The sequence below is a fragment of the Dermacentor andersoni genome, chromosome 4 (genome assembly GCF_023375885.2).
Source record: "Dermacentor andersoni chromosome 4, qqDerAnde1_hic_scaffold, whole genome shotgun sequence".
NCBI lineage: Eukaryota > Metazoa > Arthropoda > Arachnida > Ixodida > Ixodidae > Dermacentor > Dermacentor andersoni.
The window spans coordinates 112125081-112265114 of NC_092817.1; the positions used below are offsets into that span (position 1 = coordinate 112125081).

The 140034-nt window shown below is 46.2% G+C and overlaps 3 protein-coding genes across 4 annotated transcripts; 1 reads left to right on the top strand and 2 right to left on the bottom strand.

The window, feature by feature from the left end:
• Window positions 1–5937: 5937 nt before the first annotated feature.
• LOC126537446 (gamma-glutamylaminecyclotransferase C-like) lies at window positions 5938–11424 on the bottom strand. The gene is made up of 2 exons (XM_072287639.1): window positions 11212–11424; window positions 5938–7563 (listed from the first exon to the last, which is right to left on the bottom strand). Exons 1-2 carry the CDS (start codon window positions 11422–11424, stop codon window positions 7162–7164), a joined length of 615 nt encoding a protein of 204 aa, XP_072143740.1. The 3' UTR covers window positions 5938–7161.
• Window positions 11425–20865: 9441 nt separating this feature from the next.
• On the top strand, window positions 20866–96854 carry LOC126537491 (acid-sensing ion channel 3-like). 2 transcript variants are annotated; one of them, XM_055074294.1, is made up of 13 exons: window positions 20866–21133; window positions 22857–23064; window positions 57731–58076; window positions 61071–61225; window positions 73768–73886; window positions 78746–78906; window positions 82768–82872; window positions 84632–84743; window positions 88280–88367; window positions 90583–90628; window positions 91094–91128; window positions 93486–93558; window positions 95327–96854. In XM_055074294.1, exons 1-13 carry the CDS (start codon window positions 21037–21039, stop codon window positions 95510–95512), a joined length of 1731 nt encoding a protein of 576 aa, XP_054930269.1. In that variant the 5' UTR covers window positions 20866–21036; the 3' UTR covers window positions 95513–96854. The 2 variants fall into 2 exon arrangements, with proteins under 2 accessions (XP_054930269.1, XP_054930270.1); XM_055074295.2 differs by lacking the exons at window positions 93486–93558; window positions 95327–96854 and adding an exon at window positions 92130–92441.
• Window positions 30282–42092, bottom strand: LOC126537490 (sulfotransferase 2A8-like). Its single transcript, XM_050184514.3, has 4 exons — window positions 41075–42092; window positions 35293–35705; window positions 32167–32485; window positions 30282–30678 (listed from the first exon to the last, which is right to left on the bottom strand). Exons 2-4 carry the CDS (start codon window positions 35664–35666, stop codon window positions 30382–30384), a joined length of 990 nt encoding a protein of 329 aa, XP_050040471.1. The 5' UTR covers window positions 35667–35705; window positions 41075–42092; the 3' UTR covers window positions 30282–30381.
• Window positions 96855–140034: the final 43180 nt, after the last annotated feature.

Here is a 140034-nt window from a genome sequence, read left to right on the forward strand (position 1 = left end):
TAATTTCCTCAAAATGAACACAACTTCAACCTGACACTTAAACAACGCCGAAACGCGTGCCCGCCTCTACCTGTCCCGCCTTTACAGTGGTCCATTTCGGCGTGAAAGGTTCGTTGGAGAGCGCCACACATGAACGCACTGACACATATTCGGTGCCCTAAGCTGGCCCAAATGTGGGTTTCGAACCCTGTTCCGTCAGCACAGCAGCCCGACGCGCTACCTGTTCTCTCATGGACTACCCAGTGACCCAGATAGGCGAGAAAACGGTTACATACATACATACATACATACATACATACATACATACATACATACATACATACATACATACATACATACATACATACATACATACATACATACATACATGCTGGCCGCCCTCACTAACACGTATACGTGCATACTACGGAGATACAGGACCGCGGTCGATCGGTGTAGCTCTCAAGCATGCCAGGATTTCCATTGCTCAAACATCATTAAAAGATCAATAGTTGTCTTGTATTCTTTGCCAGAGTAACCTACAGCCTTAAGTGTTTTCGAGTGGCTCGAACCTACTGGGGGCATTAAGAATGCATTTTTTTTCAGGCCTGTCCGACTCCCAAGACACACCATAAACATGGCCGCAGCCACCGCCACCGCCGCCCCCACCAGTGCCGACAACCCGACCAACGATGTAGAAGCGTTGCAGCTTCGCCGCTTCCAAGGCATCCTGATCACCGACCTCTTTGACGAGTGACGGCGTCTCTCGGCAACGTATCACAAGCCTCGTCCAGGCGATGTGTTTGTCGTGGGTTTCCCAAAGACGGGCACAACCTGGCTCCACTTTGCGGTGAGGCGCCTGCTGAACCCCGGCACCAAAACTCCGGTGCAGAGTGCCGCACAGTGCGTGTCCAGAATTTCCTGCTTGGAATTCGCCGGCGCTGAGCAGATCGATTCACTGCGAAGACCCAGCGACGTCATCAAGACGCATTTGCTCTTCGAGAACGTGCGCTTCTCCGAGGAGGTTAGGTATTGGAGAGATTCGGCGGAACGTGAATCTACTACCATTACAGCGTTACTAATCCTGTTACGCGCAGCATTGTTAGCAATAAGCTGCGTACATGGGCGAGTTAAACGAGTACAGGCATGACACTTTTGCCGTGTAATTTTCCCGTGTTCAATGAAAGTCCAAACTCTGGAAATCCTGAAACCAATGCTTCCAAGCACTAGAGTGCCCTAACTTCTTTTGTATATGGCTTGTTGCTAGGAGCCAGGGCCCATATTCACAAAAACATTTTACACTGGAATTGTTTTCAAGAGAAAATTTTCGCCAATCCCGACGACGGATATAATATTATCGAAGCCAGTTGGCCAATGTCAAAGAGAACTTCGGAACGGTATACTTTGCGAATTCTACCCCAGGGGGCGCATTCACAAATGCTTTCGTTCGTACGTACTCCTTGTTTATTGGCTGGCCACTTTCACTAATATGTCCAACAGCGGGATTGGCATGAATTTACTCCGAGGAACAATTGTATAGGATAAAAGCTTTCGTTAAGTATGGTCATAAGGGCCTAATTGAAAAAACCTTCAGTCATAGTTCTGTCTGCCAATGGCTGGCCACCTTCGCCAATGTTATTTCCAGCCTCAGGATTGGCTGGAATTGTCTAATAACAAAAACATCTTCAGAACAATAGCAGCGTGAGAAGTTTGTGTTATTACAGGCCCTATTTCTCTACCCAGGAGGTGGATGGGCCATGACGTCACTTCCTCGCTGCGTTCAGTGTGATTACTGCGGCTACACCACGCGCGATACACAGCCAGCAGAAGCACGTGCAAGTGATGTTTTATGAACACCGTCATAATGCCTATTTCTTACGCAGTAATTTAGGATATTACACGTGCGGCTATCTGTCGGACTTCATCGCAATGCACCAGCCTAACTCAATGGCCAACAGTTTTTTAAATATCAGATCTCAAGAGTACGTATGAATTTCAGCTAGCAACGGCGAGAGCTAAATACACCCTTCTCATAGCATGCATACTTACTGCACTTATTGGTAACGCGGCTGCCTTATAGTAGTGTTTTATTCCTGACTAAAATTTTGCTACAACACAGTAAAGACGTTGATACGCATGTTGTAGTAGGATGTGTCTTCTCGAAATTGCTAACTTAAAGTGGTTGGAATTCGGGTGGCCTTCTGACATAAAATTTTTTTGATGCTGCCCATTTAGTTACGCTGCATCAGTGCGTTGAAGTTCGACAGAGAGCCGAATGGGGCAATTTACAAAATTACTGGACATGCTATTGCTACTCCGTGTAATTAAAGTTTGTTGTCCGTCATGACCTCATGATAACGTCGCTGAGACCAAGTCCGTCCTTTCCATACCGGCTTCAGTATCAAAGGAATTAATAAAGAGATCATGAGAAAGCGTCTTTCGTGACCGCCGACGGTCTTTACGAATTTAAGGTCCTTCCTTTCCCTTTGTGCTCAGCGCCTGGCACTCTTCAGCGTCTAATGGACACCGTACTATTAGGCCTGAAGTCGCAAACATGCTCGGTCTATCTAGGCCACGTCATAGTGTTCCCAGCTACATTCGAGGAGCGCCTAACCGCTTACTCACTTTTGTCCAAGCCATCCGCTCGGCTAGCCTGACGTTAAAGCCCGAGAAATATCAGTTTGGTTTCAATGAACTGTGCTTCCTTGGCTACGTCATCAGTCATGAGGGTATACGACCTGACCCAGACAAAATAGACGCTGTGGCAAAGTGCCCCACACCGTCCGACAAAAAGGCAGTGAGCGCTTCTTTGGGCTGTGCACCTATTACCGGCGGTTTATTGCCAAGTTCTCATGTATTGTGGCGCCGTTAACATACCTGACACAAGACAGAGTCCCCTTTCTGTGCTGTGAAAATGAGCAAGTAGAATTTAGCGAACTACGCCAACGCCTGCACACGACTCCTGTTCTTGCGCACTTCGACCAGGATGCCCCTACAGCACTTCACACTGATGCGAGCAATGTTGGTCTGGGTGCCGTACTGCTGCAGTGGCAAGACGGCTCCGAAAAAGTAATCGCCTACTCCAGCCGAACTCTCTCTCTCTCTCGTAGGGAGGAAAACTACTCGACTACCGAGGAGGAATGCCTCATCGTGGTGTGGGCGGTTACCATATTTCGCCCGTATTCGTACGGCCGTTCATTCAAGGCTGTCAGCGATCATGATTCTCTTTCTTTGCTGACTAACTTGAAAGACCCATCTGGCCGTCTGGCGCGCTGGAGTCGTAGGTTTCAGAAATTCCACATCACCATAATTTACAAATCAGGGAAGAAGCATACCGTTGCCGTCTGCCTCTCACGGTCACTCGTCGAGCCCGCAGGTACCGAAGACGCAGACGCGGACGCTGCATTGTTGGGCATCGTTGACGCCGTCACTATTTCACAGGAGGAGCGCCACGACCCAGAGCTGCTCCCGCTTATTAATTTCCTGGAAGGCCGAAGAAAAGACGTTCCGCGAATCTATGCCAGGGGCCTGCCGTCGTTTTGTCTGCGGAACGATGTTCTCTATAAGAAATTTTCTGCCAGCGGCAACGCGTACCTGCTTGTCGTAGCGGCATCACTCTAAAAAGAAGTACTAAAAGCATGGCACGATGAAACCACCGCAGGTCGTCTAGGCTGCACTATAACATTGTCCCGACTCCGGCACAAGTACTACTGGCCAACACTACCCGCTGCTGTAAAACATCACGTACAAACATGTGCCAACTGCCAAAGACTCAAAGTACCTCCCGGCAAGCCTGCAGGTCTCTTACGTCCAGTCGAGGTACCAAGCCAGCCATTCGTCCAAGTTGGAATGTACGAGGGGCGTTCAATAAAGATTTCCCCTGACCTACTCTCTGTGGACTGAGAGCAACGAAACTTTGCACTGCAGATTTATTAGTCCTTCTCTACATAGGTGCCACCCAGGGATACACATTTCTCCCATCTTTTTATGCAACTGTAAACACCTCGTTTGTAGAAGTCGACAGGTTGCTCCAAAAGCGATTTTGTGACTTCAGAAATGAGAGTCTCATCATCTGGAAAATGCTTGCCCTTCAAATATGACTTCATTGTTGGAAAGAAGTGGAAGTCCGATGGTGCGAGGTCGGGTGAATAAGGGGGATGCGGTAGAATTTCAAAGCCCCAGACGCGTGCCTCCATCTGGGCAACACGTGAGTTGTGAACGGGGGAATTGTCTTGCAGAAAAGGCGGACACCTTTGGTGAGCATGCCACATCTCTTGCTTTTGATGGCCTCCCGCAATTTCCGCATTAGTGAAGCATAGTATGCCCCAGTAATCGCGGCACCTTTTGCTAGGAAATCCATCAAGACTACTCCTTGTTGGTCTCAAAAGACTGTGAGCATGACCTTGCCCGCCGAGGGCTGGGCGCGTGCCTTCTTTGGAGGCGGTGAATCCAAGTGCTTCCATTGCATCGACTGGACTTTAGTCTCCGGATCATAGTGATGGACCCAGCTTTCATCCTGCGTAGTCTGTCTGTTGAAAAAATCCTCCTGGTTTTCATGGCACATGGTCAAAAGAGCCTTGGAGCATTCGACTCTTTCGGGCTTTTGGAAAGGTGTGAGCAGGCGGGGTACCGAGCGAGCGGATACCTTACGCATATAAAGATGGTCCTGAATGATTTTTTTCACTGACCCCACAATAATTTTGACATTTTGGGCTAGGTCTTGAACGATTACGCGGCGATTTTTTAAAATGGCGGCCTCCACTTGCTGGATGGTGTGCTATCGGAGCCGTTTCCACCGAAGTCCGACCACAATTGAATTGACGATGCCAGTTCTTCACTACATCATATGATAGGGAATCTTCCAAATAAACCTCTTTTTTCTCATCGAACGTCTCCCTTGGAGTGCGGCCTTTCAAGTACCGGAACTTGATGACTGCTCTGTATTCCACTGCATACACTGTCACACCTCACACCACTTCAACACCTGTAAAAGAAAGACCGTTATTAGTTCAGAGTTTCACATTAGCACGTGACCTATAGTGACTTATGTCATTACACATGCGCAGTTTCAGCATCCTGTAATAATTGGAAGTGAGTCAGGGGAAATCCTTATTGAACGTCAGTCATATTGACTGGGCTCATTTTTAATTCTACACCCGGCAACAGATGGATCACTGTTGCCACCGATTACCTGACGCGTTACGTGGAGACGAAAGCTACACAGCGGGGCACAGGAGGCGAAGCAGTTCCTTTTTTCATCGAAAACATCGTCTTTAGGCACGGCGCCCCAGAAGTAGTCATCGCAGACAGGGGAACTGCCTTCACTGCCAAACTCCTTGACTTGGCTCTCAGACTCAGTGGTACAAGCCACCGGAAAACAAGTGCATAACATCCCCAGAGCGACGGTCTAACTGAGGCTCTTAATGAGACCCTCGCAGCCATGCTATGCATGTACGTCAACGTGGAACATAAGAAATGGGATGAAATTTTGGCTTATGTAACCTTTGCTTACAATACCGCTCGACAAGAAACTATTCAAAGGACAGTGTTCAGCTTAGTCCACGGGCGCCAAGCCACGACGATATTGGATGCCATGCTGCCGCACGAGTTTGACGACATACCTATCGACATTGAAGAATTTGCTCAGCGTGCCGAAGAAGCCAGACAGCTCGCCCGTGTGCGTATCTGCCTTCAGCAAGACCAAAATGCAAAACAATACTATCTTTGACACAGGTCCGTTTTATACACTCCCGGGGACAAACTACGGGTCTGGATACCCATACGCCATCGTGGACTTTCCGAAAAACTGCTAAGACGGTAGTTTGGATCGTACAGAGTGGCCCACCACCTGAGAGACGTGAACTACGAGGTCGTTCCTGACAATGACAATAGCTCCAGTCGCCGCAAGCACTTACCCGAAGTGGTGCATGTGGTACGGATGAAGCAGTACCTGTCGAACTAACTTTTGTGTGTTTCTTTTTCTGTTTTCAGGTGTTGTTACTCTGTGCCCTTGTAGACCGCCGTCATAAGCTTGAGTTGCGCGTATGCGTGACCGCTTCTATCAAGGCGCAGTGAAGAAGAAGAAGTCGCGTTTGCGCTCAGTATTAAAAAGGCGAACTGCCGCTGTGCCTCCTGAATAGTGCTACACGACCCTGTTTTTGACGCTGTGACAAAGTGTTGTAATTGTGTTAAAACCTTTGTCGCACTTCGGTGTGATCCTGCTACGTGCCCGGAAACACGTGGTAGAATATCTGTACCTCCGAAAATGTGTGTCTGTACTCATTTAAGTTAAAACATGCGAAGCAGGCGAAAAATAATTTTCTGCGGTATTAGTTGCCGACAGCATCATCATATCCTGGAGCACACTATGGCAGAGGGGGGGTGGGCAGTTATCAAACCACAACATCTAGCTGGTAGACGGGCCTACACATTCCCCATATTGAATCCACCAATAAGAAGGAAACCAATAAAATCAGCGAAACGGCGATGAATTGAAATAAGTGCAATGTACCAGAAACGGTATGGATATCGGAGTGCCGTTCTGCCAACTTTCTTTAGCTGAATGGTAAAATGTGTTAATGAAAATCGCATAACACTGCATATGAACCAAGATATTGGCCCAGGGACCAAGATATTGTTACAGTAGAAGGATATAAATTTTCTTGTGTGTTTTGAGGGTATCGATGTGGATTTACTTTAACGTGGTTCTTCACAATTCTTTGGCAGGATATCATGTATATTCCATATCGGAATCAGGGCCCGTATTCACGTAATTTCGCATCACTAGAATTGTCCGTAAGAGTGAACTCAAGACAATCCTGATGATCGGCATGCTATTAGCAACGACGGCAGCCTTGAACAATACCAAACAACTACTAGTGAAAATCTTTGTGAATTCGGCTTCAGGCTTTTTTCAGCTTCAGGCTTTTTCAGTGAATTCGGCTTCAGGCTCGAACGTCTGATCCCAACCTTATTATGAACCTCATCAAATCCAATGGCATTAACATAAATAAAGGGGTTACCAAACGAAATGAGCGTAGTCAAGAATGGGTAAGATAATAGGTCGCGTGTGCTGTAAGATTTGCATTTTTCGAAGAATCGCGAAGGGAGCACTTCAAGCAATGCATTTAAGACGTTGCTTCGTTATAGTTCGTTTATTTACACACACAGAGTGTATCTGTGTCATGCTTTGGCTCTGTAGTGGCTTTCGTCTACGGCAGTGTGTTTAAAGTGTTTGTTCAAAAAGCGCAGCGACTCTTGTTTGTCCGCAGTTGACGTCGGGTATTCAATATCTTGCTTGCAGTTGTAGCGAGACACGAAGGGCAGCGACAGGTGTTCGTCTTCTACTTTGCGCGCGAAGTAAATCCAGGCTTTTCGTATTTCGCCGCCCTCTGTCGAAGACAAACCCCCGGAGTGCAACTTCGCTTCGGCGTCAGGGACAGACGAGTTGAGCCGCGAAGACAGCAACGCGACGTCTTGCTGCGTCCTGACGTAGACGTCGGGATGCGACTCGAGGCCGTCGAGGGACTCCAGCATCTGGTCGTCCACTAGGTACATTTCACCGGACACCTCCTGAATGAATCGGAATTAAAAGCAGCTTTATTTTTCATTCATTATTGTAGACAAACAAAGAAGCAATATACGCAAAAGCAATGTACGGCTAAGAAACCGTCCACTAGTAAATCAGTGATTTAATTGTGGAATACACTGCATCTTATCATTAAAGTTCAAGAAGAAGGCCGATTTTATCGTGGAGTAAATCATTTTCTGTTAAGTGCCCCGATATTAAATTAAAAATCTTACGCACCCCATTTTTTACTGCATGTACTATTAATCAATGTATGCGTCTAATTTCATACTTATCTGGATTTCATTTGTGTGTGCAATGGGGCTCCTGCGTGGGTGTTATTGTTGAACATGTTCTAGTTTTATTTGTTTCATAATTTTTCTTTGCGATCTTTGTGCATTGAAGTTACTCATTGTGCAGAATATGTTCTTTCTCTTTCTAGGCATTCTGTACTTTTTTCTTTTGCTAAGCATCTGCTAGTTTGTTGCTCTAATGGTGCTGCTTGAAAACATTAGTACTGTATTGTTTACAGTGCAAAGTTGGCCCCAATTCAGTCTATGACTCTGGGATCTCCGCGTGTAGTGTAGTTCCCAATATGTAATAACAACATGTTACAACAAAACATATTGATCTGATTCTGAAAACGTGTAGGTTCCAAAGCTCAAGGCTTTGAGGACACCTCGCGTGCGTCAAGCAAAATGATACTTGAAGGCTCATTAACATTCCGGCCACTGCACGAACAGAGTGCGGAGCCCGTGCCTTATTCCATCTCCAGATCGGCGGGCATTGTCTTGCCACGCAAATGCGCCTAGCGCACTCAGGTACCTTAAACGCACACAAAACATTGTTCGAGGGCCAATGCTGGACAGTGTGCGAAGTGAGAAGCTCGAATTTAACATCGTGCGAACGCTGATTACAATATCAAAAGAAAAGGAAAAAAGTCTGAAGGCGTATTCACAAAGATTTTCGCTAGTAGTTGTTTGGTATTGTTCAAGGCTGCCGTCGTCGCTAATAGCATATCGAGCATCAGGATTGTATTGAGTTCACTCTTACGGACAATTATAGTGTACGAATTTATGTGAATACGGGCCCTGATTCTAATGTGGAATACATATGATATCCAGCAAAACAATTGTGAAGAACCACGTTAAAGTAAAACAACATCGATACCCTCAAAACACACAAGAAAATTGCTATTCTTCTACTATAACAATATCTTGGTCCCTGGTGCAATATCTTGGTTCATATGCAGTGTTATGCGACTTTCATTAAAGAATTTTACCATTCAGCTAAAGAAAGTTGGAAGAGCGGCATTTCGACATCCATACCGTTTCTGGTACATTGCACTTATTTCAATTCATCGCCGTTTCCTTGATTTTATTGGTTTCCTTCTTATTGGTGGATTCAATATGGGGAATGTGTAGGCCCGTCTACCAGCTAGATGTAGTGGTTTGATAACTGCGCGTTATTTCGTTTGAAATTGCACGGACAGTTCTGCTGCGCCGTAGTCAACATCAGTACTCGGCCTGCACACTCAGCCTTGCCGCAATAGGTTATTTTTCGCTGCTAGCAAGTTTAATATCTTGCACACGAAGTAGAGCACATGACAGCAAACGCACAGACATCCAACATGACGAACGTTTGCCGTATCGACAACAAACCTTCGGCAATAAAATGGCAATGCCAGTCAGCTGGAGCTCGCACCTGCATCCGGTTGCGGCACCTGGTATTTTAACTTTTGGTGCGATGACAGAATAAATTTATTGTATACAACACTAACTAAATGGACATGTACTTGTCTGTCCGGTCTTTGTTTAGTGGTCGTTCGTAATTTACAATATATTTCAGTATGGTACGTATTTGGGCCGATTGGTGAGTAATGCCGTGCGTATAAAGAACCCAATTGCGGTACCCAGCGAGAGCGGCAGAACAACGTGCTGACCAACAAGTTGTATTCAGTGCTTGTTAGTCAGTGTGTAGTCCTGCAGCTCATGGTGTCCCATCTTTGCACTCTTTACAAAGGACATGTTTATAATATGCTGTAGTTACATGGAAACGCATTCACTAAAACGTCTCTGCACATGTTCAGAAAAACATCTTACGCTAGAAGTCTTAAAAGAAATTTCGAGTCAATCCTGATACTGGGCATAGTGTTACCTTAGGCGATTGGCCAATAGCTAAGAACAAACGAAGAGCTTTGTGAATTTGGGCCCTTGTTCATAAGAGCAAATACCATAGAATTGTCTTAAGGAGCAAATTTCCATCCAATTATTATGCTGGACATACTCATACCTGCCAACCTGCGAGATTTAAAATTCGTAAGAAACCCGCGAATGGGAGGAGGAGTGTGGAGCGAATTTCAGGAATCTCGCGCCGAGATCTCACCTTGTCAGGCCATATGTACGCGCTTTATTATTGATTTACCTTCAGACGGAAAACGCGAGAAGCACCAAACTTGGAACAGCAGAGACTGACAAGCGACACACTTCCTTCAGATCGCATTGTCTTTGTCATCGAACATGATGTTGTCCATTTGTTCTGCCTCAAGAGCTAAACTGAATAAATTTGGTTGGTTCAAGTACCACAATAGTAAACGACGACTTGCACTGTTTCAGAAAGATGGCGCAAGTGCCACGTAATTAATTTATTGCATGCACTTCTTTCACAATTTTGCTTCACCTCACCCAATAAACCACCAAAACAGTTTTCGCAAGACGATTGACTTTTTGTAGAACACAACGCAACGGGGATAAATATGTACAATTTACAAAAATTTGGTGGAGTTGGCAGTTAGGCATATTATGAGTGAAGGCTGGCTGGCGGAGAAAAGAAAGAGCACTTAGGAACAAAAAAAAAAAATTGACCCCTGGACCTTCGCATTCGCAACAAAGTACTTAAGCTAGAACGTTTCGTAAGAGCACATGCAAGTTAATTGCAATGTTTATAAATATCAACGAAAAGTTGTACGAAATTGTGTCCTGGAGCCTGATTGACAAAGCTGTTCGTTCGCAAGTGCTCTTAACTATTGGCCTGATGCATTCACTAATGATAAGTCTAACATCACGATAGCCTGAAATCTGTTCTTACGAACAACTTCAGCGTAAGATATTTTTGTTAATAGGAACCATGAATGTATTTTACGATACTTTTAATGCAGAATTAACGCCTACAGCCACGCTGTTCTTTCGCAGGTTCCTCAACAAAATAGCATTTTTCTTGTCCCATGTGTCAACAAAACACGGAGCATTCCTTGTTTTTCTCATTTATCGATAATGTTCGATGGCAACGGGCAGCAAAGCTAGGAGACGAATTCACAAAGCTGTTCGTTCGTAAAAGCACTTTGCCGTTGTCTGGCTGCCTTCGCTAATATTATGCCCAGCATTAGGAATGGCTGGGGTTCCCTCACGCGAATAATTAATACGTAAGAGAATATTGCAACAAATCCTGACGGTGGACATCTTATTAGCTAAGACTATCGGCAAATGGGGAAAGCGTTTATGAACGAAACAGTTTCTTAATTCGACTACATGGGCCAAATTCGCGAAGCTTTTTGTTCCTAAGCGGCCTGAACCATTGGCTGGCTGCCTTCGCTATTATCGTGTCCAGCATCCGGACTGGCGTAAGTGTTCTTGCGGCCACGGAATTTTAGTTCTATTCGCACTTACGTGGCCCATGCCCTCACGGGGCAGCAGACACGGTATCTCGTACGAGGACACGAGAACCAGCGGCCATTTCTTCAGCGTCCTTGCCGTGCCAATCAGCGTAGCGCGGCCGTTGTTGGGGTTCATCAAGATGTGATGGTTCGGCTGGCCACACTTCAGAGTTCCGTAGGTGAACACGGGGTGCATAGCCTTGTCGCCCCCTATTTCAGCTGCCATGTTGTTCACTCTTCCTTGCTCAGTGATGGGGAGAGAGAGAGGTCTTACCTATAGCGGAAGTGCACAACAGGAAATGAAGTCATAAGGAGAGTGCAAATCAGTCTAATACAATAGAAAACGCAACGAGTTGGTAAGGATTTGTACTTTAAGAACAGGCACAAGACACACAAGCGGAAGAGAATTCAAGGAAATTCTTCGATTTTTAGAATCCGTTATCAGCTGTGTTTTCGGCGTTTGTGGCGTCGTTCTCATCTCACTTGTGTCCGTGTCTTTAGCACTTAGAACTGAAACCCTGAAGGACAACTAAACTGTTGAGAAATTGGGTTGAGGACTTTAAACAACGGTGTCCTCAAGGCAGGACCTGTTAGTGTGTATCTATGTGTATCTGGTTGTGTGTGTGTCTGTGTATTTGGGTTTTGGTGTGTCTGTGTGATTCTTTATTTCTTTTTACTGTGCGAAGGAGACGTTGCTGCTTGGTAGACGGCGCCGGCTGCTCTTTTTTTCTTATTTGATAGATGTGCTCAATAAGTGTCAAACAATGAATAAAGAATACAGTATAGTGAAAACAGTTCTAGGCTTCACGTAGACACAACAAAAGCAATTGCTTCTGAGCAGTTCACCGGCGTTCGAGTGTGTTTATGTTTATGTATTTCTCTGTGTGCGTGACAATCTGGTGATCGAACGATCGACCGAACTATCAATATCCTCCATTGGAAATCAAAAAGCATGCATTTTCATGGCTCATAACGGTGCCTGCTTGAATCGGAGGAAAGCCACTCTGGCCTACATATATATGCCGTTGTTAGAGGCTTCTGAATAGTGTAGCATCATCGTCTCCGAGAGTATACCCGGTCGCTTCGTCCGTCAAATGTGTACATCCGTATGATACGTTACCTCCTTAACACGATTCGTCATCATGATATGTGAATTCTTTTCATTGTGCTCGTTACAATTTGGCCAGTGTGGCTAACTTAAGACACCTGCGAACATACGTTTTAGATTACTCCGGCAGCGCTGCATTGGTCACGCAACATAGCCATTAACCCTCAATTCGGCGATGAACGGGCTGTACTACAATAATCAAACTTTATTGTAGCTGCCACTGTTCATACTGTCTCGCAAAGTTGGTCCCACGCTGTTTTGCGTGACCTGCCCAGTACTTCCTAAGCAGTCCGAAAGACCACTTGGAGACGCCCTGGTCCACATAAAGTTTTCCTTACGGGTAAAGTAACTTCTGGACATAGAAAACGTGCCCTGTTGAGCGCAATCTACTAGAAAATTTGACTTGCAACAACTGCTGTCACTGGCGCCACTACGAGCACAAAATTACGAAAGAACACTCACCACTTTGTGCGATGCTTGGAATGAAAAACGTGAGTACTTCAGACGCTCTGATGGAAAGCGATCCAAACTAGCGGCAACCAAAGCCCCTGTTTATTCGTGCAGAATTCGTAAAACCCGCCCTAAATTATTCCCTAGCACTATGGAGACTCGGTCAGCTCTTGGTTAGGCGCTACAGCAAGCTACACTGCGACAACATCGAGAGTGAAATGATCGCTTGTGGCTCAATTTATATCCCCTTTTGCAGATCAGCTGCAGATGTAGTTTCTCACCACGTTATGACGTAGGTGTAGAAACATCCGTTACTATTCCAAGGAAGCGTGCGTTCTCGCTCTCTTACACTATGCAGATATGTTGTAAAATGAGTACTGCGGTTCATCGCCATCACCGTAGCTGGATTGAACGAGATATGCATAAAGTGCGCAGATGAGCACTCACTTTGCACTTCGGTATTTCTGTTCTTTTGTTTGCGTCAGCCTAAGTTTCATATATCGCGTTTGGCTAGGCGACATGAAATAGCCGAAGTATCCAGGGTTCCTATAACGTAAAACTATCCCAATGTGTTTTTATTCCGCTCTCCTGACGTGAAATTTGCGTATAACCCAAGACGTAAGCATCAGGCGGTGACCCGTACCGTTGCCTGATCAAACGTTCTAATAATTTATAGGAGGCCACATTTCTCTGCTTTCAAAACGAATAACATTGCTTAGATTGCGCGGTTTTTTGTTTCTAATTGGCTGCCAGGAGGTGAGTGCAAGCTCTAGTGGAGAGTATTACCATGGGGCCGAGCCAGCGCACTGAAAATAGATAACCGGATGAAGAGGGTGGTGCCCGCGTTTGCAATTGGTCCGCTTTTACTTATTTAGGTGGCGGTGGCGGGTCGAAGATCGCGGCGGCGTGCAACGGAAGGTAATGCAGCCAAAACAGAGATCCTCAGGAGAGAAGAGTTGGCAGAGTGAGGTCGTAAACGTGGCGAACGTGCTCGAAAACATTACACGTCCACGCAGAAAGAGACACTAGTAGCTTCAATCGCTTCCACTACGCGTTACAAGATCCCGCACGTTTTTTCCCCCCTTCAGAAGCGCGGCAGCAGGCATCTCACAGGTGTGTGCAAGCCTGGTACTGCGGACCATACCGTCGCTTGCATGTTTTGTGCTCGGGCGCTAGAAATTCTGTACTGCGTATTTTATCCACCATCTTATGAAAATGAACGCAGATGAAAAACCGATGAGTCACCCTCCAAGTTTGTCTTGGCCACTGAGAAAGCCACGCAAGAACTAGTTTGCTTTAGATTCAAGGTCATTGCAATGTGGATATTCCGAGGGATGGCTCGTATTTGAATATTGGATAACTAAATGATTCTACTCGGAACACGCGATCGGTCGTTCACATGATGATGACAAAATGTATTTATTAAGGGATGGCGCGAAGGCCTATAATGGGGAATAGGAAGAGGAGGGGGGAGGCGTATTCAGAGCCGTCCTAGAAGCTGCGCGTCCTTGGCGAAAGCCAAGAGCGAGTCCAGAATGGCCCTGTCGGAATCTGTCGAGCCAGTTGTTCACATAAAGTGAAGGATCAAGTTGTCACAATGATGACACCCGGTATATGAAATGTGGAGTCACTATCTTTTTTGTTTGTTCAAGCGTGTGAGTGCTTGGCGGAAGACGTGACATCACTGAAATGCCTTCAGATCAGGCGCACCGCTTCTCCAACACTGTCTCTACATTTACAGTCACGTACAACACAAAAGCGCAGCAACAGCTGTCTCTCAAAGGAGGTCAATAGCTTTCTCTGTCGGCATTTCATGACGTGGAGACGAAGAAACCGTCAAAGGGTTTCTTCGAACAATGGTGCCTACTCAGTCCCGCATCTACAGCCACAAATGTGGGCGTGGAACCGATTCATTGAAGAGCGACACGTGTGTACACTGGAACTTACTGAGTGGTCTAAGCTTGTCCAAAGGTTGGTTGGACCAACCTTAGCAGAGCAGCTTCATGGGTTTACCTTTCGACTCCGGACTACATAGTGACTCAGGTAGACGGGAAAGCAATTAGGTAAAAACACGGACGGACGGACGGACGGACGGACAGACAGACAGACAGACTCGCTGGAGTTGCCCAGAGGCTATGGCGTGAATAAATTCATAGTTTTGGGGCGTAAAACCCCGAAATTTATATATTGTGAATAGATACATAAATACAAATGTAGCCCCTGGAAAGAGCACGAAGTACCCTAAGAACGCTACACTTAAAAAATTCAACAGTTCGGAAAACATGTATAGGAGGTACATCGGCTTAATGTAGTCGCTAAACTTCGCGAGTTGCTGTACCCTTTGGAACACCTTTGCTTTTCTAGAATCGAAGCGATTTTTTAATTCCTATAAGCAAAGCAATGTGGCGCACTTCGATGATTGGAATGGCATATGGTAGGCAACCGTATTAGTAAACTGTGCTAACGAGAGGAGTAAATGTTTTTTTTTTGTTAAATTGTCGCGAACCGGAGGCATTTGAGAAGGATGGTAGCCTTGTCAACGTAAGGGCGAAGAAGGGTGGATGAAATTTTCAACGGGACTGTAAAGGGGAGGTGAGCACGCGACAAAAGGCACGAGGGTGAGGAAGGAAAACGAAAGATTTGGGTATTTGGACACCGCTGATAGTGACCGTCATCTTCATGACAGTGACATGAAAATAGTAGTAGGCGAACATGAGTAACCCACAGAAGGACGAGAGGAAACGCAGCGATTATAGTGGGGGTGAGGTGAGGGAGGTAGTGAAACAGACGATGTCACGCGCTCGTGGCACTGCCATAGGTCACGCATAAAAGGAACCTGTGGTTAGAAAATTCCCAACCAATTGACGCCTGTAGGCCACGCTTGAAAGCAACGTGCGTTTAGAAAATTCCTACGAGATCTACGCCAGAAGAATATCCAGATTTTATTTTATTAGGATATATTTTTATGGTGTTTGCTGCACAGAACGTGTCGACATGCCCATCGCATGTATACGTCAACAATGAGGCATGCAGAAACGGCCTCTGCCAGAAGATGAACGCCCGCAAATGACGTCTTCGACGTGCCAGAATAGCGCCTGAAAGCACAGTAAAGAATAAACCCAAAGCGACGTCTGTGCGGTTCAACGTGCGCCTCTCGTTCATCTGCGCATTTGCGGCTTCTGCTCGAAGGGTAAGGAAACTGAGGCTAGGAGGGAGCATCACGTGAAAATTTTGGAATCTAGTAATAAAAGATATATAACCGAAAGGCTAATGGGAAAGATGCCTCGATATTCAAGCGGTAAATTATAGTCGCCGAGCGTGCAGACAATATCCGAGCGAGTTGGGTAGGGTCGATCGTGACGATGGCGTTACTAAGAGCTACCAGGAACCAGACAACGTCTTGAGAGGTGCTGCAGCCGTGAAGAGCATGTTTCCCATGAAGCAACGTGACGTGAACCACTTCGATGATGAGAAAATAAAGTTCTTTTTCTTTTTTTTATCTTAGGTAGGGCATTAGGCAATATAGTAACAAGAGCTTGATGGCGTACCCCACCGAAAGGGAAGTTCATAGTGTCCATCTATCCATCCATCCTAAAGTAGGGCCATGTCATTTCTCCTCCTCCGGCAGGTGGGGGCGCTCACACTATCTTCTGTCGATCGTTGTAACCCTCTGCCCGGTACTAAACTAAGAGATGCTCTCTGAAGTAAACGCTATCGCTAGGTGTCGCTCGTCCTTTTGAGGTCGTATTTTAATCAGAATTTTATGCGCTATATTATGACTGGCTGCCTAAACATAAAAAGAGGACATGTAAATGTCATTCGCTTTTGGTGACATGTACAACGCCGCGCGCTATCTCGGCGTTGGTGGATCTACGCCGTCGCCTCCATGCTTCATTCCCTCGTCGGCCAGCGGCCAATGTGCACAGCTTGCCTTTAACATTATGACTAGGCAGCGAGAGTGAATGATCAACCACCACTGTATTTGCAGTTGTCTTAAAGCTATCACTAACTTTTCAGCTACCGATCAATCGGCGGAAGCGGTAAGTCGATAAAGAGACACATTAGTTGCGCGCTACACAACTACGTACGTTTCTTTTTTTTTTTTTTTTCTATTCTATCCACCAACTTATCAAAGTGGACGCAGAGTAAAAAACGACGAGTTAACCTCCAAGTTTCTCTTGGCCACTGAGAAAGCCACGCAAGAACTACTTTGCTCTAGAATCAAGGACATTGTAATGTGGATAGCGTTACCAGTAGATTTTCAGAGGGATTGTTCGTTTTCGAATATTGGACAACTGAATGAATGTACTTGGAACGCCCGACCTGTCGTTCATATAACGTGAAGGAGCAAGCTGTCACAGTAGTGATCCCCGGTTATCTGAAATGTGGAGGCAATTATTTTTTGTTCAAGCATGTGAGTGCTTGGTGGAAGGCGTGACATCACTCAGATGCCCTTACATCACGCGCACCAGTTCTCCTACACTGTGTCTACATTTACAGTCACATACAGCACAAAAACGCCGATACAAATGCCCCTCAAAGGAGGCCAATAGCTTTGTTTGTCGGCATATGATGACGTGGCAGTCAATCTACTTTGATCCGCTATCGGGACACTGCAGGGAAACGGGTAACCACGAATTATTCGGATTACCCGCGACGTCATGACAATTGGTTGACAGGATTGGTCGTAGGGCTTCCTGGAGTTCGAACAGCATTTGGCACTGGACTCTTCAGTTGTCAGCGATTGGGCGACTGCCGAATACGCGATTAGAATTGTCTTTACGTTAATCGCGCGCTGCACTTTCTACTATTTTCGAGACAGTTATCGATCCTCCAGGCGTCTTTGAGCGCGGACGATAGCGATAGGTACTTTAATCTTCGCCGACCACCGTGTTCAGTTTCTTTTGCAGGAGCAAACTCTCCCCAGTAAGTTCGTCTTCCCGTAGGTAGGCACTACTTTTTGCCTGCGTACCATCACCGCTTTGTAATGGAAGGCGATACACTCAAAAGCTGGTGTTCGCATGCATTCAGAGTAAACAAAGACAACGCCATGGAACGCATGACCGAGTCGAGCAAAAACACCGGTGTTCGAAGACGAGTTGACTGAAGTCGAGAACGAAAGTTATAAATAAACGCAGTGACGAACACGTAGCACTTCGGGGAGTGGAAATCTAACCAAGCCGCATACAACAAGTGCCAGCATATAAGATTAGTGATGAGCGAAGAATCGCCGAACCTTTATCGAAGCAACCAGCGCTGGGAGACGGATCCTTGGCCAGCTCCAGTCTGGAAGATTGGCAACAGCTCATTGTGAGGGCTGAGGACGCGGCCGGTGCTCCCGGTATTCTGGAATGAGGACGCCTCTCCAAAGCTTCATTTATGTAATATAGATGTTTATTTTCTCTCGCTCGCTTATCTCACGGAGCCGGAACGCTGGGTTGGTTTGAAATCAGCCCGCCTGACTCTTTGAAGCCAGAGAGCAAATATTTTTATTTTAGAAAGGTAAGAGTGCGGGAGGGACCCGTACTCTGGAATCCCTAGAACGATCTCATAAACAGTATGGGCCCGTTGAACTATACAGCCAGGCGAACCTCGAAAGGGCCGTAACTGAGGGCATCTTCCCACAGCTCTTTGGTGCGGATGGCGTGCAGGATAACTGGAAGGGGAGCCACACCTTCCTGCGCTGAGCAATTCGCTTCGCAGATGGAATCCGGAGAATCCCTTGCCGTCAATTTCACGTGTGGTTCACCCGAAAACACAGTAACATGGCATCGCGAACGCCGGAACTACGCTACAAAAGCACAAAGGTGGCGGGAAATGTGGTGCCTGCGTAGCCAGGCCACTCGCATTGTTTTGCACCACGATGGCGGCGGAAGCAAAAAAAAAGCTCTAAAAAAAAGCGTGCGTGAGCACGTGATGGTGTTCGGCAAATGGAAAGGCCCAGCATCGAGGGAAAGTGCAGGGAAGGAGGCCGGCGGCAATCTTAAAAGCATGGCCCTACCTTTAGTTTTATTCAGTGGAGGTACGCAACCGCGGCAGCGGTGGTACCGGCTGGGCGGAGGAAAGACAAAAAGAAATAGAAAGCTCGCTTTCACTCATAGCGTGCTGTGCAAGCGTTTCCCTTTAAAGAATGCTATTCCGTAAGCTGCAATGTCCGGGAAGTGGCAACTGTGCGACTGGTCAGTATATAGCACCGCGTGTCGTGTCTCTGGCCGTAGGTGTGGTGATCGGTGCGATGCCTCAGTTTATCGCGAAATGAAAACACGTATACAAATGCACTAAATTTCGCATAAAGAAATATTGTAATCGTGAATGGTTTTTTTCCCTAGGATTTTAAGAGAAAGACGCTCATCCTTTTACCGTGTTCTTTATCTACCTCTCAAACCCATGACGTCGTCCTCGTCCGCTGCTGTAACGCCTTTTGTGGACTCCGACACACATGCACAGATGCCCCTACCGAGGGATGAAGAAAGCCCCACGCAAGTTTCCTAGGGATCAAGCTGCGCGGTAGCGCAGTGGCTAACGCGCCCCACTTTGTCAACTGTGTCGTCACAATGGCATTATTTGGAAACGCAGCAACTGTGGTGTGCGAACTACGAATTCGTAAACTTTGCAAAACAAAACGACTCAACGATGACGAGGACGTAACGGGAAGGACGGACGGATACAGTCAACGCCCTTTTAAGCTTTAAACAGTTGTCGCCGTAAAAAAAGAAAAAAGAACCTATCACGAGTATTGGAATGCGCATACTTTAAACGTTTTTCAATTGGTGGCAGACGTGCAACTATACGAAGTTCAGCGCTCAGTGCTTGTTTGTTTTTGCTGGTGGGGGTAAATGCGGGATGTCCCTTTGTAGACGCGACAGGTTAGTTTTAATGCACTCGAATTACTGCAAAAGTGACGAGTCGTTCGTCGGGGGCCGAATTAACCGCGGCATTTTCTCCTCAAGTGCTTTTTGCCAATGCCTGGCTGCCTTCGCTAATGATATCCCCACCATAAAGATTGACCGGAATTTTCTTCGTACGCGCAATTACAGCGTAAGTGTCTTTTTATGAATATGAGCCCCGATCACGGAAATCGCCACAGTTTGAGCGCGAGGACTTCGAGAGCAAGCATGAAAAAATCCCGCAGTAGAAACTATTCGATCGTTCGGGTGCGTCAGCCAAGCACGAAAATAGACAGTCTTAGTACTGCGTACGTAGCGTACGTTAGATCGCTACGTTCTGCAAAGTGCGCACGTGAAGAAGTCAAAACGAGCGGTACATGATGCGTATGGTGCCGCCGCGTACGCACACATCCGATTCTCTCGTCCGTACGTGGGGAGCCTTGCGTGCATCTCTCGTGGTTCGCGTTTGTTCGGGAGAGCGCGAGACAAAGGAGTTTCGCGACATGGCGGCGTCAAAGGCGACAAGCAGAAGGCTGTACTTTTCCATGACCTGCGATTTGGCCTTGCTGCATGAAGTGAACGCGCCGAACCTATTCCAGGATCGTGCACGTTATGAATCCATTCCAAAATATATCATCTTTGTTTTTGAGAAAGTGTTCAGTGTGCGCTGTTTGAGCGCACAATTTACGTCACGTTGGCGAGATCAACAGCGTCCATAGTTCGACCGATGGTTCGACGCACTGTCGGACGCGGCCAACGAACCCGGACGTGCCCGGCGTCCAACGACGATTGCCCGCTTACGCACGTAGGCATTTCCCTGACGTGACGTAAGCCTGACGTGACGTAAGCCTGACGTGACGTAAGCCTGACGTGACGTAAGCCCTGACGTGACGTAAGCCCTGACGTGACACGCGTTGCTACGTTCCGCAGAGCGCTTGCGTGCTGCGTACGCATCGTCATGGCGCAGTACTAAAGCTTTCTAATGTCTTAAGGGGAATGACAACCGGCCAGAATGTGTTAGGAGGCGCTGATGGAAATTAAAAGATCACGATATTGCAACGTGCATTTATTTCTGCTTTACCGTTCACGCATGTTATCACTTTTGTGCCTACGCGAAGCGACGCGCGCGGCGTCGCTGGACGCGCTGGACGCGTTTCGCGTATTCCGCGACGCAAGGTATAAACACGGAACGACCGCTTTCGGTGGCTCAGTCGCACGAACGCCGCTCGCGCGCTTGCGGTTTTCGCCGTCACCGAGTTGTTGGTGCGCTTGCTTTCGGGCAGAAGTTCGCCGAATAAACGCTCTAAGTTCATTGCCCACGTAGTGTCTGTTTCTGTCTGCCGGCGTGCCAGCTAGCTCACGCTCATCTACGTGACATTTCGTGGAGGTGCTTATGCTTCGGACACGCCCCCCGAGCCGGGACACCAGCCCAAGCGCCTCTAGAGCTGGCGACAAGGAAGGCCCCTCCAGAGAACACAAGAAACCTCTAGGTAGGTTCTTCGGGTTCCGTGCGTGTTACAGGCGTTTTGCCCCAGATTTCACGAGAATTTCCGAGCCTCTCACTAGCCTTACGAACGCCGAATTGCAGTTTACATGGAGGAAGCCCCGCGCGATATAGTGATACAGTCGAGCACGCTGTTCGTGGTTTAATAAGGAGTTATAATATTAAATTGGCAAAGAAGCTCTCAAAAACCAGTAAGTGGCTCAAAGTGGTGATCTTGGTACTTCAGATGTAGTTATGAGATTACTCTACCTAAGTCGGCTGTTGTTAGGTACCCCATGCATATTGCTTAAAATTGCATTTCATATATTATTAGGTGTTTGTGCATTACTCTACGTGTATTACGAAGTAAAAAATCCAGGCCTACGGGTTTTGCTCGCGTCGCTCAATGCACGGCGGAGCACATGAGTGCCGCCTACTTTTTCGTCATTGTAGACCGTCAAATAACCAGTGGCCCGCACCAAGTAAGCCAAGTTGCCATTAAAGACTTTCATTGATGAGCAGCAGACAGCTGCTGGCTCATAACCGGTGACCCGAGTTCGCCTCAAAGAGGTTCACTGCAGACCAGCACAGCACAAGTGGAACATGACAAGTGCTCGAAGTATTCGTCAAAGAGTTCCTTCGAGCAGTGGTGCCTACCCAGTCCCGCATCTACAGTAACAAATGCGAACGCGAAACCGATTGGTTGAAGAGCGGCACGTGTGTACACTGGGACTTGTTCAGGGACCTAAGCTGGTCCAACGGTTGGTTTCGAACCCTGTTACCTTAGCACAGCACGCATGCACTAACCCTTCGACTCCAGACTACCCAGTGACTCAGTTAGGCGGGAAAGCAATTAGATAAAAACACGGATGGACATACATACATACATACATACATACATACATACATACATACATACATACATACATACATACATACATACATACATACATACATACATACATACATACATACATACACACACACATACATACATACATACATACATACATACGGACGGACGGACGGACGGACGGAAAGAAAGAGCACTAAGTACCCTAAGAACGCCAACACATTAATAATTCAAGACTTAGGAAAACCTGAATCGCAGGTACATCGGCTTGATGTAGTCGCTTAACTTCGCGAGTTGCGATTCCCTTTAGGATCACCTTTGCCTTTCTGGGATCTAAGCGATATTTTTATTCTTATAAGCAAAGGAATGTGGCGCGCTTCGAGAATTGTAATGGCATGGTAGGCAATCGTATTTGTAAACTGTGCTAACGAGAGCAGTAAATGTTTTTGTTTGTTGAGTTGTCGCGAACCGAAGGGATTTGAGAAGGATGGTAGCCGTGTCAACGTAAGGGCGAAGAAGGGTGCACAAAATTTTGAACGGTAGTGTAAAGGCGAGGTGAGGACGCGACAAAAGGCATGAGGGTGAGGAACTGCTAGTGACTGTCATCTTAATGACAGTGACATGAAAATAGTATAGGGCGAACATGAGTATCTCATAGAAAGAAGACAGGGAACGCAGCGATTATGGGGGGGGGGGGGGGGCGGAGATAGTGAAGCAGACGGCATCACGCGTTCGATGGCAATGCCTCCACTCGTGGCATTGCCAATGGTCACGCATGGAAGCAACGTGCGCTTAGAAAATTCTGACGAGATTCCCGCCAGTAGAGTAGGCAGATCTTATTTTGATAGGATAATTTTTCTTTGCGTTTGCTGCACAGATCCTGTCGGCATCGCCATCGCACGTCTACGTCAACAATGGGGCATGCAGAAACGGTCTTTGCCAGGAGATGATCGCCCTCAAATGACGTCTTCGACATGCCTCAAGAGTGCCTCAAAGCCCTGTAAAGAACAAAAGCCAAGGCGACATCTGTGCGGTTCAACGTGCGCCTTTCGTTCATCAGCGCATGTGCGGCTTCGGCTCGCAGGGTAAGGAAACTGAGGCTAGGAGGGAGCATCACGTGAAAACTTTGGAATTTAGTAATAAAAAAAATTTTTAACGGGAGGCTTATGGGAATGGTACCTTGGAATGCAAGCGGCAACTTATAGTCGCCGAGCATGCAGACAATATCTGGGCGAGTTGGGTAGGGTCGATCGTGAAGTAGGCGATACTAAAAGCTACCAGGAACCAAACAATGTTCTGAGGGGTGGGACAGTCATGTAGAGCCTATTTCCCATGAAGCAACGTGACGTGAACCCCTTTGGTGATGGGAACACAAAATGAGCCGCTCGCTTTCTTCCCTGGGTGCATTTTAATTATTTTCTTGCTTTATTCTTGTGAGCAGCTGATTGGGGCTTTCTTTTTGAAAACACAATCCTCAAAGGAAGAAAGCATAAATCATCATCATAACATCTTCAACATCTATAAGGCTAAATGAAAAATAGAAAAGAAAGAAAATGTGGGAACCACTGACGATGATTACCAATGTAAGCAAATAGCATGAACGAACGAATGAACAAACGAACGAACCAGAAAGGGAGGGAGGGAGCGAGTGAGCGAAGGACAGAACGAACCGACGAACATTTGCTTGCTACGTCCGGCTACCGACCATCGACCATCGAACATTCACGAAAAGGAGCGAAACACCCGCCGTGGTTGCTCAGTGGCTATGGTGTTAGGTTGCCGAGCACGAGGTCGCGGGATCGAATCCCGGCCATGGCGGCCGCATTTCGATGGGGGCGAGAGAGATAGCAAAGAGAGGAAAGGCAGGGAGGTCAACCAGACGAGCGTCCGGTTTGCTACCCTACACTGGGGGCGAAATGCGAAAACAGCCGTGTACTTAGATTTAGGGGCACGTTAAAGAACCACAGGTGGTCAAAATTTCCGGAGTCCTCCACTACGGCGTGCCTCATAATCAGAAAGTGGTTTTGGCACGTAAAACCCCATAATTTTTTTTAAAGATGCAATGCCAGCTACTCGCTTTAAAGTAGCGGCAAGGTACTTAGTCAACCGCTCGGTGGAACTTCTCGCGTCCACAGAAAGTTCATGCTGAAGACTAATTTGGAAAAATCGAAAGAAAAATATCGGAACCTGCATCTCTTCATACCATTGTTAACGAAAGCCGACATCTTTCAACGCACATTCCCCTCTGTGACCGCATACTGGCAATTCAGCAGCATAAAAAAATTGTACGGGTTCTCTTAGGAATGCTTTTGTGAGTAGGTGCACCAGCCTTTAGCACCTTCTCTGTGAAGATTCAATTGGTATGTTCATTGCAGTGTAGTTCAGCGAAAAACACTAAAGTCAACTGACACCCTGATATATCTTGTCTGCATGCGGACATGACTATATTTCCTACGAGTCAAATATCTTTCACTCTAGAGAAAATCCGACCAGATCCCAGGCGCATGCGCTCCGATTCCGAACCTTCTGCAACATATTAATTGCTACCGCTAGCTGTTTCAAAGATCACGTGCCAGCAATGTACTAAACACAGATGCGAAAAAGGAAGGAATAAAGAAAGATAGACGCAGCTTCGCCCGAAAGGCGAAAAATCGATTGCGATAGCAAATTATTATACGAAGTAAGGACCGTCGTTTTTATGTAGAAACTGTCTAACGTGGTCGCACGCGCGCATAAGCGAACATGAACAAATCTTCCTCGATGACCGCAGACGCTTGCTGTAACAACGCTGGCGTGAGGAAGCGCGGCAGCAGGAGCGAGCGAATGGACCTTCGTGCTGCCCCTCGGTTAAACGCGAACTACGCGGGGAGAGCACTACGCACACAAAGCTCTCAGCGCTCGGCGCACTCTGTCCCCATCGCAGATCGCTTTCAAGGTGGAGTTGGAACGCTCGCGCTCGGCCGCGTCACACGCAGCGCCGCCGGAGTAGAACCCGACGCTTCAAATATCAGCCAAACGCGGTTGGCCTCAGCGAGCCGCCGTGCACTCAGTTTGTGGTCTAGTCGCGGCATCTGACGGCGGCTGCGATATCTGCGCTAAAAATATTTAACTTAAATTGCTGGGTTTTATGTGCCGAAACCACGATTTGATTGTCAGCAGCGCCGCAGTGGGGCACTGCGGAATTAATTCAACAACCAGGGGTTCTTTGACGTGTACTTTCATGGGCGTTTTCGCGTTCCACGCCCATCAAAGTGCTGCCGCCGTGGCCGCGATTGGAGCCCACGACCTCGAGCTTACCAGCCCAATACCATAGCCACTAAGAAACCACGGCGGATGTCTCAATACTGCATGGCAGACCGCAGTCACTGGCGGTTTGCAGAATGCGGTAGGGTGTTTGAGCAGCGTTTGCCTTGTGCACGACAGCGCTTGAGTGCGAGTAGGCCAGTTTGCTTTGGAGTCTCATGGGAAAACCTCAAATGCGGCAATGAAAGGTGGCATGGTTTGGTCCTCTTTTGAATAGCAGAGAGGCGTCGAGGTAAATTAGATATGAAGAAGGACTCTTGAACGTGGATAAAAATAAACAGGTGGCTAAAGTGCACAAATATCTCTACCTAAAAGGCGTGGACATAAAATGGAGGAAGAGTTGAGGAATGTTAGTAACCAAGTGCACGGTATTTGAAAGTGTAGAAAGACAAGCAAGAGTCATCAAAAAGTAAGTAAGGGAAAAAGAGAAAGCAAATTGGATGTAAGGCATGGAAACAAAAAAAAAAAATTAGAAGGCAATATTTACAGGGTGACACCAAGGGCAGTGCCAAGCTATTCCAGGCTCGAGCTGGTTGTCCATGCACGAAGATATACAAGAAAACATATCCGCAACAAATATTCGCATGTGACTGCTTCAGACAAAATTCGTAAACCACAGATCAAATCCTAATGAAATGCGAAGGTATTAACTGAGGGAGACCTGTAGGGTAATGTTCGCTCCCCAGGAGTGATGGGACCTAAACTGGATGGTAGCATGAACCGGTCACGATTCGAGGTAACCAAGAGACGCTTTCAGCTTTGGTAGAAAGAAAGAAGGAAATAAATGGATGAGAAGCAATCCGTTACAGGTATAGACAGTTAATGTAGAAAACATGTCCGTTTGACAGAAATGTGCAAATTGTTAACCAGAAGATCCTTTCAGATTGTCAGGTTGTTTCACCAAGAAAGGCGATGATGAGGTCTGAAGAAGACGGCATTGATTGAGTAGAGCGACGGTTATAATGCACGTTTTCACCAACGCGCAGGTAATCGTTTTTTGTAAAACATCGTTTGCCATAAAATAAAATTACAACGAAAAAATGGTGACCGTAGTGTAGTGTGCAGCGGCACGAGAGAATGCATAAAAAGTAAAGAAGAACCTTGGCGAAATGCAACCATCAAAATTCTATTCATGAGAGCATGTGGCAGGAACCTTACAACTTCGTGCGACGTTCTTTTTCTCGTGGAGATTACGTCAAAGCTTTTTATGCATAAAAAAGAATAAATTTCACAGCAACGTTCCTTCTCGGCTGGTTTCCCGCTGCAAACGCATGAAATGTTTGGAGAGGCGAAAAGGAAGCCGGTACAATGCAGAAGTCACTGCGAGAGCATATTTGCCGGAGCTTGACGCATCAGTACTGAATTGTCGGTTATAAGAAAAAAAAATATTTGTGGAAGGTTAGAAGCTTAGTCCAGAAATATGTTTGTGATGTAGTTAATTCTAAACGCATCAAGGATTGTGAATTCGTTTTTTATGCCTTCTTCCACCTGTGTGTAGCAGCCGTTTTCGCGCTCTGAGGTAGACCATTATGCAAAATGGTTCAGGCATTGAGGATCAGGAATAAGTGTGCTTGTATCGACATCACTAGAGGTGTGAGTGCAAATAAATGGACCCTTGTTGTAAAGATAGTTTGAACCTCTGCTAGTTTTGTAAAGACACATTGACCATTCATGTAGAATGGTCGCAGAAGCGATCGAAATCAGCGGCGAGTCTACCGTCGTGGGTGCGTGCACGTCATTCCTCGCGATTTTATAAAGTTCTTAAAAAACAACTTAGTGCTTATTTCGAAGCGCTTTTAATTTGGTTTGAACAAATGAGGTTGTAACAGCAAGGCTCTCTACACAATAGGCCTACACAATCAGCCTCTCTATATCGCTTTCATGTATTACGAAAATCATTTGGTTCAGTAAAGATACAAGCAGTCATAGAGGCATTACGTAATCAAGGAGTGCAGGCCCCTTACGTAAATATCTTAGAAAATATCTACAGAGATTACACAGCTATCTTAATTCTACACAAGAAAAGTAGGAAGATACCTATAAAGAAAGGGGTTAGACGAACAGACGCCATCTCTCCAATGCTATTCACTGCGTGCTGGGAAGAAGTATTGCAGCTAATAAACTGGGACTGATTGCGGACTGGGACTGGGATTGATTGATGATTGATTGAATTTGCATGACTGAATGAATAATCAATCTGTTGATTGATTGACGGAATTCAATAGTGCTGCTGGCAATAGCAAATGCCGACAAACATTTCCGCCGGGTTTTTCACGACAATACAATGACGCTTACTAAAAATCTCAGATGACGCAGATGACAAAAAAGGATGAGTAGTAGCGCCAATTTGACACTTGCTACAATAACGTCGAGAATATGCGTTCACTTCCAACAAATCGTGTAGTGTTAGACGATTTGTTACAGAAAAAAGGAAGCTTCAAGGGAAGCTAAAGGCAAATACTAAGTCGACGCGGACTGTTTAAATACCATTGCAGAAATGTCGCAACCCTTGTTTCCTGTAAAGGAAATACTTAATTCACGAGAGAATAGCATGTGAAGGGTCCGAATACATTTTCCGAAATTCAAATCTCCCGCCACCCAACTGGGAGGTGCGAAAGGTAGTGATGACTGTGTATACGATATCACCACCCTTTGCTGCCGTCGGTGAGTAAACCGGTGCCCAACAGACAGCGGTAGCTAGCCATGACAGAGCGGTGAATTGGCCGCTGCAGCTGCTTTTACGTGAAGTGGCGTAGACCGTTCGGGCATTGCGTGACGTCACATGGAAGTTGAATTCTCTTCTACTTGGAGTTCGTGCGAGTTTAGGGAGCCAGTAAAACCTGCGCGGCACTACGCAATAACTAAGCTACTTAAACGCGAAAGCGTGGCAGGCGCAGGGTCGAGCGAAAAGGAGACCTTTCGACCGCCCGCATCGTTGTCAAGGGTGATATAAATGAGTAATTTTTTCTTAAATATGGAAATAAATCTGGACAACTAGCATTTTGTTTCGTCTTACCATACAAGGATGTTTTTTGCAACGAGCGGTTGAGAACTAGTGACAGAGTTTAACTGAGGAGTGCTTTCGTCATCAGACAAGTACTTGAATTTCCCGAGGGAGTCTCTAATCATGCGTTGCATTTACCTCAATTTCTCGATTAGTAAGGCTCTGTTCATGATAATTATGTTGCGAAGCCAACTCATTCCAAAAGGGACATTCTGGTTGGAGCAGAAGACGAAGAAGACGGTTGCGTGCGGTGTGGAGGCTGTCCACCATCTTGGTAGCTGCTGCGTACCTCGTTGTAAATGCTCTGTAAATAGTTACGCCTCGTGTCGTTTCACGTAATATCTTTGTGGTGGAGGTGGTGGTTGTTCCCTGTACCCATTACTGATCACTGAGCTCCGCAAAAGCCGCCTTATGACTGTTCCGACCATGCCACTCGGCCTTAGAGATCCTCGAGCACTAATCTATCATTTTAGCTTGACTGAATATTTGCGTTTAGTGTCCCTTTACGCTTGCTGAACTCCACATGAATATATATATATATATATATATATATATATATAATCACAACCATGGAAAGCCGAAGCCTACGAGGCCAAGTCAAGTTGAACGCAAGGCAAGCCAACTGAAAAAATAATGACCAAGTGATGGCCACGAAATATAGCAGATCCATAATTCGCACTTATTTGTAGTGTAGGAATGTAGTCTCGAACATTATTTATATTTTTCATTCCTTTTGCTGCTCGTAATTGGCTCGCACGTAGCTGTACTCTGCATATTGGCATGCTGCCCCGCAACGACATCCTGGCGCATCGTTGCGGAGCACTATTGTGGCTTTCTTGAAGAAGACAGCATGAAATGACTTGCTTAAATTAACCTGACAAAGTGGAAACAGATTTTTTTTATCTACCGCCCCTTTTTTGTTTAGCCATGGATAATCTACGTTAGCTGTGTCTTACCAGTACTCACGTGCGGGGCAGAAACCTGGAGGCTCACGGAAAGGGTTCTACTTAAATTGAGGACGACGCAACGAGCTATGGAAAGAATGATTTCCTTAGCTCGATTTGAAGAATGAATTTCAGTGCATTCATGAATTATGGGCTCCCAGCTACAATCTTCGCAGGCAATAGCAAGCCAACTTGTAGATCTATTTTTCGTCATATGCGTGCTGGCGCAGCTTATCATAGGCCAGGTCCTGTCTGCAGTATACGTAAAACCGGTCACTCGATACAAGTATGGTATAAATTGCACTGTCGACGCAGTTGAGACACTTAGTACAGGCCTTTTTGTTGAGCTGTTTACTGATACTTGCTGTTTATTAGTAATTTGTAGAGTTTGCCAAGCTTATCAGGGGCCGACAAAATCTTTTCCCACAGGTACTTTGAACAATGTCTTCTTACCTTGTCAGTTATACTACGGATATTGGGGATTACCGCTGCTTTCTTCTTTTCGTAGTTAGTTGTGGGAACTGCATGCTTCAGCCAACGGCGCCGTACAGCTGCAACAACATTTTAATGTGGTCTAGTGGGTTCATCTGCCATTTATATGCTTGAAAGGTAGAAAAACGTTGACGCAAGAAATGAGGAGAGGAGAGTCAGAACGCGCGCTCTGTTTGCCCTCTCCTCAATTTCACGCGCCAGTTTTTTGCGCTGTTTCAAGCTTACACATCGAATATTGGTGATCGATCTCGATTTGTCTTGACCTGCTTTGTGTGCTTTTCGTGCCATTTATGCTGAGATAGCTGCTATAGGACACCCTGAGCTATTGGCAGTGGTGATGAAGGTCGTATTGGGAACTGTAGGAAGAGAGAAGAGTTAAACTTGGTGTTCTCTGCAGCAGCGCAGCACAGTGTTGTGACCGCCATAGGTAGCGCAATGGTAGTGCCACTAAAGGTCCCGGATATTACATAATGTGTTGTCACGTATGTGTCTTTCATCTTTGTAACCCTACCCAGTTTTACATCACCCGATTCACACGGATGCCATAAACCTGAGAAAATAACTTGTAAATGCAATCAGCATGGCACAGATTTATTCTGAAAACGATTACTTGGCCAATTCTTTGAATTCCTCTTTGTCGCACTTGTTAAATCGGCTATCTAAGGCAGATTGGCGTCCTTCCACAAGGCTTCCAGATCGGCTCGAAAGCCGGCGGTCTTCGCTGCCATTTTGGATTTCATGCGTTCAATCTGTAAAGCTGAGAAATGGTTCTCCCAGTCGCCGACAATCGCCTTCCTTACAAGGTTGGCGCCCTTAATTCTCTGCTTGCTGGGCTCGTCAGACAAATTTTGTCCTCTTGAAGCTCCTCTCGAGGGTCTGCGTTTGATCGAATCGTCCTGCTCTCTTCCCAAAGGGGCTTCTGCGAAGGCATTTTTCATGGCTTCAGGAGATACGGCCTAAAAAGGGAGAAATAAATAACGGAAGTTATAAAAAATATTACTGCTCAACTCATACGTGAATAGAACGGGGCTAATAAATATTCAACCAATTATTGTAACGACCATGTACACAAAATTCATAAAACCGATTAGAACAGCCATATCTTTGGCATGAACAAGCTCCTAGAGGTCGTTTATGCCGGACCAAAGGTAACGTAAGAGCTAACTTTCAGAAACACAATAAGGGGCGAGAAAAATATTCTTAAAGCTCGACAGTGATTCGATATTCAGCGTTGCACTCGACGATTGAGCTTAACACCCAGGCCGAAAACTAAGCGCAGGCAGTGTCGTTTCTTCTTATCTTCAGGCTCTGTTCACACTTTTTCACCTGAAGATGATGATGACGATTATCGTGACAGCACTAAATTCTATGCCGTCATCATCAGCGTTTCGTGCCGATTCGGCCCTGAGAATTAGGTTAACGCTGCAGCATTCTACGTGTTGGTTCATTTGTTGTGATCCTGCAAAGTAAATAATAATTAAGGTTGTGCTTAAGCAGGAATCTTGACGTATTCAAATTGCACTACTCACGTGATAAAATAAATAGAGACTGCTCTTTAGTCAGTTCCCTCACAGTGCAGCGAGAAAACATTACCTGCCCGAAGAAATGCATTTCCACTGCGCTTCTTGTCTTTCTTAAAATGAAATTGAGTACGGGGAGCTCCTCTTGTAATCTTTCTGCTGATTCTATATTCTCTCTAGGTGTGAGTAGAATCAACATGACCAGGAATTGATACCGCAGTGAACTATTCATAGCTGTTGTACGGCAGCCAACTGAAATTAGCTTGTTTAGCCTCCTTGCACTTTCTCCGCCTGTTTCTCTTTCTCTCTCTCTCTGTCTCTCCAAATTAGAGGATAGTAAATTTGCTGTCTTACCCTCACGGATTTGTGTAGTGACCAAAGAGAGAAAAAACTTTCTAATTATTTTGAGCTAACAAGAATCTGTGTGCATCAGTCGGGCACGTGTTTGCTCATCGTTTTCTTACGTACTTGTACCATAATGCGTATCATATGGGTCAGCCTCTGGACATGGGTACAGAGTCAAGCCGATACGACAGGGCAAAGTGTCCCCATACGAGTTCTTGTTGTTGCTTTATCATTAGCCTCCTCCATCTTAGTTACCGTATCTGTCCGAATTTAGGTCGACACCTATTGGTCGCTTTCTCAATAAGCTACTTCAACTCAATTACTCGTTTTTTTCACCGGCCTTTCCATACCTAACAAAGGTGACAAATATTCGGACTTGGAGTCGACGGTCAATTAGTTGCTAAGGCACTCCTCTTCTACGGCGCGGTGGAGTCGTGACTCCTGAGCAGGAGCGTGTACGGGATATTGCAGCTCTGAATGACTATTCACAACCTCCGCCCTCAGACGCAGCCGAGACATTGATGAATTTACTGGCCTTCTCCTGAACCTTTGCGTTCAATAGACAAACTTAGGGCATACCTGTACAATTGCGTCCAGTGCTACGGTGTTACCGATTTCCCTCTCGAATTCATTTCCAAGAAAGGCCGCGATCTTCAGTATGCCGGAATGAGGATCTCGCTTCATCTGCTCATACGTGATGCATAGAAAATTAGGCCTTGACCTCTGTGCGAACCAGGATGCTAGGTGATCGAAGTAATCGTTGGGGTGAACCCATCCATTCATGAACTGCTCGAAGAAGTCATCGAAGCTTATGTCACTACAACCTGGAACTCCCCGTCGCACCTGGTGGTAATACGACACACAGGTGTCATATGGGTTCCGCAGCACGTAGATGTACCTGTGAAAATGAGATTGGAACAGGCTGAGAGCATGCCCCGTAAATATGACGTGTCTGGTACGCAGTGTTACTGAAATGACCTAAAATAATCCCGAGCAATGCATCCTTTGACATATTCATGGTGTTAAAAGCTCCGAAAGGTAATGTAAACTTTTTCCTCCCCTTATGAAGTCACATGCCATAACAAATATGGCATGTCATTAATGTTATGTGTCCATGCATATCATGCCGCCTCATGTTTATTCTGATAATATATCTGATAATATATCTGATAATTATTCTGATATATATGCAGTTGAGGAAGCAAGCATGGCGGCATTATGACGTTTGAGGCTACATAGATAGATAGATAGATAGATAGATAGATAGATAGATAGATAGATAGATAGATAGACAGATAGATAGATAGATAGATAGATAGATAGATAGATAGATAGATAGATAGATAGATACACTCGAAACGCCTGGAATTCGTTAAGAATGCATCGCATTAAAACAAGCTTTCGTTTGGTGAACGAAAAAATATGCATATACTACAAAACCCTCCTGATGCTCTTTGGCTGTTATCGCTTTTTGCGATTGCACTATTTCATCCCTCTCTACATGATTATTTTATTCGAATTGCGTCATTTTGCCGCTTTTTTATTTATTGCACGGCATTGACGATTGCTGTATGCTTACCGCAGTACGCATAGAAAACTCTTGTTCTCGACGAGCCTTAAATTTATGCGTGAGAATTGTTTCGTCGTAGGTTCAGGTGGATTGGTATGACAGTGCATTTTCGCGATTCATTTTTTTTACAACCCAGCTTAGAGTATTATCAGTATTAAGCATGATCTTGCACTAGGAACTGTTTAATTTACAAGATACATTTTATTGCGATAGCAATCAGGACACCGAAGGGATGCTCACGCCACCTACATCCTATGGTGACGGCATCGACGTGCATGCATTGCCTGTGCATGGAGAGTTGAATTTCGCTGGAAATACGTCAACGCCGAGTCACCCTCACGCCAGGTATCAGGCCAGGCTAGCCAGTGTTTTATTTTGTTCCCCGCTATGCAACAAAATGAACGCCCCCCCCCCCCCCCCCCCCCCTCGCGTTCGGCTTCGTCGGCTCTGCCGTAGCCAGGACAGCGTTCTGATATCTGCTTCTGCAGCTGCCATTGGCGTTGCGCACGTACACGTTAGCGTTCCTATTCGGAAGAGTGCTTACCACACCGTGGTGAATATGCACTGGTCTGAGCGGAAAGAACAGCAAACTTTAGGCTAAATCTAGCGCCACCAAATACCAAAAGGTTTGCCAGTTTTCCGTCGGTCTCGTCTCGTGCGCCACGGAGGTGCGACGCCAGTAACACCGTTGGCCATATTCATCACGCTACAGCGTAGTGACACGGCAGGTATCTGCCAGGCCATCTGTTCCAGCATTAGTTTTGTGAGCTGCGTCGAGCCAAGCCGCCTCCAGGTACTGTTAGAACAGCGTGCGGGGAGCTAGGGAAGGCTACACCTCGTTATCTCTGTTAATGCTTCGCCTTCCGGTGAAACTGTCACGTACTTTGCTAGCGTGCATAGCTGTTGCAGTTTTCAGCATAAAATGTATACAACAGTTCCGTAAACTTGTCTACAATAAAAATGCCTTGCTAGGGATTTTAGATCGAGGTTTTACTTCCGTCACGTGCTTTGTGGACGAAATTTGTTCACGATGTTTTATTGTCATTCTTTGTAGCTTTATTGTAACGCCTTAGAATACATCGCCGAGCCATTTACACTTTTATAGGATGTATATACTGAGTTTCTCTAGGCTGCGCTGGCTCTATCTTGAAAGTGATCTGCGGTGGTTACAGAATCTAGACGCACCGAGCGCTGATGGCTTCGGGTGCGCTCTGTTCTCGCCGCTTAGTTCTCGTTGAAGCCAGAGGCGTAACAAAGCACAGTTCGCTCACTGCTGCTACCGCTCTTCCTCACGCCAGCATTATGACAGCGATTGTGAGCGCTAATCGAGTCAGACGTGTTCGTGCTTGCCTGCGCGCGCGTGACACCATGCTTGTTAATGCATTTAGTAAGCGAATGTTTATAAGTTTACACGGCCGATAAAACTACTGTCCTTACATAGTATAACAGTCCAATAATTTGCTATCGCCATCAGTGATTCGCCTTTCGGGCGAAACTGCTACTTTTTTTGTGTTCGTGTCGTTACCAAAAATGCCGAATTTTTAGAGTTTTTCGTGGCGTGCATCGACTCCTATCTCAAGCGCACAATTTTGCATGGACGCGGCTCCATATCAGCACGATCGAATCTAGGCTTTTTATCCGCCGTAATATTTTGTTGCAGATCGTATTTAACTACGCGCATCCGGGCACAGCTGCAAGTCCGTGACCTGCCAAGTCGACCGGATGCGCGCTGTAGAAGTAGGACACCAGCAGATGGCGTCGTACTCGTTCTAATTCTTCAGCCGGTTTTAGTTACCTTGAGTCATGCTTGTTCTGCCGTGGCAAAACCGCCACAACAATGGCGTGGCGAGTCGGTTAGCTATAATGCGCTGCGTCGGCACTCGGATTGCGAAGAGGTGCGTGAAATCGCCACTGCACGGTGACGGTGCAGTAAGCGCTGAAATTCTGGCTAATGCAACATCCGCAGTCACACGATTTTCTCGCCCATTTGGGAGACCTTCGTGCGCGTTCTCTGTTTATTGTGGGCCTGCGCAGCTTTCCTGATTATGATGGTGTGTAATCTCTTACCACAAGCGTCACTGTCGCGAGCTGAGAACGAAAGCATTCCATCGACATTAAACGAGCTGTTTACATACCTGGCTTGCTCCGAGAAGCGCACATTCTCGAATGGCAAATGGGTCTTGATGATCGCCCGTGGCCTCGGCAGCGATTCAATCTTCTCACCGCCAGCGAATTCCAGGAAGGAAACGTTTGGTACACATGCCGCGGCGCTTTGTGCCGGCGTTTCACTTGCGTGATTCATGAGGCGCTGTAGTACGAAGTGGAGCCATGTGGTGCCTGTCTTCGGGAAGCCCACTACGAAGACATCGTCGTCCCTGGGCTCATAGCGAAAGGCTGATCGCAGCCGTGACTCGTCGAACAAGTCTCCGATCAGGATGCCTTCAAAGTGACGAAGGTATTTAGGTTTATCGGCGATTGGCTCCAAGCTTACCTCCTTGGTATCGGCCATGGGAATGTCTTGATGATACTCGCACGAGGCGCGTGTCAACTGCACAGGAAAATGCGTGTTTGTGTTTAGAGAGGTGGCTGCACGAGGCTCGTACACGGGGTTTATGGTGTTGTGAATTGCCGGATGAGCGTAATACAGATTGTTAAGTGACGAGCTTTCAAAGTGAGTGATTGCACCGCGCTTTTACTAGTTGCTTTTAGTGAAAACATACAGAGCGAAATTGGAGCGAAACTTAGCTATACCCTATCCTATATGTCTGTACGAGAAAGCCTGCTTGCGTGGATGATTGGTCTTCTACGGACTCACTACTAAATTTGGGCTACTTTTTCAGGCAGTTTTCAATGTGTTTGCAATCTTAAAGTACTTCACACACATTCCTGGATCTATCTATCTATCTATCTATCTATCTATCTATCTATCTATCTATCTATCTATCTATCTATCTATCTATCTATCTATCTATCTATCTATCTATCTATCTATCTATCTATCTATCTATCTATCTATCTATCTATCTATCTATCTATCTATCTATCTATCTATCTATCTATCTATCTATCTATCTATCTATCTATCTATCTATCTATCTATCTATCTATCTATCTATCTATCTATCTATCTATCTATCTATCTATCTATCTATCTATCTATCTATCTATCTATCTATCTATCTATCTATCTATCTATCTATCTATCTATCTATCTATCTATCTATCTATCTATCTATCTATCTATCTATCTATCCGTTTTCCCGCCTACATGGATTACTGGGTGGTCCTACGACGAACGGGTAGCGCATAGGGCTGCTGTGCTAAGCTAACAGGTTTCCAAGCCAACCACTGAACCAAATTGGCTCACTCATTATGTACAACGAACGTCTTCAACAAAGGCGTTTCAACGAACGTCAACTTGGGTCACTGAAATGTACGGGACTGGGTAGGTACCGTGTTTCCGAAAAAAAAAAAGAACTGAAATACACTATTTGATGCCGACTTAGAGAGATGCGACTGATGCCGACCCTGGGCGTCTGCGACTCGGTCTGAGCTGCTTTTTAATGAACCTCTTTGATGCCAACTTGGATCACTGGGTATGTGCCAGTGGGTATGCGCCCCTCTTCAGTGAATTTTGACGCCAACTTGAGTATAACCAACTATGTGCCACTGAGTATCTGCCAGTAGGCGTGCGGCAAGCGAGGGAACAATTCTCAGCGTTCGTAGGCAGCGGCGCGCCAGGCTTCTCGTCTCGGAGGCGACGCGCGAACTTCTAGGCAGCGCCACTAAGTGGCGCAGCGTGTCCAGGGAGAAGCGCGAGAGAGGAGACCGGTCGTGGGCATGACGAGTTCCTCAGCGTTTGCACGCGCCCGTGCGACCGCGCATTTCGGAGGCCACGCGCAGGCTTCGAGGCGGGAGCGATAGATGGCGTCGAGTGTTCTTAGGGGAGCGCGAAAAAGGAGTCCCGCTGCAGCACACGCCTCATACGTACATAACTCGTTTCGACGGTGGTGATACGCCGTGTCGTTATATCGATTCAATGCTAACACATTGCCGTCTACACTCATTGTCAGATGGGTTCTACCGCAGTCTTTTTTGTAATTGAATGGGAAGCTTTATGTTCAGTAAAAAAGATTGAAGATACGACACAACAGGATATAAAGTATGTACACCATCCTTTTTTGGATTCAGTCTCTTTTTTTTTTTGTCGTGTGTCCTTGCGCTGGTTATGATTCGCTATTGCAAAAATGAATGCACAAGTTATAGTAGTGCATACAATAAAACGGGAAACAAATAACTCTCTTGACCATAGAAACAGAACAGAACAGGCACTCGGAACAGCAATGGCTCTGCCGCATGTAAGGAGTACAGCAAATGCCAGACCTTCGAAGGCCACAGAAACTCGGAGCTGTGCCTCGTAAATCCGAACATCTGTGACGACCTTTCAGTTAACATGACTATAATCGGTTACATTAGAAAAGGAAGTCGTTTGTAGACGAGAATGAAATGAGAAGAAACCAAGTGCTTCTTAACCTGTGTAAGCACATACAGGGTGTCTTTCTTGAGCTGCACCAAAATTTTTAAAGATTGCCTATGGTAGACAGCGCAATTATAGCCCTTGATCTAAATTACTCGATCAGGCGGCCATTACTTCTACGAGAAATCAAAGGTTCAACTGAATAATCAACGTGATTACGCCAATTTATTTTTAAATAATTACTCTATGCTGCTTATCTCCATCTACGAATTATAGCCTCTGAGTTTGCATGGCGTATCCACTTAGACCGAATTTTCTGGACTGCACCAGTTCCGTCGATATTAGTTTTTTATGTGTCCGAAGAAATGCATTGGCGTTCGAATTACTTTTTTTTAAGAAACCGCTGTTTTATGCATTGAAGCACAAGAGTAACTGGAACACCAATGTATTTTGACGGACACCTTGAAAATTAATAGGTCTCGGAACTGGTGTGGTCCACAGGATTCGTCCCAAGTGAATACGCCTTGCAAGCTCATTGGCTATAATTCGTAGATATTAATATGTGGCGTAAAGTAATCAATTAAAAATGTAATTAGCGTAATTACTTTGAATAATCAATTGTACATATTGATCTTTCCTAGAAGTAATGGCCCTCTCGTCAAGTAATTTAGATCAAGAGTTAGAAATGTGCTAACTGCCATAGGCAATCTTTAAGAAATTTGGTGCAGCTAAAAAAAAAAAGCACCCTCTATATTTGTAAGGAAGACCTACTAATACCGATTTTACGCGTACCAGCTGCACAGCAAACCATTGATTTCATGTAGAAGTTTGTATTCGGGAAGGTCGTTTAAAGCCATTGACGACACACTGAAGTTACTTCGAAGCGCTATACACCACTCATTAATTGACCTAGCGCACAAGGCACGAGTAACAGCAAGCGGCAGGCATCAGCAGTTCTCAAGGCTACCGAATTTTCTCCGTCAAAAGGGGCTCAATAGGGTTCCGGGGCAATTGACAATTCCTAAAGAATGATAACCAGCCACAAAATTAGAAACTCATTGGCACAACTTCTGGGAGTTGTTTGTACACCTGACTTCGAGTTAAGTAGTAAAGATGCGACAGTAAAGAGATAAAGTTGTTTTGTGTCTGAGATAAATTGAGCTGTAGGATTGTCAGGAGGTCTAAAAATATTAACGGAGAAGAAGAACAAGAAGAAAATGATTCATTTTGAAAAACGTTAACCGTGAGAGTTAGGCAAGAAGAGTTCCTTTGACATATGATATGGCTATACATCCACGTGAAAATTTCGCCCAACTTTATAAATTTCTAATGCACCATTCAATGTATTCTATTTAGTGTGTAAGGCTATAACAAAAATAATTTCGTCATTTTTGTTTCAGATGATAGAGTTTAATACAGTAAACACAGAGTGCCAGGTTTTGTAATGTAAGTTAGAACAACTTCGAATGACGCAATGCCGAGCAAGAATATTAAGAAAGCGTAAAAGGGCATTCATGACAAAAAAAATTGTCCATTGTTGGTGAACTACGAATTCATTAGTGCATTACGAGACAAAATTCACGAAGATGAATTGTGTGGCAGTGTGAACACATCAAAATTTAACGAAAAAGAATGTTTTCAACTCCTTATTACATTCCGCGAAGACAAAAGCCGCAAAACCATCTGCTAGCGCTTTATCTGGTTGCATGTTGTGTTTTTATAAATACTTTCCTATATTACAGCGAAGCTGTATATGGCTGGCCGATTCGTCCGTCCGTCTGTCTGTCGCCTGTACGCCGAAAACGCTTCCGGCGCAACTCCATGCGCATGCGCGAAAAGAGAGGCACACGATTTTCTGCGCCAGTAGTGACGTTGTTGCTCTCCGACGCAGCCACTGTCCACGATATACCCCAGAAAGACAAGAACTTGCTAACTCTCTCCACAAACTGAACAATCGGCTGCTTTCCGTGCAGGTGCTGCTGGATCGCTCGTCGGCACATAAAGCGGTGAAGGCACCTTTGTGGTTCTCGAGGACGACGGGCTTGTGTGAACGTCTGTGACTATTAGTGCAATTACTATGAAACCACACGCTTCAGTGAACTCACCGCTAATTTCCTTCTTTCCTTCACTCCTCTCTCTCCCTATCATCGTTGTTTTCTCCTTTGCCATTCCCCCGGTGTAGGGTAGCCACCCGCACGTTATTCTGGTTAATCTGCCTGCCTTCTGCTTTCTTCTTTCTTTCCTTCCTCCGTCGTAGCCGAGCGCGCGCGTAGCAGTTTCTCCCAGGTTCTGAAATGGGTCGGCCACGCGTCATGCGTACTCCTTAGGAGCACGCAGCTTTAGATCAGTAACTCCGCGAGCAGAACCGGGAACGAGCTCGTCTACGCCGTGTCGATGCTGCAGCCCGAGCGCAAGAACAGGCTCGTGCTGCCGAGCGCAAGTACAAACTGCGCACCAAGAATCTGGGAGCCTACCAAGCCATCGTTTAAACAACCGTCGGGGTTAACCCAGTGATAAACAGCGGGGCCGCACGTTTCAGCTTCGCTGTTTAACCATGTCTGTACGGAGTGCTCGGGCGGTGATTTTTTTAATCTATCGTATTTTTTATCGCTGTGAGCTATTTCTCTTCGTTATCCCGTCTCTTCTTCCCACCTCGACATCTGCTTTACTTCGACCTTACTTACTAATCGCCAGGTTCCCCCATAATGAAACAAAAATCTTGTGACCTGAACTCACAAACGCTTTATAATAGTTCAACGAGAAGAAATGGGGTCAACCGAAATGCACGATTTTTATTAATCATATCATAAAAAGCCAAGAAACAAAGACACCAAGGGCAACATAGGGGAAATTACTTGTACTTGCTAAGTGAAATAACAAAATGATAAATTATTGGCATTGAAAGTGGATGAAAGAACAATTTGCGCCGGTGAGGAACAATTCCACGTCTTCACATTACAACTTATGATTAATAAAAATTATTGTTGTATAAGTGGTGCAATCTAGCTTGCGGCTATTCTTTTCAACATATATAGAAGCTATATATAAACATATACAGAAGATTATATATACATAGGTTGTCTAAAGCGACATTATACACTAGGTTGGCTGTACCTGTAGACGTTTGCCGCTGTGTATACATCACTTTTGACACCCTGTTGGTAACAGCCGAATAAAATCCTGAAGGCGTACGTCAGAATACAGTGATAAGACGGTTAATAACAATACGTTGACTATTGCACTGTATGGACTTTGTGCACAGACACACATATACAGTTTACATACACACGAAAACAAGTTTTCTTAAGGTCACTTCAACCCTTACACTGTACTAACATGCGATATGTAGAATGCTCTTAAAAAGGGGGAAATATACATTCGCTAATATTTCTGATAAAAACCTAATGCTGCAGCGTAAGTAGGTGTAATATTGCCCTCACCTGTAGTGTAGGTTCCGCAGGTTACACTTGAACAATGGTTCTGATATGATACGCGTTACTGTAAGTATTCGGTCCTGCAAGCCAGCTACAGGAGGTCTTCCACTTCTGTATATCCGCGGGAATTAATGAATCCACAGAAGAGCGGCGAAATGGCAGCCTAAATGTGTTCGCCATGTGTTCTGCATTCGCACGTGTAAGGGCTTAGTAACCATGGCAGCACGTCTGCTCTCCTTTGCACCTGGGAACGAACCTAAATATACTGGGGCACATGTGCTGGCGCTCACAGGTGCATTCACGGAAAACAGCTTAGGAAACACTCGTTATGAGAACAAAGAAAAACTGCGCAAGAAAGAACAAGACAGAGAAAGAACCACACGACACAGGCGCAGTTCTCATAATGTCATACCAACTAGCCCCTCACCGTACGCTTCTAAACACTCGTTATGTCGCCGTGCTTCTAAAGCAACTACACCACCGGCCGCGAAGTCTCACTGGGCTACATGTTATGGCTGAAAGAATTTTACCGATAAGTTGAACTACACTATGTTTAAGAATTTACTGAAACGTCATACGTTTTGTGGACGCTGAGCGTAGTGGGAAGGCAGGCGGGAGGGGGCGATAACAGTGATGCGTTCCTAGCAAACAAAAAATAACGGTCCACGTAAGGCCCCATTCGTAGAGCTCCACGGAATGTCACGGCGAAATGGGGCTGATGGGGGCATATTAAAAAAAAAAAAAAGAACGCAGAGATATGACGAAGCTACATTATAACCTACATTAGGCAAAATGTTTTAAACCCTTCGGAGTTTTGTTTTGCTCTACGGCTTACCTTACACATAAGGCAATAAAATATTATTGTATAACACAGCCAGCTCAAACTACTGCTGCAGTGGGGGTCACAATAACTACTGCTGCAACTGCTGCTGCAATGGGGTCACAATACATGCACAATAAATTGTGCATTTATTGTGACCTCCTGGTGCACACCGGCATGTCTATCGCGAAAGTTTGGCAGCCATAGCTGTGGAAGGTAATTTCTTGCGGTTTTTGTGTAGTCTGCGGCATCTATCGTCTTCTTTACTTGCCATAAAAGTTGCCAAAAGAAGAAAACATCATTTGTTCCCAGGAACAGTTCAATCTTACCCATTGTTAGCGGTGGGACAGACCTCGCTGTACAGCCAGGTTAGGTTAGGTTCAGGCGTTTCCTTATCTGCGAAGGAAGTGCGCCAGTTATGGATGGCCTTTCCTGGGACCGTTTCTGTGCTCATGTTAGCCAGCGTGCTTATCAAAACCTCGTTCACTGTTTTGCGCCACAGGCGCTGGTGGTATAGCATGCTGACGTTCAGATCCGCTTCCGCAGTATATGCTCGGCGTCTACTAAGACTCTTCCACTGTGATTCAGCAGCCGCAAAATAAAATGCTGCATTTGCGGGTCTTCGCACCAGGCATCTCGGTACAGCTCTGCAAGTTCTCAGTTTCATAAGTGTGGGCCACCGAACCATCATGTTTAGATCAGACTTAGGGAAGACATTTCAGGAGGCACAATACTAGAGGACAGCGTTAGTTGGCAAATGTTAAATGTCGATAGCGCACTTATAACAGTGAGAAGAAAAGCGCAACCTTCGACTTCATTCATCGTTTTTTTTTTTTGGTTCTACCCGATATTATTATTGAAATGCTGCTTTTACATGACATGACATTGCGTACCTTCCCAGTCGCAAAGTTAGGCGGCAAGGTGGTTAGATACAAACAAACTTACATAGATACATACATAGATAGATACATACATAGATACACAGTCCCCGAAAAGTACCTGAAAGACCCTAAGAATGCTAACCCAATAAAAAAATTGCAGAAGCCAGCTCCAGATGACTGTTGACGGCAATGCATTTAGCATTGATTCAATATAGCGACACAACGCATTGGTGCCGTCAAAAATAGTTGTGGATGAGGCGTGTACTGCAGCGGGACTCCTCGTTCGCGCTTTCCTAAAACCACCGGACGCCGTCCAGTGCAGCCGTTGCGAAGCCCGCTCTTGGCCACCGAAATGCACGGTGCGTCGATGCGTCATGCGGCGACCCCAATCCTCCCACGTGCTTCTTTCTGCATAACTTGCGCCATCTAGAGGCGCCGCAGAGAAGTCCGCGCGAAGCCTCAGAGATCAAAAAACGGGGAGCGCCGGTGCCTGCTAAGACTGAGAATTGTTCTCTATCTTGCCACGATGTTAATTGAAGAGCGGCACATAACCCAGTGCATTTGTGGCACAGCCTGCTAAAGCGTTGGGTGGTTGTCCTTGAAAAATCCTTCTCACGTGGGTTCGATTTCGCTGAGCATTAGAGAAATTTAAGGTATCTTTCTCGTCATTTTAGAGCGGCACATTCCTAATGGCACATGCCTAGACATCCAAGTTGTTGTCAATGACTTTCATTCAAGAGCGGCACACACCTACTAGCACTTACCAGTGACTCAAGTTGGTATCAAGAAAGTTCATTGAAGATAGGCACAGACCGAGTGCCACGTACCCAGTGCTCCAAGTCAGCGTCGAAGAGTTTCAATGAACAGTAGTACCTATACGCAGTCCGGCGTCTTCAGCGCCCCGTGTCGGCGTGAAAAAGAGCAACACATGTACACATTGCCACATACTCAGCCACCCATGTTGGTCGGATGGTTGGTTTCGAACCTTGTTCCATCAGCACAGCAGAACGATGCGATACAGGTAAGAGGGAAACAGGTTGTATACAAACATTCAAACATAGCTAGCCCCAAAAAGTGGGTGGGATACCTTAAGAATGCTACGGCACAAAAACAAATCATGCACTTGGAGGCTTATCTATTTTTTGTAATAAAGCTATTTAGGCCCCATTTGTTGTTTCACTGTCTAACTTTGCAGAGAATAAGTTCTTCCACCAGCACATGTAGGGGTAGTACAGATGAAACTATACAGTATTACATAAGAGAACAGTATACATAAGCCGATTCGTTTTATGTGTGCTGTATGGTGTGTAGCCTATTCGGCAAGGCGGCGGCGGTGGCAGCAGGAGCAGCCACCGTTAGTAATGTGTGGGGAGGTTTGCCTAGAAAGTTTCGCTTAAAAGAATTTGGCAGACACTGCTTTATGACGACTACATTTCCTCCGAAATGCACGGTGTGTCAGAAATGCGTCATGCAGCAGTCGGACTCCTCTCTCGCGCTTCTTTCCAGACACGCTGCGCCATCTAGTGGTGGTGCCGAGATATCCGCGCGTGGCCTCCGTGGCGAGAAGCGTGGTGCGCCGGTGCGTATGAACGCTGAGAATTGTTCCCTATCTTGTTGCACACCCAGCGGCACAAACTCCGTGACACAAGTTGTCGAGAGGTTCATTGAAGAGCGGCACGTACGCAGTGAATTCATGGTGAAAATCTTTAAAATGTTAGAGTTAACGACGTTCGTTGAAGAGAGCCCATACCGAGTGCGTTTGTGGCGCAGCCTGCTAAAGCGTAGGGTTGCGCTTCTTGAGGAACCCTTGTGAGGTGGGTACTATTCTGGCCAGCATCACAGAAACTTAAAGGATATCTTACAGCGAAGCTGTTTATACAGACCTTGTGCCGTCGTTGTTGGGCTTCGCTAAAAAGGGGCCACATCACCTAATGGGAGAGGAAAAGAAGAGATCAACAGGGGGAAAGGGGCTCGAGTGACCCCTTTCCCCCTGTGAAAATGCTATCTTATACGCGAATCTTATACGATTATCACAGGGTGCATTTTCAGCGATCGAGCCAGATTGGCATAGAATTTATTGACGATTGATTCCGCGAAAGAAACAGATATTATTCTGGCGGTTTTCGGCCAATGAACAGTGCCCAGCGATTGAAGCGCAACACTGGCTGCCGGGACTTCTTGCGCCAGCAAGAAGTGCCGCCAGCCACGTCATTAGTGAACCCAATCCAACCAATCGTCAAAACGATTGCAGCGCCCGCATCTCCATTGGTGGGTCTTGCGCACAATACAAGGCAAACTGGTAGTGAATCCTCCATAGAAGCCTACATGACAAGAAAATGGCGGCTCCTTGCAACTTTCGCCATCTACATATCAAGGGGACAACTAACAGCAAGCTAAAGAAAAAAAAAAAAAAAAAACATACAGGATGACATTATCACCGTAAATGGCAGTGACGTCAAGATCTATGTTGTTGACACAGCCTAACGCGAGAGGCTGTGTCATTAAACTATAGGTGTGGCGTATGTCTTAATGTGGACATAATTAGGCTGTTATTAACGGCAATTGCTCCAGTAGGGGCCTTAGAAAGGTGAACGAATAGAACGGAAATAAATGTTAACTCCACAGAGGTTTAAAAACGAACTTCGCATTTATTCATCTAGAATAATGCAACTAATATAACTGACCAAACAAACATGTTTCAGTGGATGAAAAGTACTATTGGCCAAGAGGCGGTAGACGTCACGGAGCAGTACCTGCTACCCACCGGACTCAGATGTTCCCCGACCAAATCTGAGCTTCTCCTTTATAGAAAAGAAAAAGGCCGCAGACCCAAGGGCTGGAAACCGGTCTCGGAAAGTGACATTCACCTGTTCACTCGGAGCGGTGACCTGATGCCCAGGGTCGACACCATCAGAGTCCTGGGTATGTTCATAGAATCACGCGGCGGCAACGGCACTGCGTTACGCAAGATAATTGCGAAAACCGACAATGCTTTTCGCCTCGTCCGAAGGGTCATGAACAGACATCGTGGCCTCAAGGAGGACAACCTGCTTCGGCTCATCAACGCCGTTCTGTTGTGTCACTTCACCTACACGGTGGCCATGCACAACTGGCTCAGAGCCAAGCGGGAAAAGCTTAATGCCCTCATTAGAAAATTCTTCAAGAGAGCCCTCGGGCAGCCCATCAGAACGCATACAGAGGACCTCCTTCGGCTCGGCATACACAACACCATGGAGGAGATGGCCGAGGCTCAGGAACGGGCCCAGCTAACTCGGCTGTCCACCACGCCGGCCGGCAGGCGTAGCCTCGAGGAGATCGGACTCGCACCAACCAAGAACTTGGCTGAAGACACCCAAATCCCCAGAGAAATAGGGGAGAAGATCGTGGTCGCCCCTTTGCCCCGCAACGTTCATCCCGTTCACAACGCAGGTCGTCGCAGGGCAAGAGCATTTAATATACTAAAGGAAATAAACAAGCACAAAATCGCAGCAAGCTTCGTGGACGCAGCTGCATACCGAGACGGCAAGGCTTTTGCGGTTTCCGTCATTGACACGCTGGGCAAAGTCATCAACTGTGCTTCCGTCCGGACGACGAACCCAGAGGTGGCCGAGCAAGTGGCCATTGCACTCGCCATGCAAGACGGCCGGAGAAACAGGGTGTATAGCGATTCGAAAGCCGCCATCAGGGCATTCCAGAAAGGCCGGGTAGCCTCGCAGGTAGTTCAAATTCTGAAAGGCGCCAAACAGGGCAACACCTCCATGCACTCGATCCTTTGGTTCCCTGCACACGTCGGGGCGATTGAGGGGGTTCCTCTGAACCTCAACGAGTCTGCCCACGAGGCTGCGCGTGGCTTTACCGACCGCGCTGCCCTCGGATCGGGCGACTCTCTTCCCGGACACAGAGACGCTCCTCTCACACACAACGAAATCACGAAATTCTTTTACTTAGAGAGAAGGGATTTCCCCCCGCCTCACTCCAAGCTAAGCAGGCCGCAGGCGGTCACACTAAGACTTCTGCAAACGAACTCGTACCCAAATCCGGCGTCCCTTAATAGCATATATCCCGAGATTTATCCGAATTGTTCTTGCGTGGCCTGTGGTGAGGTAGCTACGTTGCCTCATATGCTCTGGGAGTGCGGGTCGCTGGGCCCGCAGTTCACCAAGGAAGAGTGGGACGCGCTCCTGCGAAGTCCCGTCTTTGAGGACCAAATCCTGGCCGTCCAGCGCGCCCGCGATCGGGCCGGCAGACTAGATCTGTCAGTCCCGTCGTGGGATTAGCCGGGTGCGCGTTTTATCGCGCTTTGCTGGACCAAATAAAAGTTCATTCACTCACTCACTCACTCACTCACTCACTCACTCACTCACTCACTCACTCACTCACTCACTCACTCACTCACTCACTCACTCACTCACTCACTCACTCACTCACTCACTCACTCACTCACTCACTCACTCACTCACTCACTCACTCACTCACTCACTCACTCACTCACTATTGGCCAGCACACAGTCGTAATGTATAGCAACATATGCGAAGCCTTTTCACATAATCATTCGCAGTTGCGTACGGCAACATGCATTCATATCCAAGAGTTATCAGACAAGATTGTCCCACGTTAAACTTAGTGCGACGTTCCTTCGCGGAGCATTCCGCATTTATGGTCACGACGAGAGACAGCACGTCGGATGCCGCAGCGTGAACTTGTACGGTAACACGAAACAAGCATTCACACCTGAATGCTGTGGCCTAGGTCAGGCAAAATTTGAAGTGAAGTGCAACCCACGCTTTGATCAAACGTGCAAGCAATATATATATATATATATATATATATATATATTGTAACGAAGAACAGTAGCCTGCCTGCGACACAGCACCATCGCTACCGGTATGAGCTCGTGGTGGCTGTCCTTGGCCGAACGCTTGTGACTGCGACAAAGTGCGACAAAGCGGCGACAAAGAACTTTCCGCTTGGTCGCTCGCTTGTGATGACGCCTTCGCGAAACTACGCCACCTGCTAACCTCGCCACCTATCTTTCACCACTTCGATCCTGCAGCCCCGACAGAGGTCCACACCGATGCCAGCGGCGTCGGACTCGGCGCCGTACTCGCGGAACGAAAAGTGGGGTTTGATCAATATGTCTTTGCCTACGCGAGCCGAACTCTAACAGAGGCCGAGGCTAATTACTCTGTTACAGAGAAAGAGTGTTTAGCCATTATTTGGGCTCTTGGAAAATTCCGTCCTTATTTGTATGGTCACCCTTTCGATGTCGTCACTGACCATCACGCCCTTTGTTGGCTGTCTACCCTTAAGGACCCATCTGGCCAACTTGCTCGCTGGGCCCTTAAGCTACAGGAGTACGACATCCGCGTTCTCTACCGTTCCGGCCGCAAACACACGGACGTTGACGCCCTTTCTCGCTCACCGGTCTCCGCTGACGGCGCTTGCCTATCTGCCGTTGAGCCCACACTTATATCTCATGCACTGCGCAACATGCCGTTGGAGCAGCGCAAGAATTCCTGAATCAGCGCTCTCATCAGCATCCTTTCTGATCTATCCACCTCTTCAACATCTCGCGCTCTCCGCCGCCAGACTACCCGCTTCTGCATTCGCAACGGCCTTCTTTATCGTCGCAATTACCTCTCTGACGATCGCAAGTGGCTTCTTGTGATACCGCACCATCTCCGTGACTTTATCCGCGACGCTTTCCACGTAGACCCTCAGTGCGCGCATGCTGGCCTCCTGAAGACCTATGCTCGACTACGCATCCGATTTTATTGGCGCGGCCTGTATAACTACGCCGAAAAGTTCATTCGCTCCTGCGCTCAGCAACAACGCCCAAAAGTACATCCCGGACAAGTCTACCCGTCACAACGCCTTCCCTGCCCTAGTCGGCCCTTTGATCGTGTTGGTATAGACATATACGGACCGTTACCCTCCACTGCAGCAGGCAAACGCTCGATTATTGTTGCAGTGCATCACTTGACCCGCTATGCTGAAACAGCCGCTCTGCCGGTTGCCACCGCCCGCGACGTTGCATCGTTTCTGTTATGACATTTCGTTCTTCGCCACGGTGACCCCCGCGAACTTCTGAGCGATAGAGGCCGCGCCTTTCTTTCCGATGCTTTGAAGGCACTACTCGACGAATGCCGAATCGTCCACCGCACCAGTACTGCGTACCATCCGCAAACTAACGGCAGGACCGACCGAGCGCTTCAACCGTACTCTTGGAGATATGCTGCCGATGTACGTCGCCTCTGATCATTACAACTGGGACCAAGTTCTCCCTTTCGTGACGTATGCGTACAATACTGCGGCCCAATCAACTACTGGATTTTCCCCTTGCTCTCTCCTATACGGACGAGGACCTTCTACTACGCTCGATACCATTCTTTCATATACACTTGACGCGTCCGAAAGTACTCCGCTATCTGAAGCTGCTCGTCATGCCGAGGAATGCCGCCAGCTTGCCCGCTCTTTTTCCACCGAGGACGAGTGGCAGCAGCAATCCCGTCAACCTGCCGACCGTTCTGCACCAACTTTTTCTCCTGGCTCTCTCGTACGGCTTCGGGTACCCGCTACCACACCCGGATTCCCCGCAAAACTTCTCGGAAAATACCTAGGTTCCAACCGCGTCTTGGAGCAAACGTCCTCCGTCAGTGACGTCGTAGAGCCGCTCACGCCATCGACGGACCTACGCCATCGTGGCCGTGAACTTGTCCACGTCTCTTGCATTAAGCCGTACTACGACCCAATAGTAGTCTCTTCGCCTTAAGCCTTAAGGGCAAGAGAACCCCAACTAATTTGGTGATTTCAAAGGCCTTGCAATAATAAAGTGGTATTTCATTTGACCTGGCGGGCTTTGTAGTGGATATTACGATAAGAAGATATGTCATGTATGTACTAATACTTTCAATTTAAACGCAGTAGAAGGGAAATAAAACATATCTGTTGACTCTTGTTGATTCGTTAATACCACTACACAAACAATCGCGAACTATACTTTGAGGAACAGGTGGCTACACTTAGCTCTTCTCACAAGAGTATTCTCCAGAACTTTCATACCAATCAACAAATATGTATCACTGATGGACATAGACACCTTGGCAGGAAAAGAAGAAGCTGATTTCAGTCTGCTTGAGGAAATTGGGTCACAACAAGACCGCGTCTTATTCAGACACGGTATCGTTACGACCCGATTCCCTATAACAATAAATGTCATCTTTACAGGAGTGGTGACGGAATCTTTTGAGTGAGCTTGAGAGTAAAATATCTGGTTTTCGCACGCGCTCTGTCATGGCTGCCCTTCTACATTCTAGTTGTCACGTAAGAGACATTGACCATCGCGTCACTTGGTAAACTTTCCTCAATTTGAACATTAGTTGAAAGCATTTTTCAAGGTACAGAATTGTCCTACTTGCTTTTCGTTACTTAATATTGTCACTGAATATTCCCGATCAATGGAACGTTAGCACCGCTAAGTTTAGGGAGACAGAAGTAAGTGTGCAAGGCAACACGCATGCCACATAGGGCTGTCCGCCCAATTTAATGCACAAGAATGCCCCGAAAACACGGGAAGCCGGTGGTGAGGCCTCGAAGTTGCCCTATTGAAGAAAGGCGCGGAGGTCCGAAGGAATCTGCTCTCCGCTCATCAGCTTTTTTTCCCACTAGAACAACATTTAATAATCGGTATCGCTGAAACAGTTTCATTGAACAGCTCAGGGGCATGTCGCATATGACTAGCGATACCCAGGTATAAAAACAAGCGAAAGAAGTGAGATAAACTGTCATGATTTAATGGGAATACTTGCTCGATTCTAGTGCCCCCTTTAAATAATATCCTTCTCATCGGCTACGCAATTACATGCTCCGTTACCACCACCCCATATTCTTATATAAATTGAGCTCGCAGCAACTCTTGTCGCTTCGCTATCTGTCTGTATGTATACCTCGTGTTACGCTGGGTATGCCGTAGTAAGAATTTTTACAAATAAAGAAGGACAAATGCCATACAATTTGCATGCTCAACGTGAAGCATTGAAGGTACAGAAAAGCCCGTTTCTTCTGTTACTCTGATGACCCCTTCTGAATATTTTCGCTGGTGTGAGTTTGACTTTATTAATGGTATACTTTTAGGAACGTACAAATAAGACTTAGTCTTCCCTATCTATGCATGCTAGAATGTCAATATTCCACAGCACTTATTTCAACGTAGGATACAATGAACTAGAATAAGATACGGTGATCATATTGATAATAAAAAATAGCATAAACATGCTAATGACAGTCATTTCATAAATTGTGCAAGTGCGTGTTTAAAAGATAAAAATAAAAGCGAATTTTAGCGAGTTTTTATGGCCTATCACGTCAAAATGCGCGCACCTTCGAAGCAGAAACAAATACCGAATAACACCTGCCAATTTTCGTTAAATGTCAAAGGAGCAACATACGAGCAAATTGGCAGTTTCAAAGAACGACTGGCTTGAACCACGCGTGTGTGGCATACTTTTTTGAACGTATAAAGTATTTTGTCATTGTATTTTAGTGCTCAACCAGGAAACATTTTTTTAACTACACGGTACTAACTTTATCGACTAGCAAACCAATAAGTACAGGGCTGAGACGACGTGGTGCAGCTCTTGGGATCGCGTAACCTGTCTCCTTTCCTTAGCCTTTTGAAATGGCGTCAAAGTGCATCGACGAATGCTCTTGGAGTGAATGGAGAAGAAGGGAAGAAGTGCAGAACAGAAAGAACACCAAAATCAAAGAGGTCGAGGTATTCACACTGGCTTCTTGCAGAAATTCGATCGAAAATACATTAGCAGCAACGTTGAAGGACGCCCTATAAGTTGAATCTTGTGTGATGCGTTTTACTCGATAGTCAGAGCCGACGTTAATGGAAATCAGCTCCGTGGCAGCGCGTCTGTCTCCAAATTGAATACTGGTGGCCTGTTGAAACAGGTGCCGTGGTGGGGACAGTTGAAAAGCGAAAGCAGAATTTCCGATCAGCAGTGGGCATCCTTGGGGGGCAAAAATGTGTACGTTCGATGTTCGGAGAGAGGAAGGTGCAGTAGGCTAGTGGTAGGAATGATTAGTTTTGGTGAGCTATAGAGAAATGGTATGTTGGTTTGCGACGAAAGAGTTGAAACAAGGGTAATGTAAGCAGGCATAAATTGTCGCCTAAGGAGTGACTGATAAAACATCATCAAGTACAGCAGTGCCGTCCAGCTAGCGATTGTACTACTTCCACGAGCTATAGGATGATGTAAGTCACCATTATTCATACTTACTTCGAGAATATGTGTCCCTGCGTGCCCTTATCTTATGCGAACATTTCCTAATTAGGTGTAAGCGTGATCCTGCGGTTAAGAATAGTTAACGTGCATAATTTATTGACACATGCGTCGCACTTGTGTTTTTTTGAAACGCTAAGGCTAATGCGTCATTTAAGCAATCCCTTAATATATCTCAGAACTGAAATAAACTGCGAGTTAGTAAGGATCCACGTCTTAAAGAGTAAGCATTTGTGTTATGACAGCCAGCGTTCATGCTGTCCTTTTCGTTTGTCTTGTGTCCGTGTTTTCTGGACCATATTTTTCAAACCACGAACCTAGCCTGCCTCTTCAAAACGGCAAAAAGGCTAAGAGATCGCCTGTCGTAAATTACATTGCAAAATGGGGGCAAATATTGCGGCACATGTTAATTTACATTTAAACTAGGTATGTTCAAGTGGGAGGACGAGTGACGGCATGGAGCTGCGATCACCCCTACGAGCAGCCCAGGTCGCTTAACCTATATTTTAGTATCCATGCCGTAGGACTTTTCGCGACGTACTTGCATTACAGGGATCTCAATCCCTCCTTAGCAAACGGCTCCCCGCCAGGTTGAGCACCGCCTCCGCGACTCTGTGGCCCTCAGTGCGCAGCGAAGTCGGAAGTCTTGGACCAGCTTAGAATAGGTGATGTCAGTACATGACGTCCTTAACGGCTAATGATGTTTTTTTAGCGAATCCCTTACTTTCAAATGTGCATAGCGTTGCATTTGTGTGCAGATGTGCCATTGGGCGTTTGATGTTTTCACTCTACCCTAGCGACAACTCTAGTGAGTCGAATTTATATTGCGGGAGGCTGCCTTCTCGGGTGAAATATGTAAGCTCGTAAACGAGACGTTTTATTATTTTGATGGCAAGCGGTGGCAGGCGCAGTAAGCCAACCTATGGCTTTAGAGATTCATTGTGCGAACTACCAAGAAAAAGCTTTGCGGATCCTACGCACTGTGGAAATTGACGTAAGCGACGCTTTGTATGCTCATTGCTTTGGTTGACGGTAATTAGCGGTGATGATGGCGGCGAATGTGTAACTTATTCAGTGTTTGGTGGAATACGAGAGTGGCGAGTTGATGTTAGACGTTACCTTGCGTGCACTACTGCTGGTTGTTTGAGTAGTCTGCAGAACACACAGGTAGACGTGTTTGCTTGAGGCATTCTTTTGCGTCATTGTTCGTAATCTCTGAGAGTTCAGCATTATCGTTACCTGACATGGCACATTGCATCGCTGCAGAAATGTTAAACCTTAATGAATTATAAGACTACGTAATTCAATTTAGTATGATAAAATCGAATATGTATACGTTTTATACATACATTTGGTATCTGCTCCACGTTTAAGTGCATAGCAAAAGCGCGCCCGTTCCACGCTACGCTTCTTTTGGGCCTGGGTGTCCTCGAAACTGAGTGCATGCTTTGGAGCCATTTTTATTTATGTGATATTGATGCGATGGTATATTTATGCGATAACAATTATGGGGACACCCCAGGCGTATTTTTGACGTCGCTGACGCCGTTGGCATTGCCGTGATGTTTTGTATGAAGTCCAAGGACGACAACACCATCACCGGGGGCCGTATGCTGTATGTGCGAGTGAAAGCACGCGGTGGGAGCCGACGACCGCGGCTGAGTCTGGCGCACGCGAGGGAGGAAGGCAGAGAGCAAAGGCGCCGTCTTCCGTCGCGCGAAAGGCCGAGGGAGGATGAGAGGGAGGGAGGGGGGCGGCGACGTTGGGTTCCACAGCAACGGCGTATTTCGCGACCGGGCGCAAGGGCAACTGATGATCGCGACTCAATCTCGCGCGGGAAACGGAGGAAAGTGGGGAGGCTGTATGGGAGGGAGGAGGGAGACTGCTTCTATTCCGTCATAAACTGCGTATTTTGCGCGGCAGCGCGCGGTATCTCGAAAGCGATCTGCAGGCGGCTCATACCTGTGTGCGTGCTGTTTTCTTGCCTGTTAGCGTCGAATGGATAGACAGCGCGAAGGTCACTTCACTCGCTGCTGCTACCGCGCTTGCTCACGCATTTGACAGCGAGTGTACGCGGTCATCGAGTCGGTGCGTTCATCTTGACCTGTGCGCGCTGACATCATGCTTGTTCGTTCAATTAGTAAGCGAATGTTTCAAAGTTTATACGGCCGATAAAACTACTATCCTTACTTCGTATACCTGTCTACTAATTGGCTCTCGCAATCGATGCATCGCATTTCGGACGAAACTACGACTTCTTTTGGCGCGTGTTTACGGGCTCCTTCTGCATACGCGATCAGCACGCTGTTGAGACGCGAGCTCCAAGCGCTCTCGTCAGGTTATGGACAATTGTAATGTTTAGGCTATCACAGCCCAGCACCTGCATTTTCATCGCATAGGAAAGCAAGCACAGCACGTGTCATACGAGCGAACTACGCATCCCGGACCACGGCGCCACCAGCCGGGATGCACGGAGGCGAGCGCCATCTGGTGATGTTGCAAGAAACCCAGTGGTACGCGCGGCGAGACCATCGCAGCACCCAGATAGTCGGGAAATGAGGCAAAGAAAGCTTCGCTTGGAAAAGCGGAGCCTTGCCTCGGATAGAGTGCTAGTAACAGAAAGCGTTTTTTGAGCGTGTGCGCGTGGCAGCCTGATACGTCGTGATGAGCACGCCGATCCACAGGTGACAGCCGCTCCTACATTTTAATTGTGTACACTACACGTGCAATCAATTTACGCAGTGTAAGTAAGCTTAAGTTGATAAGTGCGCTTTGGACCTCACCGATGTCAGTTATCCGCCCCTTTCATGGACAGACAGAACAAGCGCATTAATCCTAACTTGGAGCTATACAAACAGCGCTGGACAACTTGATCGGTGTCGGTATTATAAGATATATATATATATATATATATATATATATATATATATATATATATATATATATATATATATATATATATATATATATATATATGTACATTCGTATATATATAATACATATACATATTTCCATTTTACATATCCATATATAATTTTTTTTTAGGAAAAGACGTCACGACGGCTTATTTTGGAGTGCATGCAAAGCGGATATGGGCGCAAGAAATGCGATAAAGATTAAGGGTGCGGATGTTACATCAGGTAATGCTGCGCTTCCTCCCTGCGCATGTCTCTATCCACGCGCATGTCGCTCGATTGGCAGAGCGCCTGTAGGGACTTCAAAGTGCGCGAACCTGCATTCCTACTTAAAGCACTACCCTGCCATGATTGTTGAGAATTTTTCTTCTCTTCTTTTTTTTTACTTTGAGGCAATGCATGTGCTACTTAACCAGGCTTCGACATCCGGAATCCATCTGATGGGGAAAAAACTAGTACATAAAGTTATAACATAAAACGAGAAGGAGAGCGACAAGCTTACACTGAACTTTGGCGCACCCGCCGATCGAATGCCCATTAACGTTCTTCACGGTAACCTAAAGGGCATATTTTTTTAATGACAGGTGCAACGTATTACAAGAAAGTGTCTTGATAATTCAGCTTTCTTTTGAAATTCCAAAGCGCAACCGAAAAGCATTTCGTTATACTGGAAATAGCGGAAAAGCGCCATTAGCATTGCTTTAATGCAGACTGCAGCTCAAGGTTAGGAACAAAGAAAATTTCTTGCTGCGTTGCCTCTTAAGTTGCATTTGGTGGTCGCTTTATTGAACGGTTTTGGTTCGTAGTTCCAACTTGCGATTCGATCAAAAAGATCTCCTCTATATGGCGATAATGAAGCCCCGTTTTTATCAAGAGTTCGAAACATTGGGAACAAATGAAATGCGGAACGCATTACGAGAATCGATGGTGGGGAGGCGCCGCTCACTTCGACTTCTGCCAAGAAGGACCTTCTTGCCAGAAGTCGAAGTGAGCAGTTCAGCGAACGTATACATGTGATTTCTAAGGAAGAAGAACAAAAACACCAATCCTGCGAAAGAATTACACATGTTGCAACGGAGAGCAGAAAATTACGTGGTGTAGGTGTCAGTAAGCTTCTGCGACAACCAGGGCCCGTCTACGAGCTGTATTTCGGCGCAGAAGGCGAGAATGTAAGTCACTACTTGCTCGCACTCACTTTTCCAGACAACGGTCAGCTGCGTTAGTTATGTCAGCATTGCTCCCTTATCATATACATGATCATGAGGGATGCGTTCGGTGTGTGCGGATTTTAAACTCATTAAAAAAAAAAATCCTAATTTTGTCCGGTCCAATGAAATCGTTTATTCTGATCCCGACTCTACCCATGTACTAGTCGGTAACATTATTTTACTGGTCTTGTTTCTTTTACAAATATTACAGCACGCGGTTTTAGCACACAACGTAGCTGGCCATTGAACCGGTTGATACACGAGTAGAATACTGCTAGCATGCTTCGTGTATTTGCGTCACGTCTGCATATATACGGTGTGTTGTTATTGTGTGTTGCCTATTTCGTGTGCCTGCGACGTGCACGTGTACTGTGCGTGTCATTTCATTTCTCCTTACTCTCACCTGAAGTAGCGCGCTGGGAGAGTCACCAGGAAAAGCTGCTTTGGAATTAAGAGCCTCTCTCTATGGCTACATCGTAGAAGAATACACGCTGGCAAATGGAATATGAACATCATCATGGATTGAATATAGCGGACTTGACAGACATGAACCATGAAATGATACAATCGGAACGCAAACTGAAGCACGTTTTTTTGAGACGAACATTTCAACACGTGTGGTTCATACCTTTATGAAGAAAAACGAAAGTCCTGGCAACCATTGTGGCTGCCAAAAAAACAAGTACTTTACTGATCACTTGCAACATAAGATCTGCAGTTTAGTATCCATAATGTGCGTAAGAGGCGAATACTCAAGCAAAGTGTGCTAATGCACTTTTAATTTTTCTCTACAATTTTCTCACTGACAATCATATTTCAAAAGATTGTAATGTCTGTGGGATAGAAATCAATTTGCCCAAACCAATTTATTTGCTTCGCTTATGCGCGTTATAAATGCAGTAAACGTAATGCGCATACAAGAATTTTCAGGTATTTATCGCGGAATTCCGAGCGTTTTATTCACGTTTTATAAGACGGTGTTGATGCATTCTCGAACATTATGGCGCTTTATTTGGCTCTGGCACTCCACTTTTGGTAGACAGCCGTCTTCCCTTTAGTAAACTGATCCCATCCCGGAGACAGTGTAATTGAGGGGGGTGACTTTATGGGCCGGCCCTCATACAAGTGCACGATATGTCTCCTCGGAAGGACTTTAATATGGTTTCTAACGCAGGAAGATCCTTCAGGCGTCCAGCGTCTGGCGCCTAGACGCCAGACGCACGCTACAGACTAGTCGTGGTGTGCCCCATTTAGCAACTGCTCCCAGCAGCATATCCCCGAAAGTCTATCGGAAAGCTACCACTACGCTTGTGGCAGTCATTCTCCAGTTTCAGGACAGCCTTCATTGCGTACTTGGTGCATACTTGAATTAGGAAGGAACAGCGCCAACTAAGATGATCACGAGAGGGAGAACGACACAGGACAAGCGACAAGTCAGTTTCCATCCAACCTTTCTCGTCTAGTTGGCGACTCCGATGGCCATTTACCGTTGACTACGTCATCAGGATCGAATGTCCACGTGGACGTGCACGTTACCGCGATCGCAGGTACCGCGAGAAGGTGGCCTCGGCGGGAACTTCCGGGTGCGACATTCTCCTGGGGCTGAGGGGTGGCGTGTTCCGGCGCCTCTGTTGGGTCCTAGTCGTCGCGCTCCTGGTGGGCCTGACGCTGCGCGAGTGGATTCGGGTGTTCGGCGAGTACGACCAGTACAGGGTCTTCACCAGCGTCCATTACGACACGAAGGCATCGCTGCCGTTTCCCGACGTGACCGTGTGCAACGTCAACCCCCTCCGGAGGTCCGCGCTCTGCAAGGACCGGTGGCTGGCGCGACGCGAGGCTCTGCCCGACAAAGTGTGGAGGCGCGAGTGTGAGGAGCCGGTCACCTACTACGAGGTAAGTCCACGCAGTTGTCTGCGACACAGTAAACACTAAGTCAGTCCAGATTGGCGAAATATTGTTTCGAAGCTCTATTTTCGGTAAGTTCACTTTGAGACATTGATTACAAGGACAGAAACTGAAAACCATCGTTCCGTATTTAAAAAAAAAAAGTTTGCGCCTAGATGTCAGCACCGGTACCTCAGTGGGACGTGACGCTTTTCATTGTTTTCTCGTATTTGCGGTGTTGTGGCGCAGTAAAAATTCTCGAAGCTTCCCAAGTTCAGTCTTTTGGCTCCTTCAGAATGCAACGCAGTCCATCTTTGACGATAAACAAATGACTAGGCCTAAGGAAACGCCGCCCAGACCCATAAGGTAACCGCGAGCTGCTGGGAGCTAGAACTTGAAAGGCGGCGTCGCCAGCCCTGTTTTGGTCTTGTGTATTTTCTGATTTACGAAGCTGTGTCTCCTGGCAAGGATTTTATGTTGTATTTTAGAAGAACGGTCATTTACTAATACAGCTCGACTTTTTGTCCGCTTTAGTGTCTCTGTAGTAGGAGTATACTTAAGAAGGGGAGGAGGGGGCACTTTCACTACCTTTAGCGGTGGAATGTGAACACATGCTGGGCTTCTCTAACGGCTAGGTGATATTAGCTGGGGAGGATTGGTGTTCATGATGAACAGGAAACACTTCTGCAACCTGCGGTCTGCCGATGACACTATTCTATTCAGCAGTGATGAAGGTAACTTTCAACAAACGATCGAAAACCTTAGCCGACAAAGTTCAATCGCACGCCTGAATATTAGTCTGCAGAAGACTGAGGTAATGTTCAATACCCTAGAAGAGAACGAGAATTCGTGATTGGCAGTCTGCCTCAGAAATCGATGAAAGAGTGCGTATACGTATACGTATACCCTTATCATGAGAAGGAAATTTAGAGATGAATGAAGATGGGTTGAAGCCCATGCACGTGCAGGCATTACCAAGCCATGACCCGTCGCTTATCACTAAACTTGAAATGAAAAGTGAAGAACGATTGCATTCTACCGGTTTTGCCATATATGGTAGGAACTTGGTGGCTGATAAAGAACCTAGAGAAGGACTGAGCGACGAGCGATGGAACAAGAAATGTTAGGCGTAAGGAAGAGACGGGACGACGTATAGCAGTGTAAACTGGAGAGTAAGTAGGCTTAGCCGATAATCTAGTTGAAATTGAGAAGACAAATGGGGCCGGACCGGCCATTTAATGTGTTAGACCGAAATCAGAGTCAGGGATTAGATTACAAGGCAAGAAAAACATTAAGAGCGGTAAGGAGCTGGGTGGTGCATGAAATTAGGTAATTTGCAGGCATAAGATGGCATGAGTCGGCGCAAGACTGATATGTATTTGGGGATCTCTGAGTCGTGCTTGTCCTGCAGGGGACACAAAATAAGCTGCTGCTGCTGATACTTGTTGGTGCAGAGCGTTGAGAGATAGCTAATCGCGTCAATGTTGGCCATCATCTCACGATGACGTCGACGTTAAAGCAATTACCGTGCAAACAATGCAGCGATACACCATACGGACACCGCTGAACGGCGTCATGTATGAATTGCGTACGGCTTCCGGGCTTCTTTCTAATGGTTCCCTCTGGACATGCTGTGCTGTCTAGCGGCGTACATGGGAACACCCCAATTATATTGTGTGGCTTCCGACATGTTGCCGGGGCGCGGCGGTGAATGTCTTATTTCAGGAATCGCCAGGCGTTTGTGCGCAGGCGCGAGTACAAGCGGGTGCGAAAGAGAAAATCTGCAGGCTTTGGCTTTAACACACACACACACACACACACACACACACACACACACACACACACACACACACACACACACACACACACACACACACGCACACGCACACGCACACGCACACGCACACGCACACACACACACACACACACACACACACACACGCACACGGAAGCACACACACACAGACACACACACACGCACACGGAAGCACACACAGACACAGACGCGCACACACACAGACGCACACGGAAGCACACACACACAGACACACACGCGCACACACACACGCACACACACACGCACACACACACACACACACGCACGCACGCACGCACACGCACACGCGCACACGCACACGCACGCCTGCGCAGAAACGGCTGGGAACTTTTCTGAAATGAGTGACTCGTCTGCGGTGCAAGCTATGCCTAGAATTAATTTCGTGCTGCAGGCATGCGTGGCACACCGCGAAAGCGTCGGGCTTTAATCCTCACGTAGGCTGGAATCTGTCCCCTACTGCCGTAATTATAAGCAATTTTTAAAAAAAATTCGAGCACGTTGTAAAGGTGCTCGGTAGTTATAGATAGATAGATAGATAGATAGATAGATAGATAGAAATATAGATAGATAGATAGATAGATAGATAGATAGATAGATAGATAGATAGATAGATAGATAGATAGATAGATAGATAGATAGATAGATAGATAGATAGATAGATAGTCAGAGAGACAATATATATATAGATGGAATTAACTAGGCTATAATAATGTTATAAGGGCATTTCAACAATGAGTAATATTGCATAATCTGTGTCCAGGAATCCGATAAAAACATAGGTTCACAGAAAGATGGAGATTCGAAGCGCTCAGCAGTGGTCGAACAAGGAATGGCTCGTGGTGGAATAAACGTACCGACAATGGGTGCATTCTTCGTCCGGACGTACACTATAACGAGCGCGTGTTTTACTGTTGTTAAATTCCGTACGCAGTCTTGCCCTGACGAAAAGAAGAGATCTTGCCGAAGAGTTTATTACAGCACGACACATCGCCTGCTCGCGACCACCATCGATCGCAGTAAGCCGATAGGACTACGTGAGATTAAGTGTATAATACGAAAACACATATGATCGGAGAACCACGTGTATTCGTTTGATGTGAAGTGTTTATGCCGTTCAATTTGAGTCGCTCTATTTGAGTCGCGGCCAAAACTCTCGGGGCGGGCAGCCCAACCTGGAGGACGCGGCGCTGCAGTCGGAACTGTGGCTGTGGATGGCGCGCAAGAGGCGCCTCAACCGGAGCACGGTGCGAGCCATGGGACATCAGCTGCGCCACATGCTTGTCGGGTGCCGCCTGGGGAACAGCGACTGCATGCAGGCACGGTGAGTGGCTCCCCCGGCGTAGGTTTCGAAAACGAGCACCCGTCCACTGCCAACAAACTTGTACGCAAGCGTGTGTACACGCGCGACAGTTGCGGCAACGAAGAGTGAACCGGGAACGTGGTCCCGGTTCCTGTCTCCGCTGCGACATCCGGCGCCTTTCACTACAGGTTGAGTGATCGGCCAGCACATTTTCTCGCGATTACACCCGTTGATATGCGTCTATGTACTGCGTCTACGGTCTAAACGATTTTCCACTCCTGCTTGGGCCACACATTGGCCTGCAGTATTTAGGGAATGAATGAACAAACTGCGGCAGTAGGCGCACGGCGCGCTGTGAACGAGGTCAAAAAGAAGCAATTGGACACTTTTTTTTTCCACGTGCGAACTCGCACTTTTCTTCAAAGCTCGTGAGGTTCCTTGTACCAGACAGAGCACTTGTACCACGGGTACCGCTCCCATCTCTGATTCTTATATCAGTCTTGGCACTCCGCATGCCAAGCAGGAACAGCAACAGAAGCAACTTTAGGAGCCTTTCAACGCATTGACAGATTAACAATCAGAGCACCCACCCTCATCCCTCACGAGTGTAACATTACTTAAATATACGAACAGCCCTTATAGAAAAATCTCACATGACCCATATCTATCATATCTAATGGTCGCATATGATCATATAAGAACAAGACGTGAAACTTATGTGCTCGTGTGAAACTTTGGATTCGTGCAAAAATAAAACAATCAAATCAATACTGTGCTGGTAAACCTTTCTTCCAAGTATAATGCGATATTTTACATCTTATGCGTATAATTTGCCCAGTTACCTGGTTTCCGTTCGTTGCAATCTCCGTGCACTCGTAAAGCATGAGCTCTTAGCCACAATCCTTGCAGCGCATCACCAAGCCAAAGTCTCGTTTTATTCTCCATCTCATACTCATTCTCATCCATCTATCACTTATGCTGCTGCCTGTATGAACCACCCAAAACCGGCCATACGATAGCGGTGTGCTATAAACTACAGCGTCGTAGCAGTTAACATACTTGTTGCGGTGATTTTTATTGCGCTGTTTACGGCGCACTTCGATGTGCATCAGTAATTCTGTACAGTTTGCGAAGCTTTTCATTGGCCGACGAAATCACTTTCAGATTGGCGCATTGGTCAATATTGTCTTTAATTTGTGCGATGCTCTATGGATGTAGGAGACTACCGCTGTTTTCTTCTTTTGTTAGTTAGTTGCTGGAACTTCACCACTGCCAGCCTGTGCTTTCTGAAGAGCTCCAGCTACGGAAGTCAGTATATGCTTTCGGAGAGCAAGCCTCTAAACGGCACTTCTGATGTACTAGATGCAAGCTTCAACCAACAATGCTCTATAGCTTCGTCGACGTTGTGGTCTAGTCTAGTTGGCGTATGCTTTATATTTATGCTTGAAAAATAGCAACAAGGTGGCGTAAAAAATGACTAGCAGACAGAAAGACAGTTCGCTCCCTTTTCATTTGTTCCTTGTAGTTTCTCGCGCTGTCTTTAGCGTAAACATCGAATAGTTGCGTTTGTTATCGTTTTGTGCTCACACGCTTTGCGTGCTTCTCGCGAGTTGTATTTACATATACACGAATTAATTATGATTTAAATAATTATCTAATTGCAGAGTGCTGCAACACCAGAAGGCATTATCGCAGGTGGGGAATGACAAGTAATCTTTCCATGTTAGGCCAACAAGCTTAACATGATGAGAAAGCTGCTTTAGGACTCCTTTGTGTTATTATCGGTGGTGGTAAAGGTGGTGAAGAGAAGAGTAGGATGACAGAGTAGTTAAATTTGGTTTTTCCGGAGGCAGCGCCTCACACAAAGTTAAAAAAAATGAAGTCCTATGTGCCAAAACGAAGATACAGTGGGGGACGCTTTAGTGGGGGACTCCTGGTTAATTTGAACCCCTGGGTCTCTTTAACGTTCACCAAATACATGGTATACGGGCTCAAGGAAAGTTTTGACCACCGTAGCTAAGGTAATATTACTGTGACTAACGGTCCCGGATATTCCATCATGTATTGTCACACATCTGTGATGCATCCTTGTAACGGCACTTAGGTTTAGATCAAATCATCGACTCACCATTTACTTGCACGGACGCCATTAACCGAGGGAAAAAAATTCTACGTCTTTCTAACTTAGCACGAAACAGAACAAAAAAAAGCAGGGAGTTGACATTTTCATGGATTCCTTGGTGCAGCAAAGGTTAAATCGTTGGTCTAGGGCAGACCAGCATCTTACCCCAGGACCTCCAAATCTGCTAGAAACCAGCCGTCTTCGAAGTCATATTGGCTTTGTTGCAGTTGACGTGTGAGGCTGAGAAATGGTTCTCCCCGTAGCCGATAATCGCTTTCGTTATGAGGTTGGCCCGTTTTTTTCTGTTGCTTTTGGTCACTCGAATATGAAATTTTGGTCGCTCCAATGTCCTTTGCATTCGATCAAATCATCCTTCTGCCTTCCCAAAGAGGCTTCTGTGAAGGCTGTTTTCATGGCTTCAGGTGATACGGTCTGAAAAGGGGGAAATTAATAACATAAGTTGTAAAAATACTTGTGGTGAAACTCATATAGGAAAAGAATAAGCTAATCCACCTTCAACGAATTATTGCAAAGATCACATACACGAAATTAACGAAACCAATTAGAACAGCCAGATCTTGCATGAACAAGCTGCCGAGGCTTGTTCCTCCCGGACCAGAAGGTCATATAAGAGCTAACTTTAATAAACACAATAAGTTGTGAGAAAGTCATTCTTAAGGCTAGGCGGTGATTCGATATTCAGCGTTGCAGTCGACAGTTATGGTCAACTGTCAGGCTGAAAACTAATTGCAGACAGTTTTGTTTCTTCTTATTTTCAGGTGGTGGTCCTGAAGGATACCCGACTGTTCGTCCAGGCTCTTTTGACATTTTCGTAGCTGATGATGATGATCATCATCATCATGACAACAACAAATTCTACGCTGTCGTTGATCGGGCACTAAAAATTAGGTTAAGGCTGGAGCATACCACGTGTTGCTTCATATTTTGTGAAACTCCAAAGTAAATAATAAATAAGATTGTGTTGAAGCAGGAATCTCGAAGTATTCACATTGCACGACTTACTTCACCTCACAGGACGGCGACAAAACATCACTTGCCTGAAGTGCATTTTCACTTCTCTCTTAACATGAAATTGAGTACAGGGAGCTCCGCTCGTAATCTTTCTGCCGCTTCTATAGTCTCTCAAGGTACGAGGAGAATGAAAATAACGAGGAATTGATATCGCAGTGAATTTCCTATAACTGTTACACGGCAGCAAACTGGAACTAGCCTTGTTTGGTCTCCCTGCACTTACCCTTGTCAGACTTTCTCTCTCCCTTTCTCTTTCTCTGAATTAGAGGACGGTACATTAGCCGTCTTCGTCTGACGGACTTGTTGAGTATCTTATGGAGCCTGAGGCAAAACTTCTCTATTTATTTTAATCTCCGTTTTAGCCCACGAAAGAATTCGCCGAAGACTGTGAACCTTCCTAATGATAAATTTGAGCGCAGCTCTATACGTGTTTTCATTTCGCAGTATGTTGGCTGGCGCGGACAATTTTTCTCGTGCGGCACATTAGAACCGGAACGAAGTGTGGCGCGACTGCCTTACTTATGGAAGATTGCGAGAGGCAGCGCGAAGGTGACGCGTAGGCGCCATTCACAGGAGCCGCCGCAGACAGACCTCAGCTCATGCAGCGCTTCGTTTCGATATATGGTATCTGTGGCGTCATCTGTAAACAGACGACGATCGCTACTTTGGCGCCATCTCGTAGCCGTCGTCGCCGGAAAGCCAGTCTTAGGTGGCACTACGCTTTTCTTCTCACATTCTGTCTCAACTTTAACGGGCTTACGGTCGAAACTGATCCCCTGCAATAATGCCCTTGTGGCGCTGCAGGTACTTGTATAAATAAAAAAAAACAAATAAAAAATAAATAAAAACAAATAGATAAAAAGAGTAAAGCCTCGTTTGACGTGTCCATAGTTAAGAGCTCTGTACGGTAAAATAAAGTTCGAAACATTTATAGACTACGCACTTTCCCGGCGCTATGTATGTATGTATGTATGTATGTATGTATGTATGTATGTATGTATGTATGTATGTATGTATGTATGTATGTATGTATGTAGATCTCAAACCGTTTTCCTGCCTACTTGTGTCACTGGGTAGTCCATGGTCGAATACGTAGCTCATCGGCCTCTGTGCAGAAGGAACAGGGTTCTAAACGAACCGTCAGACTTACCTGCGCCACTGAGTCTATGGCAATGTATAAAAATGTGCCGCTCTTCAAAGAACGTCTTTCACGCGAACATGGGTAACTTAGACGCAGGACTGGGTAGGTAGCGTTATATAATGAAACTATTTGACGGCGACTTGGAGATCTGGGTGTGTGCAATGGGTGGATGGATGGATGTTATGAGCGTCCCCTTTGGAACGGGGCGGTGGGTTGCGCCACCAAGCTCTTGCTATTATACTGCCTAATGTCTTACGTAGGTTAAACAATAAAAAAAAAGAAAAAGTAAACAGTACGAACTACCACAACCAAATTTTCTGATCCCCTATTGCTAACTGTGCTTGTGTACGTCTCGGTTTTTTGTCGTTTCCCTACTTTTACTCCACCAATCCTCCAATCACCTCTTACTAATGCCTATTACGCACATGTTTACTTTTCCACTGCTCTCGCTGAACCCAAGGGCTTCAAGGAGGTCAGTGGTGCCTCACTCGACCGTTGGGTAGACGTCTTCACATCGTAATAAAATATGATGATAGACATTATAAAATATTAATTAAGATATAGTTAATTAGGGTGCTCGAACCCATGACCTGTTGTGTTAAGATGAGTTAAGGCACAGTTAATTAAGATAGAGTTAATTAAGACACTTGATCTCACGACCTCTGGTGTTAAGACGAATTAGGGCATTGTTAATTAAGACATAGTTGTTTAAGGCACTCGAACTTATGACCTCTGGTGTTAGTTAAGATGAATTAAGGCACATTTAATTAAGAGATAGTTAATTAGGCCACCCGAACTCACGGCCTTGGTAGGAGTGGAACCCTCGGCCTTTAGTGGGACCGAAATTCAATGGCACCAAAATCGATGACGCCACCAATGATGGTTGAACGCACGATCATTGGTGGGAGTCGAACCTACGCCCTCTGATGTTAATTAAGGCACAGTATATTTAGACATAATTAACGAAGACACCCGAAACAACCACCTTCGGTGGGCGAAAACAAGTAACAGGAAGTAACAACGCATTCGAATGCGAATTCCAAGTAATCGAATGAATGCCTGCTGAGCGCGCAGGCTTTCGCCTTTGGCGTATGCTAATGTGGCAATCAACTCCTTATTAGTGCCTTATAGGGGCAGTGTGTAAATGGCGAAATTACAGGCAGTCATATTTTAATGCACCCCCATTCTTTAAAGACCTTGACAGTCGCGCCTGATTCGAGATATTTATCATTGCATTTCAAGGTAACTCCCGACACGATCGAAACAGAGCACCGCACCATCACATCGAACAGAAAGGCCCCGTGACGACTAGCGCAAAGAAGTGGGAAACGGAATGTATCGGCTAGTCAGGCGGCTGCCAATGATACGGCATGCTTTGATCGGCAAGTGTGTGCGGCTGCGTGTCTGTTCAGAATTTGGCACGGCATGCCACCTTTTAAACTTAGTCCCGCACTTCTCTACGTGACGTTGCTTCCGCGTGACGTGTACGTGACGCTGACGCGCAGCTGCACGCGCTCAGACGAGGCACCTTCAAAATATAGGGGTGGATGAAAATGTTGTTGCCTTCGAATTAGTCATGCATACAACTACCCACAAGGCATTCCAAAAAATTTAATAAATAATTTTTTGTCATTTAGTCTTCCGGACTTGACTTTACTAGCTGCAAAGTACGTCTGCCTCGCCTAAGGACACGCCTGCAAGAACGCCGTGTTCGCTGCGCTCATAAAATTTTTTATAAAATAGGTGTATTGTCTGAAGAACACCTTGTATATACACGTTGGCCTCTTCTCAGCGAAAAAAAAAAGTTGGTCTAACGGTTGGTTTCGAGCGCCAATTCCTCAGCAGAGCTGCCAGACGGGATAACCATTCGAGCGTGACCTACACAGTGACCAAGGAAGACGGGAATACGGTTTGAGACAAACATACATAGCTACATGGACAGTTAGTCTCCGGAAAGTGCGTGCAAGAATGGGAACGCATTAAAACGCCAGCTGTCGCGAGTTTTTCGTGACACGCATTCACTCATACTTAAATGATATTGGGCGACACAAAAAAACGACACACACGTGAGAGAAGACGACACACCAAGCGTTTGCGCTTGGTGTGTCGTCTTCTCTCACGTCCGTGTCGTTTTTTTGTGTCGCGCAATATCATTTAAGTAATGGATTATCAACTTGCCCGGACTGCTGCTTTCATTAAGTTCACTCATACTTCCCAAAGGTGAAATTTTGCACGGATGCGGCTATATATCTCCAAACCGGAAACTAGGCTCCTTGTTTGCTGCAAAACTTTGTTACAGGGAACATTTGACGGTGCGCACGTGGGCACAGCTGTTAGTCCGCGACTTCTCGAATAAACCGGATGCGCGCTGTAAATGTAGGACACCGGATGTGCTGTGCTTGGCGTCCTTCGTGCTCCAACTGTGGTGCCGGGCTTGGCTTTTCGCGAGCCACCGTTGTTCAGTCAGGTCCAAACAGCACTGACGAAATGCCATTGAATGCAAACTTTCCACCAAAGTTGTTTTCACGCTCACTTTCGAGCCCGTCATGCGCATTTCATATTCACTGTGGGCCTGAGCAGCTTCCCTGAATAAGCTTGCGTCTAGTCGCTTGCCACGAACGGCAGTGTCGCGAGAACGAAATTATTACATAGACATTAAGCGAGATGGTATGTTTCAATACCAGATTTGCTCCGAGAAGCGCACTTTCTCGGTAGACAGATGCGTCTTGATGACTGCCCTGGCCTTCTCAGTGGGTAAATCTTGTCACGGCCAGCATAATATCCCAGAAAGGAAACATTTGGCCCACACGCCGCGGCGCTCTGTGCAGGTGTTTCGCTAGCATGCTTCTTGAGGCGCCGCAGCACGAAATGGAGCCACGTTGTGTCCGTCTTCGGGAAGTCCACAACGAAGATATCGTCGTCCCTGGGCTCACCGCGTAAGGCTGATCGCAGCCGTGACTCATCGAAGAAGTAGCCGAACAGGATGCCTTCGAATCGACGACGCTATTTAGCTTTAACGGGGGTCGGTTCCAAGCTCTCTCTGTTGGTATCGGCCATAGGTACGCCTTGAGACTCGCACCAGATGTACGTCTCCAGCAGAGGAGTAGTACTTGTTTCTCTTTAGAGTGATACCTGCACGATCAACATACACGGGGTTTGTGGCGTTGTGAATCGTTCGACGGGTGTAATGAACAGCTTTAAGTTACAAGCAAGTGAGCGATTGTGATACACATCGCTTTTACTCGTCACTTTGAATGAAGACACACAGGGTGATGTTGAAGCTCAACTCTTTTATGACAACAACCTATATGCCTGTACATGAACGAACACTTGCGTGGACGGTTCCGCTTCTGCTGTGGACGCATTACAAGACTTCATATAAAGGTGCGGACAGTTTTTTGGTTGCTGAGTTGAAAGCTTTATTATCGATATCAAATAGAATTGAAGACGCGATGCAAAAAGAAACAAAATACACAGTGCTTTGTGCATTCATTATCTTTCTTTCGCGGGTTCTTGCGCTGTTAAATCATGCACTATTACAAAATTCATCAACAAGGTACACTCGATTAGAGAAGAAATAAATCACTTGACGGCCATATAATTAAAACAAAGCGCTGTGCTGATAACACGAATGATCACTTCACTCGACCACACGGGCTACGTAAGCAGCATTGCAAATACCAGACTTTCGTAGGCCGTAGAACGACACTGGTGGGTCCACTTTGTAATTCTTAGCGTCTGTTACACACGCTTGGTTGTTACATGAGTAAAGGGTTGCATAAGAAAAAATTTCATTGATAGGCGACAACGAAAGGAGAAGACCGCAGGTGCACTCAACCTACGTAAGCATACGTATAGCGCCGCGAAAGACAAAAGAGCAAACGCCGACCGCAGCGGCGGATGAAAAATGCGAGGAGTAAAGAGGAGGAGGAGGATGCAGCGGAACCATGAGGCGGGAAGCGGAGGAGAGGGGTGTGGAGCAAGGGTGAAAAGAAAAGCGTAGGGCGGCAACGATGACCGTGAGATGGCGCCAGGTTAGTGCGCGTCGTCTGGTAGGTCTGTCGATGGCAGCTGCTGTGAATCGCGCCCACGCGTTAGCCACGCGCTACCTCTCGCGACCTCTAGATTAGCGTGGCAGTCGCCCTGCGTTTCACTTCACTCCCTTTGCAACGTGCCGTACGAGACAGTTTGTCCGATCCAGCCAAAATATAGCGAAATGAAAAGACGTACGAGCTGCGCTCAAACATCGCATTAGGGAGTATCGTAATCGTCGCTGAGCTTTTTCTATTCTATAATAACGATTTAGCAAAGAGTGTTTGTTCAAAAATTTGGTTGTTTGCGACAACTGCGTAATACACCATATAATTTCATGCGACATTGACGGCCCTGTTATTCAACCAGACCTTGAAACAAATACGGTGTGGTGCTCAACATGGCTAATGCTGCTTAATCTTTCTAGGACTAAAGTTAATGTCTCTACCAATAACCGTGCAAGTACACTTCTTTATATGTACGTGCTCGATTAACAAAAAGATACTAGAGTATGCGCCTTCCCACAAATAGCTTCGCGTTCATTTAAATTAAGATTTAGCATGTAATGCACACCTTGAGCACACTCTAGCTTGAGCAAACCGTTCACTCGTCTTGCTGCACCTGAACATGAAACGCGCTCTTTCACACTTGAAGTAGACTAGCATACGTCACCCTAGTAGGCCAAAAAGTCAGTTACGCGTCAGCCATTCCGAACCCTCAGCATAATTGACGACATTGAATCCCTGCCCAACCGTGCTGTTCGGTTCATTTACTTTGATTTCTCACGATACTCAAGCGTAACGGCACTAAAAAGGCCTGCTAAACTGGACAATTTTTCACGCCGCCGACAAATCGCTTGCTTCATCGCAACTTGCTTCATGAAGATTTTTTTAATGCCTTCTGTAATCTTTCCTTTAGGCGATCGCGCTTCAAACGCGTCATTTCACCCAATTTTTCATAGCTAGAACAATAATCGATTGGAATAGTCAAATATGTCCGTCCAGCGTAGTCATTGTTCACAGCCTCGTATTCCATGAGCTTGTGGACACCTGTTGCAGTGTGTGAGGCGTTTCTTGCTTTCTTGTTCTTTTTTTGCAAATTGTGCAGGTTTATTAGGCATGATCATTGTATATATTTGTATTTCTGTGCCTGCAGCTTGTAAATACGCTTCAATCAGACATTTGCTGTCGCTTAACTTGCAATCTCTTGGTCACGTGTTTGTGCAGTATGATGTATTGCATTGCCTGCGTATGTGTTGTAGTTATGTATTACCCAATTTTGTGACCCCCCTCGCTATGGATTACTCTGTGAAAAGGAAGTGAATTAAGACGCCGGTAATTAAGAAATAGTTAATTACGGAACTTGAACTCATGATCTTTGGTGGTAGTCGAACCCTCGACCTTTACTGGTAGTCGAACCCACTTGGGGATATGGGCGAACCGGCCATATCTCCAAGTTGGATTCCAATTGACATCGAGAAGGTCGAGACTCAAACCCACGACCTCTGGTGGGAGATGAACCAGAGAGAGACCTTTGGTGTTAGTTAAGGCGATGTTAATTAAGGCAGTCGAACCCACGACCCAACATGGAGATATGGGCGAACCGGCCATATCTCCAAGTCCGTTTGCAATTGACATCATGAAGGTCGAGAATCAAACCCACTACCCTTGATGCTAATTAAGACGAAGTTAATTAAGACGCTGGTAATAAAGAAATAGTTAATTAAGGATCTAGAACTCACGACGTTTGATGGAAGGCAAACCCGCAATCTTTGGTGTGACTTAGGGCGGAGTTAATTAAGCTACCTTTCATTAAGGTAGAGTTCTTTCGGGCTCTAGAATCCACAACTTTTGGTGGGAGAAAACAATAGGAATTAACAACACATTCAAATGAAAATGTCAAGTTATGTAATGAATGCATCTTGAGCGAGAAGGCCTTCGCGTTCCTGCTCTTTAGCGCATGGTGAAGCCACTGTTAACTTTATTAACACTAGGGAAGTGAATTATTCTTAGATATGTTACAACTTTATCAGCCTTCTGCACGAGCTTTAAATTGTTCAAGAAATATTGAATAGCAACATGAAAAAAGAAATTTATGCAGACGTAGCGCCCATTCTAGAATCTATGTAAAGCGAGGCTTTTATGGAGTGGTTAAATAAGCGTTATAATACTGTTCATCCTCTGCAACACATCTTAGAGCATAGCGATCTAGCACCTTGCCCGGCAAATCAGCAAGACTCGCAAATCTCCCGCCGCGAGATCCACGTGACCCACATTACTGCAGATTACACTATTTTCGGAATTGGCCCACTTTTAACCGTGAAATTTCTGAGGTCGGCCCAGTTTACTATTGCTTGGTCTTCATAGCAGGCCCACCTTATTCGGCTGTAAGCCGACTGAGCGTATGCGCGGGACCCTAGCTAAAAAGACGTAAAACGCTTCGCTTTACTTAAGGGGTTCTGCACTTGAAGGTTTATATTTGTTGAACTCGGCATGTTAAGGTACCGTTTGTTGTTCCACTGTGTAATTTCGTAGAGAATGAAGCCAACAACCAGAGCATCTGTAGGGCTATCATGGATGAGTCAACATTTAAGCCGTTTGGTACACACATGCCCAGTATTATATAATAATGCCCGTTCGGCTACCTGTCGAACATCCCGCAGTTCACCAGTGGGCTGCCCGATTGTGGGCCGCATTGTGAACAATATAGTCTAGCCATCCCGGCCCTGCGAAAGTGGATGTCTAGCGACGCTGTTGAAAACGGCCACTACAACTGCTTAAGGGTATATGCAATTATTTATTGCGTAATGGTAATAGTAATTTAGTGTAATGGGAGTTATTGGAGTAAATGTAATTTTGACAGCATGCCGCTGCCCATAGCGGTGCTGCAACAACCTTGAACTCGATTGCTAGGCTGGTTCTCTCATATGCGAGACACTAGGTAAGTCACTCCCCATGTCGCAACCTGCGGTCCGTGCGGCAGCTTGTGCAACAGTAATTTTCACCGGGAAACGCATGCTGGTAGCAATAAGTGCTTCGCATTGTTAGCAGGAGCACCTTATCATCACTTATGGGGCTCTGAGGCTTGTTTTATGTTTGTTCTTTATTGAAACGTATGCTGATCCGCATGCCGTATGCGTGATTTGAGAGAATGTATGCACTGTTTCCTTCACTTTGCTGACTTCTTGAAACCTCTGCCTTACGGGGGCATGAACCACCGCTCCTGGCCCTTCACTGCAACCGGGATCGGCCCACATTTTTGCTGACGGGCGTGGACGCGGAAGGTCAAGTTTAACCAACTAGAGGCTACCGTTTTGCTGTAAAAATTGGTGTTTCAGAAGGTCACTCGAATTTCAACAACTTTCATATAGCAGCGTCAAGAGCGTACGCCCTTTTAATGACATGCGTATTTACGGTTCTTAGTTCTAACATGTTTACTGCATTATAACATGTTTTGGTCAGCATTGAAACATTCCTATAATGCATCATGAAATTTACAAATACGTGCCCTAAGCACGCATGTTATTAGAAGGTCGTTCCCTTTCGACATCACTAACTACCGGTTCCTGAAATTTGAGCGCCTTTTCTGAATAACATTTTTAAAGCAGCTGCCCTGAGTTTCTCACGCTGCATTGCGGGGAAGTTTGGCAGGCCGAAATTCCGGAGTATGAAGTTTTGTGGAGTGTGTAACCTGTTCGGCAAGGGAGAAACAACCGCATAAGCAGCAATATTATAGTTGTCACGAACACGCGCGGACAGACACTTGACTTGAAAGCACTACAACTCCGGGAATTTTGGTGCCATCATGTAGAGCATGCCCCACATGATATATGAGACAGGCCTCTTTATCATAAAGGGGAACATGCAGGTTTTTGTATTAAAATATCCTATGCTCATATATGTGGTTATGGGGCACATTAGATTTTTTGACAGGATATTCCATGTAATAATATGAGAGCATACGAGTTTTACATGGTATACCCATAAGTGGATACGAGATTTCTAAGTTCGGGACATATGCTTTTTTGTTGTCCTGCATAAAATATTATTACCATGCTGTGGATAATATTATTTCTAGAAATACTACATACATCATGCGCGGTTTTACATGAAGTAGTATCGCGTACTCTTTACACAAAGCACAGCTCTCTACTCAGGCGTCTTGAATCTTTTAACTGTACTTCAACGTGATGCAGAAATAACTGTTCGGACATTCTCATTGTCGCTGGGCGTATAGGTTGTTCCGGAGGCGCCTGGACTCCCGGTACGGCAACTGCTTCTGCCTCAACTGTCATGGGCAGGAGCAACACAATGCCTCCATCTTCAACTACCACACCGTGTCGGCACCGAATGCTGGTGAGGGCAGCTATTCAGTAAGTTGCGCAGCGTATCGAAAGGCAGCCATACACCCATCTTGATCAAATCAATTTGGGAGTTCGATCGATTTGTCCAAGGCCTCCCAAAATTTGTGCTCGGTTCGCAAGAGCCAAGAAGTACTCAAGGGCTCATCTGAGGCTTTCATGGCTGTTATGTGGCCTCAGCTGAGAGAAATTCCATTACATGCTATTACGAAAATGGGCATACACCTGTGCGTTCACTGTTGTAATGCTATCCGCCTTTCTGCTCAGCGCGCCTATGGCTTGTACGTTGCTGCTTTTACGCAGCCGAATGCATGCAGTGATATAAGACACGAGGACCTCGGACTAAATTGCGTTTATGTACACACATACAAAAAGAACTAGAAAATACGAACTTTTTTCATTTCCCAGAACACTTCCAGACATACCCATACACAAAAGTACTCGCCACTGACACGACATCCTATGGTGAACAAAAATAATCATTAGTTTTCCAGCTACAACAACGGGAAGAGTAGTTCACGTCTCTCGATGGACGATATTAGTGGTTGTGTTGTTGATGCGTGGTTCTATTTCTGCGATGCCTGCTTCGGGCCGTACAAGGCACTCAGACGTCTTGGTGCTCTGCAATACGAGGTCGTGCCCGACGGTGTCACGCAATCGTAGTGACACCGTGCTCGCCTTCAAGTTGTGCATGTAGTGCGTCTTAAGCCGTTTTACGCACGCTGGCAAACAGCGAACTTTTAATTCTTCTTTGCTGCGTTAGTTCCTTTTCTTTAGGTGTACATTTTTTTTGCTTTTATGCTATGTGTGTAGCAGCGCGACGATGACATTTAAGAAGGGGGCATTGCGCGTATATTTGCTTTTCTGGTGACCGTTTGTCACTGATTAATATTACGAAGGTATCGCTCGGCGCAAGATGCCCTCTATCGGAACTTTCTGCAATGTTATTGCTGATTAATATCGAAAGAATATTTCTATAATCTGATTGTGTGTGCGAAACGAATATTGGTGTACATTCTAGAACTTGCACGAGCATGAGCGTTTGCGCTGGAACGTTTGAATAATGATGTGTAAGTAGCTGACAACTTTGACCCGCAGTTCAGGGACCGAATTCAAAAGGCTTTTGTTCGTAAGTGTTGTTTTGAATTGGGGGGGGGGGGGGGGCGTGCTTCCATTAACAATATGTCCAGTGACGTGATTGGCTGGCATACGGTCTTACGAACCACTCTAGCGCTATAACTTTTTAGTGAATTTTTGCCTAGATTTTTGACCACCTTCGATCGGGCTCACTACTATATTTAGCCTCTTACTACATGCCTTTCAAAGTGCTTTATTCTTAATAATCACGACCACATGACAATATGGCTGCAGATTAACTATTATTATCTCATCGCCTGAGGGTAATACTAATAAATAAATAAATAGACTGAATACCGTTGCAATCCGTAACCATAGTAAGTGTAAGAAGAACGATTAAATGTGTGAATAAGAAAAAGGCGAACAAATGTCGCAGTATTGGCGCAGACTACCGACACGTCCTAGCAGTAAGACGGAAAACACAGCGCCGGTTTGGGCTTGGACATCGCCACCAAGACCAAGCAGTATACTGGACGCTTCGCCGGGCTATACAAAGGCTGGGTTTGAAACCGGGGTTGACACCGGCTTCCGCACTTCATACATCTGATTAACTTCCACGCAGAAAATCTGGAGATCCTATAGTGAACGTTATTCCAGTAGCCGTTTCCTTGCTTTTGGCCCTTCTGAAAGAAAATAAAGTGTGAAAGAGCTAGGCGAAGCACTGAAACACATTGTCCAAACTGCTCCAACTTAAAGTCAGTCAATTTGGTCATAGGGAGAGCAGCAAGAGACAGACAGAGAAATGACGCATAGAAGGGCAGGGAGGTGAACCAGGGGTAGTTCCGGTTATTTACCCTGCATGGGGGAATTGCTACGGGGTTGGGAGATAAGAAGAGAAAGAGTGCAGATGGAGAGACAGAGAGGGACAAAAAGGGGGACGAGTACAAACAATCCGCGTACATGAGAGCGGTAGCGGACGGCGTTTCTAAAGTCTATTAAGATGACCCGTAGGTCGCAGGAACCTTAGTAGCGTGAATAAAGCCTTCTGTCCGGAGTTTCTTTCGGAGCACTTCCTCGTAGATTTTAGTTCAGATAGTGGACGGTTCTCTAGTTGTCCAAGCACTCTGCACGCCACTTACCTCTCGGGACTATAGCGCGGACAGACACAGATAATGTGCGTGAGCGCCTCATTACTGCTGAATCACCAAACCCGGGGCTGTTGGCCGTTCTAATCAGGAAGGAATACGAGAATGTAAATGCGACGTCTAGCCCCGACCGGTACAGCATCGTCTGTTCACGTCGTGGTAACCCTGGCGGTAGGTGCATTTGTATATTCGGAGATAACGAAGGTAAACGACGAATGGCGAGAACGTTCGAGTCCCACATGGGCGACGCACATTCACGGTGCATCAATCGCAGCAAAGGCGGAACACAGCGTCTGTTCGTCAAAGTAAAATCAAACCACATTGACCACTTTCATGCGCAGATCAGATGACTTCACCGGCATCGTCATTCCCGATCATGTTGCAGTGTCCCGGGAGCCACTGAACGATTATGTCATGCCCCTTGTCATGGCCGCGATAATATGTCGGTCGAATTTCTGAGCGCCATTGTTCATTGGGTCCATGGCGCATTTGACTTTGTATGCACTGAAGGGCGAGCTGCCTTAGAATCACAGATAACTGTTAATTGTTGAGCTGTTTCCTGATTAATTATTTAAGTGCAGCTTGGAGTGCACTAAGCTCGGCACCCGTCTATGTGGTCGCACATGATGCTCTCAACTTGATTTCTTTAGGTTTTTCTGCGATGATGACTGCAGGAGCAGAGATGTTGAATTTTACTTAACCACCTGTGTAGATATGCTGCCGAATCTGCGGACGTTGTAAAAAGTGCTCCAGAGTTGCTTGCTTTCAACGACACTCCAGCTTTCTTTTTGATGCCCGGAATTGTCATTTGTACTTGCGGCCACTGTAGACATCACAATAGTGCTCACATTTGTGTAGCAGGTGTGAATTGTGTTGGCATGCAGGATTGATGTTACTTACAATTCTTTTGGCAAATACTGAAAGTGGCCTCTTTGCTGGCAAGCAAGCAAGATGCTGTGAGGGAATCCGAGTCAGGTGTCGGATGATTGCTCTTGGGACATCCGTAGCAATGTGGACCATGATATGAGGATACCTTGCAATGGCCACTGTCGCGATCGATGATGTATTTTTTTGAGAGACCAAGACACGCTATGAGTGCTTTGGCTTGCACGCTCTCAAGCCACGAAAATTTGTCGTGAAAATATTTCATAGTACATGTAAGCTGTAGCAGAGGGAGCCCAAAAATAATGCGGTATATAATTGAAACATTCTTATGGTAATGTAGCGCCCCAGCACTTCCCACCAGAAAGCTCGAGATGGTTCACAACCATCTATATCAAACGCTTTGTCATGTACGAGATATGGGGCTCCAAGACAAGTGTCTATCAATGATGACACCCAGAAGTTGGTGCGCTCGTGGGTTTGGTAGAATTTAGTATTCGTCCAAGAAGCGTACAGGGTCATGGCTTTGCGAGTAAAAGCAACGAGTGTACACTTCTCAAGTGAAAGCTTCAGTCCTTACCTTCTTATTTGTTGTTCTTAGTTCTTGGATATGCTGCCACTGCCTTTTAAGCCTTATGGAGTCGTGCGCCGATTATACGCGTGTCACTTCTGAAGCCTATATGCAAATGTCGCTCGCATATATGGAGAGTTGTACGCTTTGCGGCAACAAATCGCTAAGACCCACGAGCGCCAGGTAGAACATAGTAGGGCTAGGTACACCGCCTTGCGGTGCCCCGCAACTGGTATAGCCAGACGGCGTTGGTCCGGCTTCAGTCAATATAAAGAAAAATATTTCATTCAAATGGCTGCGTATCCAGCGGTAGACGTGTCCACCAATCCCTACAGCTTCTGAGGTGCCCAGAATTTCACCCTGAGCTACATTGTCGTAGGCACCGTTAATATAGAACAGCAAGGTAGCATAATTTCGTGTCAGGTGTTTCCGGCATTGTACGGTTGTCACGAGGTCAATAACACTATCTATTCACAAGCATTCGCGTTGAAAGCCAGCCATTACCTCTGGATAAACGCAATGTTCCACGTACCATTGTCGGGATCATTCTATCCAGTAGCTTGCCGACGCAGCTGGCTAGTGCTATTGGACAGTAAGATGAGAATTTCAAGGGATATTTGCCCGGCTAAAGGACTGGGGAAAGGTGACTGGATTTCCGGGTAAGGACCAGCCCGACACGCCATGATGTGTTGTATAGGCCAAGACGTGCACCTCTGGTCTATTCACCAAAGTTTGCAAGCGCAGAGCATGTGATACCGTCGGGCCTGGTGATGAATAATGCCTGCACCCTTGCAAGCGCAGAGTACGAGATACCGTCCTGTCCTGGAGATGAATAATGCATGCACCCTTGCAAGCGCAGGGTATGTGATACCATCGGTTCCTGGTGATGAATAAAGCCTGCACCCAGTCATTGCGGCCTTCAATTCTTCAATGGGGCAGCAAGGCCCATTCAAGGCCAACGCTCAAGGTCAAGCTAGATAGTGCGGCTTTTTTAGGCAAATAATGCGCGTTATTCAACCTGCATTCCCACTTCGCGCCCTATCATCTGCTCCACCAACATTTTTTTGGTCCTGTGGCCTGTTACTTTATCACAAAGTGTGCCTGTTTTGCACCGGGATATGAATTCGGCCAAGGGATGTACACGATTACACGTGAGGCAAAGTGATTACAATGACGCAGGAATGACGCTGACGCTGGACGTACAGCCACAAGAATACCTGCCTACCAGTACTGCGATGGGTTTCTTGGTCATGGTGCACGGACGCGGCTTCAGGGCGGACGCATGCGGCGACTCGGTCTTCGCCCAGCCTGGTTACATCACATACATCGGTTTAAGACAGGTACTTAGTGGCGTTTATTGACGAGATAACATTTTATATTGAGTTCTAAATGCCTTATTTGTAACTGTTTTCTTTTATTTTGCAAGGACGCTTGCATAGCCGGGTCATTTGGACACAGCTCGGCATGCTGGCCTATGCTCGTGGACTGTACAGGTTCAACCAATAGTCGTAACATTCATAACTACTATCTTGACGCGTAGGTCATACCTAAAGGGTTGACTGTGCTCTGTCGTAGTGAAGAAAAAATAGTTTTGTTTCTCTTCTAAGATATGCTCCCATTGCAGGAAACAATTTCGCGAACACACATAAAAATTACATGTGGTTAGTCGTAATCTCGTCCAATGCCATTATTCCCGTGCGATATACAACACCACGCTTTTGAAGCGCTTGAAGCGTTTTTGAAGCGCTTGAGATCAAAAAGCGTGGTGTTGATTGTATCAGTGAGGCCTCAGTTTCTCTTTCGACAAAGGAACTGGTGTATCTTGAGAGCGACACTTAAAAATTATTCTGTATCTTGGCTTCCTTGTGCGATGCAGATGACTGCCCTGTTTATTCTTGTTGTTTGGTCCTTAACAGCAACTATATATTACTATGTCAAGAAATAAAACACTCAGTTGTTAGTGCGCCTACGTGCTTGTCTCATGTCTCCCTTCTTCGTGTGTTGCTTTATTCGGTGCCGTCTTTGTAATCAGCGTAGCGCCAAATGCAAAACCCTGTCAAATGTAAACGTGAACACCCGAATCACCATTGCAATGACCATGTTACGCCTCGTGAGCGCGTGGTCCTTTCCTCTGTTACGTTTTTTTATTATTGTTTGTACTTATTGCAGAGCGCAGCCCCTTGCATTGAGGCTCGTGTTCTAAGGTCAAGTTTCCGACATGTATTTTATTGCGATAGCAATTTTGTGGGCACTCCAAGGGTATTCTTGCCGTAGCCGTGATGCTTCGTATAAAGCCCAAGGGCAATAACACCGTCGCCACGTGTAGTATGCTGTATGTGCGAGTGAAAGCACACGAGGGAAGCCGACGATCGCGGCCTAATATGGCGCGCGCGAACGAAGAAAGCGGAGAGCAAAACGCGCCGTTTTCCGTCGCTCGAAAGACCGCGAAACGATGGAGGGAGGGTGGCGGTGTTGGGCTCCGGCACTAACTGCGCATTTGCCGACCTGGTGTAAGGGTAACTGATGATCGCGGCTCAATCTGGCGCGCCATATCTGGAGGCAAGCGGGGAGGCAGCTCAGGAGGAAGGCGGGGGGGGGGGGGGAGGCTTCGACTCCGTCAACAAGTGCGTACTTCGTACGGCCGCGCGCGGTGACGCGCGCCGTATCTTGAAAATGATCTGCGGACGGCTCATACCTTCATGCGCGCTGTGTGCTCGCCGCCCTTGCGCTGAAGCGGTAGAGCGCACGAAGGTCATTTCGCTCGCAGCTGCTGCCACGTTGCTCACACCAGCCTACTGACAGCGAGTGTCCGCGCTCATTGAGTGTGATGTGTTCATGTTTGCTCGTGTGCGCTGATGCCATATGTTTGTTAATTCAGTTAGCAAGCGAATGTTTCCTACTTGGCGCGGCCGATAAAACCACTATACTTACATTATGTAGCTGTGCCCTAATTTCCTATCGCCATCGATGCTTCGCCTTGCACGTGAAACTGTGACACTTTCGGTAACCGAGGCGCCAGCGTCATTCTATACTGTCTGCATTCAGGCGACGCTAGCGTGGATTGTGCTTTTAAAGCAAATCTTTCCTCCAAACCGTCCCTGACTTCGCTGGCCGTGGGTGCTGCTGCTGTCTTACAGAACAGCTCATAGGACAGCAGATTGGCCTGTATCAAAACGGCTCACATGCAGCCCCATCTGCACTGCCAATAAAGGCCGGGTTTGTTCGCCACGCAGTTATGCATTGAAATAACAAACAGTACGTAAATATCCTCAGCGCAACAAATCTCCGCGTTGCAGCACGTAAATGCTTTGATAATGTTCTATATGCTTTTTCCCAGAGTATGGTGTGTCTGTTCGATCGGTTCCTTACCGAGTGAGGAACATGGGTTCATCCAGGAGAAGGCGTTATGAAAGGCGGGCGCCGGATGCTATGTGTACTCCGCGGTCGTGTCATTCACGTGGGTGGTGAGAAGGGCGTTTCGACGTCATCTTGATATGTCGGGCAGCCACGTGATCGGAGATTGCGTGATGAAAAGCTATCACGGATACTGGTACTCCGCAGAGGTCCCGTCGATCACGCGGGTGGCGAGGAGTTATGCTTGGCAGGCACGTGATTGCTACTCTACAAAACGTGTTATGGAAGGTTAGGCGCTTCGTCGCATTTCTTTAGCCACTTCACGACACCTTAGCCATATATATTCGAAACTATGCGTGCGATTCACATATTTTTTGGACGCCTTTTCATTCCGTCTGGGGCGTCGCTTGCTGGAACCCGCATGCAACGAAAGCATAATATTATCACTTATGTATTTGTGGCAGTATTACCCACGCGCCTTACTTTGGTATTGCTGCGTAGTGCAAAGAAACCATTACTCCATCATGTGTGCTACGCATGCACAGACCGCGCTGTTGTTGCAGCACAAGTGACGCAATCGGCGCTAAATTTCGCCTCACGTGCGACATCTAGAGAGGCGATGCTCAACAGTATACGTTTGTCGATCCAAGCAGGAGGGGTCGCATTTGAGAGAACTCACTACGCCATAGCAGGCATACGTCATCGAAATTAAACCGATGTTCATCAGGGTTTATATGGCCTACAAATGTGCGATTTGTTGCAGAACTATAACGCTTGCTAACATCATATGGTGTTCCTGCGTTTAACGCGCACGGTTCAGAAATGGCGTTAGGAGGCTTGGGTTAAGAGCCTTAGAGGGAGCGAGCACGATTGCAAAATTAGACCGTAAGATCTCCACTAGCTGAAAGGCGAGTTAAGCCCGTAAGCTTTGCTATGCGTGAATAAGTGAAACCTGTGTATTTAGTTACGTCGTTTCCGTACCCTATATACAGTATAGTTCCAATATGGCCTCTGCAACACGCTCAAAACGTTTCGCGTACCACACTGCCAGCTGCATCCCTCAATTAGTCTATACGATTTTTTTTCTCTGTGCGCGTTCGCGTTACTTGCACGTATACGGTCTCGTCACGCCGTCCGGAACTGGAATGCGAGCGAGACGCCATCTTTGCGCCGGCGTGCGGTATAGTTCTCAACTGCATGTTCATGGATGTGCTGAACACGCTGAACGGACAACAACTCTGATTCAATTCAATGGCGAGAGAAGTGAAAACCACTGCATTGGTTCTTTCGCGTTTCCATTCCCATCAAACTTGTCAAGCAACCATGGTAATATGTTATCAATGGCAAAAACTTGTTGAATTCTATTCCACGTTTTCCTCAATCTCTAATCCTCTTCCGCGAGTGTCAGAGATGACCAAGAGAACTTACTTCACGTGTCAGTGTTCATGAGAAAACAGCGGAAGCATACTTCATAGCACGAGCAGTGGCAGCGAAGGTACCACTGCCCAATATCGACGATACGCTCGGCGTACGGCTCGGCGTTTGGAGGAATGACCGCTCTCGGAGAAAAAACTCTACCCTGACACTCGAAGCATCACTCTTGCATACACGTGGCCCCAACAACCTTTTTGTTCTTCTTGAAGGCGACTGCACTGTAGCCCACCTGTGGCTGCCAGGGAACATTCATCTGCATGTGGGTTCACACTGGCTGCATCTTCCATTCTTGTCTTTCTCTTTCATTATCTATGTTTTCCCCTTTTTCTTCGCCAAGTGCATGTTTAACTAACCAGACACTGCGTAGCCTAACCTCATGGCCTCTTTTTTCTTCTTTCCTTTCTCTCTTACAGGGGAGGCGCACAGCGCTCCCAGAGCCGTATCAACCTCCATGCAGAGACACCTGGCCCAGCAGGCTCAAGCACTACCTTCAGAACACCACACGGTACACTCGCGAGGTAATAGCCACTATTTACTTCGTAAACACGCAGGCACTCCATCACGTGCCCGTGCCAGTGTTGTCTTTGCTCACCGCAATAGTTTCATAAATCATCCGCTATTAAAGAAAAGTCGATTTCCGCCGTGGTGGCTGAATGGTTATGGCATTCTGCTGCTCCGCAAGAGGTCGCAGGTTCAATTTTGTGGCCATGTCAGGTGCATTACGATAGGAGGCGAAATGCAACATCGCTGGAATACCCAGCTTTTGGTGAGCCTTAGAGAAGCGCGGGTCGTTACAAGAAATTCAAAGCTCCCTTCCGAACAACTGTGTGGGCTTAAGAGGCTGTAAATTGTGGATAGATGGTCAAATGAATTTGTAATGGCCACAAACAGCAATAGTTTAATAAGGGCGACGCAAGCCTGTGATAACGCAGTGGATGTGACAATGCATTATTGCACGCGTCAGACGCTAGAGGCACGAGACCAACGCTTTGGGATTCACTTCTGCCTTCATCGGTCATCCGTTTGGTGAAACTCCTTGCCAACATCTACGCATTTTTTTTCTTTTATTGCTGCGAATGCAGAAGAACACAGCAGAATAGCGCAAGAAAAGGAAATGCTCCGCGAGGCATACGTGTTTTGGAAGGCAGGCTTGTATCGGTTTGACACATGCGTATACATACGATTCATTATTGATTTATTTGTCTTATTTGTACAATACTGCCAGCTGCCCTTTGACGGCCAGGACAGGAGTGGTTAACAATGAAGTAATAGCTTTATATTAGGCACAGGTACGTACACGTCAGAACAAAAGAGCCCCACAAAAAAAGACGGAAGACGGAAAAAAGCATAAAGAAATGAACAAGCAGGTTCTCGTGCGCAAAGTCATGATCACTTGCATATGACAATCCGAAAACACGTGTGCGTAATGAAAAGTGAAGATTCTGTGATAAACGTACATTGCATAAAGAAAGAAGAAACATAAATGCGTGGACAACGAGCGTAATGAAATAAAAGAAATGGTTACGACAGCAGTAAGACCGCATTGCGTGCGCCGCTTATACGACACAAAGAAAATGAATGTAGCAAATCTGATAGATTACGCTTGGTCAGGAAAGGCAGCTAAAAATGATTCAACGCTAACTAAGTTTGTTACTTCTTGCGGTAGTGAATTCCACTCCGCAACAGTTCGTGGGAAAACGGAAAAGCGGTATGCCGAAGTTCGTGATTGTGGTATTACAATACTTATTTCATGCTTATGTCTCGTGTGTCTTGATTTGTGTGACTCGATGCATCTATCATATTCCAGTTTTGTCTGATTGTTCACAATGATATAGATCATTTTTAACCGATGCAATTTACGGCGTGAGTCAAGTGTTGGAAGGCTTGATCGAATACGGAATTCTCTAAAAGATGTATTTCGGTTGTATGCTTTACAAATAAAACGAAGTGCTTTTCTCTACACTTTTGACAAGGGCATTTCGTATGCGTTCAATAACAATGCCTCAGACGAAGAAGGATGGGGCGTAGCCTCGGCTTTTGCAATCTCATTGTCAACTGTTCTCTTTAGTGGAGGCTTCAATGCAACTGGCTCTAAATGTCAACAAAACACAAATACTCCTGCAACGTTCTAAAGGGCTAACTGAAAGATCTGGCGGTTCCGAAAAATCACACTTTACCAAGAATTTAGTAAATTCCTCCATGCTGCATATAAATGCATGATACATGCCTTTATTGTTCGGCACACATAGTTTTGTTTCCTTATCTCTTTGAATACAGGACTGCATGAAGATCTGCCACCAAGAGATGATTCGGTACAAATGCAAGTGCGAGTCCCAGAACTTGCCCTTCTCTTCCCGCGATGACCGTCTGAAGACGCCCGTCTGTGGAGGTTAGCTTGCGTCCAATGTTGATGAAAATACGCACTGGATGCCACACTGTGCGGGATCATTTTGCAGACAAGAGTTACTGTGCTTAAGCATTGCTTTTGAGAGTTGCATGCTGCAGGTTATATTGAAACTGAAGAAAGGAACTATATATATATATATATATATATATATATATATATATATATATATATATATATATATATATATATATATATATATATATATATATATATATATATATATATATACGGCGATGTGTATGTGTTTTGGCTTTGCGCAGAAATCGCTTGTGTCAAAGCTTCGCCCGTAGAAACGAAGACGCAGAAAAAAAGCCCTCTCCTAACATAAGTACCACCCTTCCCAAATATCGACCTTGCTGAAATGATGTCTACTGCCTGGAGTACACAAAAATAAAGATGGACGTCTGGAAAGCTCTGGATACCTTAAACGAACTGAAAAACTAAGCATCGCCCACCACGTGTCTTTCGTTCAAATAGAATAGTTAGCTTTTCTGCAAAACGCGGGTGGTTGCGCGGTTGCCAAAGTGTAGCGCTAAGGAGCGCTCAAATAGCTGCTTCAACATCTTGGCAGCAATGTCGTGACTATGCTCTCGAGCCGAGAGCCAGAGTCGAGTGGATCAATCCACATTTACGCTTGCGATTGGTCACAGTCGCGGCGATCGTTTCTTTACACGTCGATCACTATCTTGAGCGGTAAGCAATGAGCAAACGCCCTCACGAAAAAAAAGCGTTTTCAACACGAGTCTAGAACAATGACGCAAGTGAATACTCGCTTCCGCAGTTACGACTGTTATTCGGCTAAAAACAAGAGCCATCACAAAAAAATAGTCTAGGAGAAAAGTGGCTATATCTATGAGAGTACCCTCCTAGCAGAACAGTATATAATAGCTAAAAAGGAAAACAGCTTGTACAGTCAAGCGCATTTGCAGAAAGAAAAGGCGTCAACCTATTTAGCCGTTAGCACGCTAGCACGCCCTCTCTTTCCCCTTACGTACTTCCACTAAACAGACGGAAATGTTTAATTTTCTGTTATTCCAGTACATGAATTCTTAAGACTGCGATCTGGCTTCTAGCATATCCGCGCTGTAGTTATGTCTAAACTGGCCTCCCCGTGTCGGCGTGTAGGGTAGCAAAGCATGCAGGTTTTCTGTTCTGGTTAACCTCCTTGTGTTTTTCGTTTCTTTGGAGGAGTTTGCCTTGTCGCATAAATCTGTATTTAAATAAACACGTAGGCGCCCTCTAAATTCCTTTGTTTTCTCTCTCTCTGTCCCTCACTGCCTTAGACGTTGACAAACAAAAAGGAATTTGGAGGATTTTTTCGCATACGTGTCCTTTGTTTGGCAAGTGTGGATTCCAAGCACTTAGTTGTAGCACAGGATGTGTGCTTTTGACTGTGTATTCTCGCTATCTACTATTGGCCACTGATCTCAGAGCGCTTACTCTGAGCGTGTGCTGCCAGATGCGCTGGCCGACACCACTCGTGCCTATCGTTAGCTAGCGGTCAATGTTCCTTTTTCCTTAAGGACTACGTTCCATGCCAGACAGCCCTTGTTCTCTCTATCTTCGTGTTAATCGAGAACCTGCATTTGTACAGTTGCAGAAGGATGGAGTGCGTCCAGTGGAGTAGCAACAAGGGTGGCGGGGGGGCCGTGGGCCCCGGGTGCAAGGGGCCAGTGGAGGGGGGGGGGGGGTGTCATATACGTCTGAAGACACCCGGAACTTGTTGATATCCTCGCCTTCCTCGACTACAGAAGACCTGCAGGCCCCGGGTGCCAGGCGACCTAGCTACGCCACGTAGTGCTTCATTGTTCCTTGGATTTCTCACGTAGGAGAAAATTTTCTCATTGTAGGGGCATGGCGGATTGTACCAACATGCGAATTTAGCCTAGAAATCGAGGCCAGCAATCGCTCTGGCTGAGTTTAATAATGTTTCTTGTCAGTTTTATTTGGCCTAACTCGGCTTTCTGCGCGTTAAAACTTCCACATCTCCGCCCACGGCCGCTCGCCCACACACACTTGCCCACACCGCAGAAGGATGTCATCCCCGCCCGCATCTTCCGCCACCGCGCCGACATGGCGCCACCACATACCCCCCTCTCTTGGGAAGGATGTCCTCACTTTCACTACTCAACTGTCTCCTGTGGATGCTGGCACAAATACACTCTGCCCCGTAACGTCGCCATCCTCAAGACAAGTGCACTGGGAGTTAAATTACTAATTCTTGCGTTTGGCCGCTTTCTTTCCATGCGTTATTGAATCTTCCAGATGTGCTCGGGAGGACGATGTAAATTCTAGAACGTGCCGCATACATATATTAGCACGCCTACGAAATTATCCGTGACAGGACTGCCTTTCTGGAAAGCACTACAGCGTTAAAAATCACGCGTTACTGACATTGCATGCGCCTTTTCGCGCGACGCTCGCGGGGAGATATGTAGTACGTACTACTTACAAGGCACATTACCCGCTTTGTGCACCAGGCGATAATTTTTGATTAGAAGAGATACTGATCGGATGAAAACGTTGCGAGGTGTTCGAGTAAAGGCATTCATAATCAGAAAAAATGTGTTTCACCAGGCTAAGTACATTGCAGGTCCTTAGCTCTCAAAAGCAAAACTGGAATTTTGTACAGTTGTTTCCTATATTAGCAAAAAGCAAAGTAAAAAGTCATGGAGATCCCACTAACTGAGGGAATCGAAGTTATGCGAAGCATGTTGCAGGTAGCTGTATACTGTATCAACCTTGTGGCGGAAACATCTACCGGCTCTTTGACTCTCTCGATTACTTAGAGCAGGTACTGATTTGGGAGCTGGGACATGCTGACGGCCAGAAAGAACGGGGGCTTGCCTAGCTGCTCGGTCAGTGCGAACACGCTTTCCTTCCTCGGCGCCAAGTAATACCGCGGCAGTACACTCCGTGAGATGCTAAAGTAAACCTCTGAGGAACGCAATGTCAGAGTTGACGCATTTCTCGACGAAGCTTTGGTTTTCCAAGAGCTTCTTTGTGAGCATCAGGAGAGGTTTGCTAGGCACGGGGTGAGAAACTTGCTGTTGACTCGTTGTTCGGGAGAAGGCAACCCTCATTCGGTGTTCCCCAGCCGACATACCCGGATCTTCTTACGTGCGCCTGCTGGCTCGGCGCAGGTAGTACGCGATAATCAGAGGCGGGAGTCGGATGGTCGAGCTAAAATGGCGAGTGAGTGATAACAACTTTATTAATCGAAGAGGTGAGGGGTAAGGGAGGCTAAGCTACGTAGGCTGGCGATGACGATGACGATGCCGCGGCCATACCGGCAAGGAGAACATTAGAACATAAGCAGCAGCTCAGGTTGGTAGGCACCGCCAGGCCCTACAGCGTTGGAGGCTAGATACAAAGATAGACAGACTCAAAACGCCGGAAGTGTGTAAAGAATACTTCGCAGAAAATTGGCAGGTGATTTCCACCTGACCCTTCTTTCCCACGGTGATGACATATGAGCCAGCCTACATGTCAGTTGCGCGTATCGTATTTTAACGCAGAGAAACACTGGGACTGCGTTCGCCAAGTCCGTGCAGTCATGGACCTGCCGTATGTGCAACGATACTGCCGATGTTTTCGGTCCTGCATGTGAGTATCTGAGGCTGTACTCTGTAGCGGCTCATTTCAGAAAAACAGGGCTGTATGACATGCGACATCCGGTTTTAGCACCAGGAGATTCCAAGTGTTTTTAGGCAGCTGCTTGAGGGCAGCAGAAGAAGTCAGTACGAAAACAAATAAAACATACACGAACTGGCGACGTTATGTCTGGTGAAAGGTGCAAGCATTAAATTTCTCTTGCTGTACCGTGATAGTGCCCTGTTGGTCTTTTCACCCTCGTTCAGGACTTTCTCACTGTGACGGACTATTTAACGACATCATCGCTTCGGTTCGCCGGCCAGCGTGCCTGCCTGCCTGCCTGGCTAGTTGGCTGGTTACCGGACTGACTGGCTAGTTGGTTGTTCCGCTGACTGAATAAATTATTCATGGCTTAAGACTGACTAACAGATTAATGAATGAATGAAATTGATTGACTGAAGAAATAATCAATCTGCTGATTGACTGACGGATTGTAATGGTGTTGCTGGCAATGGCAAATGTCGACAACATTTCCGGCCGGGTTTTCCAAGACAATACAACGAGGCTTACTCAATATGTGAGATAACGCACATGACAGAAAAAGTAAGAGTAGTAGCACCATTTTGACACATGCTACAATAACTTGCCGAAAATGCGTTCACTTACAACAAATCGTGTAGTCTTACTCGATTTGTTACAGGAAAAAAAAAAGAAGCTTCAAGGGAAACTAAAGGCAAATACTAAGTCGACGTGGACTCTTTAAATACCATTACAGAAACCTCGCAACCCTTGTTTCATGTAAAGGAAATACTTAGTTTTACGAGAAAATTGCATCTGAAGGGTCCGAATACATTTTCCGAAATTCCAATCTCCCGCCACCCAACCGGAAGGTGGGGAGGGGAGTGATCCGGCGCCCAACCGACGGCGGTACCGAGCCAAGACAGAGCCATGAATTCGCAGCTGCAGCTGCCTTTAGGTGAAGTGGCACAGACTGTTCGGGCATCCCGCCACATCACATGAAAGTTGAATTCTCGGCTACTTGCAGCTTGTGCGAGTTTCGCGAGCCAGCAAAACCTGCGTAGCACTACGGAATAACTAAACTACTGAAACATGAAAGCCTCTGTCAAGGTTAATGTCAATGAGTCATTTTTTCTAAAAAGCAAACAGAACTGGAGAAGCAGCATTTTATTTCGTCTTATAATACACTACAAGGATCTTTCTTGCAACGAGTGGTTGAGTAGTATTGACAGAACTTAACTGAGGAGTGCTTTCGGAATCGGGCAAGTACTTGAATGTCCCGGGAGAGTCTCTAATCATGTCCTGCATTTACCTCAATTTCCCGATTATTAAGGCTCTGTTCGCGATAATAATGCTACGAAGCCAACTCATTCCAAAAGGGACATTCTGGTTGGAGCAGAAGACGAAGAAGACGGTTCTGTGTGGGGTGCAGGATGTCCACCATCTTGGTTGCTGCTGCGTACCTCGTTGTAGATACACTGTAAATAGTTACGCCTCGTGTCGTTTCACGTAACATCTTTGTGGTGGATGCGGTGGTTGTATCCTGTACCAATGACCGCCAATATCCTGTTCTGTACCAATTAATATCCAATATCCAATTGTAATATCCAATTCTGTACCAATATCCGCAAAGGCCGCCTCATCACGGTTCCGACCATGTCACTCGGCCTTAGAGATCCTGGAGCACTAATCTATCACTTTTGATTAACTTAATATTTGCCTTTAGTGTCCCTTAAAGCATGCTAAACTCCTGTTGAAGCCAATAGACGACGAAGCCAAGTCAAGTTGAACGCCAAGGCAAGCCAAATTAAAAAAAAAAGTGACAAGCGACGGCCACTAGATATAGTTGATCAGTTTTTCGCGTTCATTTGTAGTCTAGGACTGTAGTATGAAACATTATTTAGATTTTTCATTCTTTTTGCCACTCGCAATTGTTTCGCACGTAGCTGTACCATACATATTGGCATGCTGCTCCGCAACGACATCCTGGCGCATCGTTGCGAAGTAGTCATTGTGGTTTTCTTGAAGAAGACAGCATGAAATGACTTGCCTAACTTAGCCTGACAAAGTGGGAACTGAAATTTTTTTATCTACCTTGGATCATTTACGTTAGAAATTAGGACTTATTGGACTTATTGGATGAAAGGTCTCCACAGATCCCCGTAATCCGAACATTTAGCACTCGATCATACGTTTGCTTTCCATGCAGTGATATCGACCACTACAAAGAACTCTCCTTCGCCGCCATGCCTGAGGTAAGCATGTCATAAAACTTAACTCCAAAAACTGTTTTTATGTGGCATGCTTACTTAGCCTTGGTCGCATGTCCGACAGAACTCATGACACTTTTATCGAGCGAAGTGGTCAAAGCAGGGCCAGTATTCAAAGAAAAATTCTTGAACTCAACCTCTTCGTAAAAACAAGTGACGGTCAATCTTGATTTTGGATATATTAGGCAAATACGAATTCACAAAGTTTGCCTATCGCAGGTGGTTCTTGCTATTGGCTGGTGGCATTCGTAATATAGCCAGCATCGGTTGCATTGGACTTGCTCTTACGAACAATTCTAGCGTATAAGACCTTTTCGCCCCAGGCCCCTGTTTCTAACCCTGAGTGCTGTCCCAAATACAACATGAGGCCTCACGTATTTTTTGAGGCATTTTAATTTTATCTAGTATTGATTGCTCAATTGGTCTTGTTTCATGTCATTTCCTTTGCAGGAATTTCATAGCAACCAAACAACCGTACGAAAACGGTGAGCAGCTTCCTCTCGGCTGGGCGCCCATGTTGCACATGCTTTCTTGTGTTTCTTTTATGAGAAGAAGAAAGGGATCGACGACCATGTTCATTAAAAACTTCTTACGCTATAACTTAAGCTACATGCCAACCAGTTCTCACATTCGGTAAATCATTAGCGAAGGGGGCCACCACAAGGTAAGCAGCTCTTACGAAAGAAAAATTTCTGAATTTGGCCCTACTCTCATATTCACGAGAAAAGTCATGCCAAAGCTGTCCGTAACAGCACATGCCAGCTGTTCATGATGTTAGGTGTGTTAGAAACGAAAGTGCACGATCAATCACAGCAACACAAGCAAAAAAAGTGTTTTGTGAATTCAGCCACAATTTCATCTGCACGAGTGGAATCGTGTTAACCCCTCCCTTAACGTGATGAATTTTGTTCAGCATGTTTTGGGAGGGAAAGTCCGTGATCATATGAAAGTCGTATGGACTTAAACAAATGTCGCTCGGCATTAACAAAAACATAGAAAAGAAAACTATTCCAGCAAAGTGCTCAATGAAAGAATATGTGCTTGACGTGCCTGGGCGCGTTTACAACTGCCGACTAGCCCGTCGTAAAAATAATAGACAGAGAGGTAGAAAGAGAGCAGGGGCCAAGGAGTGTTACAATGCTTTAGCAGAAACACAATCAACGGCATCTGTCTGTGCCATGTTCATTGAACAGAGTACTCGCACATCCGTCAGCAACACAAGTAAAGATGCGGGGTGGTCAGAAAAATAAAACACAAATTTAAATGGAACGAAACAAAAATGGCCCTCTGCTGAAAGAATAACAGCTGCAAAGACATTTCTCTAACACAATTGCTAAAACAACAAAAGACACAGACTGGAGGAGCTTTCATAGCGGTCATTGTACTGCCTACAAACGCCGAATGAATGAAAGGCCTATAAATATAAAACATTTAGAACACATTTGGGAAATACGATAAACACATGCTATTGCTTTTATCATTGCAGCTTGTCTTTGAAGAATTAAAAGAAGACAAAAGAAAAACTATGATGGATGCGACGGCTGCAGACTTTCGCGTTTACAAGCTTTGTGCCTGGACACTGCCGACCTATTGGAAGAACTCACTGCTTAGAACACGGTTTATTTCCTGATTGCAGTGGTCAAAAAATATAATTGCCTCATCAATGATGGTTGCCACGCCGTTCATGGCGAAGTTGAGTGGGTAGTTGCTGCTAGATACATCGGTTCTAGTCAGTTTTTTTCTTCAGAGAAGGAAATATAGAAATAAAGATATTATGCATTGCTTCAGCACCCCGCAATATTATACAGTGCATTATCCCTGTTTCAATATGTTTTTCTTTAACATTAGGTTGCCATTTCTTTCTCAGAATGTTAAGCATTTTAAGACGTACGTACTCTCAAATATGCGGGAGGTGGGGCTGTTAATTTGCGTTTGCATTATATCTGACGAACACTCCTGAAGATATATATGGCAAAAAATCGTGACTGTAAAGCAAATCGCGAAAAAATGCTGTTTTCGAGTAAGCTCATTACACCATTATTTAATTTTGAGTCAACTATCGGTCGTGACAGAAAATGCCAAGGAAACAGCGTTTTCAACACCCAATCATGCACGCCCCATATCTTATGACAATAGAATGGCGAAGATATTATACACTGCTCAGATTAGTTAGATTTAGAAAATTGAGGCCCTACGCAAGCCATGGCACGTCAGTATCTTGTTCACTTGGATCAAGCTGGCGTAGTTATTGAGAGAATCTTCTTGGCGAGGCTTCTTAGAAGTACTATAATGTATTTTCCTCTTCTGGCCTGTTTTCTTGATTTCGTGACGTGTCACTCCTCAGCTCCTGAATCGAAACACGGTGTTTAAGCCAGAAATAGCCGGACTCTAGCTTCATGTGCGGTTGTTTGACCAAAGCTTGTCGCTGTTTTACCACCTGTCACTTACAAAAAAACTTCGCTAGGACACAGTACTCGTAGGTGGGAACTGGTTGCGCAGCTGCAACAGTTCAGACCCGTTTTAGTTTTCTATAACAGGCCCACAAATATTACCCTCGTTTAGTAAATGGTTTAAAAGTAATTTTGGGTGTTCTGTCCTCGCATAGAAGATCAAGGGAGTGAAATTTTTTTTTCGAGCGAAGATTTTTCAGGCGCTGAACTTATGAACTTCAGCTACGCTTTGTGTTTGCTCTTCTTTTCTCTTCTGCTTCCTTCTTTTGCCCTTATTTCTTCTGTACCATGTACATAGATGTCACGTACAGTAATTTGTTGAGAACCACACTTTTTTTCCACGCAAGAAACGGTAGCTTATTTGCGTTCTGTCACTTTGTGTTTGCTTGCAGCTTTTTAGCCCAGGTGGTGGTCTACTACAAGACGCTGACGTTTGAGAGCGTAGCCTCGGTTCCGAAGTATGACGTAAGTAGCCTCCCCTGCTCTTGCAGCCATGTGTGATTACAAAAGGAATGATATGGCCACCACTTTATTGACCTCACGGCTGGTAAAACGGAAGTTCAGTAGGACGCTCAAAAAACAGCACGAAGTAGCAAGATAATACGCATGAAAGCACCGACTAACAGCAGTAATTTTGTTTCTATCAACAAGAGTCTATATAGGGTGCCCCAGCTAATGTTTACCAAGCTGTTCAAAAAACGCAAATGGTTGAAAGAACACAGCGCAAGATACGACTTTTAGATCTATGGTGTGCTGTGGACAAAGGCGTGACGACTGAACAGCATAGGTCTTAAAATCGTATCTTGCCGTATGTCTTTGCAAACATTTTTTTTCCTTGAAGAGTTCGGCCAACGTTAGCTGCGACACGCGGTATATAGGGGCGACAACGGATTGCGCTTGCACAAACATCCCAGAAAAATTGAAAATAATATACATAAGTTCTGATCAAGATTGATAGTGACAAGAGAATGTATGTGGACTGTGACTTTAATATCGTCTCTTTATGAAGTGAAACAACCGGTCAACCATTGCAGGGATTCGAAAAACATAAATTTTCGTATGCTATCCCAAATTTGTCATGTCGGATTAGTGTTGTCGTTGATGTCGGTACTGTAGGGGGTACTGCAGTGTCGATCAATCCGATAGAACAGTTTATCGGCTATAGGTAGGTGAACTATATAAAAGAATCAACGAGGTTGGTGTAGAAAAGTGACGGGGTTGGGGGAAGAAGTGGGGAGAAAGGGTTATTGCAAGAGGCCAATAGAAAGAAGAGGCAATTTTCTCTATCTCATGGTGCACAGATATAGTGGGACCTTTTGCAGAGTCCATGTCAAACCATGAACTAAGTTACGTCAGTTACTTTTAAAGGCTTTCTAGACATTTCCGTAGTGGTCACGAAGTTTGCGGCGACCTCTAATTTGCCTGACGGGCGTCCAGACGGTCAGGTAATAAGTAAACTGTCACCCCTGAATTAAAAGATATTACTAGTGAATATGCAAGAAGGTGAGGAGAGCATAGCCTTTGTTACTGCATGCGCCACTGCTAAATTATGTAGTTTCATTTTAGCGTTGTATTTAGTCTAATCATCCAGAAAATAGACATTTTATTGTCTCTTAAAGTTTATCTCTTTGGGCGGCACACATTTTCCCATGCCATCGCATAACATAGTATATACAGCACAACCTCATGCCACTTTCACTAATGCTCTGCATACTACCTGCTTCTTGCAAGTCAGTACTGTGCTTTGAATATAAGAATACAGTCTAGGAATAAGCTGTAGTCGCAGGCTAGAAGCTAGGAATTTGAAAGGCATTAACCATGCTATCATGTAACAATTCTTGGTTCAGGTAGAATATATTTTACAAGTGGCTTTTGCAGCACTTGCCGGATGCGGGCCCTCATGCTTATATATGCGAGTAACTTCATTACGACACTATGCCGCGTAGCTGCCCAAGCGAATAAGAAAAAAAAGTTTTATTTTTATTTTCTCTTTTTTTTACCCTTCGTTATTGGGTCTCATTGTGCCACGCCTACGTTTTCACCGGTATTGGGAACTCGATGCGATGGAGGATAACAAAATAATAGAGTAAGTGGAGAAGAGTCCCTACATAATACAGCCCCAAGAGCACTGACACAAGTCCTGCCCATTATGTCAGCCGTGTTCTCGCTCTAATTTCGACGCCGCTTCTCGGATGAGCTTGCTTGCCTTAATGCTCTCTCTTCCAATCCGCAGCTGAACCGAGTGCTGAACAGCTTCTGCGGCATCAATGGGATGTGCCTGGGCGTCTCCTTGTTCATGTTCTTCAGCATGCTAGAAGCGGTCCTCCAGTCACTGTGGTCGTGCTGCAGATCGCGCTGTGATCTTCACCGAAGCCATCAGACGAGCGCTTCGTCGAGATTCACGCCCTACCAGAGATAATATAGGAACTTTGTAAATTCAAATCTGGGTTGTAAGGCAACTGCATCCGAGTGAGAAAAACGACTCTAGGTGTAGCCATGACTTTGTAGACAGACAATAGAACCTCTAGCGTTCCAAGAACATGAATATCTGCGCAGACAGAAAAAATGATGGAATAATACGTGTTTTTCCTTTCACAAACCTACTTCCACCTTCTGAATTACCCGCAGAGATGGTGCCAAGCCCTTATAGCTTGTGGGCACATATTCACAAGAACGTTCTGACACTAAAACTGTTCTTAAGAGTGGATGACAACGAGACTTGTACGTAACTAATTTCAATTAATTACTTATATTCAATTATGTTTTTTCGTAATGTGAATTAACGATCACTTTGTTTGCTCGGTATTGTTCACAGTAATTTAATTACTTTCTTCAATAACCAATTACATCTAACCAGTTATATATTTTGCAATAACAGCCATAACAGGGGACGCACCTTTGAGTACTTAAATTTTGCGGGAACTACAGAACCCAAAATGATGAATACATGCACATTGGCTACATCCTTCCCCCACTCAGCGTATGCAGCTACACTTTGGTCATCTGAACATGGCAGCCTTGCACATTTTTCTTGGAAGTCCGGCCGCTGAGTTAGTCTGTTAGAATCACTTTCTATTTCTCTCGCCCCAGGCAGCTCTTTCAAGCAGCCTTCACCAGCGCTAAAAGGTGCTGTTTAATTTTTTTTTGCTTGGTGTAGTCTGTGGGTTCTGGGATGTAGGCTAAAGCTTTCGACCATTAAACGCGTATGTTTCTATCTGTTTGATACATGCGCGACTCATACAAACCTATATTTTATTATAATAAACGAACACATTTATTAAGGCTGAATAACATGCTGCTTTATGTTAAAATGCAATGTGTAGATTAGGTTACCTTTTCAAGAAACATGAGCGTTTGCTGGCGTCGGTTACAATTGATCGCTTAAGTCTAAATGGCTAACGAGTGAAGGGCATGCGGTGGAGGCTCGGCAGATGTTGGCCGAAAAATTCAAACGGCGCTGCTATGCCTCGAAAGCAATGACAACTTCAGACGTTGATGCCCGGGAATCTCCTATGCACGATTTTTCAGTTTTTTTTTCGACTGCCCTTACCCAAAGCGCTTTCCCAAACGAAGTGCTTTCCAATAAGTGAAAATCAAGCGCTTTCCCAACAACGAAGTGCCACGCTTTACAGAAGACCCAGACCCGAACACGATGACCATGAGTAACCATGTTGCGAGCAAGGTGTTCGTACTTTGCAACATCGCCCATCTCTCCAGCGCACACATCGAGCAGTTTTTCACAGTTTTGCTGCAGACGTCTTCACAAGAACACGGGGGAAGTTTACGGAAGCAACTTTTGAAAATAAATTTTAGTAAAGGTCAACACAGTGTGAAGGCTGCAGAGGGCGCGTCGGAAAATCCAGGCCAGCTCGCTCTCTCTATTGTATTTGTGCGATGTTAATAAACCTAGTGAATCAAGCAACATTAATGCAATCGATTACTATTCAATAATTCGGCACTTACTTTCGTGTGGCAGTAATTGGTAACTGCAATCAACAAAATTTTTTTTCAAGGAAGTTATTGCTGTTGTAATTGGTTATTATTATTATGCAACGTGTACAAGTCTGACGACAGACACTTTTTCATCTACGACGCATTAGTCAGGATGTCATCAGTCAGGTAACTGGAAACAGACCTTACCGGCAAAAAGCTTTCTGAATTCGTTTCTCGTTTGTAAGGCTTCGTTGCCATTAGCCAGTCGCCTTCGCTGATCATCTGTCCAGCCTCAGTATTGGGTGAAATTTACTCTTATGGGCAATTGTACCGTAAGAACTTTCTGTGAATACGGCCGGCATTTACCAAAAAAAAAATAACAGTAAGGGTTCTCACATCAAAACTGTTCGTAAGCGCGGATGGGAAAGCAAATTGTGATGTCTGACTTATTAGCAAAGGTGGTCAGCCGATGAGAAGCAACACTTCGAACCAAGTAGCTTTGGGATTTGGGTCACTCATCAGGGCCCAAATTCAGAAAAATCTCCTACGCTTAAATTGAAAATTAAAAATTATATCACCGGCCCTTCCAGTCCATCGAACAGCTAAGCTGTGTTAGCTACACAGGGTGTTACACCATGCAAGTCATACTTCGCAAGTGTGTGTGTGTGAAAACTTTTATTGTAATGAGGTCCGGAGACTCGACTCCTTAAGCCAAGGCGGGCCGCTCCCACGTTCGCACTGTTAGGCCAAGCCTTTCAGCGACATCGTGGGCCCTCTGGACTGCCCGTATTTGGTCTTGAAACAATGGGCTTTGAATCATTTTCTCCCACTGTGTCCAATCTTCAACGAGGTTGGGGAGAGTGGCGGGACACTCCGCCAGCATATGTCTGATTCCAATGATGGCATTACAATCATTGCAGTACTTCTTAATCTCCCTCTCTGGATATATTTTATTAATGCTGTAGGGTGTGGGATATGTACCCGTTTGCAATAAGCGCAGTGAGACTGCCTGAGCCCTGTTCAGTTTTGAATGCGGCAATGGGAATCGTCTGCGTCCTAATTAGTAGTGTTTGGTAACGTCATTGTATGTTATTAAATTATCTCTAGTTTCCCTGGCTTGATGGTGAACGGCTCCGTTGTGACTGTCACGGTTAGCAAGTCCTCGTGCCAAGTCATGAGCAACCTCATTGAGGTTTACCCGAGTCTCGTCCACTTTCACCATATGCGCAGGAAACCATCGGATTTCAGTTCTCATAATCCCAATGTTTTCAAAAAGTTTAGCTGCAACTCCAGCTACGTAGCCTTTATCAAAACACTTTACAGCGGATTTCGAATCACTGTAAATGCAGGCACACTTATTGCTCCTGATGGCTAGAGCAATTGCCGCTTGTTCCGCCACCACGGGGTCCTTGGTAAAAATAGTGAGAGCGTCTTGCACCTTCCCTTGATAATTTGATACAATGGCCGTATATGCTTCTTTACCTATCACGCAGGCAGCATCAACTATAGCTGCCAGTTGGTGCTGCTGCTCTATTTCCTGCAAGAGTGCTTTAGCTCTTGCCTTTCTCCTTTCGACATTATATTCTGGATGCATGTTTTTGGGGAGACGGTTGGTTCTGAACTTGTTCCTAACTTAAGTCCTTAATTCTACTTCAGCCTCTATTGGGCTCCTTGATGCATTCAGTTCTGCACCTATTGCCTGTAATATGTTCCTGCCAGCTCGTGACTTTGTCAATCTTTCGTGTTGCGCTAGCTGTTGGGCCTCCGCAATTTCTTCCATTGTGTTGTGCACCCCTAGACTCACGAGTTTGTCGGTTGCAGGGTTACTGGGTATCCCTAGGGCTACTTTAACGAGCTTCCTGAGCATCACAGGAAGTTTGTTAAGTTTTGCCTGCTTCCATTTGAATAATCCAGCCACATAAGTGAAGTGACAGAGAGCAAAAGCGTGTATTAGCCTCAAAGCGCTGTCTTCTCCTAAGCCTCTGTGTCTATTGGTAATTTTCCTTAGTAACCTAATGACTTCATCTCTTTTATTCGAGATATGTTGTATTGTTCTATAGTTAGCATTGTTTCCGTCTATGTGATACCCAAGAATCTTGATTTTTTCAACTAGCCTAATTGCGGATCCTTCATGAGTGTATAAGAACACTTTTGGCTCATCTTCCGGAAATTAACATCTTGGTTTACGACCGTTTCTGCGATGTTTCATATTCATCCTGTCCGGATGAAATTATAACACCGTCAAAATACAAATTTCCTAACCCAAGCAACAAAACTGCCGGGCGCTTCGGCCTCCTTTCAAAAATTCATAAAATTCTATCCACTGAACTAAACACCGCTATTATCGTAGGTCGCCCGATAGTATCAAACAACACCCTGACAGAGAGTATCCCCACATTCCTTAACCACTCCCTTCGTGACTCCCGGACAGGCCGCCATTGGAATATGAACCTGGCAACGTTTAACGCTAGAACGTTATCTAGTGAGGCGAGTCTAGCAGTGCTATTGGAGGAATTAGAGGGCAGTAAATGGGATATAATAGGGCTCAGTGAAGTTAGGAGGCCAAAAGAAGCATATACAGTGCTAAAAAGCGGGCACGTCCTATGCTACCGGGGCTTAGCAGAGAGACGAGAACTAGGAGTCGGATTCCTGATTAATAAGAACATCGCTGGTAACATACAGGAATTCTATAGCATTAACGAAAGGGTGGCATGTCTTGTTGTGAAACTTAATAAGAGGTACAAAATGAAGGTTATACAGGTCTACGCACCTACATCCAGTCATGATGACCAGGAAGTCGAAAGCTTCTATGAAGACGTGGAATCGGCAATGGGTAAAGTCAAAACAAAATACAGTATACTGATGGGCGACTTCAATGCCAAGGTAGGCAAGAAGCAGGCTGGAGACAAGGCAGTGGGGGAATATGGCATAGGCACTAGGAATAGCAGGGCAGAGTTATTAGTAGAGTTTGCGGAACAGAATAATATGCGGATAATGAATACCTTTTTCCGCAAGCGGGTTAGCCGAAAGTGGACGTGGAGGAGCCCGAATGGTGAGACTAGAAATGAAATCGACTTCATACTCTGCGCGAACCCTGGCATCATACAAGATGTAGACGTGCTCGGCAAGGTGCGCTGCAGTGACCATAGGATGGTAAGAACTCGAATTAACCTTGACTTGAGGAGGGAACGGAAGAAACTGGTACATAAGAAACCAATCAATGAGTTAGCGGTAAGAGGGAAACTAGAGGAATTCCGGATCAAGCTACAGAACAGGTATTCGGCTTTAACCCAGGAAGAGGACCATAGTGTTGAAGCAATGAACGACAATCTTATGGGCATCATTAAGGAGTGCGCAATAGAAGTCGGTGGTAACGCCGTTAAACAGGAAACCAGTAAGCCATCGCAGGAGACGAAAGATCTGATCAAGAAACGCCAATGTATGAAAGCCTCTAACCCTACAGCTAGAATAGAACTCGCAGAACTTTCGAAGTTAATCAACAAGCGTAAGACAGCGGATATAAGGAACTATAATATGGATAGAATTGAACAGGCTCTCAGGAACGGAGGAAGCCTAAAAGCAGTAAAGAAGAAACTAGGAATAGGCAAGAATCAGATGTGTGCGTTAAGAGACAAAGCCGGCAATATCGTTACTAATATGGATGAGATAGTTCAAGTGGCTGAAGAGTTTTATAGAGATTTATACAGTACCAGTAACACCCACGACGATAAGGTGAGAGAGAATAGTCTAGAGGAACTTGAAATCCCACAAGTAACACCGGAAGAGGTGAAGAACGCCTTGGGAGCTATGCAAAGGGGGAAGGCAGCTGGAGAGGATCAGGTAACAGCAGATTTGTTGAAGGATGGTGGGAACACTGTCCTAGAAAGATTGGCCGCCTTATATACACAATGCCTCATGACCTCGAACGTACCGCAACCTTGGAAGAACGCTAACATAATCCTAATCCATAAGAAAGGGGACGCCAAAGACTTGAAAAATTATAGACCGATCAGCTTACTGTCCGTTGCCTAGAAAGTATTTACTAAGGTAATCGCAAATAGAATCAGGAATACCTTAGACTTCTGTCAACCAAAGGACCAGGCAGGATTCCGTAAAGGCTACTCAACAATAGACCATATTCACACTATCAATCAGGTGATAGAGAAATGTACGGAATATAACCAACCCTTATATATAGCCTTCATTGATTACGAAAAAGCATTTGATTCAGTCGAAACCTCAGCAGTCATGAAGGCACTACGGAATCAGGGTGTAGATGAGCCATATGTAAAGAAACTGGAAGCTATCTATAGCAGTTCCACAGCCACCGTAATCCTCCACAAAGAAAGCAACAAAATCCCAATAAAGAAAGGCGTCAGACAGGGAGATACCATATCCCCAATGCTATTCACAGCATGTTTACAGGAGGTATTCAGAGACCTGGAGTGGGAAGAATTGGGGATAAAAGTTGATGGAGAATACCTTAGCAACTTGCGATTCGCTGATGATATTATCTTGCTTAGTAACTCAGGAGACCAATTGCAATGCATGCTCACTGACCTGGAGAGGCAAAGCAGAAGGGTGGGTCTGAAAATTAATCTACAGAAAACTAAAGTAATGTTTAACAGTCTCGGAAGAGAACAGCAGTTTACGATAGGTAACGAGGCACTGGAAGTGGTAAGGGAATACATCTACTTAGGGCAGGTAGTGACCACGGATCCGGATCATGAGACTGAAATAACTAGAAGAATAAGAATGGGCTGGGGTGCGTTTGGCAGGCATTCTCAAATCATGAACAGCAGGTTGCCGCTATCCCTCAAGAGGAAAGCGTATAACAGCTGTGTCTTACCAGTACTCACCTACGGGGCAGAAATCTGGAGGCTTACGAAAAGGGTTCTGCTGAAATTGAGGACGACGCAACGAGCTATGGAAAGAAGAATGATAGGTGTAATGTTAAGGGATAAGAAAAGAGCAGATTGGGTGAGGGAACAAACGCGGGTAAATGACATCTTAGCTTAAATCAAAAAAAGGAAATGGGCATGGGCCGGACATGTAATGAGGAGGGAAGATAACCGATGGTCATTAAGGGTTACGGACTGGATTCCAGGGGAAGGGAAGCGTAGTAGGGGGCGGCAGAAAGTTAGGTGGGCGGATGACATTAAGACGTTTGCAGGGACAACATGGCCACAATTAGTACATGACCGGGGTAGTTGGAGAAGTATGGGAGAGGCCTTTGCCCTGCAGTGGGCGTAACTAGGCTGATGATGATGATGATAAATTCATCAGCCGAAAGTGATTTCACCTTGTTGGTAATTGTCACTGTGTAGGATAATGTCGGATCGTTATCTAGCCTACGGTGATGTTCTGGGTTGTTGTCTGTAAGCCTCGTGCTTTATTTTACCACTGGCCAAATAACTATACTATCACCCTTATCTGCTGCCTTGATAACAGTGTCATTCCGGCCACTATGACTTGAAATAATACGACTCTCCGACGCAGTTATGGTTTGAGGTCGCTTAGACGTCTTGCATTGGCTTATAACTTCTTTACTGATTTATAATTTACAATTTCTATGTCTGTGGCTTGTTCTGGTTCGGGAGTTCAAGTGGATTGGGCTCTAAGTGATGTCGTCCCGGTGTCTGGTGTGTTGCTGTCTGCGAAAAAAGTGTCTGATACTCATTCGTCACGAAAACAAGACGGCCATCGCCTTGGCCGTCTCCGACCGCGGATGCACTACAGTGTTGTGTGACTCTAGAACGGCAGTGAAGAACTACGCCAAGGGTAGGATATGTAGTGAGGCCGCGCGCATACTGGGGCGCAAGGCCGAAGACATCGCACGCAAAAGTGCTGTGGTGGTCAAGTGGTTTCCGGCCCACATGGGCAGTGACGTGTCGGAACGCGGGAACGTGAACCACAACGAGACGGCCAACTCGGCCGCGCGAGGACTAACCAACCACGCAGCTGCAAGCACGGCCGACTCGGAGTGTTGGTCGCGGTGCAGTGCCAAGGACAAGATGACCACCTTCAACGAAATAGTGAAGTGGTACAGACTGAACAGACAGACTATGCCGCCACCTCACCCGGGGCTTACCCGGAAGGAGGCAGTGTTATATAGGCAATTACAGACGGGGTCCCTGCTCACCCCGTTGCTAGCTAAGCACGTGTGTCCGAGCGTGTACGCGAGTGACGTGTGTAGACTGTGCGCGAAGGAGAGAGCCACCGCGGCTCACATCCTTTGGGACTGTAGCATAAATCCGCGAGAAGCCAGGGAGGAGACGATGATCCCGCCGCAGCTAGAGGCTGCAACGAGGAGCTATGACAAAGAGACACAACTCAAGACCGTCTAGCAAGTGTCGGCAGCTCTGGAGAGGCAGCGACCGCGCGAAACCGTGGAGACGGGGGACAGCACCCCCAGGAAGGGGGCGGCGGCCCTCTCGGACCCGCGGAAGTAGCGAGGAACCAAGGCCTCGAGGAGCACAATGCACGAGACTGACGTAGCGGCCGCGTCGCGGTAAAAGCTTGTCCTCCCTGCGTGGAGGGAGCCTAACCGACTCGGCAGGCATTTTCACTAAAGTTGTTCTCTCTCTCTCTCTTTCCAGCCTGTAAGAATTCGGTGCTACGTTGTAGAGAAGAGTTATTGATTTGCGATGGCTGTCCTTTATTTGTCTTTTTGCGGGTAGATTTGCGTGAGGTGTATTTGTGTATGGCAGATTTAGTACCGCATGCCTGGCTTAATTCGAGCTGGGTTTCTGTTCGACTTTGTGCGTGTGCATGCAGGCGTATGGGCGTCTGTGTGAAAACTTCGGTAGTGGATTTTCTGTTGTCTGTTGTGTCTATTTGCACTGTGATTGTTGTCGTTTTTGGAGTAGTGTGCGTCTTGTTGCTCGTTTCACATTCCGCTGTCTGTGTTCCGAGTGTTCTTGAGGTGACTGTCGCAGTTGTGTTGTTCGGGGTGGCGCATTCGGCAGAGTCGGTGGGGGTGGTATTTGAGGCGGATTTAAACAGTGCTTCTCTGTACTTGTCCTTAATAAAGGATTTGATGTGTTGAGAAACTAGCTGTATTCCTCTGTGGTTTAAGTGGGAACCGTCTCAAGCTAAGTGTTCGTGCGGTGCTTCGTGTATTTCTGCGTGGTGCATCATGTCAGCGTTCTCGTGGAAGTGTTCTAAGTTAGAAATTAATGAGCAGAGCTTGTTAGTCTCCTCACTGTGCTTCATGAGTGCGTTAGTTTGGTTGATTAGTGCGCGGTGTTTGTTTTGTAGGCGGGGAGCGACAGTTGCTACGGTTATGTGTGCGTTTAGGCCAGCGGCTTGAATAGTTCGTATTACGACGTTCATAGACTCGATCTTTTGCGCGGCGCTTTGTGTACTGACGTTGTTTGTGCCTACAATGATAAGTCTGTGGTGTGAACTGGCACATTACAAACTATCGAGACAACATGTGATGTTTGCTCCTCACTCGGGTATCTTATCTAGGCCGCGTGTGGGCCTTGTGGAAAGTGCGCCTTCAGGTATCTGTACTGACTGTCTCCAAGGACTGCTACATGGGCAAAGGATAACAAGGGGCACTTACCCTGTTCCGTCATCATCAGCTGGCATGGAAATCCGAAATCAAGAAAGGGGCTGAGAGATGGAATCGCACACTGTGGTATAGAGGTTGCAATTGCCAGGAAGTGGCAACTGTGCGACCGGCTCGTAAATAGCACCGCAAGTCGTGGCTCTGCCAGTAGGAGCGGTGGTCGATGCTATACCTCAGCTTATCGCGAAACGAAAACACGTGTACAGCTGCACTCAAATTTCGCATTGAGAAATATCGCAATCGTCAGTGGTTTTGTTTCCTAGGATTTTAGGAGAAAAACGCTCGTCCCTCCCGTTTTCTTTCTCTCGCTCTCCAACCCATGACGTCGTCCTCGAGCGCTGCAGTAACGCCCTGTGTGGACCACTACTGTAGACCCCTACTCTGGGAGTCCGAGGGATGGAGATAACCCCACGGAAGTTTCCAAGTGCTCAAGCTGCGCGGTAGCACATGGAAACGCGTTCGCGCAGCGTGCAGGCCTGCAGCGGTGGTGCGCGAACTTTTGTAAACTTTGCGAAACAACATGACTCGGCGATGACGAGGATGTAACGCAGACGACGGACGAATACAGTCGTTTTAAGCTTTAAACAGATGTCGCAGTAAAAAAGAAAGAAAGAGGCCTATCGCGAGTATTGCAATGCGCATACTTCAGACGTATTTCAGCTGGCGGTACACGTTTGCAATCATGAGACGTTCAGCGCGGAGCACACGTTTGTTCTTGCTAGCGGGGGGAAATGGGCGATGGTTCATTGAAGAAGCCAAAGGTCACTTGTAATGCACACGAAGTACTGCAAAGTGACGAGCTGTTCGTCGGGGCGCCGAATTAAGCAAGACTTTTTCTCCTTAAGTGCCCTTTGCCAATGGCTTGCTGCCTTCGCTAATGATATCTCCAGTATAAAGATTGACCGGAATTTTTTTTAATTACGCCCCATTATAGCGTAAGTGCTTTTCTTTATGAATGCGGGCCCCGATCGCTGAAATCGCGCCAGTTTGAGCACGACTACCTTGAGAGCAAACGTGAAAAATGGCGCAGTAGAAGCTATTCCATCGTTCGCGTGCGGCATCCAAGCGCGAAAATATCTTACAGGGACTCACAATCGGCCAGATTGTGTTTTGAGACGCTGATAGAAATGAAAATACCACGATATTGCAACGTGCATTTATTTGCGCTTTACCGTTCAGGCGTGTTTTCGCTTTTCTGCCTACGCACAGCGTCGCCCTCGCCGTCGCTGGACGCGTCTCGATCGTGCACGCGTCCCGAATACTCCGCTACGCAAGGTATAAATAAATACGGGACCACCACTTTCGCTGGCTCAGTGGGATGAACGCCATGGGGAACCAGCGCTGGAGTTTTCACGGCGCCTGCAGCGCCGCCCTGGCGGTCAGAACGTGCACAATTCAGCCTCCCCCGCGGACGAAAATTGCGTTGCGTGCCCTTAAAACAAAAGGGCGCCGACGACACTGTTGCGTATACAAGTGCCACAACAAAGTCGGGATGAGGGAGGATGTATCCTTCTGCGTCTTTCCATCTAAACCCTACGAACAAGAACGGAGGCGGCATTGGATCCAAGCAGTCAGGCGAGCCGAGTAAGCTCCCGTCTTGTCGCCTTGTCAAGCGGTGTCGGGCTGGTTTCTAAATCAAATTTCGCGTGTATCCTTGGTTTATTCGATAGTGAAGACGGTCAGCCATGGCAGACAGTACCAAACAGCAGAATCTGCAGTCGGTATTTCGTCGGAAACAAAATGAGCAATAGCATGCACCATCCGGCATATGTACCACTTTTTCCTTCGCAATGCCACCGCCAAGCCCCTTCCAACGTCACCGCACCAAGTGAACGATACGAAAGGTAAAAATTATCCATTCATTGCCAAGAATTATGTGGGAGGGAAGCTTCCTTGTAATACGAGTTGTATGCGCATAGTGCCGGCGCACGCGCGACTAAGCCACCTATGTGTTTATAAAAATGCGCATGCGGATGAGGACTCGGCGCTGAGATGCATCCGGCAAATTTATGTAATTAGTGCTAAATGTAGCCAGGATTGTTACGGATCAAGCAGCGGAGCACTCAAACCTTTGCTTGCGCGAGTCAGGTGATGCGATAAAGCTTTCTTCTCCATTGACTGCTGTGGCGAAGTAACATCAGAATTTTTTATGTCTAGCCAGAGAAACATGGAATATCTTCAGGCCAACTAATACTTACGAAACCATAGCGCAGCACGACCAGAGCCATAACTGCTAGATTTGCGAGGCAGGCAGCCACGCAAGCATGGCATCGATACACGACGCAACTGTTAAAGAAACACACGTGCTCGCCGCGACGCACTGTGAAAAATATATGAAGCTTAAAAAGCTTCTTTCGTCATTTCTTCACTTGATGGCGCTAGCTTCTTTACAAAAACTCCACTTGAAGCGGCGCGAAAACGGAACATACGAACTATAATACGGCTGCGTATGTGTGTGTGTCGTCTGGTTGTGTGGCTGGAATATGCCGCGTTTCGTCGCCAGGGCGGCGTGCAACGCACTCTTTTCGACGCGCCGCCTATCCAGCGCTGGTTCCCCATAAGCGCGCTTCCTGTTTTCGCCGTCACCGAGTTGTTCGTGCGCTTACTTTCGGGCACAAGTTCGCCCCATAAACACGGTAAGTTTATTGCCCGCGTAGTGCCCTTTCTGTCTGCCTGCGTGCCATCTTGCTCACCCTCATCTACGTGATATTTCGTGGAGGTGCTAATTGCTTCGGACACGCCCACCGAGCCGGGACTCCAGCCCAAGTGCCTCTAGACACAGAAGACAGCACCGGGAGCACAAGAAAGCTCTCCGTGGGTTCTTGGATTTCTGTGCTTGTTACAGGCTTTTTCACCCTAGATTTCACGAGAATTGCAGAGCTTCAGTCACCTTACGAAAGCCGACGTACAGTTAAGACGGAAGAAGCCCCGAGTGATATAGCGATAAAGTCGACCACGCTGTTCGTCATTCAATAAGGAATTATAATATTAACGCGACAGCGTTAAGGAGCTCGTGTCGCAGAAAAGCCGGTGTCGTCGGCGGCGTTGGCCGTGAGCGATAAATCCCAGCAGGCACTTCATGAATAAAAAAACAACTTGCAAGATGGGCTGGGTTGGAATCGAACCAGGGTCTCCGGAGTGTGAGACGGAGACATTACCACTGAGCCACGAGTTTTTTTTTATTTATTGACATTTGGGAAAAGAAGATAAATTAGCAAATTTTCAGCACCAAGTGTCAGCCTTACAGGGCTGACTATTTTAGAATTCTTTGAGCGCGGTCAAGGGTTCCACCCTTGACAGCCACGCAGGTACACAATCTTGTGCTTTCTGAATTTCCACAAATCTCGACATGCATTCTCGGGAAAGCATTCGTGCCGGCCGAGCATCCGGATCGCAGTGATACCCCGCCATACGGGCGCGCATAGACAGTGAAGGCCAACTAGCATAATAAGGTGAAACAGCAGTCCATCATCGTTTTCTATAGATAAATATCTAATACCCTGTGGATCTAAAGGAAAGTCCTTTTTGATAGTCCTCTGAAGTACGGAGGATGCACTGAGCCACGAGTTCGATGCTTCAAAGCGGTACAAAAGCGCCTCTAGTGAACGCGGTGTTGCCTTAGAAACGAGCTGTTTCTAAGGCTCAGGCGTGCGTTGTCGTTGTCGCGCCGAACGCTGCGTTGCTCGACGCTCACCGCGTCCGATGCGGGGCGCGTAGTCGCTGCGCTGTAGCGCGTCTTACACCCCTTGGTGGGTCGACGGGAACGCTGTCGCGTTCCACTCTTGAAGGCGAAGCTTAAGCGTCCTCCAAATTTTTTTTAAATTGGCGAAGAAGCTCTCAAAAAGCAGTAAGTCGCTCAAACTAGTGCTGAAACCTTGATACTTCGGATGTAGTTATGAGATTACCTAAGTCGGCTGTTGTTAGGTGCCGCATACTTATTGGTTCAAACTGCATTTCCTATATTATTAGGCGCTTGTGCCTTATTTCATGTGTATCGAGAAGTAAAAAATCCACGCCAACGAGTTTGGCTCGCGTCCCTCAATGCACGGCGGCGAACATGGGTGCTGCTGTGCGCGCGCGAAATTCCGAGCACGCATGCGAGCTAAAATCCTTTCTTCCAAGTCGTTGAGTTCTTTGAGGGCCGACATGCTTGGGAAATCAAAAGCACATGCGTTCCTGCGGCAACACGCTGAACGACTATGACGTGCATCACATGTGAAAGCGCCGTTTCGCTTTCGACACGTCAACTTGGCGTGGCTAAAAAAGGAAACCCTTCACTAGTTAATGATCGAAACTGCTAGATAGAAAATCCCACTGGTAAGCAGCTATTATTGTAGGAAAAATAGCGGCAGAACCCACCTAACCATGACTGTCGATGGTAATGCGCTAGCGTTGAATCAGTATATCTACGCAACTTATTCCCACCGTCGAAACGACTTATGTATGATGCGTGTACAGCAGCGAGATCCATCTTTCGCGCTTCCTTGAGAACACTCAGAGCCATCGCCGCGAAACCTGCGGGTCGCCTCCGAAATGCATCGGGAACCGGTGCGTGCGAGTACTGAGATACGCGCCATGCGGCAACCGGGCTCCCCTATCGCGCTTCATTCTGGACACGCTGCACCATATAGTGGCACTGCGGAGAAGTCCACGCATGGCCTCCGAGACTAGAGACCTGGTGCGTTGGAGCCTTCGAATGCTGAGAATTATTCCCTTGCTGGCAACGCACTCATTGACACATACTCAGTGAATCAAGTTCGCGAGAGGTTCATTGAAGAGCGGAACACACCCAGCGCAATTCGCGTTGAGTCTGTTAATGCATGGGGTTGCTGTCCTTGATCAACCTTTGTGACATAGACTTGATTCCTCTCTCTATTCGAGAAACTTAAGGGAACATTTTCGTCATTGTAGAGCGGCGAATAACCAGTGGCCCGCACCAAGTAACCCAAGTTGGCGTTAAAGAGTTTCATTGGTGAGCGGCAGACACCTGCTGGTGAATAGCCAATGACCCGAGTTCCCCATCAAAGAGGTTCAGTGAAGGCCAGCACAGAGCGAGTGGAACATGACAAGCGCTCGAAGAAACCGTCAAAGAGTTTCTTCGAACAGTGGTGCCTACCCAGCCCCGCATCTGCAGCAACAAATGTGGCCGTTAAACCGATTACTTAAAGAGCGGCACGTGTGTGCATTGGTACTTACTCAGTGACCTAGGTTGGTCCAACGGTTGCTTTCAAATTTCTAACCCTGTTAATTTAGCGCAGCAGCCCTATGCACTAACGCTTCAGCACCGGACTACCCAGTGACTCAGGTAGGCGGGAGAGCAATTAGATAAGAACACGGACGGACGGACGGACGGACGCGCGGATGGAGAGACAGATGGACAGACAGACGGATAGACAAACAGATGGACAGACGGACGGACAGATGGACAGACGGACAGACGGACGGACAAACGCACAGACAGACGGAAGGACGGACGGACGGACAGACAGACAGATGGGCGGGCGGACGGACGGACGGACGGACGGATGGACAGACAAACCAGCCGGCCTTGGCTTAGCGGCTATGGCGTGAAAAAATTCATAGGTTTTGAGGGAAAAATCCCAAAATTTAAAAGAAGTGAATAGATAAATACAAATGTAGCCCCAGGAGAGAGCACGAAGTCTCCTAAGAACGCCAACACATAAATAATTCAGGACTTCGAAAAACATCAATAGCAGCTACATCGGCTTGATAGAGTCGCTTAACTTCGCGAGTTGCTGTACCCTTTAGGAACACCTTTGCCTTTGTGGAATCTAAGCAATTTTTTTTTATTCTGATAAGATAAGGAATGTGTCGCGCTTCGACAATTGGAATGGCATGGTAGGTAATCGTATTTGTAAACGGTGCTAATGATAGCAGTAAATATTTTTGTTTGTTAAATTGTCGCTAACCGAAGGTAACTGAGAAGGATGGTAGCCTTGTCAACGTCAGGGCGAAGAAGGGCGCATAAAATTTTCTACGGTAGTGTAAAGGCAAGGTGAGGCCGCGACAAAAGGCACGAGGGAGAGGAACGAAAACCAAAAATCAGGGCCTTTGTCCACCGCTGGTAGTGATTGTCATCTTCATGGCAGTGACACCAAAATAGTAGTGGTTGAACATGAGCAACTCATAGAAAGACGAGAGGAAACGCAGCGATTATGGAGGGGGGAGGTAGTGAAGCGAAACGACATCACGCGCTCGTGGCACTGCCATAGGTCACGCATGAATGCATGGAACCTGTGATTAGAAAAATTTCCGAACAGATTGACGCCTTTAGACCACGCATGAAAACAACGTGTGCTTAAAAAATTCACGCCAGTAGAGTATGCAGATTTTTTTTCTTAGGATATATAGTTCTTTTGGGTTTGCTGCACAGAACGTGTGCGCATCCCCATCGCATGTCTACGCCAGCAATGGGGAATGCAGAAACCGTCTCTGCGACGAGATGAACGCCCTCAAGTGACGTCTGACACCTGTCACAAAAGTGCCGAAAAGCACAGTAAAGAACAAAGCCAGCGTGACGTCTGTGAGGTTTAACATGCGCCTCGCGTTCATCTGCGCCGTTGCAGCTTCTTCTCGTAGGGTAAGGAAACTGAGGCTAGGATGGAGCATCACGTGAAAATTTTGGAATCTAGCAATAAAAAGAATATAAACGAAAGGCCAATGGAAATAATACCTTGATATGCAAGCGGAAATTTATAGTAACCGAGCATGCAGACAATATCCGGGCGATTTGGGTAGGGTCGATCGTCACGATGGCGTTACTAAAAGCGACCAGGAACCAAACAATGTCTTGAGAGGTGCGGCAGCCATGGCGAGCCTATATCCCATGAAGCAACGTGACGTGAACGACTTCAACGATGGGAACATAAAATGAGGAGGAGGAGGAGGAGTAGATTTTAATGAAGAGAAAGGAGGACAGGTCCGCCTGCAGAGCGTGTCTCTAGCCTGCTACTCCTCACTGGGGAAAGGGGAAGTGGGAAATGCAGGGAAGGTACGTGGCGGGTGATTATGTTATGGTACAATGAGATACTATATATATACACGTTGTCCAATATGCGAATGCGCACTGTAGACGCAATACACGTAAGAGTAATCTTGTCCCCACAAAAAGTAATCTTGTCACAAAAAGTTGTTGCGCAAACGCATTTCGCACTTACTGCACGTCTCACAGGTTCTAGAGGTGATCTTCTAAACCAGTCTGACTTAAAAAGTTCAAAAGTGATTTTATGGCACGTTGGGCACAGTCAACACTTCTCCACGCGTCCAAAAGCTTTTCTTCTGAAAAGCGGGCGGGATTCCACGCTGTCAACTTTAGATTTGAGTGTTCTTTGTTCGGCCGCATATTGAGGGCACACACAAAGTACATGAGCTATTGTCTCGGGAGTGTGACAGACGCTACAGTGAGGGTCCCGTGCTCGTCGAAACTTGTGAAGGTATCGGTGGGTGTATGCCACACCCAGCCGTAATCGATGAATGAGTGTTTCCTGGCCTCTCCGCAACCGAAGCGGAAGCCGGAATTGTAAAACAGCGTCAAGTCTATGGAGGCGCTCTTGTCGATGTTCGCTCTTGTCGATGTCCTAATGTCGCGCCATAGAAGTTTTGATGGCGTTGCGGAGCAAGGCGGTAATGTCATACCGGGAAAAATAAATTTTTATAATGGTTCCGTCAGTGTGCATCTTGTTTGCTTCCGCGTCAGCCTGTTTATTTCCAGCTATTCCACAATGGCCAGGAATCCACTGCAGCACGATGGTATGCCCGGAATGAGACGCCTCAGCAAGCAGAGACATGATGTCATAAACCAGGGGACTATATGCGGTTCTGTCATCCATATAATTGCTGATGAGTTGCAGTGCTGGTTTTGAGTCGCAGAACACTGTCCACTTCTCGAGACTTTGTTGCAGTATGCAGCGATCTGCTTCTCGAACTCCGGTCAACTCAGCTGCTGTAGACGACGTCCTGTGTCCTATCTTGAACCGTTGTGCGATCCCCCTCCCTCGTACCGTGTAGGCCGCCGCGGAAGAGGTCTGTCTCAGAACCATCTGTAAAAACACGTTCGTAATATCCATACATGTGCGCAATGTATGATAGCGCGAAATGTTTGAGCCCAGCAAGCGACATTTTCGACTTCTTCGTTATTCCATGGATTGAGAGTGTCACCGTTGGCTTTGCCATCGTCCAGAGTGGAACTTTGGGCATGTCATACGGTTCGAAGTCCGACGGCAATAAGTCTTGCTGCGACAACACGGCTTCTTAGTAGGCGGCCACAGGCCGCATGCTTGTGACGTTCGTGAGCGGATGATTCCTGTGTCTAGTAGCCGTAGCTGCACTCGCAATGGCTCATGTTGCAGATAAACTCGAGCTGGGCACGCACGTGCCTCTGCAATAGTGCCCCAAGTAGACGCACATCGTGGTTGTCCACTGATAAATTGGCGGAAGGAGTACATCGGTAAAGAGGCACTAGTAGTTTCACTCGCTTGCAGGGCGCGTTACACAACTCCGCACGTTTTTTTTTTTTTTGTGAACTTCAAGAGCGCGCCAGCAGTCATCTCACAGGTGTGTGCAAGGCTGCTACTGCGGACCAGACCGCTGCTTGTTTGTATAGGTCACGGGAGCGAGAATTTCTGTGCGGCGTATTTTATCCACCATCTTATGAAAATGAACGCAGAGTAAAAAACGATGAGTCAGCATCCAAGTTTGTCTTGGCCACTGAGAAAGCCACGCAAGAACTACTTTTCTCTAGAATCAAGGGCATTGCAATGTGGTAGCGTTACCAGCGGATTTTCGAAGGGATTGTTCGTTTTTTCAATGTTGGATAACTGGTTGAATGTACTCGGAACACACCATCTGTCGTTCATATATATATATATATATATATATATATATATATGAATCCTCGGTATATGAAATGTGGAGCCACATTTTTTTTGTTCGTGCAAGCGTGTGAATGCTTGGCGGAAGACGTGACATCACTCAAAACGCTTTAGATCACGCGCACCACTTCTCCTACACTCTGTCTACATTTACAGTCACATACAAGGCAAAAACGCCGAAACAAATTCCGCTCAAAAGAGGCCAGTAGCTTTCTTTGTCCACACCTAATGACGTGGTGGTCCGTCTCGTTTTACCTGCTAGCGCGACATTGCAGGGAAGGCATTAACCACGAATTAACCGGATTACTTGCAACGTAATGACAATTGGATGACATGATTGATCGAAGGGCTTCCTCCGAGCCTGAGCAGGGTTTAGCAAGGCACTCTTCAGTTGTACCCGACTGTGCGGCTGCGCGAATACGCGATTAGAATGCTCTGCACATTTATCGCGCGCGCGTCTCAATAATTTCTCTCGTCGTATTCGAGTGCTGATTGCCGTGTTATAGTTTGTTAACGAAGCTTTCCCTCAAGTCTAAATATTTTAAGGCAGTTTTCCTAGTCTCTAAAGCCGCTCGAGTTCGCTCTTCTCCTCGGGCGGCCATTTTTCCAAGAAAGTATGCCTTCCAACCACTATCGGGACAACCCACTATCGCGGACAACATCAGTCCCTTTACACGTAAATATGAGGCTCGGAGCAGGAGCTATGGCGCTTGAAAGTAACCTCGAGCCTGACGAACCAACCGACTGAGCTATCTTTCCGGGCAACATGCAACGGTCACGAGTTCAAATCGCCTGTTATGTTCCTTTTCCTTTCCCCTTTTTCTTTCTTTTTTTTCTTTGTTTCTTTTTCCTTTATTGTTTCCTTTTCCTTTATTTTGCCACAGTACGGGAACCCTCCTAAAAACAGAAAACCCATATATATCTTCAATTATGGATGGCCACACATGTGCAGGTCATAAATACCAGGTTCTCTAGCCGAGTGCCATCCGTGCAGTATAACCGAGCTCAGATTGGTCCACCTTGACTGATCAAATAGGGCACCACTGTAGGTTAAATGAGGCGTACAACTCCTGCGGGAGCCGCCGTGGTTACTCAGCGGCTATGGTGTTAGACTGCTGAGCACGAGGTCGCGAGATCGGATCCCGGCCACGGCAGCCGCATTTCGATGGGGGCGAAATGCGAAAACACCCGTGTACTTTTAGGTGCACGTTAGATTTAGATTTAGATTTAGGTGCACGTTAAAGAACCCCAGGTGGTCGAAATTTCCGGAGTCCTCCACTACGGCGTGCCTGATAATCAGAAAGTGGTTTTGTCACGTAAAACCCCATAATTTAATTTTTAATTTAACTCCTGCGGGGACGGTAGAGTATCCGCCTCCCGTGCAAGAGGCCCGTGTTTCAAATCCCGGTGCCGCACAATTCTCCACCGAAAAAAAAAAAACCGTGTGTTGAGAAAATTGCACAAACAGGCCTGGAATGCGGCCTGATCCCGGTTACCAGAACCGGTAACGCACTCTCTCATCAGAGCAGGATTGGCCACCCTGGTGCAGTACTTGGCCACAACCTCCTATATGAACACAACAATCAAACCGCGGCCCTCAGTCCCCAGCAGCTGCGAAGCAACTGACCACGGCGGCGGTCAGACCTGCGACGCTGCAGAGGGTGCTAAGAATCCCTGGCTCCGGACAGGCCGCCATTGGAATATGAACCTGGCAACGTTTAACGCTAGAACGTTATCTAGTGAGGCGAGTCTAGCAGTACTATTGGAGGAATTAGAGGGCAGTAAATGGGATATAATAGGGCTCAGTGAAGTTAGGAGGCCAAAAGAAGCATATAACGTGCTAAAAAGCGCGGGCACGTCCTGTGCTACCGGGGCTTATCAGAGAGACGAGAACTAGGAGTCGGATTCCTGATTAATAAGAACATAGCTGGTAACATACAGGAATTCTAAAGCATTAACGAGAGGGTGGCATGTCTTGTGAAACTTAATAAGAGGTACAAAATGAAGGTTGTACAGGTCTACGCCCCTACATCTAGTCATGATGACCAGGAAGTCGAAAGCTTCTATGAAGACGTGGAATCGGCGATGGGTAAAGTCAAAACAAAATACACTATACTGATGGGCGACTTCAATGCCAGGGTAGGCAAGAAGCAGGCTGGAGACAAGTCAGTGGGGGAATATGGCATAGGTTCTAGGAATAGCAGAGGAGAGTTATTAGTAGAGTTTGCAGAACAGAATAATATGCGGATAATGAATACCTTTTTCCGCAAGCGGGTTAGCCGAAAGTGGACGTGGAGGAGCCCGAATGGTGAGACTAGAAATGAAATCGACTTCATACTCTGCGCGAACCCTGGCATCATACAAAATGTAGATGTGCTCGGCAAGGTGCGCTGCAGTGACCATATGATGGTAAGGACTCGAATTAGCCTTGACTTGAGGAGGGAACGGAAGAAACTGGTACATAAGAAGCCAATCAATGAGTTAGCAGTAAGAGGGAAACTAGAGGAATTCCGGATCAAGCTACAGAACAGGTATTCGGCTTTAGCCCAGGAAGAGGACCATTTTGTTGAAGCAATGAACGACAATCTTATGGGCATCATTAAGCAGTGCGCAATAGAAGTTGGTGGTAACGCCGTTAAACAGGAAACCAGTAAGCTATCGCAGGAGACGAAAGATCTGATCAAGAAACGCGAATGTATGAAAGCCTCTAACCCTACAGCTAGAATAGAACTGGCAGAACTTTCTAAGTTAATCAACAAGCGTAAGACAGCGGACATAAGGAACTATAATATGGATAGAATTGAACAGGCTCTCAGGAACGGAGGAAGCCTAAAAGCAGTGAAGAAGAAACTAGGAATAGGCAAGAATGAGATGTGTGCGTTAAGAGACAAAGCCGGCAATATCGTTACTAATATGGATGAGATAGTTCAAGTGGCTGAAGAGTTTTATAGAGATTTATACAGTACCAGTAACACCCACGACGATAAGGTGAGAGAGAATAGGCTAGAGGAACTTGAAATCCCACAAGTAACACCGGAAGAGGTAAAGAACGCCTTGGGAGCTATGCAAAGGGGGAAGGCAGCTGGGGAGGATCAGGTAACAACAGATTTGTTGAAGGATGGTGGGAACACTGTCCTAGAAAGATTGGCCGCCGTATATACACAATGCCTCATGACCTCGAACGTACCGGAATCTTGGAAGAACGCTAACATAATCCTAATCCATAAGAAAGGGGACGCGAAAGACTTGAAAAATTATAGACCGATCAGCTTACTGTCCGTTGCCTAAAAAGTATTTACTAAGGTAATCGCAAATAGAATCAGGAATACCTTACACTTCTGTCAACCAAAGGACCAGGCAGGATTCCGTAAAGGCTACTCAACAATAGACCATATTGACACTATCAGGTGATATAGAAATGTGCTGAATATAACCAACCGTTATATATAGCTTTCCATGATTACGAGAAAGCGTTTGATTTAGTCGAAACCTCAGCAATCATGGAGGCCATACGGAATCAGGGTGCAGACAAGCCGTATGTAAAGATACTGAAAGATATCTATAGCGGCTCCAGAGCCATCGTAGTCCTCCAGAAAGAAAACAACAAAATCCCAATAAAGAAAGACGTCAGACAGGGAGATACGATATCTCCAATGCTATTCACAGCATGTTTACAGGAGGTATTCAGAGACCTGGAGTGGGAAGAATTGGGGATAAAAGTTGATGGAGAACACCTTAGCAACTTGTGATTCGCTGATGATATTGCCTTGCTTAGTAACTCAGGAGACCAATTGCAATGCATGCTCACTGACCTGGAGAGACAAAGCAGAAGGGTGGGTCTGAAAATTAATCTACAGAAAACTAAATTAATGTTTAACAGTCTCGGAAGAGAACAACAGTTTACGATAGGTAGCGAGACACTGGAAGTGGTAAGGGAATACATCTACTTAGGGCAGGTAGTGACTACGGACCCGGATCGTGAGACTGAAATAACCAGAAGAATAAGAATGGGCTGGGGTGCGTTTGGCAGGCATTCTCAAATCATGAACAGCAGGTTGCCACTATCCCTCAAGAGCAAAGTGTATAACAGCTGTGTCTTACCAGTACTCACCTACGGGGCAGAAACCTGGAGGCTTACGAAGAGGGTTCTGCTGAAATTGAGGACGACGCAACGAGCTATGGAAAAAAGAATGATAGGTGTAACATTATGGGATAAGAAAAGAGCAGATTGGGTGAGGGAACAAACGCGGGTAAATGACATCTTAGTTGAAATCAAGAAAAAGAAATGGGCATGGGCCGGACATGTAATGAGGAGGGAAGATAACCGATGGTCATTAAGGGTTACGGACTGGATTCCAAGGGAAGGGAAGTGTAGTAGGGGGAGGCAGAAAGTTAGGTGGGCGGATGAGATTAAGAAGTTTGTAGGGACAACATGGCCACAATTAGTACATGACCGGGGTAGCTGGAAGTATGGCAGAGGCCTTTGACCTGCAGTAGGCGTAACTAGGCTGATGATGATGATGACTCTCTACTATCTTCGAGGTAGTTATCGATTCTGCAGGAGTCTTTCAGCGAGGACCATAGCCATAGGAACTTTGATCTTCGCCGACCACCGAGATCAGTTTCTTTTGAAGGAACAAAGTCGCCCCACTGAGTTCCTCTTTCCGCATGTAAGCACTCCTTTTTGCCTACGTACCGTCACCGCTTCGTAACGTAAGGCGATAACACTCAAAACGTGATGTTCACGTACGTTCAGACTAAACGAACTCAACGCCATGGAACGTATGACCGAGTTGACCAAAAGCACGTGTGTTCAAAGACGAGTTGACTGAAGTCGAGAACGAAAGTTGTAAATAAACGAAGCGCGAACACGCAGCACTTCGGAGAGCGAAAAACAAACAAAGCCGCATACATCAAGTGGCAGCAAATAAGATTATTGATCAGCGTAGAGTCGCCGAAACTTTATCGAAACAACGAGCTTTGGGAGACAGAGCCTCCGCCAGCTCTGGCCTCGAGGATTGCGAGGGCCCAGGACGCGGCGAGAGCTCAAGGCATTCTGGAATGAGGATGCCTTTCTAATGCTTCAGTTATGTATTACACATGTTTAAAATCTCTCGCTCGCTTACCTCACTGAACCGGAATCATTCCGGTGGGTTCGAATCAGCACGGCTGCATCTTTGAAACCCGACCTTCATGCAAGGCACGTTTCGCTTCGCAGATAGAATCCGGCAGAACCGGAAGAATCTCTTGCCATCCATTTCATGTGCGCTGCACCCGGAGACACAGTAAAATGGCATCGCGAACGCCGGAACCACATTACAAGAGCACAAAGGAGGCGCGAAACGAGGGGTCTGCGTAGCCCACTCCCATTGTTATGCACCACGATGGCGGCGGAAGCAAGAAAACGTCCAGGCCTTACCTAGTCGGCACTTCGCGGAGCCGCTGGACGGGCCAGATTTGGTCAGCGAGCCTGGAGCTGTGCGGGACATCGGCCCACCTCTCCGAGAGAAGATTGGTATTAATGCCTTTAGTCTTTGGCTCAGATTCCCAGACCATGTGCTTAAGTGTAGCAGGTTTTAAACCGCAGACCTTGCAGGTGCTGTCGTTATAGCTCACGGGGAAGAATTTATGACATGCTAGCGGGTATGGATAATTACACGTCTGTACATTCCTGCGCGAATGTTTTACTGTAGCTGTAGCCTACGTACTGGTCTACAAAATTTGTTCAAACGGTTTCAGGGACCTTGCAACTGTGTTGAGGCTTCTCTTTTCAGAGGGCCTCTTTCACAAGTCAAGCTAAGCGACTGCATGCCGAATATTAGCTTAATATATTCTCCTAGCTCCTGCTAATAATATTCAGCAGGTCCTCGGATCAAGTAATTCCTTGGCAAATACGCCAGAAGTTTTCCTGCATGAGCTTTATATTCCGTGAAATTGTTCTAGAATTCTGTTGCGGTGGGCCCCGCTATATTTGTTGATACGAAGCTTTTTGGGCAAGATTGTGGAAGCCCACTGCGTTAGAAAAATATCGTGACCGATGGAAACTCCAAACGTCGTTTGCGGCTCACTCATTGGAAGCATGACATGATTATAATTCTTGGGGGCACCAGAGTACCCATTTGAAGAATCGTCGTAATAACCGTAAGTGGGCCATGATAAGTGTTGGCAACTAAGCGATATTGTCGCTTAACTACGCGAGTTGCTGTACCTTTAGGAACGCCTTTGCTTTTCACGAATCGAAGCGCTTTTTTATTCTTATAAGCAAAGGAATGCGGCGCACTTCGACGATTGGAATGGTATGGTAGGCAATCATATTTGTAAGTTGTGCTAGCAGGACCAGTAAACGTCTTTGTTTGTTAAGTTGTAGCGAACCGAAGGTAACTGAGAAGGATGGTAGCCTTGTTAACGTAAGGGCGTAGATGGGTGGACAAAATTTTCAGCGGGAGTGTAAAGGCGAGGTGAGGACGCGAGAAAGGTCGCGAGGGTGAGGGAGGAAAACAAAAAATTAGGGCATTTGCCACCGCTGTTAGTGACTGGTTTCAGTTTGATGGCCTTTTGAAGCTTTAAGACTACGTAGAAATATAGATGCGCGAGTATTCTAGTTTTCTAATGTGAATCGAACAGTTCTTTATAGTCAGTTAGTATGCGATTCTAGAATCAGATATTAGAAGCATTAGAAGTTTGCAAGCGCTCAATATGCCTGGTATGGCTGCATCAACAGCAGTGAGAGACCTATGCAGGACGTGGCTGAACTTCAAAGTCGGCGCTGCTTAGCAACTACGGGGAACATAACCATTCTTGGAATGTTTTTAAGTGCGCTTCCGCTCCAGGGTCGGTGTTGCGGCGTGTAGGCATCGGATAGCAGGCATGCGTGCACAGTAAGTGAAACTTTCACGTATATATGCAAATATAGTCAAGACGATCATCTAGTGTGAGTACACTGAATTCAAATAGTCATTGTACCTGGGCTTCTCAGGCAACTTAAGGTATCTGTCAAATACCAGAAACAGTCGATTCTGTACGAGATATTTCTGTATTTGAATTGCAAATTTCATGCATTCTGCAGGAAGCTCCTGCATGGTAAGCGCCTCATCTTCATGAGGTTGACATGAAAACAATAGTGGGCGAACATGAATAACTTATAGAAAGGCGAGAGGGCACGCTGCGATTATGGAGGGGGGGGGGGGGTTAGTGACACGGACAACATCACGCGCTCGACCGCAATACCATCGATCATGCATGAAAACAATCTGTGCTTAGAAAACTCGGACAAGATTGACGCCAGTAGGCTACGCAGATTTTTTTATTCGGATATATATATATTCGTTTGCCGCACAGAATGTGTCGGCATCACGGTCATATCTACGTCAACAGTCGGGAATGCAGAAGCCGTCTCTGCCATGAGATGAATGCTCTCATATGACGTCTTCGAAGTGCCAGAAAAGCGCCTAAACGCACAGGAAAGAAAAAACATGACTGCTCAAGAGAAAGTGTGTCAGTCCAACCTGACTGCACGAGAGAAGTGTGTCGAGCCTCCGCACAACAGCCGTTTTTAAACACTCGGTCCGCCGGCGATACAAGGCAGCGAATGTTCGTTTCGTCATCGCAAAACTAGCCGCCTCCCGCGACAAGGTGACGCGAGCGTTCGTTTACTCATTGTAAATTCGCCGCCGCCCCAAAGAACAGTTTACGCACCCAAAGGCGCACACATTCCAAGGTCTGGAGCCGGCGACAGAGGGGCGCCGTTCCGCAGTACAGTTTACGCCCACACACACGCAAACACACAGGTGCGAAGGTCTGGAGGCGACGTCGGAGGGGCGCCGTTCCGGGAAGCTCGGAGCCATTCTGAGTAACTCGATGTCCTGCTCATCTTCGTCCTGTGAGAAGCGCGAAAAGACAGCTTTCCCGCGGCAGCTCGCTCACGCGTATCAAATCAGGTCCGCGCTGGGGACCACGGGCACAATAGTTCGTCCGTCGAACCCGTTTCGTCACAACGGCGATGGGGCTGGTGGATGGAGGCGGTTTTCAGCACAAAGCCCGCTTCTTCGAACGCAGCCTAGCTGCAGCGACGGAGAGTGGGGGATGCGCGTCTTGTCCCCCAGTCGTAATTGGGTGGCAATTTTGCCTTGCAGCTCGCCATTCTTAACAATGCGTGGCCATGATACGCACACGACAAACTGCCTTAAAATATTTAGACTTGTGGGAAAGCTTCGTTAACAAACGATAGCACAGCAATCAGCACTCGAATATAATTATAATCCTAATAATAATTGTAAATATTCATCTCATGTATGGGATCTAATGCGCGCGCTGTTGCTTTGTCTCTGCGTGTAGTAGTTAAGAGAGCCAGTTTAAGGGAGGAGAAGAAGGAAGGAAAGGAAAGTCTCTGAAGGAGAATTGCAGCGCCGTGTTTTTAAAGCGCACACGTGGTAGTGAAATGGAAGGCGATATAAGCGTACGTGGCCATGGTACGCACCCGACAAACTGCCTTAAAATATTTAGACTTGAGGGAAAGCTTCGTTTACAAACTATAACACGGCAATCAGCACTCGAATACGACGAGAGAAATTATTGAGACGTGGAAAATTCCCTTGAAATAAATATGGTTTGCGAGACAAATACTTGTAAGTATTGAACCTCTTAAGAGATGAGGGGGGAATATGCGCTCACCGAGGGGGCATCGTCCGCAGGAGACCACCACCAGGGTGATGATATTCTCCTAGCTCCTGCTATTAATATTCAGCAGGTCCTCGGATCAAGTCACTCTTTGGCAAATTCGCCAGAAGATTTCCTGCAGAAGCTTTATGTTCCGTTATATTGCTCTAGAATTCTGTTGCGGTGGGCCCCGCTATATTTGTTGATTCGAACCTTTTTGTACAAAATTGTGCAAGGCCACTGCGTTAGAAAAATATCGTGACCAATGGAAACTCCAAACGTCGTTTGCGGCTCACTCATTCGGAGCATGACATGATTATATTTCTTGGGGGCACCAGAGTACCCATTTGAAGAATCTTCGTAATAACCGTAAGTGGGCCTTGATAAGTGTTGCCAATTAAGCGATATTGTCGCTTAACTACGCGAGTTGCTGTAACTTTAGGAACACCTTTGCGTTTCATGAATCGAAGCGCTTTTTTATTCTTATAAGCAAAGGAATGCGGCGCACTTCGACGATTGGAATGATATGGTAGGCAATCATATTTGTAAGCTGTGCTAACGGAACCAGTAAACATCTTTGTTTGTTAAGTTGTAGCGAACCGAAGGTAACTGAGAAGGATGGTAGCCTTGTTAACGGGGCGTAGAAGGGTGGACAAAATTTTCAACGGGAGTGTAAAGGTTAGGTGAGGACGCGACAATGGTCGCGAGGGTGAGGGAGGAAAACAAAAAATTAGGGCATTTGCCACCGCTGGTAGTGACTGCTTTTAGGTCGATGGCCTTTTGAAGCTTTAAGACTACGTAGAAATATAGATGCGCGAGTATTCTAGTTTTTTAATATGAATCGAACAGTTCTTTCTAGTCTATTAGTACGCGATTCTAGAATCAGATATTAGAAGCATTAGAAGTTTTCAAGCGCTCAATATGCCTGGCATGGCTGCATCCACAGCAGTATGGGTGAGATACCTATGCAGGACGTGGCTGAACTTCAAAGTCGGCGCTGCTTAGCAACTACGGGGAAAATAACCATTCTTGGAATGTTTTCAAGTGCGCTTCCGCTCCAGGGGTCGGTGTTGCGGCGTGTAGGCATCGGATAGCAGGCATGCGTGCACAGTAAGTGAAAGTTTCACGTATATATGCAAATATATTCAAGACGATCGTCTAGTGTGAGTACCCTGAATTCAAATAGTCATTGTACCTGGGCTTCTCAGGCAACTAAAGGTATCTGTCAAATACCAGAAACAGTCGATATTGTACGAGATATTTCTGTATTTGAATTGCAAATTTCATGCATTCTGCAGGAAGCTCCTGCATGCTAAGCGCCTCATCTTCATGAGGTTGACATGAAAACAATAGTGGGCGAACATGAATAACTTATAGAAAGGCGAGAGGGCACGCTGCGATTATGGAGGGGGAGGGGGGGTTAGTGACACGGACAACATCACGCGCTCGACGGCAATACCATCGATCATGCATGAAAACAATCTGTGCTTAGAAAACTCCGACAAGATTGACGCCAGTAGGCTACGCAGATTTTTTTATTCGGATATATATATATATATATATATATATATATCGTTTGCCGCACAGAATGTGTCGGCATCACCGTCATATCTACGTCAACAGTCGGGAATGCAGAAGCCGTCTCTGCCATGAGATGAATGCTCTCATACGACGTCTTCGAAGTGCCAGAAAAGCGCCTAAACGCACAGGAAAGAAAAAACATGACTGCTCAAGAGAAAGTTGTCAGTCCAACCTGACTGCACGAGAGAAGTGTGTCGAGCCTCCGCACAACAGCCAGAAAAGCGCCTAAACGCACAGGAAAGAAAAAAAAAAGCTAGCGCGTCGTCTGTGCGCTTCCACGTGCAGCTTCCATTCATCTACATATTTGCGGCTTCTGCTTATAGCGTAAGGAAACTGAGGCTAGGAGGGAGCATCACGTGAAAATATGAAATATAGTAATTAAAGTAGTATATACAAGAAAAGCTAATGGGAATATGACCTTGAACAGATGCTACGCAAGCGGTACTCTACAGCCGCCGAGCATGTAGACAATATGAAGAACAATAGGGTAGGCTAGTTTGTGACGATGGTGTTACTAAAAGCTACAACGAACCGAACAATGCTTCACTTATGTATTACACATGTTTATTATCTCTCGCTCGCTTACCTCACTGAACCGGAACCATTTCGGTGGGTTCGAATCAGCACGGCCACATCTTTGAAACCCGACCTTCCTGCAAGGCACGTTTCGCTTCGCAGATCGAATCCGGCAGAACCGGAAGAATCTCTTGCCATCCATTTCATGTGCGCTGCACCCGGAGACACAGTAAAATGGCATCGCGAACGCCGGAACCACGGTACAAAAGCACAAAGGAGGCGCGAAACGTGGGGTCCGCGTAGCCCACTCCCCTTGTTATGCACCACGATGGCGGCGGAAGCAAGAAAACGTCCAGGCCTTACCTAGTCGGCGCTTAGCGGAGCTGCTGGACGGCCAAGATTTGGTCAGCGAGCCTGGAGGTGTGCGGGACATCGACCCACCTCTCCGAGAGAACATTGGCATTAATGCCTTTAGTCTTTGGCTCAGATTCCCAGACCATGTGCTGAAGTGTAGTAGGTTTTCAACCGCAGACCTTGCAGGTGCTGTCGTTATAGCTTACGGGGAAGAATCTATGACATGCTAGCGGGTATGGATAATTACACGTGTGTAGATTCCTGCGTGAATGTTTTACTGTAGGTGTACCCTACGTACTGGTCTACAAAATTTGTTCAAATGGTTTCAGGGACCTTGCAGCTGTGTTGAGGCTTCTCTTTTCAGAGGGCCTCTTTCACAAGTCACGCTAAGCGACTGTATGCCGAATATTAGCTTAATATATTCTCCTCATCTATGGGATCGCATGCGCGCGCTGTTGCTTTGTCTCTGCGTGTAGTAGGAAAGCAAAATTGCAGCGCCGTGGTTTTAAAGCGCACCCGTGGTAGAGAAACGGAAGCATGCGTGGCCATGATACGCACACGACAAACTGCCTTAAATATTTAGACTTGAGGGAAAGATTCGTTAACAAACGATATCACAGCAATCAGCACTCGGATATAATTATAACCCTAATAATAATTGTAAATATTCATCTCATCTATGGGATCTAATGCGCGCGCTGTTGCTTTGTCTCTGCGTGTAGTAGTTAAGAGAGCCAGTTTAAGGAAAGAGAAGAAGGAAGGAAAGGGAAGTCTCTGAAGGAGAATTGCAGCGCCGTGTTTTTAAAGCGCACACGTGGTAGTGAAATGGAAGGCGATATAAGCGTACGTGGCCATGGTACGCACCCGACAAACTGCCTTAAAATATTTAGACTTGAGGGAAAGCTTCGTTTACAAACTATAACACGGCAATCAGCACTCGAATACGACGAGAGAAATTATTGAGACGTGGAAAATTCCCTTGAAATAAATATGGTTTGCGAGACAAATGCTTGTAAGTATTGAACCTCTTAACAGATGAGGGGGGAATATGCGCTCACCGAGGGGGCATCGTCCGCAGGAGACCACCACCAGGGTGATGATATTCTGCTAGCTCCTGCTATTAATATTCAGCAGGTCCTCGGATCAAGTCACTCTTTGGCAAATTCGCCAGAAGATTTCCTGCAGAAGCTTTATGTTCCGTTATATTGCTCTAGAATTCTGTTGCGGTGGGCCCCGCTATATTTGTTGATTCGAACCTTTTTGTACAAAATTGTGGAAGGCCACTGCGTTAGAAAAATATCGTGACCAATGGAAACTCCAAACGTCGTTTGCGGCTCACTCATTCGGAGCATGACATGATTATATTTCTTGGGGGCACCAGAGTACCCATTTGAAGAATCTTCGTAATAACCGTAAGTGGGCCTTGATAAGTGTTGCCAATTAAGCGATATTGTCGCTTAACTACGCGAGTTGCTGTAACTTTAGGAACACCTTTGCGTTTCATGAATCGAAGCGATTTTTTTATTCCTCTAAGCAAAGGAATGCGGCGCACTTCGACGATTGGAATGATATGGTAGGCAATCATATTTGTAAGCTGTGCTAACGGAACCAGTAAACATCTTTGTTTGTTAAGTTGTAGCGAACCGAAGGTAACTGAGAAGGATGGTAGCCTTGTTAACGGGGCGTAGAAGGGTGGACAAAATTTTCAACGGGAGTGTAAAGGCGAGGTGAGGACGCGACAAAGGTCGCGAGGGTGAGGGAGGAAAACAAATAATTAGGGCATTTGCCACCGCTGGTAGTGACTGCTTTTATGTCGATGGCCTTTTGAAGCTTTAAGACTACGTAGAAATATAGATGCGCGAGTATTCTAGTTTTTTAATGTGAATCGAACAGTTCTTTTTAGTCAATTAGTATGAGATTCTAGAATCAGATATTATAAGCATTAGAAGTTTGCAAGCGCTCAATATGCCTGGTATGGCTGCATCAACAGCAGTGAGATACCTATGCAGGACGTGGCTGAACTTCAAAGTCGGCGCTGCTTAGCAACTACGGGGAAAATAACCATTCTTGGAATGTTTTCAAGTGCGCTTCCGCTCCAGGGTCGGTGTTGCGGCGTGTAGGCATCGGATAGCAGGCATGCGTGCACAGTAAGTGAAACATTTACGTATATATGCAAATATATTCAAGACGATCGTCTAGTGTGAGTACCCTGAATTCAAATAGTCATTGTACCTGGGCTTCTCAGGCAACTTAAGGTATCTGTCAAATACCAGAAACAGTCGATTCTGTACGAGATATTTCTGTATTTGAATTGCAAATTTCATGCATTCTGCAGGAAGCTCCTGCATGCTAAGCGCCTCATCTTCATGAGGTTGACATGAAAACCGTAGTGGGCGAACATGAATAACTTATGGAAAGGCGAGAGGGCACGCTGCGATTATGGAGGGGGGGGGGGGGGGGGTTAGTGACACGGACAACATCACGCGCTCGATGGCAATACCATCGATCATGCATGAAAACAATCTGTGTTTAGAAAACTCCGACAAGATTGACGCCAGTAGGCTACGCAGATTTTTTTATTAGGATATATATATATTCGTTTGCCGCACAGAATGTGTGGGCATCACCGTCATATCTACGTCAACAGTCGGGAATGCAGAAGCCGTCTCTGCCATGAGATGAATGCTCTCATATGACGTCTTCGAAGTGCCAGAAAAGCGCCTAAACGCACAGGAAAGAAAAACAAAAAAAGCTAGCGCGTCGTCTGCGCGCTTCCGCGTGCAGCTTCCATTCATCTACATATTTGCGGCTTCTGCTTATAGCGTAAGGAAACTGAGGCTAGGAGGGAGCATCACGTGAAAATATGAAATCTAGTAATTAAAGAAGTATATACAAGAAAAGCTAATGGGAATATGACCTTCAACACATGCTACGCAAGCGGTACTCTGCAGCCACCTAGCATGTAAACAATATCAAGAATAAAGGGCGCTTGTTTTTCACGATGGTGTTACTAAAAGCTACAACGAACCGAACAATGGCTTGAGATATGCGGCAGCCGAGGAGAGCCCATTTCGAAAGAAGCCACGTGACGTGAACCAGTTCAATGATGGGGACACCAGATGTGCCGCTCGTTCTCTTCCCTGGGCGAATTTTAATTATTTTCTTGATTTATTTTTGCGAGTAGCAGATTGGAGATTTCTTGTTGATAACACGATTCAAAGAGGAAAACAGCAAATATCGTCATCATAATATCAACACCTATGGGGGTACCTTAAAAATATAGAAGAAAATTACTGCAAATCTAAGCGAATAGCCCAAACGAGCGAATGAGCAAACGAACGAACGAGGAAGGGAGGGAGGAGGGAGGGAGGGAGAGGTACAGCGCACATGTCTCAGCGAGAGCATGTTTGCCAGCGCTTGACGCCTCAGTGCTAAAATGTCGGTTATAAGAAAAAAATTATTTGTGGGAGGATACAGTCTTTGTCTCGAAATATGTTTGACGTGTAGTTAATCCTAAATACAGAAAAGTTTGTGAATCCGCTTTTTAATCCTCCTCCCACTTTGTGTAGCAACGGTTTTTGAGCTCTGTACTAGATCATTATGCAGGTCGGCTCAGTCATTGAGGATCAGGAATAAGTGTCTTCGCTCGGCTTCACTGGGGTGTGAGTGCAATGAAATTGACACTTTATTGGAAGATAGTTCGAACCTCTGCTCATTTTGTAAAGCCACATCGACCATTGACGTAGAATGGTCTCCGAAGTCAAGGAAATCAACAGCAATGACAGTAATTTAAATCCGACAATGAGGTATACGCATAATTCCTGGTGATTTCATAAAGTTCTTATAAAGCACCTTAGTGCATATTTATTAGTGCATATAGTGCCACGCCAAGCCTCTCTACACAGTCGGCCTCTCTATATGGCTCTCATATATTACTAGAAAGCATTTGATTCAGCAGAGATACCAGCAGTCATAGAGACATTAAGTAAGCAAACAGTACAGGCCGCTTACGTAAATATCTTGGAAAATATCTACACAGATTTCACAGCCACCTTAATTCTACACAAGAAAAGTAGGAAGATACCTATAAAGAAAGGTGTCAGACAAGCAGACACTATCCCTCCATTGCTATTCACTGCGTGCTTGGAAGAACTATTCAAGATATTAAATTAGGAAGGCTTAGCAATAAAGATCAACGGCGATTATCTCAACAATGGTCGGTTTGCAGATGACAATGTCTGTTTGAGCAACACCGGAGAGGAGTTACAACAAATTATTGAGGGTCTTAGCTGAGAGAGTCTAAGAGTGGGGTTGAAGATTAATGTGCAGCAGACAAAGATAATGATGAATGATAATGAGGCGGGGGACAAGAGCTCAGGATCGCCAGTCAGCCTCTAGAGTCTGTGAAGGAATACGTTTACCTAGGTCAATTACATACAGGCAACCCTGATCACGAGAAGGAAATTCACAGAAGAATAAAAAAAGGATTGGCGCGCATACGGCAGACATTGTCAGTTCCTGACTGCAAGCTTACCATTATCACTAAAAAGAAAGGTGTACAATGAATGCATTTTACCGGTGCTGACATATGGGGCAGAAACTTGTAGACTGACAAAGAAGCTTCAGAACAAGTTAAGGGCCGCGCAAAGTGCGATGCAACGAAGAATGCTAGGTATCACATTAAGAGACAGAAATCGAGGGGTTTGGATCAGAGAGAAAACGGGTATAGCCGATATTCTAACTGACATTAAGAAAAAAGATAGAGCTGGGCAGGTCATGCAATGGGTAGGTAAGATAACCGGTGGACCATCAGAGTTACAGATGTGACGCTTTTGGGTAGAGGCAAGCAACCAACGGCACATGAAACCTGGGCCGCCATCTTGTGCACGTTCGAAAAGCCGACGTCCAATTTCGCCGCACGCGATTGGACTAGATTGGCCTAGGCCGCGATACTGGCGCAGCCTGGACAATCGCGCGAGGCGAAATCGAACGTCGGCTTTTCGAACGTGTACAAGACTGCGGGCCTGGAAGCTTTTTACATTAGAAAAGCTGGTCCGAATTGTGTCAGTGACACATCTGTTTTTGTGTACGAGGCCGAGCAGAAATTTCTTTCGCACTTACTCAGATAACGCGTTTTTTACCCGAATCAACTTGATGCCTTGTACGCGTGCGCATGCACTCGGGTTGTGAAATGGCTTTGTACGCAGGGTGCTTTTACGCTCAATAAACAGTTGAGGAAAAGCGCCCGTGTTTCCTTTCTTGTGTGTATGGTTTTGGCGCACAACTCGTTTATTATGTCGGATAACCAATTAGCCCAACAGTTCATTCTTCTAAAGCCTTAGTCGAGTTTGTCCGCTGGTTTGGAAGGAGGTATAAAAGGAAAGAAAACACGCGATTAGCAAGTAAAACAAGTCAAAGGCTTTGTCCCTTCTAGCCCAAGCGTGGGGTACGACATTCCGATTACTTGGCGCGAACTACACAGGACAAACAAGGCGTTGTTTGAATGTGTGGCTACAGCAGCATAGTTGCTCCTCGAAATGACATCCATGTACATCCATGGATTGTACAGCATTGTAGATAGTGTTAGTGCCAGTCGCTGTTCAACGGAACTACGATGTTGTTTCGAATTGGCGACTTCAGAACAAGGGAGATAACGGAAGCATATATGTTACTGGCAAATCACCAGACACGTGTGTAAGTAGGCATTCTGTTCACTGGGCGGAAATTTCCTATCCCGATCATAGATCACGTTGTTGGCACTTTCTGATGACATTCTGGTATTTGTGAAAATGGCGGTATTTATGATTTTTACCTTTTACTTTTTGTCATAAAAAATGATGCTCATCGCCCGCGTGGTCACTTTTGGCATCTATATAAGCTCTTGATCTCCTAATAAAAATACATCTTTGCGTGTAGCTAGTGTGTGTATGCCTCCTCTTCTCTTGCACTCCGGTATTTTTTTTTTTTGCGCTCCAGCTCGAAATGGTTACTCGCATAAAATAAAAGTCACAGGCCGGCGCGTCACACCCAGCACAGTCACAGCGTAAACTGGAGGAACGGCTCCCTAGGAGCGCCATTTTCGGCAGCAGGCACTAGAGGCTCTTCGCGGTGAAGTCTCTCTGCGTCGTTTTCACGCGAATTATCTGAACTCTCCGCCCGCTGTCGAAGGCGATCTCCGGTTGTAGCCGAAGGCGTAGCTCTGCGATTCGTTTCTTCGGCAGCGGTTCGTACCTTCCGAGGAGATGCCACATCGTGCACCGAGGAGGAAACACCAGTATCCCGACTACATAGCGCACATGTCACGTCTCTTGACCCGTGGCACAATGCGATAGTGTTGAGAATGATGATGGTTATTGAAAGGCATCCGCTTTTATAAGGAGCGGTGACAAACAGTCCCCTAGCCTGCTTGAGGTAACCAGGTCCAGCTACATGCAACGTGGAACTGCTACATGTGGGACACCTGGTGGAATACAACGCGACTGCAATTCAAACTTCGCACGTATCGACCCTACGCGGCGCGCATACCACGCCGCCTGAAAACTGGCACGATTCGATGCTGAAACTGCTGCTGCTGATGGCGATTTATTGGCGTTCCCTTTAAAACGGGGCGGTAAGGAAAAGTCCCCTAGCCTGCTTGAATCAGATATGCAGTACATGTTTTTCTTGTAGATATGGCGCAGGCCAGAAAGAAATGGGCATGGGCAGGACATGTAATGAGGAGGGAAGATAACCGATGCTCCTTGAGATGTCCTCCATGTTACACGCTTGTACAACAGTGTAGATAGTTTGAGTGCCAGCCGCTGTTGAATGAAACTACCATGCTTTTTTGAATTGGCGACATTAGAAGAAGGGAGATAATGAAAGTATATGTTACTGGCAAATCACCAGACACGTGTGTAAGTAAGCCTTCTGTTCACTGGGCTGAAATTTTCTATCTTGATCGCATTGATCTCTAGTGCGTGCTGCCGAAAATGGCGCTCCTGCGGAGCCGTTCCTCCAGTTTACGCTGTGACTGTGCTCGGTGCGAAGCGCAGGCCTGTGACTTTTATTTTATGCGAGGAATCATTCCCAGCTAAAGGGCAAAATGGTTACGGACTGGATTCCAAGAGAAGGGAAGCATAGCAGGGGCGGCCTAAGGTTAGGTGGGTGGATGAGATTAAGAAGTTTGCAGGGACAACATGGCCACAATTAGCACGTGACCGGGGTAGTTGGATAAGTATGGGAGAGGCCTTAGCCCTGCAATGGGCCTAGCCAGGCTGATGACGATGATGTTGATGACGTTGGCGCAGGCCTGTGGCTTTTATCTTGCTCAATACAATGCGGCCATTTTGTGGTCAATCACCCATAGGCGGTAGCAGCCTGGCAATAGCTGCGAAGGACACCGGCGGCGACGGTGGTGTCGGACAACCTCGCCCACCGAAACGGCTATTGGAATGAGGGCATGACCGCTTAGGCTTTAAAAACAATGTGCAGCACATGTGGCGCAGTGAACTGAACGCAGTAAGCCCTAATAGAGCAGTCTGTATCTCGATTAGTTGCTAACGAAACCGCTTTCGTGTCCTTAGTGACGCAGTGACGCCACTCTCAACATCCGAACGCGTCTGAACAAGTTGTGAATGACGTCCAAAGCCCGTGTCAATGAAAATGAACATTATATTGACGTTATACATAGAGAAAGGTAAACTCAAACATAGATCATCTTTCTACGCTGCATACCGGCGGCAAAGGTCAAACATTCTTCCACAGGCGCCACGTGAATTGAGGCATTGACTCCTCTCAAATCATTTGAATTCATAGTCATACTTTCTCTAATGAATGCGTACCACTGTGTAGCGTTTGTTCGTGTTTTATTTCTTGAGTGAGACATAGGAAACATTCTTCTTGAAAAGAATGAAAAAGAAAGAAGCGCAGCCATGGCACAGGTAAATTAAGATAATTCTAAAAAGAAATAAAAATAAGGGTTTTAACACGCCAGAACTTCATAGTGGATGCTGAGCCACGCCGTAGTGGATGACTGCGGATCAGTTTTGAGAAACAGGGTTCCTTTCACGCGAACCCAAACCACGGAATACACAATCGATTTTGCATTCCGCCGGAATTAAAATGCGGCTACTACGGCCGGTAATCGAATCTACGACTTTGTAGCCAGCATCAGAACGCCATTGCAAGTTAGCCACAATAGCCAGCTATAAGTCAATTCCCTTGCTTCGTAAATGTCGCTGACATGACACGCACCCCGAATTCCGGTCTTCTCCATTTACGGCTACCACAAGGTAAAGCTCGGAGCTAGGTTTGCTTTGTCACTTTTGACAGTAGGTTTGCTTTGCCACTTTGGTAGTTTCACTTTGTGTCATTTCGGTTACGCCATCGCCGACGTCATCATACCACCTCCTCACCTTCATCTTGACCTGCGCCACATGACAAAGAAAACAACTTTATTTACCACCGCCACTGGGGCCCGAAGTGTATAAGACGTTGTACGGATATGAGGAGGTGGTAGTGTCCGCAGTGACTGCACGCTGCTAACTCAGTAAATGAGTTAAGATCCGGAGGACTTGCTGAAATCCGCTTTTTCTTTTTCACCGTTCGGCCACATTCTATTTTGTAAAAAACTGTCACTTCTGCAGCATGACAAGTAAATGTGTCAAGCTTTGTAGCATTCGCTGTGAAGAACGATTGTGTACTCCAAACGTACTGCGCCCTCCAATGCTAAATAAAACAGTGATCTAATGGGCACCTCCACTTTGCTGACGCTCTATATGCAAGTGCTGCAAGCTATGGCAATTCACTGAACATGTGTCTACAAAGGCACCGGGACCACCCACCTGAATAAATCTCCACAAATTCATGCAAGTACACACGTGCCAGTGTTTACTTGCAAAATTATACAGATCAAACCCACATGTATTTTTTGTGAAGCCATGCTTTCTTGAAATAGTTAATTACCTGTTGCACAGCTTAACGCAATTCATAGAATCGTCTTGATTTTATTCCGATACAACGTGTGCTTTGACGCAATGTTTAAGCTCCGGACAGGTCACAACTTCATGTCATGGAATGTCGATGTTACTCAATGCGTCCTAATGTTATGCAAACAGCAGTTGCGGCCATGGTGTCATACCGAAACGGAACTGAACAGAAAATTGAAGCTGGGCTGTTGCTTTCTGCTGAACCGGAAGCGAACCGCAATTTATTCCACCATCTTAGAACGGAACCTGAACAGGAACTTATCGTCGGAACTGTTGCTAACCGACTGGAGAAAGACTTAAAGAAAAAAAAAGCCTGCGAACTTTCTGCTAGGGCATGTTAAAGGGAAAACGTTTCTAAAGACTCTTATTGGCGGCAAACGATTCCTCCCCCCCGCCCCCCCCCACCGCTAAGGGAAATAAAAAAAACTTCAAATTCCGTCAACTCAGTTCTGGCAATTATTATGCTATTAACCTTTTTGTAACTTGGCGAGTATGCCAACATCCATATATGTCGGCCAAATAAAGGTAACTCACCGAAACTCATAAAGAAAAAATATTTTTTACGTAATGATTACTCGGACACAGGCTATTCAAATTTTACTCAGCCATGATTTCCCTACCTCAACCTCACTCAAGCTCAGGATAACCAAGATTCTACTCAACAGACACGTCCCATCCCCTCTCGGGCTTACCAAAACATTATTCAGCCACTTCGCCCCCCCCCCCTCCCCCACACACACACGATTTCCACTCACACACCCAGAAATTCTACTCAGCCGAGCTTACTCGGACTCAGACTTAGCTAGACCAGTATAAGCAAGGGTCACTGGTACCCAGACTTATCGGAATCAGACTCGGGCAAATCTGCTTAGATTGACACACTTTTCCTCACCTGGGCTTACTCGGATTTAAGTAATTACGGACTCACTATACTTTATACAAAATGTATGATGCAGTGTAGAAGAAAGAACAGGTCGAGCCAGAACAAGCGCTGACCTCAGCACAGGCGGCGAGTGAAATGAAGGAACATGGGTCTAGAAAAGCTGAAATGCCCATGGCACCGCACAGGAAACTCCCTTGCGAAATATTTCCTTCTGAAGTGTTTCTAGTCCCTATGGTGTTTCAGCTTCTGCCAATACTGCCTTCTTGATTGATGTCAGCTATTGGAAATTGGCAGCCGGGTATGGGAATGTGCAATATTACGAAATAAAAAGTCCTGAAAAGATTGAGGAGCAGGCTTCTGCTTAAACGAGAGCGTTTGACAAAAAGGTGAGAACGTGCTCCGCTTGCTAGCTTTACGCGTTCCGTACTACCGCAGAATTTGGCTGAGATATTCACAGAAGCGCACAATATCAGCAGACTGCGTTCTTTCACTGAGCCCGAGGGGTAGTCGGGACACCCTTAAATAATTTTTCGAGCATCCAACAACGTGCGAGACATTTTGAGGCTACAATTTAAGCGCACCCACTCGTTCGCTATGCGTTGGCTGCGAACACGTTAATGAGAGCAAGCGTTTGTCTTGTCGAGCACTACGTTTCGGATGAGCAGAGGCGGGGAAGCACTGCGGTCTCGACGGTGGAGCTTGAACTGATTTTTTTCGGTTGTCACCGAGATGAAGCGTCATGCGAACAGCAACAGAGTTTCACAATAAGGGTAGTAGAGGAACATTTGGTGTTGCAGTCGTTAAGCAGTTGAATTAAGCAATATAAGTACCTGGATGTGTACATAAACGAAGCAGATAGTTACGCGCCAACCGCGGTAACCTGAAAATGATCGGGAAGCGGAATGGGGCAATAATGCAACATAGTGAACTTTAGGAATAGAATAATAATAAGGTGATGCAGGAGATCTGAAAAGGGAGTAATGGGGACAGCGCAACGTTAGGAAATGTCCTTTTATGCTTCAAATCGTATATCCTGTAGGGGTTGTAAGTTAACCAAATATCGGAAGGTCGGGTGCCTTAAGGGGCCCACAGTAAAACCACAAATGAGGCAGTGCAAGGTGACATGGGTTGGTCTTCTTTTGAAGACATACAAGCGCAGAGCAAAATTTGTTTTCAATAAAGACTCAGGAAAGTGGGCGAAAATGAAGAGGACGGTAAAGGGCCACATATGCGCACCTCAAGAGGTCGGAAACAGAATGTAAGAACTGGTCAAGAAAGTTGGTAGCCAAGTACTGGGTACTTGAAAGCGTAAATAGACAAGCAGGAGTCGGCAAAGAGAAAGTAAAATACGCAAGGAGAGTAAACTGGATGCAATTGTTTACAAGAATGATAAGAAAGAAATCAGAAGGCAAAATTTGTACAGCAACACAAAGGACAGTGCCAGGCAATTCCAGGGTCTATCTGGTTGCCCATGGACAAAAACATAGCGGAGCAAATATCCGCAACAACTATTCGCATGTTTCTGGAGCAACCAAAATGGCTGTATTTCAACCAATGAAATGCCAATGTATTCATCAAGCGACACCCATAGGTATCGTGCAGCACCCAGCAATGCTGGAACATAAAGTGGGTAGTAGCATCAACCGGTCAGCAGTCGAGATAAACAAGAAATGTTTAGAGTACTGGTGGCAAGAAAGCAAGAACCGATGGATATGACAGAATACTTCGCAGGTATTGGCTTTTCAAGTCGAAAAAGGGGCCTTTTGAAGGAAATGTGCGAGTTGTTAACGACATGTTCCTTTCAGATTGTCAGGTTGCTTTACCAACAAAGGTGATTAAAATGGCCGAAGAACGCGGCATCGATTGCGTAGGCTGGCAGTTATAGCGCATGCTTTTATCCACGCGCAAGTAATTTTTTTTGCGAAACGTCGTTTGTCTCCCATGATGCCTGAGAGGGTAAAGGTTAGACAGGTCCAGCAAAAAGCACTACAACAATTCGCCCGTGAAGTTAACGTGTTTAGCAATGTCACAAAAAAAAGAAGACTAATATAACAACGAGAAAAATGCTCACGGTGGTATGGAGGGGAGAGAAACAATGCATAAAAACGAAAGAAGAGCCTTGACGTAATGCGGGCGTCATGAACCGACACATTCCATTCTTTGCAGCACTCGGTTAGGAGCCTTCCGACTGTGTGACGTTCTTTACCCCGTGGTGATTACGTCAAAGCTCCTCAAGCCTAAAGAAAGAAATGAGATCGCTCCCCTAGCAACATTCCTTCTCGGCTGGTTTCCCGCTGCTAAGACAGGGAATGCAAGGAGTGAGAAAAGGAAGCCGGTAGATAGCAGAAGTCTCAACGAAAGCTTTTTTTGCTGGCACTTAACGTCTCAGTGCTATAATATTGCTTAAACGAAAAAAAATTTTGCGACATTTACCATACTTCCAAATGCGAAATTTCAGCGCTGCTCTATGCGTGTTTTAATTTCGCGATACATTGGCTGGCGCGGACAGCGTCTTGCGCCGCACATTAGAAACGGAGCGAAGTGTGCCACGACTGTCTATCTAACCGGGAGATCGCGAGAGGCAGTGCGTTGGTGATGCTTGTGCGCGATTCAAAACAGCCGCCGACGGCAGACGTCCGCTCATGCAGCACTTTGGTACCAGATATGGTATGGGGGGGGGGGGGACGCGCCCGCCGCAAGCCATCGGTAAGGAGAGGAAGGTGGGCTACTATGGCACCATCTTGTAGCGATCGCGCGCGCAAAGCCCGCCTTGGGTGGCACTAGGATTTTCTTCTCACGCTTTTGCCCTACCCTCCTCCTCCGCTAAGCATTTCATATGGTTCCCCTGCACCTTCTTCCTCCACTTTCTGCCTAGCACTCTGTCCGCTATCGCCGGCTTTGTTCCCCCGCTGCGCTCCGCGTTCCCTCTCTCATCATTCGCTCTGCTCGTGCGTTCGCTTGGTTACGCCGAGGGCCGACGCCGAGGTACAACCGATGCGAAACGCCGGAACAGGCACCCGAGATCAGCGCGCTAAAATATTTGTGGGAGGATACAGGTCGTCACCAAACTTGTTTCAGGTATAGTTATTCCTAAATGCAGGAATGTATGTGAATCCCTTTTTGTAGCCTTCTCCTATCTGCTTGTAGCAGCCTTTTTCCCCCTCTGAAGTAAATTATTATGCAGAACGGGTCAGTCATTAAGCATATAGAATAACTGTGCTGCGCTCTGGCTCATTCGGGTGCGAGTGCAATAGAATGGATCCTTTTTTGAAAGAGAGTTCGAACCACTGCTAGCGGCAATGAAACTCAATTTACCGGCGTAGGAGCGTGTCCGTCATTCCTGCCGCTTTTAAAAACAAGTGCTTGAAAACATCTTAGTGTAATTCCAAGCGCTTTTTAATTGGTATGTATAAATGAGATTGCAACACCAAGAGATAGCGCCAGCTATTCCTACTCATGTGGATGACATGGGAATGCACAGCGTTACACAGGCAGAAGTGGCCCGAAAGAGAGAGAGAATAAAGGGGAAAGGAGGGGAGGATAATCATGCAGAGGGGAAGTTACGGTTTGCTACCAAACGCTAGGTAGAGAAGGGGACGAAAAGTGATAGGAAAGTAGAGAGAGATCGGAATAAACGGGAACATCGGTACACAGTCACAGAAGGTCGTAGTCTCCGCATACTATCACGGCATAGCGCAGTAGCACCTGTGGCGCTATAAACATCAGGCTTAAGCCGTTTGTGCAAGTCTGTTATCCTTAAAACGTGCAATAGTGCCGTCATTGACCTTCGCTATTGTTTGTGACGTCTGCATATAAAATGATCGCATCTGCTAAAGTTGTTTGATCAAAGCGCGCTATCGCGAAAGCAAGGGATCACATCTCTAAATTGCAGCGAGGACAGTCACAGAGAAGGTATTGAAGATTTCTCTCGCTACCACTGTCATCGCACGAGGCGTCGTTGGTCCCTCTGATTCAGAAAGCAAAAGACTGTCGCATACGCCACTCCTAGCCATATTCGGCAAAGTAGGGCAGCTTCACGTTGGCAGAGACCAGCTGTGATACGAAGGCAGAGAAAAAAGTTCGTGTGGTGCACCCGTTTGCTTAGAAAAGTTCGCGCGTTCCACACGGAGAACGTGATAACGCGGGTGATTATTCGAGGTCTTCTAGTGGCAGCTGCCCCTCATAAAGCTATCGACTCCTCTCGGTCACCTTGAAGAGCCGACCGAGCAGCGTTATGAACGCGTTAGTTACCTATGTCGCCGCATTGAGTTGGAAGCGAGTGAAATGTCACGTGGTGTCCTTTCTCAGTCAAGGTATGAATTGGTTCTCTAGTCTCGAATACCAGTAGTTTGTGTATGCGCTGCAGGACTGACAACAAAGACTGCAGTGCTGCCTTACAGTCAGTGAATATAGTCCATCATTGACGTCTTTCCTGGCTGATGAAACGAAGTGCGGCCGGAAGAGCCGTAGCCGTCGATGTCGTTGGGTGACGCGTCTTGAAAGTGATAGTGGTGACTCTCGCTATAAGAACCACAGCTTTCGAGCAACAAGAAAAGCTGCTGACCCGTCAATATAAATATTTACGTGGTCGGTGTACTTTTCGTGCAAAAGGAGCAGAGTTAGTAGTTTAAGTGCAGGTGACGACAGCCAGGATCTTTTTTCTGATTCCTGGTACCGTGAGGTTTAGTGCAGGACGAGCCAAACATCGTGCAAGAATCAATGGCTTTGTTGCGGGGGTAAACCCTAATGGAAGGTTGGGGTAGTAATCCAAAATCTTAGCAAAAAAAAGTATGCCTGCGGCTTTTCTGACGGTTAGTGTTGCAACATGAAGGAAACGGGCCGGCGCTAAGTGACTAACGTGCTCTCTCAGCCCTTTCACCACAATGTGTGTTTGTATTGGTTGTTCTTGGCCGATTGCAATAGTCGTCAGTGCTCCATACCCAATCGGGTGTGGAGTCACTTGCGGGATATCCCAATAGCCAACACATTGAAGAAAAGTATCAAGTATTGTCCTCCTCGAATCGCATAGTAGTTATTCGATCATGTCGACGAGCCACTATTTGAAAATACGAATATTGTCGACCGTACACAAATAAACATGAAATTGAAAAAAGAAACATACGATATTTTCTTGGGCATAGCTTACTGAGCGCGCTGCATCGCTGGGGTAGCCGAAGCTTTCCGGTTAAGCGCGATCGCTCACAAAAAAAAATTTGTTTAGACACGGCAATCATGGTGGGTATTGCTCGGTAGTATTTAGAGATTTAGCGTATGTGTAGTCTTACCGGATTGAATCATAATACAGTTATATGCAACATACTTTATACAAAAGTGGTCCCATCTGCCGCAACAATTCGAGCTACAGAAAAAGTGCCATTTTTTTTCATACTGCCTTCACCACAGACAAAATGTGTGCCTGGTCGCTACAACATACAGAGATGTTAATTGGTTTGCAAGGTTACGAATCACTGCGTATTCTACGCTTAGCTCCGAGATTGCGAGCACATTGCATGGTTGTTCACTTTGGGATTTGAATAAAGATTGCTTTATATTATACAGTCTATTGAGAGAAATCTTCTACAG

What these genes read in the sequence shown, in the direction of transcription:
- LOC126537490 (XM_050184514.3), bottom strand. Translation starts at nt 35,666, where the DNA reads ATGGCCGATACCAAGGAGGTAAGCTTGGAGCCAATCGCCGATAAACCT. An exon ending in CGCTTCTCGGAGCAAGCCAG is followed by an intron (nt 32,486 to 35,292) that starts GTATGTAAACAG and finishes TCATTTTCACAG; the next exon opens with GTACATCTACGTGCTGCGGA. An exon ending in CACTGGACGCAATTGTACAG is followed by an intron (nt 30,679 to 32,166) that starts GTATGCCCTAAG and finishes CTCCCTTTTTAG; the next exon opens with GCCGTATCTCCTGAAGCCAT.
- LOC126537446 (XM_072287639.1), bottom strand. Translation starts at nt 11,424, where the DNA reads ATGGCAGCTGAAATAGGGGGCGACAAGGCTATGCACCCCGTGTTCACC. An exon ending in CCCGTGAGGGCATGGGCCAC is followed by an intron (nt 7,564 to 11,211) that starts GTAAGTGCGAAT and finishes TGCTTTTAATTC; the next exon opens with CGATTCATTCAGGAGGTGTC.
- LOC126537491 (XM_055074294.1), top strand. Translation starts at nt 21,037, where the DNA reads ATGCTTCGGACACGCCCCCCGAGCCGGGACACCAGCCCAAGCGCCTCT. An exon ending in AGAACACAAGAAACCTCTAG is followed by an intron (nt 21,134 to 22,856) that starts GTAGGTTCTTCG and finishes TTTGCTGCACAG; the next exon opens with ATCCTGTCGGCATCGCCATC. An exon ending in AGCGACTGCATGCAGGCACG is followed by an intron (nt 61,226 to 73,767) that starts GTGAGTGGCTCC and finishes CTGGGCGTATAG; the next exon opens with GTTGTTCCGGAGGCGCCTGG.